The 144,179-nt window shown below is 39.8% G+C and overlaps 4 protein-coding genes, 1 long non-coding RNA gene and 2 pseudogenes across 6 annotated transcripts in view; 3 read left to right on the forward strand and 4 right to left on the reverse strand.

The window, feature by feature from the left end:
- Positions 1 to 38,220: 38,220 nt before the first annotated feature.
- Positions 38,221 to 40,128, forward strand: LOC137743014 (uncharacterized; annotated as a pseudogene).
- A 4,082-nt stretch (positions 40,129 to 44,210) lies between these two features.
- LOC148692918 (uncharacterized) lies at positions 44,211 to 53,422 on the reverse strand. Of its 2 annotated transcripts, none has more exons than XR_015953637.1 (4): positions 53,150 to 53,422; positions 52,945 to 53,055; positions 52,348 to 52,414; positions 44,211 to 44,381 (listed from the first exon to the last, which is right to left on the reverse strand). It is a non-coding gene; the product is annotated as an uncharacterized LOC148692918 (long non-coding RNA). The 2 variants fall into 2 exon arrangements; XR_015953636.1 differs by lacking the exon at positions 44,211 to 44,381 and adding an exon at positions 51,344 to 51,546 and having other exon boundaries at positions 53,150 to 53,421.
- Positions 53,423 to 54,397: 975 nt separating this feature from the next.
- Positions 54,398 to 55,554, forward strand: LOC137743457 (zinc finger A20 and AN1 domain-containing stress-associated protein 3). Its single transcript, XM_068483349.2, has 2 exons — positions 54,398 to 54,742; positions 54,887 to 55,554. Exon 2 carries the CDS (start codon positions 54,902 to 54,904, stop codon positions 55,385 to 55,387), a length of 486 nt encoding a protein of 161 aa, XP_068339450.1. The 5' UTR covers positions 54,398 to 54,742; positions 54,887 to 54,901; the 3' UTR covers positions 55,388 to 55,554.
- Positions 55,555 to 64,105: 8,551 nt separating this feature from the next.
- On the forward strand, positions 64,106 to 66,077 carry LOC137743837 (beta-1,6-galactosyltransferase GALT29A-like). The gene has a single exon (XM_068483770.2). The coding sequence runs from the start codon at positions 64,607 to 64,609 to the stop codon at positions 65,882 to 65,884; it is 1,278 nt and encodes a 425-aa protein (XP_068339871.2). The 5' UTR covers positions 64,106 to 64,606; the 3' UTR covers positions 65,885 to 66,077.
- A 1,003-nt stretch (positions 66,078 to 67,080) lies between these two features.
- On the reverse strand, positions 67,081 to 70,376 carry LOC137743013 (protein ADP-ribosyltransferase PARP3-like; annotated as a pseudogene).
- Positions 70,377 to 87,672: 17,296 nt separating this feature from the next.
- LOC148692919 (uncharacterized) lies at positions 87,673 to 98,339 on the reverse strand. The gene is made up of 2 exons (XM_088680266.1): positions 97,135 to 98,339; positions 87,673 to 87,976 (listed from the first exon to the last, which is right to left on the reverse strand). The coding sequence occupies exons 1-2, from the start codon at positions 98,337 to 98,339 to the stop codon at positions 87,673 to 87,675; spliced, it is 1,509 nt and encodes a 502-aa protein (XP_088536392.1).
- A 45,705-nt stretch (positions 98,340 to 144,044) lies between these two features.
- LOC137741343 (zinc finger protein WIP3-like) overlaps positions 144,045 to 144,179 on the reverse strand; it is a 3,532-nt gene continuing 3,397 nt past the window's right edge. The window contains exon 2 of the mRNA XM_068481068.2: positions 144,045 to 144,179. This exon is cut by the window's right edge and continues 956 nt beyond it. The gene's annotated coding sequence lies outside the window, so the exon portion shown is untranslated.

Below are 144,179 nucleotides of genomic sequence, written 5' to 3' on the forward strand. Positions count from 1 at the left end.
TAAAAATAAAAAAAATAATTAATTACTTTAGCCATTGGCTTTAAATTTGGACTATTAATTTTTTTTTTTTACTGGATTTGATCATATTAGATCTTAGCCATTGAATTCCATGAATTTATAAATATAAAACTAAAAAAAAGTAGACATATATAATGGGCTAGCCCCACAAACCCGTGGGGAATCCTGGGCTAAATTTGTACCAAGAATAAGTTTTGGGTTAAAACTCATATTTGCCCCAAGGGTTGGAGCAAGTTGGAGTGAGTTTAGAACCTAAAATTTGAGTTTTACTCCAAGGGTTTGAGATTGTCTAATGATACAAACTAAATACAGGGCCCTTTACAGTCAAATTACAAACATTTTCTTAAATGCATGGACATATGTGTATATATCCATATATTGATATATATATATATATATATATATATATATATAGTAAGAGCAACAAAACGGGGAAACATTCAAAAACTCCTAAAATACCCCTTTATTTTCTTCACAACCAAACCCAACAAATTTCAAAAAATGAGGATAAACTAGTAAAAAACAAAAAGCTCCACGTTCAATTTTTTATAAAGTTTGTGTCTTTAGTATGTTTTGATTCACTGTTTGATTAGTTTTCTAGGGATTTGAAAAGAACAAGAGAGATAAGGAATGTTGCAGGTTTGTGACAGCTACAAGGCTATGCGAATGCATCATCCATATTTTGATTTATATAGAGAATGTTTGTAGGGTTTTGGTACATTGTCAACTCACAAACTTATCTCTAAATGTGCTAGGAGACAAACATCTACTATGAATTACACCTACCCTTCTCTAGATTTAATCATAGCCTTCCATTGGGATTTTTAAGTGATCTAATTTGGAGTGTACACATATCCCTCATTTTCACAAATAAAAGCTTTAAAAAAAACTAGTTGTTAGAGTCAAAACCCCACTTGTTTCCTTCAATCCTTGGAACCAAGAGCAATTTAGGTCCCAACACTACCCTCGAAATTTGTTCTGGTTGCCACACCAAGCAATCCCCTTAGGTAATTGAATCTTTCCTTTAGAAGAGCTTTTGTGAAAATGTCTACGATTTGATCTTCTATCTTGCAGTAGTGTAGCTTGATTGTATTCTCATGCAATGCTTCTCTGATGAAATGACATATCCTCTTTATGTGCTTTGTTCTTTGATGAAAATTTGGGTTTTTAGTCATGGTGATTGCTGAGGTGTTGTAATACAGAAGTCGTGTGGCATCAACTTGCAATTCCCCAAAGTCTTTGATTATGAATCTCAACCAAATGGCTTGAGATGTTGCCTCTAAGGCACTCATATACTTTGCCTCAACTGTGAACAGTGCAACACTTTGTTGTTTCACTGATGCCCAAGAGAAAACCCCTGAACCAAAAGTTAATGCATAACCTAATGTACTTCTACAATTATCTTCATTGCCACCCCAGTCATTATCACAAAATCCAATTAGGATAGTTGACTTCCCCATTTCATACTTGATTGCATAGTCAAGTGTCCCTTGCACATATCTCAACACTCTCTTAGCAGTTCCCATATGGATCTTAGTGGGACTTTGCATAAATCTTGAGAGTAGACTTGTTGAGAACATCAAATCAGGCCTTATTGTAGTTAGATACAATAGACTGCCAACAATGCTTTAGTAGATGTTTGAATCCACTAATTCACTTCCATCATCTTTCTTAAGCTTCTCATTTGCAATTAGGGGTGTAGGCATAGGTTTGTAGCCTTTCAAACCAAATTTTTCAAGCAAGGTTTGAGCATACTTCTTCTAATGAATGAAGATGTTGCTTGCTTCTTGAATTACCTTAATGCCAAGGAAATGATGCAAGAGGCCTAGGTCAGTCATCTCATACCTCTTCATCATTTCTTCCTTGAATTGTGCAATTATGGCTTCATCATCTCCAGTGTAGACAACATCATCAACATAGATTCATACAATAAGTGTATTGTTGTTGTTTTCTGATTTAGTGTAGAGTGTAGCTTCACTAGGACTCTTTTGGAAACCCTTCTCAGTGAAGTAGAAATCCATCTCACTGTACCGAGCTCTTAGAGCATGCTTTAGGCAATATAGTGCCTTCTTTAGCTTATACACCTTTTCTGGGAATTCTTCACTTGTGAACCCTTGAGGTTGTTCTACAAACAACTCCTCTTCTAACATCCATTTAGAAATGCAGATTTCACATCTAGTTGATGTAGCTTCCAACCCTTTTTAGCTGCTAGGTCAATCAGAGTTCTTATAGTGTTTAACCTTCTTGGAGCAAAGGTTTCATTGAAGTCTACACCAGGTTTCTGTAAGTAGCCTTTAGCTACTAGTCTGGCTTTGTTCTTTTGCACAGTACCATCTAGATTCAACTTGGTTTTATAAATCCATTTCACTCCAACCACAGGCTTGTCACTTGGTCTATGCACCAATTTCCAAGTGTTATTCTTTTCTAACATTTGCAGTTATTTTTTCATTGCTTTCTTCCAAGACTTATCCTTCTCAGCTTCCTCATAAATTTCTGGTTCCACTACACAGTAGTTGCAAGTGGCATATATTTCTTCCAGGCTTTTCAATCACACTAGAGTTGAGCTTGGAGTTGTAGTCTATGAATGGTTGGATTGTGGACTCATGCTTGCTTGTTGTGGTGTCATAAGTGTCTCATTGTTTTCAGTGATTTCTTCTTGAGTTGAGGTCTCAATAGGTTGTCTTGTTTCCCTATTATTGAGATCAAGTTGTACGGATACACTGTCTTTCTCTTCTACACTTGTTTCCCAATTCCATGTAGAATCTTCATCAAAGATAATATCCCTATATAGGTTTATCTTTTGAGTTGATAGGTTGAAAATCTTGTACCCTTTCTCACTTGTGCCATAACCCACAAAGACACATTTGTTGCTTGATTTCTCCAGCTTTTGCCTTAGTTGTAAAGGTATATGAGTATAGCATACTGAGCCCAATACCCTCAGATGCTTCAAAGATGGTTTTCTTCCATTGAAAACCTCAAATGGTGTTTTCTTGTCCAGTGCTTTTGTAGGGCACCTATTTAGCAGATACACTGCAATGTTCACTGCTTCACCCCAGAAAGAGTAAGGCATATTCTTCTCATGCATCATTGACTTAGCCATTTCAATTATAGTCATGTTCTTCCTTTCTGTAATGCCATTTTGTTGTGGTGAGTGCCACTGTGAGTTGTTCCTCCCATCCCATACCTTCACACAATGAATTGAACTCTTGTGAAGTATACTCTATTCCCCTATCACTCTTTATTTTTCTTTGATGTTCACTCTGCAACTCCACCATTGCTTTAAACATTTTGAAGATTGTGAACACCTTTAACTTAAACCTCATGAAATACACCCAACACATCCTTAAGTAGTCATCAATGAAGGTTAGAAAATATTTGTTCCCACTGGTTGTTGTAGTTTGCATAGGACCAAACACATCAGTGTGAATTAATTCAAGTGACATAGTTGCTCTCTGAGCTTTGCCAGCTTTAAATGGATCACTATGATGTTTTCCAAACACACAACCTCCACAGGTTTCACTGCAGTCATCCAATTTTGGTATACCTTGCACCATTTTATGTTTTTGCAGATTTTGAGGACTTGTCATGTTTAAGTGACCAAGTCTTTTGTGCCATAGTTTCATTGAACCTATCACACTTGTTTACCTTGCCACTTCTTCAAAATATCTTAGAACAACTGGGAACACTTCCACTCTTGTGCCAGGTTTGAGAGGGACCTGTCATCAAATATCTCAACCATAATTCCCCCAAATAGTAGGAAAAAACCATGCTCCATCATTTGACCAACACTGAGTAGATTTTCATCCAATCCAAGCACTAGCATAAGTTCCTTTATGTATCTTCTCTACTTCTTGGTTTCAATAACTAGAGTTCCTCTCTTAGTGGTTTTAACAGTGTTCCTATCTCCCATTTTCACTTTCCCAATGAAACCAGTGTCAATATCAATAAGTAGTGACTCTTATGCAGTCATATAGTTGTTGCAGCCACTATCAATGTACCATACCTCAGCATTTTTCTCAACTTTAGCACTGAATGCACATAACACATTTGCTTCTTCTTCCACTTAATTTACACAGTTTACTTGCTGCACATTGTTTGATCTGCAATCCTTCATAAGATGCCCAAACTTGTTGCATTTGTGGCATTTAGGCTTGCCCTTGAACCAGCACTCCCTAAAATAGAATTTATCAGAATGCTTGCACAACTGTTTGGTTTTGGGACCCGTACTGGTGTTGCTGCCATAGTTAGGTCTGGAGTTTTGATACCCATTTCCTTCCCATTTCTTAAACTTGCCCTTCCACTGTGGTTTCTGTTTGCTTGCACCAGCTTCACTACTAGAACCAATATTGAGAGATTGAAAGGCTCTTTCAATGGCAGTGTCAGCATGCCTTTCAAGTCTTTAGTCAAAAACTTTCAAGAATGCTATCATATCTTGCACACTAAGAGTATATGTGTCTTTTGTTTCTTTTGTTTCTTCAATAACACTCACTACTGAATCATAGGGTTTAGTCAAACTAATCAATAGCTTTTGGACAACTCTTTCATTTGGCAGTTCGTCACCATAGGTTTTCAATTGGTTTACAACATCAAATAGCCTAGAGAAGTAGTCTTTCAACAGTTCATTTTCCCTCATTCTTGTATATTCGAAATCTTTTCTAAGGGATTAAAGTTTCACCTTTCTTACTTTGGTGTCTCCTCTGTATTCTTGTTGTAGAACCTCCCAATCATCTTTTGCAGTTTCTTCATTCGCTATTCTTGGAAAGATGACATCTGAGATAGCTCCTTGGATGATTCCAAGAGCTCTAGCATCATTCATTCGATTCTGCTTCAAAGTTGTAGTCTGTTTTTCTGTGAACTCCTTCTATAGAGCATCAACTTCCACCTCAGGTAGCTCGTCATAGGACTTGAAGATAGTAGTCATCCTTGTCCTCCAAAAATCATAGTTTTCCCCCTCAAAGACGGGAGCTTTTAGCTCACTGCTACTGGATCCTTTCATTTGTAGGCTTGATATTTAATTATTAGGGTTTCAAACACTATCTTCTTTACTGGTTAGTGAGAGGTCTTAGGTTCGATTATCACCAAAGGAGAATTTGAACCACATTATCGTTAGCCCATTGTGAGGCTAAGCTAACCCCTTCTCCTTAATGTAGATAATAACGATCATTCAAAACACTATCTGAGTGTTTCCAAAGATATCAAAATGCATAGAAACACCCAGAAAATAGAAAGATCATCATCTAGGCTCTGAGGCCATTGATATAATCATAATTGCATGCATTTTCATGCCCTTTAGTTTAGATTCTTGTTATATTTTTGAGTGAATTTAGTTTGTTTCACTAAGTTTTATGTTTTTCATTTGTAGAGTGAAGATGAAGAAAGAAGAAAAAGGAGCACTTTTGCGATTGAAATGAGTTCGGCATGCTGGAAGCAGAAGCTACTTGTTCAGAACAGTCAAATTTACGGATTAAACTGTACCTCCTCAGAATGAACCAGCTTTTGAGCCTTGTTCCATTGGAAAGATATGGAAGTCAGCTTTCAAGGGAATTTTACGATTCGTGATTCCGAGTTTCCTAGACGACGTTATAGTGATTCTTGTACCAGACATCTGCCAGCAATGCTTACGCGGGATTTGCAAAGAGATTTTAGAGTTACAAATTTTAATAATGGAAACGTGCAAAGCAAAAGGAGAGCTATTAGAAGAGCTTAAGACTATCCTAAAAGGTTCATAGTTAATATATTTACTAGTTTGGTGTGCCACATCATCAATATTACAATCCAAGTAAGAAGAGAATTAAAGAGTCCTATTTAAGTAAGGATTTCAGATTTTTATATAAAAGGGAGACAGGGGGATATTTTGGACAAGGTTTGGGGAACGTGATTTTTGGGAGTCCAAGGAGCAAAGGAGAGATCGTAGCTGCCAACCATCTTTCATATCCATCTTCATTGTTCAGAAGTTTTTTATGTTTTTAAGATTTTTAATTACTTTTTCGTATTCTATGAGTAACTGAACTCTTTTTCTAGGGTTAGGATGATGCCCTAGCATGGATGTTTATGGTTTTTAATGTTATTCATTGGATTTCTAGTTTCTTTTAGATGAATGCTTAATCACTATTGGAATTGTTACTTTTTGTTTGAGTTCTCTGATTGATCACCTTAGGACTTTGCATCTAGTAAGATTGGAAGATGAATTTGAGGCTGAACTAGCAATATAATTCAATTAGCTTCTTGTGGTTAAGTTTGGTAAATTACATTATTGCTTGACAAAGAATAATGGTTTGCTTGGTTCCCTTGTTTTCTAGAGCGTAAAGAGTCCTACTTGTTAAATTTATGTCTTAACCATGATAGACTGCATGTTAGGATGTACGATCTCTACTTGAACTAGGAGAGAATCATTCACTTAAGGAAAAGTACTATGGTCTAATGTGCCTGACAAGGACTTAGATACAGGAATTATCATCTAAAGAATCGAACAACGTTGAATGCATTGAAACCTAAACTAGATTGCTTGTGGTTAATTATGAATCCCTAGACTTTCACCATTGTTTTTCAAATCTAATTTTCAATGTTATCATCTTATAGTACTTTCTGTTTACTTTTCTTTTTAATATTGTTTTCAGCTTAAAATCAAATATTCAAAACAATTCTCTACAATTTCATTGAAATCTTTAGTTTAGATTGAGTCTAATTGGTGTTTGTTTAATTAGATTTTCTTTAGGTTATCAAATGTAGATTAAGTAAGAATCTTCGTGGGAACGACACTTGAACTTGTAAGCCATTATATTCCGACATTCTTGTGCACTTGCAAGTTTACACCAAGTTTAGGGCACCGCTGGCAGGGATTCTTAATTTAATTTAGAATTTGGAATCCAAATTTGCATCTAATTAAGTTGTTTTCTAGTTGTTTTTCAGCTTGCTTTAGTTTTAGAGTCATAATCATAAGCAACGAAGAACAAGAAATCACATTCAAGTTTTATATTAGTTCTTTTTGCTCTTTTGCTCGACTATTTTGGACTAACTTTCCTATATTTCAATAGGCTTATTATATACCAATGGAAAGCTACAGACGTCTAGTTTTCAACTCATAAAACGGATCATCAAATTTGATTTTTGAGCTGGGAATTATTGTCAAAATACTGAGCAGTGTGCAGACAGGTTACTTCAACGCAAATTCTCAAATTTGCATTCACGGAAGACGTTCACTCAAGCTTGAGCTTATTCCTGTTGACCAAGAACTTGAGCGTACTTTAAGAGAACAACGAAGACAGCGAGTGTTTCAAGAACCAGCCATGGGTGAAGTAGTCAATAATGGTAGAGATAATCTTCCACCATTGTCACCACCACAGCCAAGGCTCATGCGTGATTATACAAAAACCAACAGAGTACAACACACTGTCATGCATTGTTTTGGCTCCAATTGAGCAACGATTTGAGATTCGTCCACAAATCTTTCAGTTACTGCCTATATTTCTTAGGAAGGAGGAAGAAAATCCATACCATCATATCAAGGCGGTTTTCAAGCTATGTTCCACATTCACCTTCACCAATGTTATTGAAGAACAAATTCAACTTTGTTTATGCCCATTCTCTTTGAGGGATAAAGCAAGCAGTTGGTTGGATTCTCTTCCAAATGCCTCTATCGACACATGGACAGAATTATCCAAGAAGTTCTTGTCCAAATTCTTCCCCGCTCGAAGAACCAATGCTCTAATCAATGAAACTATGAGCTTTCGGTAACAAGAAGGTGAACAGTCTCATGAAAGTTGGGGGCAATATAAGGACTTGTTTCTTCAATGTCCTCATCATGGTTTCAACACTTGGCATAAGGTTCATTATTTTTACGAAGGTTTGAACTCTCAATGTAGGAGTTTGGTTGATTCAACAGTTGGTGGAACCTTAATGGACAAAACTCCAGAAGACATACATGCCTTTGAAGCTATAGGTGAAAAGTCTGAGCATTGGGATTTTCCTACAAAAGATTCGAGAGTTCCAACTACATCATCAACAAAAAGAGGAGTCCTTTAAGAACTTGATGCAAGGACGGGTTTAGAGGCACCAGTGGCAACCCTCATGAAGCTTCTCACACCACTAGTAAGCAAGATAGCCACGCAACCATGTACCTTATGTGCAAGCATCACCCATGACATGGAAAATTGTCCAGCGAATCCTAATCTAGAAGGCATGCAAGAGATCAATGCATTTAGTGGGAGGCCCCGAAATGATCCGTACTCCAATAATTATAACCCGGGATGGAGAGAACACCCAAATTTATCTTGGAGAGATTCACAAAACAGCATGGGACCATCCAATTCAACAAAGCAATATCAGTAACCTTATCAAGCTCCTCCATTTCAACAACAAGACCCTTCTATCAAGGACATGATATCTCAACTCTTAGAGAAAACCGATCGGTATAAACAGGAAGTTGTATCCCTTAGACAAAGTCATACGGTGTTGGAAAAGGCTTAATCTAATTTTGAGATTTAGTTGGGACAAATAGCTACTACTTTGGACAAATTGGAGCGAGCACAAGGGCAATTTCCTAGCCAAACTGAAACAAATCCTGGGAATCAAAATCATGTTCAAGCTGTTACCACTTTGAGGAGTGGAAAGACGATTGATAATAACGTGGGAAGTCTAAAAATTAATAAGAAAAAAATGAAGAGGTCAGCGCACATATAGGGCAGCAGCTTGACAAGAATTCTAGAAGTTCTATAAAGTCTAAAAGAATTGACACAACCTTTGACAAAGCTAACAAATCTGATCGTCTGACTCATTTTTCTTTAACTGCAGAAATTCATGGCTCTCTACATTTCCCACAGCGTGCAAGACAAGTTAAAAAGGAGAAGTACATGGGAGACATCTTGGAGCAATTTAGAAAGGTGCAGATTAATATTCCTCTTCTTGATGCGATCAAACAAATTCCATCATATGCAAAGTTCTTGAAGGAACTTCGTACCAACATGAGAAGGTATGAAGAGCATGAGGAGGTGAAGTTATCAGACACGGTTAGTGCGGTTCTTCAAAGAAAATTGCCACCAAAACTTCAAGATGCTGCTAGCTTTACAGTCCCATGTGTTATTGGAGAAAGAAAATTCGGAAAAGCTTTGCTTGACTAGGGAGCAAGTGTGAATTTGATGCCCTATTCTGTTTATGAACACCTCAAATTAGGCGAACTAAAGCATATATCCATTTCTCTACAGTTCGCTGATATTCCGTGAAATATCCTAGAGGGATTGTTGAAGATGTACTTGTGTGTGTTGATCAATTTATTCTTCCTACTGACTTCATCATTTTGGACATGTAAGAAGACGAAATTCCTGGTCGTGACATACCTCTCATCCTTGGCAGACCTTTCATGGCTACTGCAGATACAAAGATTGATGTTAAATCAGGATTATTAACTATGACTGTGCAAGGAATTACTGCAGAATTTCAGGTCTTCGAAGCATTGAAGAAGCCCATGGATCTTTATGATTGCTTTCGTGTTGAGGTTGTGGATCAAATTATAAAAAAATAAAAAAAAATAAAAAATAAAAAATAAAAAACATTCATTGAATCAAGCATCTTAGATCCTCTGGAAGTTTGTATCTCTCAGCATGGATGAGTTTTGAAAAGGCTACTCATATTAAAGCAGAATGAGATATCAATGCTGTAGCGTCCCACCCTCCTAGAGGCCAACCAAAATTTGAAGCTTTGCCACTTTCACAAGCCAAAATTGTACCATCCATTATACAACCTCTAAAGCTTGAATTGAAGCCTTTTTCAGAGACTTTAAAGTATGCATATCTAGATAATTCAGAGTCTCTTCCTGTGATTATAGCTGCTGACCTTAACCAAATAGAAGAAGAAAAGTTGATGCAAGTGTTGAGGGAGCATAAAACAGCGTTGGGATGGAGTATTCAAGGGAATTAGTCCTTCAATTTGCATGAATTGGATATATCTTGAGGACAAGTCAAAGCCTTCTAGAAAGGCTCAGAGACGTCTCAATCAACATATGAAAGAAGTGGTTCGGGCAGAAGATGTCTCAATCCACATATGAAAGAAATGGTTCATGCAGAAGTTCTTAAACTACTGAATGTCGGTATTATTTATCCTATATCTGATAGCAAATGGGTGAGTCCACTGCAAGTTGTACCAAAGAGATATGGTATTACAGTTGTCAAGAATGAAAATAATGAGCTTATACCCCAGAGGACAGTCACAGGTTGGAGAATGTGTACGGATTACAGAAAGATTAATAGTTCAACTCGAAAAGATCATTTTCCGTTCCCTTTCATTGATCTAATGCTTGAGAGACTTGTAGGCCATAGTTATTATTGCTTTCTTGATGGCTATTCCATATATAATCAAATTCTTATAGCACCAGAAGATCAAGAAAATACTACTTTCACATGTCCGTTTGGAACTTTTGCGTATTGAAGAATGCCTTTTGGGTTATGTAATGCTTCAGCAACATTCCAAAGATGCATGATGAGCATTTTCTCAAATTTGGTGGAAAGGTGTATCGAAGTGTTTATGGATGATTTTTCTGCGTTTGGGTCATTGTTTGATTAATGCCTTCATCATCTTTCATTGGTGCTCCAACGGAGTCAACAAACCAACTTGGTTTTAAATTGGGAAAAATGTTAGTTTATGGTGAAAAGTGGTATTGTTCTTGGTCATGTCATTTCAGTTGAAGGAATTGAAGTTGATAAAGCTAAGGTGAAGCTGATTTCGAAGCTTCCTCCTCCTACTTCTATAAAAGAAGTTCAATCCTTTCAGATTTTTATCGACGATTCATTAAAGATTTCTTGAACACCAAGCCACTTTGTGATCTGCTTGCTAAAGATTCTGTGTTTAATTTAAATGGTGAGTGCTTACAAGCTTCTGAGACCCTCAAGAAAGAATTAACACAGGCCCCGATCATAAAACCTTCAGATTGGTCTGTTCCTTTTGAAATCATGTGTGACACTTCTGATTATGCAATATGTGCTGTGTTAGGGCAGCGAGTTAACAAACTTCCTCATGTTATATATTATGCTAACAGAGCTCTCACTGGTGCTCAATTGAATTACACGACAGCGGAGAAAGAATTGCTTGTTGTGGTGCTTGCTTTGGAAAAGTTTAGGAGTTATTTGGTCGATTCAAAAGTGATTATATTTTCTGATCATGCAGTCCTTTGATATTTATTAACCAAGAAGGATGCAAAGCCCAGACTTCTAAGATGGATTCTACTAATGCAAGAGTTCGATCTTGATATTAGAGATAAAAAAAAAGGGTTGAAAACGTTGTAGCGGATCACCTTTCCAGATTGGTACATGGCAGGGATGCTATTCCTATCAATGAATCATTCTCAAATGAGCAACTATTTTCCATTGTAGAAATCCCATGGTATGCTAACATAGTAAACTACTTGTCAAAGTAGTTTATACCGCCGAAATGGTCAAAACAACAAAGGAAGCGGTTTCTATCAACTGTGAAGCAATACTATTGGGATGATCCCTATTTATTCAAGCATTATCCAGATCAGATCATAAGACCGTGTGTGTCTCACTCTGAAGTTCATAGCATTCTCACGTTTTATCATTCTCATGCTTGTGGAGGTCACTTTGGTGCAAAGAAGACAGCCTTAAAGGTATTACAAAGTGGATTCTATTGGCCTACGTCATTTAAGGATGCATATGCCTTTATCATTGCTTGCGATAGGTGCCAAAGAATGGGGAATATTTCTTTCAGTACGCATATGCCATTAACCAACATTTTTGAAGTTGAATTGTGTGATGTGTGGGGAATTGATTTCATAGGCCCATTCCCTAAGTCGAATGGATATTTGTACATCATTGTGGCGGTAGATTATGCCTCTAAATGGGTGGAAGCAATGCCTACAAAAACCAACGATCCTAGGGTTGTGTTAAACTTTTTGAAAGAGAACATCTTTACTCGATTCGGGACACCTAGAGCAATCATTAGTTATGGTGGTTCTCACTTCATCAACAAGTTGTTTGAAGCTCTCATGAAGAAGTATAACATTACTCGTAAAGTTGCTACTCCAACCATCCTTAAACAAGCAGAAAAGTGGAAGTTTTGAATAGAGAAATAAAGCATATTCTCGAGAAGGCAGTGAGTCAAAACCGCAAAGATTGGGCCAGTGAGTCGAGTGATGCATATTGGGCATATAGGACAACTTTTAAAACTCCCTTAGGCATGCCTACTTATCGGCTTGTCTTCGGGAAAGCATGTCATCTTCAGGTGGAACAACATTGAGCATTATGGGCATTAAAGAATTTGAATTCCGACATTAACCAAGCAAGGACTTTGCGAAAGGTTCAATTAAATGAATTGGATGAATTGAGGAATGATGACACGCCCCGATACCGATGTTCAAAGGACAACGGGATGGCCACGTGCTAGCCGACAACCAAGGGTGACGTTAGCCATTTAATGAATGCATATGCCGAGAACATGAGAAACATGCATAAAAATTTTGCACAAACTACGCAATGTAATATTCATATACAAACCTTACCAAAATTATGTAATAATATTCAGCCATTAATAAAATCATAGTGATAATGCATAACATGTTCAGAGCATACATCTAATTCAGAATACAAGCGAAAGATAAAACAGAAAGTGCTATTACAAGAAATGTCAACAGCAGGGAGGATGACACAGAATCACTGGTAGGGGAATGCCTAGTAACTCGGATCGTATGCCTCGTTCCTAGGTCCTGAGGGGGTGCAAAACAAAACATGAGTGGACCAAGTTGATATACAAGTAATACTAAAACAGTTAATCTTCAAAGTACTAACCCCCAAAGTTTATGAAAACTCAGTAGCATAATATGTAATAGGTTTTCCGAAAATCCTAGCATGCCATAAAACTTCATAAAACATATATCATATATAGTGTGCTAAGTAATGGTATCATAATCGCCCGAACGTAGATCATTTACCCGTAGACCCTACATCACCCGAATGAAGCCAATTAATGTTTTCATTCGCACGTAGGTAGGACTATATCTTCATTCGCCCGTAGGCAATATCGTATGAGTAACCACTAAATAAGCACAAAAATCATTGAACATAATCTTTCCAGAATATAAATATATATATCTCAACAGAGCTCAGTAGCTCAAACATCATATTTTAAATCATGCTCATAGTATATAATCATCAATCATATATACCACAAAGAATGTAAAGTTGATAAAGCATGATAATTCATAAAGTGTGAAACCAATTTACTCATAAATGTTTCATAAAACATAGCCATTAAATCATGTTTTTCATGTATGAATTTCTAATAGTAAAATCATGCATTTTGGAAAGGGTCCATTCACAGATATTCCGTAGTCGAAGAGCCATGCGAAATAGGAAGAATGGAAACGCCACTAACCAACGCACCTAAGCACATAAAGGGTCCAATTAATAAAACTCTACTATAAGGATTGAATTTCAGAAAATGGACATCATAAACGGATTCAGGACGTTGAAAAATATAGGGGGATATCGGGTACCCTTACGCGCTGCAACACATGCCGACCAAGACAGGCGCCTACGCACAGGCTCACGTGTGGACCCACGCGCCAACTAGGTTCAAGGTTGGGCCGATTCAGTTTTGGGTTGGGCCAGTTCAATTCTGGGTTTTTTGGGCTTGGGTTTGGTTTTGGGTTAGTGGCTTGGCCTAAGGGAATCTAGGCTGGGCCGCAAAGGTTTCTGGGCTAGGCCAAAGGCCTGGGTTACAGAAATGGGTTTGGGCTTAGTAGCCAAGCCCAAAGGTTTGGGCCGATTTCTGGGATGGGTTTGGAGCCGGGTTTGAGGGTTTGGGTCGGGTCGACCCGATTTCAGGCCAAGGGTTGGCCGGTTTATGGGCAATGTTTCAAATGCTCATAACTTTTCCGATACACAACCAAATCAAGTGATTCAAAAACAAAAGTTGTAGTACTCAATGAGATGAAGAGAATGGTACATTGTACGATGGCTAAATTGCCATGGTTTGGCTAGAAAATGCCTCGAAAGTCACGATGCTTGTAGAAAAACTGGGAAAAGCTGCTTCGAGCTATTTTATGAGATTAAAACGTATGTACAACTTAAAAAAAAGCTTTGATCTAACCTTAAAACACATCCTAAGAGTTTCTAGAAGCTTACCTACGTCGGAAAATTTACAAAGTCCATCGGAGGTCGTTGGGGGAGTGTGCACCGTGACTGTCACGATGGAGTAGTTTTCAAGGTCTCAAGTCCAGGTGGTGGTGGTGATTGTTGTGTGTGTGATTTTCAAAGAGGGGAGGGATTTCTTGCAAAGAGCATTTGGGGGAGAGATAAGAGAGTTAGAGAAAAAGAGAGAATATGATGGGGAGAGAGAGAGAGAGAGAGAGAGAGAGAGTTAATAAAGAAAAGAAAATCCATAAAGTGAGGGGGAATCGGGATAGGGTGAAAGGGTAAGGGGACAAGAATCCCAAGTGGGTCCCCTTGTTTCATAATTTAAGAATGTAAAAGACGAACTACAAAATATCCGAAAACATTTGACGGTTCGAACATAGAATCTTCATTATACATCTGAATTCAAATCCATTCGTGCTTACGCATTCATGACCATAAGTACGTTAAGAATAATTTAATAAAATTAAAACTACGTGTTTCGACGAGACAGTCAAACAAAATCAACTCAAGGGCAAAATGGTAATTTCATATGTTTGTTAATATGAAAATACACCAAATCTGGGACGGGGTTTCACAAATGAAGCTTATGAGAATACTAAGATTTATAAAGAAAAGGCAAAGATTGCTCATGATAAGGCTTTAATTCCCAAGCATTTTGAGCCACATGAAAAGGTGTATTGTTCAACTCAAGGCCTCAATTGTTTCCCGGGAAACTGCGTTCTAGATGCTCTATCCCTTTTCTGGTTGTTCAGGTATATCCACACGGTGCAGTAGAGATTCAAGACATAAAAACTGGTTCCATATTCAAGGTGAATGGGCATCGTCTTAAACCATATTTAGAGAATCTAGAAACTTTGCTATCGCAGACCAAAACTATTGAGGTAGCATACCTCAATGATCCTCCATTCATTTAAAGGTCACTGAGTCTAGCTGAAGACTATAAATTTAGCGCTTCTTGAGTGGTAACCCAAGCATTCGATGCATGAAGATGGAGCTGGTGTGCGTGGCAAGTCTCCCTTTTGCGATCACTTAACCAGGGGAGTTCTAAAACTTTACTCTTTATGTATCATATTATTTTTATTCAGTTCTACTTTTCCTTATTTGTTTAACTCATTGCATGCCTTGTATTTCACGTCGCATTGACGACAATGTGTTATTCAAGTTTGGGGGAGGGATCTCATTTTGATAGTTTTTTAGTTAGTTAGTTTTTTTTTTTTTTTTTTTTTGTCAGTAAACGTAGGCTCTCTATTTTATTAAATTCTGGAACAATCTGCTGCCGTTTCTGAGTTTTGGTCCGCGTTCTGTTCTTTAATTTTTCATTCTGAATCCAACCATTTAAAGAACGTTGAATTCTGCCAACTAGTTTGCAAGATATATGTAAAAAACTGAACAGAGGTCAGAAATTGGTTATTGCTAACATGAAGTCTTCGTTTTCAAGTCTAAAATTTTAGTTTTTGTTAGTTATTCTATTGTGTCATTAGCGTCTTAAAAAAAAATCCATAAAAACAGAAAAATTCAAAAAAAAAATATATATATATATATTTCTTTTCTCTCAGTCGTGTGTTGGCTAGTCCTTTCCAAATCCAATGATAATAACTTGGTTGCTACTTAAATATGGTTCTCAGAAATCGATAAGCATTGTTTGTGTTCTTTGTTTGATTCTTGGGTTAGCTATGCTTTATATGATCACTCTTTACACCCTTTTCACGTACATAGCCAATGTTAATGCAATTGTTCCTTGCTTAGAGAATTATATGCGGATTAAGTAATCATAAAGATCTCAACGAACACTAGAACTTGCTTCACTATCTCTCGAGGCGAAATCCTAAGTCATGCAATATTGGGAAGACAATTTTGGCCATTTTTGGACCGTTTGAGCCTTTCTATACCCAACCTTTTGTGTTATCCCTAGTTAGCCATTTGAAGCCAAATACATAGCTTTTTCCTTCATCACCACATTAAACCTTACCAATTTAACCTATATTAGCCATACCTTATAGCTTGAGATAAATACCAAGATGATAAAAGAGATCAAGCCCGAGTTCTACATTTAAGAAGTGGCGTGTACCGAGGTACCATGTGTCATATTACCACTCAACTTTCAAAAAAAAAAAAAAATGAAAAGTATGAAATTGTTCCATTCCAACAACATGAGTCCTAGATATCAAGACTCATATTTCAAAAGAGCCTCGACCAAATTACATATGAAGAAGTCTTGGTATATCTCAGGTTCTAATTTTTTTTCCTTATCCTTTTCTTTCATAGCCAATAACCTAGCCTAACGTTACAACCTTTGTAAAGTCCATTTGATCTTTGGTGTTACATTGATTTATATTAGTGGAGAGATGATATGAAGAGCAAGCATATGGGGTTCGATACATTCATTATGCAGAGATCACTCGTATCACACTTGTTTCCATATACCTATCCGAGTTGCAAGCGTTGTGCTAATTATTGGCTAGTCATATACGTACGGAAGAATGGTTGTGTAAGGTGTTGTTAACTTTTGAATGATGTGTAGAATCCTTGCATTGTTTCTTTATTCTTTGAGCTATATTTTCCAGAGGAATCTCTTTGGAAAGCTTATATATTTTGTGTTTGTAAAGAAAAAAAAAAATTTCGAGTCATATTGTGTTTGCTTGAGGACAAGCAAATTCTAAATTTGGGGTTATTTGATATTATCATAATTGCATACATTTTCATGCCCTTTAGTTCAAATTCTTCTTATGTTTTTGAGTGAATTTAGTTTGTTTCACTTAGTTTTATGTTTTTCTTAGATTTGAAGAGTGAAAATGAAGAAAGAAGAAAAAGGAGCACTTTTGCGATTGAAATGAGATTGGCATGCTGGAAGCAAAAGCTATTAATCAGCCAACTTTACGGATTAAATTGTACTTCCTCAGAATGAACCAGCAGTTGAGCCTAGTACCATTGGAAATATATGCAAGTTACCTTTCAAAGGAATTTTACGGTTCGTGATTCCAAATTTCCTAGAAGACGTTATACTGATTCTTGTACAGAACGTCTGCTAGCAATGCTTACGGAGGATTTGCAAAGAGATTTCAGAGTTACAAATTTTAATAAAAGGAAATGTGCCAAGCAAAAGGAGAGCTATTAGAAGAGCTTAAGACTATCTTAAAAGGTTCATAGTTAATATATTTACTAGTTTGGTGTGCCACATCATCAACATTCCAATCCAAGTAAGAAGATAATCAAAGAGTCCTATTTAAGTAAGGATTTCAGATTTTTGTATAAAAGGGAGACAGGGGGATATTTTGGACAAGGTTTGGGGAACGTGATTTTGGGAGTCCAAGGAGCAAAGGAGAGATCGCAACTGCCAACCATCTTTCATATTCATCTTCATCGTTCGGAAGTTTTTCATGTTTTTAAGATTTTTAATTATGTTTTCATATTCTATGAGTAACTAAACTCTTTTTCTAGGGTTAGGATGATGCCCTAGCATGGATGTTTATGGTTTTTAATGTTATTCATTGGATTTCTAATTTCTTTCAGATGAATGCTTAATCACTGTTTGAATTGTTACTTTTTGTTTGAGTTCTCTGATTGATCACCTTAGGACTTTGCATCTAGTAAGATTGGAAGATAAATTTGAGGCTGAGCTAGCAATATAATTCAATTAGCTTCTTGTGGTTAAGTGTGGTAAATTACAATATTGCTTGACAAAGACTAATGGTTTTCTTGGTTCCCTTGTTTTCTAGAGCGTAAAGAGGCCTACTTGTTAAATTTATGCCTTAATCAAAATAGACTGCATGTTAGGATATATGATCTCTGCATTAGGAGAGAATCATTCACTTAGGGAAAACTATGGTCTAATGTGCTTGACAAGGACTTAGATACAGGAATTATCATCTAAAGAATCGAACGATCCGTTGAATGCATTGAAACCTAAACTTGATTGCTTGTGGTTGATTCTGAATCCCTAGATTTTCACCACTGTTTGTCAAATCTCAATTTTCAACGTTATCATCTCATTGTACTTTTTCTTTACTTTTCTTTTTATACCCAATGGATCTTTATTCAACTATTAAAGAAAGGATTGGCGTATCAAGTATAAATGAGATATTGGCGGTGATAGTTTCTATCATTTTCGCCATTGCACATATCTGATACTCTACTTTGTTACATTCACACTGAAGTGCCGGTTAATTGGTGCCTTGCTCTTGGTACTGTCTTGGCAAACGAAGAAGTGATTAAGATGGTTTAAGTGACCGTGGGGATCATCCAGTTATATGAAAGTTACATATTGGTTTGGTGCATTTTCATTTTACAAACCATCTAAGATAAATAACAAAAAAAAACTTCTTGGCTTAATTCAAATTTTGGGATGGTTTTATATTTTTACAGTCCTTTTTTAGTGTCATTGTTTATTACCGAGCAGCCACTGCAGAGATTATCACTTTCCTCCCCAACTTTTTACTGATCTCTGTCCACTTCGTCTAATTATTTAAATGCCTTAATCTCAGGAATGCTTCTTCTTTTCTTTTTCATCCATTTTGCTTTTTAACACATTTTGTAATTGTGAAACTAGTATTGGATTGATTTTAGCAGTGGGATTTTTTGTTAACGTTGATCATATTCGGACCTTTGTGTCAATCGAAGTCATTGTTGCTAGGTTAGCTGACGTATGATTGCTAGCTTTCTCTCTTGGTTGAATTCAAAATGTTTTGAGTTGTTATATGAACTTAAGATTTAGCAAGTACTTGCCGAAAGTCATGGGATTTTGAAATATTGATGTTTTGCTTGCTTATTAACTTAGAAATTGCTTATAGCTTAAACATCTAAGAACCAAGGTAGTCCTTTCACTGCCTCACTGCATACAATGTGTTGATAATTTACACAACAGAGTCGTTCCCCACATGTGTGGGGATCTGTGCATGCAACCTCATTAGTTAGGCATGCTTTGGTGTTTGTTGTTTGGGGCAGTGTTTAATCGTTTTCCAGTGGTGCTCCACTTGCGATACTACGGAAGAGCAAGAAAGTAAATAGAAGAGTTTAATTGCATAATTACTCAGAAAAATAAGTTTATGTATTTTTAACTATTCTGAAGTGAAATCAGTGATCCTCTACTGGTCCGGTTCAATGTTGTCCCAAATTACATGGGACGATGCAACGCTTATATGATAGTTTTCTTATCGGCTGTATGTGAATCATCATTGTCTTATGGATAATACTCTTATGTATATGCATACATATGTTTGGATTCCTGTTAAACTTTGTATTATTTTCATGTTTGTCATTGGCAAGTAGCTTTGAAAATATTCATATTTATCCATAGGACCTTGAGCAAGGGTGGTCCTACTTAAAGAGAAGAACTAAATTTCTCTCAGAAAGGACAAATTCTGCTGCTTTCTAATTTCAAAGACGACTCTAGGCCCATTGGTGAATGAAAAAGGTTGTAGAAGAATTAAAACCTTCAACAACTCCTCATATCATATGTATTTAGAATAAAGTCCAACAAATTAGGTACAACACCATTTCTTACCTATTTATTTTTAATGGCATTCTCTATATCATTCTACAAATTAATTATCTCAAATTATAAAATTAAAAAAAAAGTTCTACAGATTATAAAATAAAAAATAAAAAACAATTTATGGGTGCAAGAAAAGTATTAATAGTGACCAAACAACTTTTCTACATACGGTAAGTCTTCTCTTATTTTCATACGAAAGTATACTATAAATTCAAATTGCATTCAATTTTCGAATAGAAATAAAATTGCATTTTTTGTGTTTTACAAGCATCACACCCGTTTCAAAGTACAAAGGTTGAAGTACAAGATTAAGGTAACATTTCATACTATTTAATTTTGTAAACCTGATTACAATTTGTTACCTCAAACTTGACAAATTACTTATCCTTCAATATTCTAAAAGTAACTGGAGTAAAATATTGCCATGAGAAAATTGTCAAAGTTAAAGGTATTTAGGTTAAATTGCTTACAACCTTTATATTTGGGATTCTGCATTATAGTTAGACTTCTTATTTTATCATCATTGCTTGCAGATTAACCATGAAAATCTAAAGCATCAAGTGCAAGTAAATGGGTGGCAAGCATGGCTTTGATTTCACACATAGACGCTATGTTTACATATGTGCATGATGTCCATATTTTGCTTTGCTTCATATATTAGGAGTTCATCCCTAGCTAGCCTATAACTTTGATTGAAAACTTATGAATCTGAAAATTTTGATTTAAGGACATTAAATGTTATCAACATGTATTTAGAAATGAAATTACATGTCATATTTCAAATTTATTAAATAGTTTATGTTTTCCCATTTTACCTTCATTGTTGTTTTAAAGGAAAAATAGTACAAATTGTATGCGAGATTTATACGCACACAAATTAAACCCTCTTTTCGTCAAATTGTAGTAAGTATATAAGTAGGGATCGTTCTGGACCGGGGATTAGGAGGGATTGTTAATCACTTGGATTTGACTCAAAAACGTAAAAACGTAATAATAAACACTAAACTAGACTCAAAGAATGTAAAACTAAACTTTAAAACACTAAGACAAACCAAAGACTCAAAATGCTTTTAAAAACACAAACTAAAATGATTTCTAACTAAATTGACATTAAAGTAGAGGGGGATTTAAGTTTATACGAAATTAAATTAAATGAACAAATTAAAACAGAATGTAAATATGAAATTGATGAAATAGAATGGATGAATGCTAGCTAAGGGGGTCATCTCCACATATGTTACACTTGCATAATAAAAAGATTTCCAATTACATTTCAATAAATTATGAAACTCATCACCCCGGGTTAATTAGGTCCGCTTAAATTAACCGTCAAGTTTTCCTTAAGTTAATGAATTGGATGGGTTAGCGCAACGCAATTCACTACATTCTCCAAAAGTCCTTTACGTGAACAGCACAATAAAGATACAATCAAAGATCATTAAGCATTATGAAAACTATAAGTGTTGACGAGGCATTCGTTACTATGATGAGCATGAAACTCGTGCCAAGAATTCATTTAACGCGATTGTTTATAAGCAACCTCCACTACTTGTGAATATAAGTTCATAACGATTAGGTGAAACTCACTTATATTCTAGCGTCATATTCATGCATGAAAATTAAGCGTGCACTCTCAATAAACATACATAAATAAGTTATCAATCAAACGGTTAAACAAATTGAATCCACAACTTATGAAACGCAATTAGAAGTAATCAAATCAAAATGCAAGCATAAACATTTATTTCGAATCACCCCCTAGCCAAGGGGGGTTTAGTTCCTCATGGTACAAAACAAAGAGAATCAAAGAAACACCTAAACATTCCAACAACTCAAACTTGAATTGTATGAACGTTTAGGCACTCTTCTCTTCCTCGTTGTTGTAGCACAAGGTCTAAGGATAGTTTGATGGTGTGAATGGTTTGGGGAGTGGTGTTTGGATTAATAGGGAAATGGAAAAATGGTGTTTGGATTACAAGGGAACTCACGGAAAAGAGAAGGAATGGAAGTGTTTGTGGTGTGTTGTGTATGAAATGAGATGTCCATGAATGAATGAATGCAAGGGTATTTATAGGAGTAGTGGAGGGAACATATGGCTATGTCATTTGTAGGTGAAGTAGGTGGATGTTGTAGGTGAAGTAGGTGGATGTTGTAGGTGAAGTAGGTGGATGATATGTTAAGTGATAAGTGATAAGTGATATGATATGTGGTTATGATATGATAAGTGGTTAAGTGGTGATGATAAGTGATAAGTGATTAAGTGATATGATATGTGGTGATGATAAGTGATAAGTGCATGTGGGTTAACTAATGAAGGAAATGCATGTGCAATGACAATGTGTTAGAATGGATGTGTGTTATGCATGGCATGATTGGGATTAGGAAAGGTTTAAATGTCCTAAAACTAAAGAGAACAAGGTTCCAACACTTTGGCTCCAATTAGGTCTTCAATTTCGTCCAACACTTTGGCTTCAAGCATAAGCTATCCGTCCTTAGCCCAAAAGTGCTCCAAAAGTCTCCAAAATGCATCTTTTTGCTCCTTTAGCCCTTTGGACCTACAAACACACGAAAATAGCTTAAAGTACTAAAATAACTAAAGAAACATAACGTAAATGTACGAGAACAAGCCATTTAAGTCGCATAAATATGCTCCTATCAAATACCCCCACACTTAGCTTTTGCTAGTCCTCGAGCAAAACAGAAAAACAAAACAAAAAGAACAAAACACAACCTACACCTTCCAACAATCGTATCAGGGACTTCCAATGCACATGACAAGTTAAAAATCATTATTCTCACAGATTTGAGCCATCTTTACACTTAAGTACATTCTTAATCATAGTCACCACATACTAGTTCACAATTAAGCAATTAAAACACATTTCAAATGTAGTAACATGCCTTTAGAGAATTCCCTCAATTTCTTACTAGATGTACTCTCGTTTTTCACACAGATTTTCTGACTACACACCCTACACTAGGTATATGTGAGAAGATTGATGTAAACATGTAGACGAACACTCACATATGTTATAATAAGGAAAGCATTTTCTGGAGTTAATAAGCATGTTTAGATATGATCTCATGAATGGAATGCTACTACTTAGACGCGAGAACCAGTGACACCATAAGCTCATACCAAGTTCAAACTCCACAATTGAAATACATAACACTCAATATAGAAGTCAAAGGGTAGTAACGGGGCTAGGGTATTGGCTAACAATGAAAGGTGAAGGATAAACAAACATTCTTAAAGCAATAGTGAGCAAAGTATTGAATTAGGCACTTAGAATTCCCTTAAGAACGCAGAAGTCAACTTTGAACACCCAAGGGAAAATCACACAAAACTTAGGGCCATATTCAACTTTTTGGACCCTTTCTTCAACCATCAACGCTCGTGAGTTCATTCTTACTTATTTTCACTCCTTTTTTTTTTTTTTTTTTTTTTTTTTCTTCTTTTTCTTTTGAATCTCAAAACATACATATAAACGTAAGAACAAACTTTTACTCCCCCACACTCATTTTCTTGCATAATGTAACTCAAAAGAAATTCATTTAAGTCATGCTCACTAAACTTTAAGAACAAGGGTATAGGAAAGTCCTACTCTAAGCTAGGTAAGGGGTGATGTGGGTAAACAAGGAATAAAGGCAAAACGAGGCTCAACGGGGTTAAAACTTACAACATATACGAAGTATGGGAAGTAAGGCTATTTGGCTATGGTGGTGGTCACTACACAACTTCTTCTTGAATATGTGTTATGCAAATCAATAACATGCTTTGAATGAAATGGGCATGAGTTCTAGCATTTGGAACTATATGATGAAACGCCTTCAAAGTAGTAACCAAGCAAAGAATAATGAGATCATGCAACGACTTTAGAAAACAAGAAATCACAGATTATACTCTCCAAAGAACGTTATAGGCTCAAGTCTCTCAGGGTTGTAGCGTTTGTTTGAGTTCCTTCCTTCAAGCATGTTACAAAAACGAATTTTTTTCTTTTATGATTGCATGTGAAGTCATACATTATAACCATAACCAAGCATATACCAAGAGTAAATCAAACTTTTCTCTATGTTTATAACTCTTTCTAACCGTCATGCAATTATAAACCAAATCCTTATCATTGTGTTGGAAGGTACCCTAAGACACAAACACACAAAAACGACTCTTAAAACAACTCTTTTTGGGTTTTTCAAAACAATTTTTCAAATTTTTATGGGATTTTCGAATTATAAAACAAAACACACTAAAACAACTTAAAAACACCTTAAAACAGCAAGGAACAACATTTGAAGTTATGGGTGATAAAATCCCACGAATTTAAATTAACAACATTAGTTACCCCCCCCACACTTAAATCAAACATTGTCCTCAATGTTTTAAGCATAGATTCACACAAAACATAAGTAAACACACAAAAAGCAATTTAAACATACTAAACATGGCAGAATGTAATTAACAAAGAGAAGAGTTTAGGGACGCAAATCTGGTTATGGAGTGTAAATTCCCTCTTCTCCTTGGTGATTGCATTGAGGCTTTGATCTTTGTGATTCCACAGGCTTACTCTTGAACTGGTTTCTGCCCATCGTTGATTTTCCTTTGTGCTACTTCTTGAACTGGGCAGCAGGATGGTTCTTTTGGTTTCCCCCGAAGGTCTGAGCTTCCTCCTGTTATCTGTTTCTTTGTTCAATCTTTGCAGGAGTGGTCCCTTCTCTGGAAGTGTAACAACCGTTGAAGATGACTACTCGAGAGCAACGCTAGGTAAGCAATCAGGAATAGATTCCAGGCAGTTGGCTCCAGATCGGAAGACTGACTCCAAGTGCCGGCTGATTGCTTCTTTTACTTTGCCATGCAAGTAAGAACAAGGACAAAGAAAAAGACAGGGAAAGAGCATGATATGAGATACTTTTGCTTTTGACCTTGATGATATGAGATACCTTTGCTTTGAAGAAGCGGTGAATGAATCAGCACATGCTTCAATCCGCCGTTTCCTCCTGGGTCATATGTACTCCAGGCATCTGGTATCATCTTTGGGGAAGAAGAAAGAATTGAGTATTTCGAAAGGCTTTGCTGGGAGTGCGCCCTCAGAGGTGAGAGAGAGTTGGGCATTTTCTTCAGGTTTGCCCTGCCATAAAAGACGAAGGTCGACATATATAGAGATAATATCAAGTGGTGGTACCTTTTACCCTTGTCGACAAACGTTTTGATCCCACAAATCCGGCTTTTTGAAATAGTGGCGCCTCTTCGATCTTTGAATACGCCTCTTCGATTTCTGAGCAGGCGCCCCTTCGATTTCTGAACGACGCCCCTTCGCTTTCTGAACGACACGTGGTAGTGCAGATGCGGCTCCTTTTGACAAAGCTGCACACGTCTTCTGAAAAGCAGAGAAAGCGTCGCCGAACTTTGCGCTTTGTCGGCTAAAGATGTGTAGTTGCGATGATGGCCTCCACGTGTTTTCAGCTTTGTCAGAAATCTTTTGACAAAGTTGAACGCGTCTTCTGAAAAGCAGAGAACGCGTCGCCTAAATTACGCCGGAAATTCCGGCTTTTCGAATTGGTGGACGCGTCGCCTTGGCTTCTTATAGAGCTATCGATCACCCCAACACACACACTCTGAAGATTTCCCATTCCTGAAACTCGACTCCGGCCCTTTGTGAAATTTTAACTCCATCCACCCCTTCTCTTTGAACACTTTTGAAAAAAATGGCAAACTCATCGAACCTTAGCTTAGATTTGAGTCTCAGCAGCGATCCGGTTGCGCCCCGTCAAGGTAATGTATGGCGCCCTTCTTTTTTATCTTCTAACGGTCCTCTTTCAGGTGAAGACTCTGTGATGCAGGACGCCACAACAGCTACAATAGTAGCTAAAAACCTCCTCACTCCAAAAGATAGTAGGCTGCTGTCAGGACGGTCCGATGAGTTGGCCGTTCAAGAGTCCCTCGCACTTAGTGTTTAGTGTGCGAGTTCTGTGTCCAACATGGGCCAACGCCTGCTTGCTCGGTCCCGCCAAGTGGAATCGTTGATGGCAGAGGTGGAAAGACTTAAGCAAGAGATCCAGCAGCTTAAGTACGAGAATAGAAGTTTGCATGTGCTTGCAAATAACTATTCGTCGGGGATGAAGAGGAAGCTTGATGAGCTGCAAGAATCTGAGGGTCGAATTCACAGTGACCGTCAAAGGCTTGCGTCTTATCTCCAGAGGCACCTTTTTCCTGGGTCATCCAGCGCTTGGCCAAGTATTGAGGCCTGGAATGCTCTAGCTCCGATGCCTCCCGCTCCGATGGCTTCCGCTCCAATGCCTCTCGCTTCTATGCCTCCCGCTTCTATGCCTTCCGCTTCTGCGCCTCGTAGTGGGGCTTCACGCAAACAACCTTTGTGAAGCTCCACCTTTCTCCATGTTTAGTATCTTTCTTTCTCTTTTTTTTTTTTTATTTTTTATTTTTTTTTATTTTTTTTTTTAATCAACATAAATAAAATCAAACGGCATGGAATTGGTCCTTGAATGGAAGGTGATACTTGAAGTGAACCGGCAATGGTTTGAATGCTAGTGTAGGTGCCTGATTCATAAAAAACAGCAAGTTAGTATAAAATGCAAAGGAATTTGAAAAAAACTTACTTGTTTTGTCCGACAAGAACTCAATGACAAACACCACTCCTTTGAAAGTTTCAGGGATATTGGACTTGGCCAGATTGCAAGTGATGGTTATGACTTGTCCAATGTCATCAAATTTAACTTCTTTGGATTTCGTGGTTTCAAGAACGTCCTCTTTGATGAATTCATGACATTCCCTACTTGTCACCTTTGAAAGGGCTTCCAAGATGTCTTTTTCACCTTCTTCTTCCTTGGAAGTCATGAATCTGCAAGGAATAGGGATACTTGTTGGAATGGGGTTAAAAATAATGAAATTTGGAACAACCATACCTGTATTAGATGGCATAGGAGCAATAGGTGCCTCCGGTAAAGGTGTTTCCACCCTTTCCGTGGGTTGGGTGTATTCCTCTTCCTTGTGATTTGATTTTGATGGTTGAGGGTCCGTTCCAACCTCCTTGTCACTTCTCAACATGATATCATTGGTGTTTTCAAATTCTCCCTTCTGATTTGCAATGGTTGAACTAGGGAGTTCGCCTTGGTCTCGAAACTGTCCTACGAACTCCGCGATCTGCCCAATTTGCTTATCCAAGTGGTCCAACCTTTGTGGTGGCTGCATAGGCGTTGAATATAACTCCTCATATGGCTGCCAATATCCTTCTTGTTGAGCCTCATTGTCTTGATTTTGTGAGCCCTGCACCAAACAAATTAATTCATTAAGCTTTTGATTATAATCTATTGACGAACTTGAGTTTGGTTGGGCATATTGAATATGAGGTTGTGGTGGCTGCCAATATCCTCCTTGTTGAGCATTTTGAGGTTCCCACCACATAGAGTTTGAATGATCACTCCAATCCGAATTGTAAGTATTGGAAAACACGTTATTCCTTGATTGAAGATTAGATATATCAACTCTTTGCATTTGGGACCTTTCCATGAGCTGTGACAAAAGAGAAGCGTTATCAAGTGCCATGTTGTTCTTAACAAACAAAACACAAATAAAAACTAAATCTAAAAGACAATACAGAAACAAACAATCCAAGGGATTAGCAAATTTTCTAATCCCCGGCAACGGCGCCAAAATTTGATGCGAGATTTATACGCACACAAATTAAACCCTCTTTTCGTCAATTTGTAGTATAAGTGTAAGTAGGGATCGTTCTAGACCGGGGATTAGGAGGGATTGTTAATCACTTGGATTTGACTCAAAAACGTAAAATAACAATATGAAACACTATACTAGACTCAAAGAATGCAAAACTAAACTTTAAAACATCTCATTTCATACACAACACACCACAAACACATCCCTTTCTCTCTTAGCCGTGAGTCTCCCTTAGAATCCAAAAACCATCTTTCCATTTCCATCACTCCTCACTCCATTCCACACTTCCATTCCCCCAAACCAACTATCCTTAGACCTTATGCTACAATAAAGAGGAAGAGAAGAGGGCCTAAACGTTCATACAATTCAAGTTTGAGTTGTTGGAATGTTTAGGTGTTTCTTTGATTTCAATGTTTAATTTTAATTCTCTTTGTTTTGTATGAGGAACTAAACCCCCCCTTAGCTAGGGGGTGATTCGAAATATATGTTTATGCTTGCATTTTGATTTGATTAATTCTAATTGCGTTTCATAAGTTGTGGTTCAATTTGTTTAACCGTTTGATTGATAACTTATTTATGAATGTTTATTAAGAATGCGCGCTTAATTTTCATGCATCAATATGACGCTAGAATATAAGTGAGTTTCACCTAATAGTTACGAACTTATATTCACAAGTAGTGGAGGTTGCTTATAAACAATCGCGTTAAATGAATTCTTGGCACGAGTTTCATGCTCAACATAGTAACGAATGCCTCGTCAACACTTATAGTTTTCATAATGCTTAATGATCTTTGATTGTATCTTTATTGTGCTGTTCACGTAAAGGACTTTTGGAGAATGTTGTGAATTGCGTTGCGCTAACCCATCCAATTCATTAACTTAAGGAAAACTTGACGGTTAATTTAAGCGGACCTAATTAACCCGGGGTGATGAGTTTCATAATTTATTGAAATGCAATTGGAAATCTTTTTATTATGCAAGTGTAACATATGTGGAGATGACCCCCTTAGCTATTCTATCATCCATTCATTCCATTTCATCAATTTCATATTTACATTCTGTTTTAATTTGTTCATTTAATTTAATTTCGTATAAACTTAAATCCCCCTTTACTTTAATGTCAATTTAGTTAGAAATCATTTTAGTTTGTGTTTTTTAAAAGCATTTTGAGTTTTTGGTTTGTTTTAGAGTTTTAAAGTTTAGTTTTACATTCTTTGAGTCTAATTTAGTGTTTTATATTGCGTTTTTACGTTTTTGAGTCAAATCCAAGTGATTAACAATCCCTCCTAATCCCCGGCAACGACGCCAAAATTTGATGCGAGATTTATACGCACACAAATTAAACCCTCTTTTCGTCAAATTGTAGTAAGTATATAAGTAGGGATCGTTCTGGACCGGGGATTAGGAGGGATTGTTAATCACTTGGATTTGACTCAAAAACGTAAAAACGTAATAATAAACACTAAACTAGACTCAAAGAATGTAAAACTAAACTTTAAAACACTAAGACAAACCAAAGACTCAAAATGCTTTTAAAAACACAAACTAAAATGATTTCTAACTAAATTGACATTAAAGTAGAGGGGGATTTAAGTTTATACGAAATTAAATTAAATGAACAAATTAAAACAGAATGTAAATATGAAATTGATGAAATAGAATGGATGAATGCTAGCTAAGGGGGTCATCTCCACATATGTTACACTTGCATAATAAAAAGATTTCCAATTACATTTCAATAAATTATGAAACTCATCACCCCGGGTTAATTAGGTCCGCTTAAATTAACCGTCAAGTTTTCCTTAAGTTAATGAATTGGATGGGTTAGCGCAACGCAATTCACTACATTCTCCAAAAGTCCTTTACGTGAACAGCACAATAAAGATACAATCAAAGATCATTAAGCATTATGAAAACTATAAGTGTTGACGAGGCATTCGTTACTATGATGAGCATGAAACTCGTGCCAAGAATTCATTTAACGCGATTGTTTATAAGCAACCTCCACTACTTGTGAATATAAGTTCATAACGATTAGGTGAAACTCACTTATATTCTAGCGTCATATTCATGCATGAAAATTAAGCGTGCACTCTCAATAAACATACATAAATAAGTTATCAATCAAACGGTTAAACAAATTGAATCCACAACTTATGAAACGCAATTAGAAGTAATCAAATCAAAATGCAAGCATAAACATTTATTTCGAATCACCCCCTAGCCAAGGGGGGTTTAGTTCCTCATGGTAAAAAACAAAGAGAATCAAAGAAACACCTAAACATTCCAACAACTCAAACTTGAATTGTATGAACGTTTAGGCACTCTTCTCTTCCTCGTTGTTGTAGCACAAGGTCTAAGGATAGTTTGATGGTGTGAATGGTTTGGGGAGTGGTGTTTGGATTAATAGGGAAATGGAAAAATGGTGTTTGGATTACAAGGGAACTCACGGAAAAGAGAAGGAATGGAAGTGTTTGTGGTGTGTTGTGTATGAAATGAGATGTCCATGAATGAATGAATGCAAGGGTATTTATAGGAGTAGTGGAGGGAACATATGGCTATGTCATTTGTAGGTGAAGTAGGTGGATGTTGTAGGTTGTAGGTGAAGTAGGTGGATGTTGTAGGTGAAGTGGATGTTGTAGGTGAAGTAGGTGGATGTTGTAGGTGAAGTAGGTGGATGATATGTTAAGTGATAAGTGATAAGTGATATGATATGTGGTTATGATATGATAAGTGGTTAAGTGGTGATGATAAGTGATAAGTGATTAAGTGATATGATATGTGGTGATGATAAGTGATAAGTGCATGTGGGTTAACTAATGAAGGAAATGCATGTGCAATGACAATGTGTTAGAATGGATGTGTGTTATGCATGGCATGATTGGGATTAGGAAAGGTTTAAATGTCCTAAAACTAAAGAGAACAAGGTTCCAACACTTTGGCTCCAATTAGGTCTTCAATTTAGTCCAACACTTTGGCTTCAAGCATAAGCTATCCGTCCTTAGCCCAAAAGTGCTCCAAAAGTCTCCAAAATGCATCTTTTTGCTCCTTTAGCCCTTTGGACCTACAAACACACGAAAATAGCTTAAAGTACTAAAATAACTAAAGAAACATAACGTAAATGTACGAGAACAAGCCATTTAAGTCGCATAAATATGCTCCTATCAAGATTCCTCACATATGTGCAAATTGGATGGAATATATGTTGCTAAATTCTTCAACGAACGTGGCAATATGACAATATGGCATGCATAACGATAACACCATTATCATAGTAAACGAAAATGAAATCCACCATTTTTAATCCCTTATTGACTAAGGAATCCAACTGTTGATTTTAAGGAACCTAACTCTTGATTTTCTTCCTGTACAATATATAGGGGTAAAACGATATTGATGGATATAAGAGAATTCTAATTAATCAGTAATTACCAAAGTGATAATAATGACCAAGCATAGCTCAATTCGTGAAACCAAATTCTATCAACCAAACAAAAAAAAAATGACACCATAATAATCAGCAAGCAAAAAAAAAAAAAAGTGGAATGGTTAGTGTGCAATTCAAAATTTTCTTTTTTTCAATACAATGGGTGGGTGCAAAAAGACTAAGTTAGATGATTGAAAATAATAAGAAATTGTTGTGATGGACACACACCCACAATTTATAAAATAATCACTTAAGAAATATAAAAATATCTAAAACAATACATCTTTGGGGCGCGTAGCGCCCGTGATGCAAAGATGCCTCTCGCATGCACGTTAGTGTGCGCGGAGAGGCTAGTATATGTATAAATAAAGCTAGAGCCCAAAATGGTGAAACATTCGAAAACCCCTAATATACCCTCACTTCATATACAAAAGGAATGAATAACTGTCTAAGAAAACAGGGTTAAAAACGTAATAATGTGCATCACAAGAACTCCATCTATCGCAGTAGTTGCAGCGATTTACAGAACGGAGATGAACCAGCCCTTTATCCCACGTTCTCGATCCCGACGGAGCATACAAAAGAGAAAATTGGTGAGGATTTCCCCACTTTTCATCTGAAACCGACAATCCAAAAAATAAATGTTAGGATTTCCCACTCTTTATTCAATTTCCGTTTGTTTTTAGATCTAAAAACCCGCAAAACCCCAAAAATCCCTAAGCATCAAGGACGGTCTGGTAAGCATTTTCTCTGATACTCTCTCTCAGATTTTATGTGTTTTCCTTGGTTTTGTGGGGCTTAATGGGTTTTTGGTGCCATTTTTTATGAAGGTAATTTTTGGTGGGTTTCTGTTTATTTTAGTCGATTTTGGGTTTCGTAGAATGAGATAGAAAGACAGAAACTCGAAGACAAATAAGTAGAGGAGGAGGCCAATGAAGAAAAGGGAAGCAAAAAAAAAAACATGAGTTATTTTTTATTATTCTCTTTTTTTAAAAGCAATTTTGGGGTTTTCTTTAATTTTTGGTGGGTTTCTGTTTATTGTAGTCGATTTTGGGTTTTGTAGAATGAGATAGAAAGACGGAAACTCGAAGACAAAGAAGCAAGGAGGAAGTCAGTGAAGAAAAGGGAAGCAAAAAAAAAAAACGTTAGTAATTTTTTATTATTCTCTTTTTTTAAAAGCAATTTTGGGGTTTTCTTTAATTATTAGTGTTTGGTTGCTGGGAAAACTGGGTTATTGACAGCACTCCCTCTTTTTGTCTCACTTTCCGCCCTTCACGGTTTGCCCGTACCAGGACTCCCTAGACCGGCTTAGGCTGCTCAATCCCAAAACTAACCGACTCTTCCTCCTCAGGTAATCTAAATTTGCATTTGTACATGGTTACAATGATTATATGAAGCTCAATTTGTTTATGTTTTGGTAATTTTGTAATAGAAATGTAGGAAATCGATACTGTACCGTTTCTAGGAATTAGTTTCGATAGTTTGAATGTGTAAGTCGATTACGTTTTGGTGCTAAGAAAAGTGGAGGTTGTTTAATGCTCTAATTGTGTGCTACATGTTGGAAATGTGCCCTAAAACCAATCATATGATGATACTTTATGGACATTTCACATGTTAAACTAATCTAGTTTAATATTAAGGGCAAACATTATTGTTTGAGCCGTCTCATATAAATGTTATATGCTTAAACGATAAGTCCAAGGAATATGTGATTGGGAGAATGCGATCTAAAGAAGTTAGATTCATGAGACCATTCTTTCGTAGACACATCCTAAACGTTCCTGATCATAGGATTGTCAATTGGGCATTGATAGTCCGTTAAGATCAGTACGTGCTGTGTCTTCTCTCAGGGAGAGTGACTAGTCTCGAGTCATTGGTGTGAGTGACACCAAGATAAGCACGTAGGTGCTCAATAGAGAATGAGTTCACTGAACACGATCAACGAAGAGTTCTCATATTCATGTCACATGAGAACTCATGGTTGGGATAATGCAAATTAGTCTTTTGACCTGAGGCATCACAGTTGTCTTGTGGTTAGGTCCTTAATCTTTGATTATGTCAAAGTCACTCCATCAGGAGGGTGTCCACGGCATCGTTGGGGTTAAGCCACGTAGCCATGGAGGCAAGTGAATGCGCAACAAGGGATCTCTAACCTTCAAACTGTTTGAGGGAGAATACTCTATGATATGATTAAGAATCTTTGGCCAAAGTATGAATGAGATTTAGGAATGTGTTCCAAATCACATTCAAGGTAATCATATAAGCACAAGACTCACATTGGATAGTAGACATGAATAAACTATCAAACCAAACAATGTGGTCAAGAGTATTGTATTAGAGAAAGACCGTATTGCATTTGTAATCCTAAAACTGAATAGGTTCTCCACCTCTTCTGATTAGCTTGGGTAACCATGACATGCTGCTAGGCGTCAACCATGGTTTGTGGAAGCCCTAAAAGTGTATTATCACTAACCGGAGAATTGAAAGTAAGTTTCAATTCACAATCGATTTGAAAGAGTTTGAATCGCCCACTGCCTCGCTAAAAGGAACCTAATGGATCGTACACCGTGTAAGGTAGAGATTGAAGATTCAACGGAGATGAGTAAGAATAATTAAATGGTTTAATTATTTATGGCAAGGATTAATTAATATGATTATTAATCAAACGAATAAGTTCGTTAAAAGACCTCGGGATAGTTTTGGACCTTAAGGCCCAATGGGCTTCGAACGTCAAGTCCATTGACTTAAGTTGTGTGACAACTTAATGAATAATGATTCACAAAGGCCCAAATAGCCCAATGAATACCCTAAGGCCGGCCATTTAGAGAAAGAGTGGGTTTTGGACTTATTTACAAGTTTGCCACTCAAATGAATTAAGGTATAAGTGTGACTTAATAGCCAAAATTCATTAAGGGTTTTTTTTGGGGAAATTGGAGAAACACAAACTCTCCTTTCTCTCTAGAAATGGCCGGCCACCCTTGAGGAAAACATCTAGCAATCTTACTTCCTCAAGGTCACTCATTTCTTCTCCAATCTTACCTTGGTGTGGAGACTTAGAGGTTCTCAATTTTGGGAACTTGGAGAAACCTTTTCATCCATCCAAATCCATGGATCTAAGATGCAAGGAATGAAGGCCCTCTCTTTGGGTGATTAGCCTTTGCTTATGCAAAGAGGAATCTACAAAGGTATTGATTTCTCAACTCACTTTGTTTTGAGTTGAGTCTTGGTTCACCTATCTACTAGGCTTTGAAGTTCATGGGTTAAGTTTTGTTTTTGAGTGCATATAAACATGATTCCGCCTTTTAATTGTTAATTGCATGTTGTTGATGTTGCTCAAATGAACTTGTTTTTCACAAATCTTCCTTCACTACATGCTTGGAATTTAGGAGCAAACTAAAACATAGTGGTAATTCGTTTAGAAAATAAATTATTGTTAAGGATATCATTTCTCCCCTTCTTAATCTGACTATATTTGTACACAGCAAAGTTTTGGTGGATTTTGGTTTGTCTGATGTATTAAAGTGTATGGCAGTTTTATGTGGTTTATTTGTTTAATCAATAATCCAGTGAATTAGGGTTGCTGTAATCTATGAAAAGAATCAGATGGTCGTTGAATTTTGAATTTCAGTGATTGGGTGATGGTGTAATTGGTTGTTTAGAGATGCAAATTGTATGATGAACTAGGCATCCGAGAAATCTCAAGAGTTTAGAGCCCCCTCATCTAGGGAAACAACACATAGAACCCATGAATAATCATAAAGGCCCTAGGCTAATTGGGTTTAATAGTTTCATTAATGTTACAAAACAGAAACAATGACATGCCAATTTAGCTACAATAGAAGCTGTTGGAAACTTGGAACAATTCGAGAGAACTATTTGGGCAAAGATTTCTTTGGAGAAGGTTCCTCGGACCTCAACACAGCTCCCCAAGGGATTGGCACTTTGGATATGTAGTCGGGCTCTTGCTTGTTGATGTGCTACAAGAAGAGAACAAAATTAGTTTTGAAATGTGCCTTTGTGGGGCCTTAGGTGTGAGCCTTGAGGTTCGTAATCAAAACTAACTAAGTGCTAGGCATGCCACTACTATCTCATTATAGCAGATGTAGAACAAGTGTGTTTTAAGTCGATTACTTGCGCCCCAAGTTACTTCAAACTTCTTGTTTATCAAAAAATTGTCGTGGATAGGTTAAGTCCACATTAAGTTCTTTTTCTTACCTTATAAACAAGGACTTTTTAGTTCATGGTCTTGTATGTTCGAATGAAGGGAGTCCATATCCCCTGAAGTCATTTATTTGGTCCTAGATTGCTCTTAATGAAAACATATCCATTAAACTAACCAGATCCATATGTAAATGGGACCCTTAAAATAGGAAAACAGATGGAAATAACTTGAATACATGTTGGAGAATGTATTAAGCTATAGATCTACTAATTTAGAAAAACAAACAAAGAGCTTCGGGCAAGATTGCACCTTATCTGGCAAGATTGAACTTCTTGCAGTCACTTTTCTTTGTATTTACAGGGTTTATATGCTAAAAAGGGATGTATGGTAAACAAGTTTACACAAGGGAATCAATACGGTAAACAAGTTTACACAAGGGAATCAATACTACATCATTGAAGGAAATATCAAAGCTTTTATACTAGACAAGAGATAGCTTGTTACTAAAAAGGACTGAATCTGGGTTGATTTCAACTTTTGGATGCAAATCTGGCTTGAGAGCAGAGTTTGTATGTTTGTTTGATTGGTTGAGTGTCCTTGTCTCTGGGGCCTCTTCTTCCTTTTATAGGCAAATTAGCCCAACTGTTATAACTTTGTTCTTGCTCGAAATCACTTTGAGGGTAGTGAGTCATGAGCTTTTTACTTGAAATGCCACTAGAAAGTGCTTTTTGGCTGGTAGTAGGTTAGTCTCCATCACTTGTCACTTCAATGGTAAGCACATGGCTTGTATTTGGCTGAGAAGGCTTCAATTTGCCCCTGGGCACAATGCTGGGCCTCGGGCAAGTCCTCCTTTAATTGGCATCCTTGGGTCATCCTTCATTTAAGCCCAATGTTCAAATATAATCCAAACAAGAACACCCACTGATTACCTAAAGAGGCAAAAGATGAACTCCTTTATCTACGAAAGGAAGTAGAAAATCTCCAATTTAAGCCCTTAATCTATCCTACCAAATTGACAAACAACGTATATTTCAGAGTGAAGCAAAAGAATAATAAGAAATATGAATGACCCGCATTGAGATTTTGAGATATGAAGCAACTCTAATTCGTAGTTTGAAATGGGAATAGAAGTGTTTTGTAACTGCCATCCCGTTCGTCTCTCTCTCTCGCATCCCTTTCTCTTTCTAACTCAGTCATTGTCTCCATTTCTGCAACTAATTACTTATTTGTTCAATTATGTTTTTTGGATTTGCAGAAATGGGAAGTTGAACAAAAGAGGGATGAGGAAGAGAGGGCTAGAAATGTGTTGTTCTGGAGATCTTTATTTGTTTATGGGTTTTGTTATGTTAGATTTCAAGGTTTCAATCTTAGAGTTTTGCGTTTTAATTTTGTCAAGGGTATTGAAGATTTATGGAGTTGTGTTGGTAGATTTGGCTTTGTGGGGTTGTTACAAAATGCTCAATATTTGTTAATTTTGTTATGAACTTGCAAATTTTTGTGAATTCAATTTGGAATCGGTGTTTGTTTGAAAATGTTTGTGAATTACAAGTCTTAGTTCAATATGAAAGAAATTGTACACGATATGTAGATGACATGCACATGATATGCACATAATATGCACATGACATGCACATTTGTCATCTCCATACGATTTGCCCTGTGCTTGTATATTGTTATCAGAATATACAAGGTGTTGGATTTTGGGTTTCAAAAGGTCCTTCAAAGTTCAAACGTTGAGTTGAGGCCATACCAATGGGTTTAGAAAGAAACAAAAAGAAAAAGATGTAAAGACCTCCAAGTTTCGAACCCATGTGTTGTTGAACAAAATAGTTAGATATGCGTGGACCAACCTATGCACATCATGATGTAGGGGGTATGAGATTTGATAACACACTAACCTTTATGTTGGAAATGAAGTAACAACATTTGGAAGCATCTTCCAAGTGGGAGGACAAAAAAGTACTAGTGGGGATTCTTACAACTTTTGAAGGTCACATGCATCATATCCTCACCACTTAAACACCTCCAACACATTCCCTCTTTTACCCAACTGATTTTATCCTCATCATGGTAGACTTGTATATAAATATGCCTTTCACACATAGTTGCAATAGCCATTAACCCTCCTAAAAAATTAGACTTCTCAACTAGCCAAAACAATTGAGAACACAAACATGTCCAAATTCCCACATGAAACTAAGGGCTTTAATGCGGAGTTCCATGGGTGGTACACACATGGAACCTCCTCCACTTTCAGGGTCGCCAACGCCAAATCCTACATCATCGTTTAGCTCTGTGGACTCGAAGGCGCTGCTGAAAAGTATAGATCAGGTCCGCGTGAGACTCGACTATGAGACGGGCGTCGTCAAGTATAGGAACTACGAGCTAATGAAGGCATAAAAAGAGCTTATGGACCTCAACGGTGAAGCCAACGAAGCGATCTATTGTGCAAGCAAGCAAAAAACAACTGCTGACACATTTGGAGAAGGGATCACATTCCTAAATTTTGAATTGTTCTAGAAGCGTCGAGGCTATATTAAGTCGTACGAGCATTCTTAGGCCGAAAAGGCCGAAATAGAGGAGGAACACAACAAGGACTTTAAGGATTCTCGTCGACTAGTGAAGGAAAGGAACCGCGTCAACCATAATGGGATTATATGGCATTTTATTGTTGTGCAATGTATTAGCTAAGTATTTTATGATTATAAACATGCGTACTATGTATCCTTGTTATAAGCACATACCATGCACACAAAATACACATTAAATGTACATAATATGCATATCACCTTATAATATCGTATAATATGCCATGCGCAAGACATGCAAACCTTATTTACGCAACTTGCACAGCATATGTATGTCGTGTGCACACTTTGGGAAAATTTTATGAAATTTCTACAATTGAATTGAAACAAAAATTGGAACATACCCAGTATTGTACCACGTCAAAATCAAATTTTTTCCACACATTGCTGTAAACCCAGTCGGCATTAGCATGTTGGCCTTGAGATTCTCTTCAAGACTAGACGCCAAAAGGGATGAGACTTACCCCATTATTTTAGGGTTTCATATCTTCGAAAATGCACCATCATTGTATTAGTGAAATCCCAAACAATAAAAGTGCAAATTGGATAGCAAATTTTGCCTTCCATGCTTTGTTTCTAAATGGATTGGTTGGCAAACTAGTTAGCAAATGGACAAGACAAGGTATATGCGGTGTAGATGAGGTGTAGATGTGGAGTAAAATAATTGACAAGACAAGCTAATTTATTGACCAAAAAGATTATATGCAGTCGCCGAAAGGAGACAAGCTATTTGCAGAAGTTCGTTTTGATGTTTGTGGGTGGGACTGTGGGAGGTTACCTCTTCATCTGTGAGAAGATTTCCGCGGCACTGCCCTTCTTAGGTACATTACTATCCTTTTTATTGACATATCTGAACAGAGGTTTTAAACTAGTTATCGCATATTTGCATTCTAACTGGAAGCTTTATTGTTTCGATTTTGGTGTCTTTTGTTGAGGACTTGCTGCCACTAGGTTTTCATTAAAACTGTTTGTTTATAAAAACATCATGTCCAGTAATATTTTGCATGGTTAGTTGTCATATCGAAAGCTGCAGGGGTTGGTAATTCGATCAACAGCTCCCCAGTTGCCATATGAGGAGATTTAGTGCTAATGAGTTAACGCAAATTAGTTGAAACTTAAAAGAAGAAATGGTAATTTTACAACCTGGTTGACATGTTCACATGGTCATATATATGTACACGTTCAAAATTCTGCCAACTGTTATAAATAACTAGAGTAGTGCCTTGTGGCCAGATTCATATTCTATTATTGTTAAGGTATCTATCCCCACTGTGGAGAGCAAATTGGCCAGTTTCATACGTAAAAAGTCTATGTTCTCTGTCATAGTTCCCAGCACTGTCTTAAAGACTGAAAACTAACTCTGTGTTTGACAGTACAGATCTCCAGACTGACCCCAGGACTGTTGTAGGATTGCATTTGGACTCGGAAGCGTTAAATTGGTGCATGGAGAATAACATAAATAAAGCTGCGTTCGATGGACATTGCAGAATGTCCCTCTTTCATGGAAATGTCTTGCAATCTATTGAGGCCAAACTAATTAAGTTTGAGCCGAGAAGCAGTGGAGAAACATTTCACTCACTGAGAACGGAGATGGTTTGGAGAGTGGTGGATTGAAATCTACTCTTCAAGAGGACTCTTCTTCATCACATCATGAGAAATCCTTGAGAAACCATCTGTTGCCTGCTAGAGGATTGTGTGTGCTTTTAACTACAGCTGTTGTTGTCTCCATCAACGTGCTGAACTGGTTCTGTATACCAAGCATGCTCTTGATGCCTTTTCAAAGAAAGGTGGGATATTTGTAATGGATTTGTATGGTGGTACATCCTCGGAATGCAAGACAAGGCTTCAAGGGACATTTGCCAATTTTACAGTACAAAACTTCAATTCAAATACTCCTTACTTATTGTCGCATCATTTGCACTCCTTCAGAATCCCAGTGGTGGTGTATAAAAAACAGAATATAGTTTTGGTTTCTGAAGAATATCTAGGGATCTGAGTTTATGTGGTCTCACCTCTGTGCTGCAGAGATCATCTTGTAAGTTTGTAACTATTGTTTACTATCAAAGATGTCTTTCATAATTGTTTAAATTTCTATTGGCTTTTCTAGTACGTTTGGGAACACGCTGAATTTGATATCATCAAATGCAAGACAAGGATTAACCTCCATTTCCATCTCCAAAAGCAGTCGAGGAAAACTCGACATGCATTTTCATACAGCTGGAGGCTGTAAGTCATATATTTGCAGTTTTAATGTATTCTATATCATGAAAAAAATATTGAGTGTAGGCTTCGTTATGAAGTATTGATAAGTATAACCTGTTCCTGGTAACTTCTGAATCATTTGGAGACAATTGGGGAAATCCGAAGAACAGATGGTCACTGCCCGAGATCAAAGACTACTTAGAAGAGGCAGGCTTTAAGTCTGTCCATTTTTGGCTGCGAAAGATGGAAGACAGCAGAGAAATCCGAAGAAAAGATGGTCTTGGTGTCGGGCGAGACATAAAATATGAAGAGGCGAAACATTTTCAGCAACATGGTTCTTGGAATGTAGACATCGTAGGTTTTGATAGCTCCACGCACCAGGTAAGCTTTGCGTCGAGGTTGGATTGAACATGTGCATTTGGTTACTTGTTACTGTTTAACTGTGAAGTTGTGTAATTTATTGTTGCGCACACCTTGTACTTGCATCAAAGTATTCAATTATTAAAACCTGATTCATGTACTTTTCCATGATTCCTCGTCAATGTCGAAAAAAAATGAGAACGACGTTGTGGTGTATGGTGGCTGAAAATCTGGACGAAAATGGTTTCAATGGTGGTTGCGATGAAAGTGGAGACGATGGAGATCGAAGAAGGTGGAAACTGTTGGTGTCAAAAATTAAAATGAGTCTAACTGAGGTCAGCACGTGATTTGCTCCGAGTTTTCTTTCAATTTTAGTGCCAAGAGGAGGCTTGAGAGAAAGGTTGAATACAGGGGTGTCAAGTTGAAGGCTGTCAACAGATAATGCGTGTATAGATTTGTGCGATTGCGCTGGATTTGACTTCTGAACCAAACAATTGAGCATTAAATAGGACGCTGGTTCAGTTAGTGTCTTGCGGAAGAAAGATTTTTCAGTGTGATCAGAATATGGTATAGTTTATCACGGATCACTACAATTTTTCAGGTTATGTACATCACTTATATAAAAACACGAGATGTACCACCATGTCATTTGTCTCTATAGTAACTGCGTTTTGTGAGAAGTACCTTGCCTTTACGCTTTATGGCGCTCATATACGATCATGTGGTCCATTTCCTTGCTGATGGCGTGGTCCTTGAATTTAAGAAGACACGGAGGAGTCTGGTCACCTACGTGGAGAGGTCCGAAGCTTGAAGACGGAGTCTGGGGCTTAATCCTACTGCTAGCGGGCCTTGTTTGTGGACCTCTGTGAAAATAACAATTGGGTGGCCCCGAGGAGACCTTAAATGCCTTTGCATACTGGGTTATCCTTAGTCATCTTCTACGTATTCTTCAACACTACAAATTTATTGCTACGGTGGTGTTTGGTATCAATTAAAGACATGTGGAAGTTTTTGCTCGTACTTTTATTTTATTAACACATAATACCATATAATTATGAACTCGTATCATGTAAATTGTTCTCGTATTCCTCACCATAATCGGCCAGACATAACAATCAACGCACACGTAATTCCACACAAGATTTTGCCATGCATGTGACACTGTTATATCTAACAAATAACAATCAATGATAACATGTGTTGCCACCTCCGCCCTTCACCACCTCTGTGTCTCTGCCTCTCTTTCCCGGCGGAGATAATCCTAATCTCTCATCTTGCTCACGGGCGGAGCCACCCACAAGGCTAAGGTGGGTTGTAGTCCAGGGAGTTTTTTATGAGTGTAATGTTATTCACACACTTATTCTTATTTTTCACACATCTCTTTCAATTTTCGGCCTTCAAATTGAATGAATTGAAGAAGATCAATGGAAAAAAAAAAATTAATAAGGGTGTATGGGAAGTAAAAATGGGTGTGCAAATAGCAATATCCTTTTTAAACATATGCTTTAATAGCTTATGTTAATGCATGTAGCCTATATAGCCCACTCAATTCCAATATTATTCATGTATATTTACTAGAGGATAGGTAATAAATTATATTTTTTATGCTAAAAAATAACAAATTAGTTCCATCTCCCCTCCCTCCTTTTATCCTATATGTTAAAGAAAAGACCATTTATCCTATGTGATTTAGCCACTATGCTTCTTACTCAAGAAAAGAAAAAGAATTTCTTTTTTAGTCCACCATTAAATTCCTACCTCCGCAATTCCTTACTTTTCATTGTAATTTTCCAATGAATGTAACATTTGGTACGTTATTAATTTCTTTATTTACTTATACTAGATTTATTTAGTAGGTTAATTATTTATTTGGTCCTTAACTTTGTCAGTTAGGGTTATGATTTTGAGAATAGTTTATATTCTATGGTTGTTCTTTTATATTGATCATTATATAAGCAAAAATAAATAAACATATCATTTTATGAAACTAATTTCAGCTAGCCCACCCAACAAAAAAAATCCTAGCTCTGTCCTTGCTCTCGCTGTCAAAAAACACACACCCACTAAACAAAAAAAAAAAAAAAAATTAAAGTTATAGGATTACCGTGTCAGAGCTATAATCCAACTTCAATCCACCTCAAACCCATTCCAAACTCCAGCTCCCTTTCTCTGCCTCTCTTCCCTTCTGTTTCTCTCACGCGCCCAACAACCCCTTTTTCCCTCTTGCTCCTTTTTTCCCTCCCTAGACGAAAGATACCAACTCAATAAAAAAAATTTAAAAATTTTCAATTGCACCGGTCATAACAATTCGATTATACTCCTAAGTTCATCCCTTCTCAACCATTATATAGTTGTCCGCACAGATGGTCAAAACATTTTGTCCTCACCTTGAATCGCCCAAAGACCTAATATGTCTTTACATTCTAGATTATTCTTCATCATCTTTTACATACTTCTAGAGACCACAAATCTACCGTCACAGTGACGTTTTATTAATCAAATTAAAATATGTGAAAGCGTTTGTCATACTCTCATTCTATTAAAACTAAACATCATGCGATAATAAATTCGTCATGTGTAAGCCATTCTCGTATTTCTTGCCGTAATCGGCCGCACATAACAATCAGTACACATGTAACTCCATACAAGATTTTGTCGTGCATGTGACACCGTTATATCCAATAAATAACAGTCAAGGATTATGATTACGAGCGTTGCCACTTGCAACCAGTAGTAGGCTTTGTAACTTTCAATGGCCAGCAACACCCGGATGATAAAAATTCAACCCCGGGACCCACTCCAGCCCCCCCACCAAGGCCCACATGAAAACGATACGAGCGGCCGGGTCGGGCCATACCGCGCTGGTCCAAATTGGCATGCGAATACACTATCAAAAGCCCTGCCGTGGCCTAAACGACTTCCACCAATTTGATTAAATAATTATCTATTCTATTTCTACTAATTAATAAAACACTCATTGTCAACAAAATTTTTATAAAATTACCAGTTTAACTTTCTAATTAAAACATGAATAAGAAATATGGGGTAAAAATGTAATTTCACAAAATCAAATTTTACTGTTTTTTTTTTTTTTTCAAAACCTCACATGCATGTGATCCTAACATATCTCTAATTATTATAAAAAAAATAAAAACTTCCCACTCTCACATTCTCTATCACTCCCTTCCTCTCTCCTTCTATTTCAAAAACAAAAATAAAAAATTTTCTCGCACACTTTATGTGTGCCCATATGCTAGTACTATTATTAAGAGAGTCCTCATTGTCAACTTTTTTCCCCTTTTTTTCCTATTTTTCCCTCACTTTTGATACATATTATTAACAAAAATGAGGGCAAAATAGTAATTTTGCACCTTTTGACAAAATGACAATCCTTATTTTACCCTCTTTTTTTTTAGAAAATGACAATCATATACTTATTTTTCCAATTTTACCCTCATTTTAGATACACAATATTTACATAAGGAGGACAAAATAGAAAAAAAAAAAAGGGAAAAAAAGTTGACAAAGAGGTTTCTCTTAATACCACTTTTCGTACATAATATTTACATAAGGAGGACAAAATAGGAAAAAAAGGAGAAAAAAGTTGACAATGAGGCTTCTCTTAATAATAGTATAGTACATAAAAAAAATATGCACTTATTAAGAGAAATTGTTCACACACACAAAATGTGTGCTCTCTGCTAGTTATCTATACAATAAAAAAAATAAAAACTGGTGACTTTGCTACGGTTGTCCACCCTTTCAAGGTCCGGGAAGATTTACATTTCAGTCTCCCCTGATTATCATCGTGGGATTGACCAGCGCTGAGATTACATTCAAAACGTACCATGTAAAATACAAGTCTGGAATTTATCATAGACTACTGAGCCACCCATAGTAGTAGATCTAGCAATTTCTTACACGACATGTTAACACGACAAGAAAATAACAGGTTTCGGATCAACACGATAACTAATCGGGTCATTATTGGGTCACACTGACACACCCCGACCGAGATCGGAGCGTGCTGGCCGTCACACAAAGGTGACGTAGCCATGTGCACGTGCGGAAGCTAATAAAGTAATGATATATAAGTACGAATAATTAAAAACTAAACTAGCAAACAAAGTACTAAATAAGTGCTAGCGTGTGAGTCACAAATTCAGAGCCAGACAACAGCAGTCCAAAAGAAGAATATGCAACAATAGTTCACCCGAAGGTGACCCTACAATGATAGGTGTCTGTCAGAAGTGCCGAACAAGCCCTCTGGGAAACCACCGGAACTGCTACTCAACTAGAACCTGGAGGGGCGCAAAACAAAAGTGTGAGTGGGCAAAAACAAAGCTTTCGAAAACCATTTATAAAATACTTTCTAACCCCTCGCCGTAAAACCTGTATACTTCCCAGAAAATATATACACATAATACATATGCCAAATATGCTCAAAGGTATATCAATCATGCTCGATAATATGCCATGCCGAAATCTCATAACGATATGCAAGTGCCCAGGTATAAACATATCAATATCATGTAATCTGCCAGCCGGAGTCACCTAACGTGACCTGTACGGCTGCATCTAGAGCTCAAATCTCAATCTCAATATCTAAACCTGCCCACGAGTCGGAACCACCTAAAGTGGTCTGTACGACAGGCCTGGGTGTAAACAAGTGCTACGATCACGTGAAGACTGGGCGAATAATCGCAGGTCACCTACGAGTCGGAACCACCTAAAGTGGTATGTACGACAGGACTATGCACTTACCTTGAATCCAAGGTAAGCATAAGGTGCGGGAGGTGAACATCACGTGAATGACTGTGCCTTGGCCACGGGCGGGAGCACTAACACCGGGGGTGCAGGTTATGAGCTCTCTAACTATCTCAAACCATTACTGAAACATAAACATGAACAACGCTTACCTGGCACTTACCTGTGCGTCCACAGCACCCAATATGCATATGTATAAATATATGCAACTAATAACGTACCCAACGATGCACGAAAAACGATAATGTAATGCATGGCATAATGAATAAACATTTATTCAAGTTCTAGGAAAATATAGTATATAGGTATATACGGAAAACCAAAAGCCCACTCACTGGTATGTAGAAGGGTCGTAGCCCCCCTGCCTCGCGTGTGCACGCTCGTCCTCGGGGTACGTGTCACCTATATGCGAAATAGCTATAAAAACGTTAACTTTAAAGCACATAACCAACTCCTCGTAATAACTTCTCATACATTGCTCAAATTGGACAAATGAATATACCAACGTGCTCTACACAACCTCAGGATCACAACTATATTTTTAAAATAATTTTTGGACCCCTCACGCGCCCCCACGCGCCGAAATAGGCACAGACCTACGCGCCCCCACGCGCGGCCACGTGCCATGCACACTGACGGTGTCAATTGACGCCGTCAGGAATATTCCGTCAAAATTCCGGAATATTCCGTTAAACCTAACCGGATACCGTTACTGCTGTTAGGAATATTCCGTTAAACTTAACGGAATATTCCTGTTTCTTCTCCAGTCTACCCTCGCCGGACTCCGGTCACCGGAAAACTGGGAAAACTTCAAACTCACTATTCTCCTTCGTTTTTCAACCATTTTCTATGATTCTTGTACCAAAAGAAAGCCCTAGACTAGTAGAATCACGCTATACAACTTTTAAAAGCTAAAAACCACGCGATCGTACCTGTCACAAAAGTCAAAACTCGGCCAACTTCGAACCAAGCTTTTCTGACATCCACTTCCGTCCAACGATACACTCCGAGGTTCCTTGGGACCTCACGAACACAACTACAAGCTTCAAAAGTCCAAAAACAAGCTAGAATAAGTTTGCATGAACAGTACACAAATCAGAGCTTATGAAATCGACGTGAAAACGTCGAAGTTCCTACCTGAAAATGGTATATTCGTGCTCCCCTCGACCTCACGATCACAACTGCACCCTTGGTTTCCTCGATCTGCTACAGTATAATGGTTCTTGGTGTGTGTCCGTACGTTTACAGTGGAAATGGGAGCTCGGGGGAGAGAGAGACAGGGAGAAGACAGAGGGGGAGAGATAGGGACAGTGTATGTGTGTGTGTGTGTGTGGCCCAACACATGCCAACACCACACTACCCACCAACAGAATAACGAAACGAACTAGGGGCTAAAATGTCATTTCACTAGTACGTTTTAATAATCCCGGGACGGGATGTCACAACCTTCCCACCTTAAAAGAATTTCGTCCCGAAATTCAAAACAACCAAGTATAACCCCTAGTGGTCAAAGAACAATCGAGGATACAAATCCCTCATCCGATCTTCTGTCTCCCACATAGCTTCCTCAACTGAATGATTCCTCCATAAAACTTTCACTAAGTTCACCGTCTTGTTCCTCAGAACCTTCTCCTTCCAATCAATGATCGTCACCGGTTCCTCGTCGTACGTCAAATCTGGATTAATCTCTAATGGTTGAGGAGGTATCACGTGAGATGGATCAGCAACATAGTGTCGGAGCATAGACACGTGAAAAACATTATGCATTCTAGCCAACTCCGGAGGCAACTCCAACCTGTAAGCTACCTCACTAACTCGTTCTGTGACCATGTATGGTCCGATGTACCTGGGGCTCAACTTCCCCTTCTTTCCGAATCGCACAACACCTCTCCACGGTGAAAGCTTCAAAAATACCCAATCTCCGACCTCATACACTCTGTCCGTAGCATGCCGATCCGCTAAACTCTTTTGCCTGTCTTGAGCTGCTTTCAGGTTAGACTTAATTACCTGAACATTCTGAGTAGTCTCCTCGACAATCTCCGGACCCACTAAAACTCTTTCTCCAACCTCTGACCAACACAACCGTGTACGACAAGCTCTGCCATACAAGGCCTCAAATGGCGACATACCAATGCTCGAATGAAAACTGTTGTTGTAGGCAAATTCTATCAGATCTAACCGCTGGTGCCAAGCATCACCAAATTGCAACACCGAAGCTCGCAGCATATCCTCCAAAGTCTGAATAGTTCTCTCTGACTGCCCGTCTGTCTGTGGATGATATGCCGTACTGTAAAGTAATCTCGTGCCCAAAGCTTCCTGGAAAGCCACCCAAAACTTCGATGTGAATCGTGGGTCACGATCCGAGACAATACTCACTGGGACACCATGATACTTCACCACCTTCGAGATAAACAACTCCGCTAAACGGCTCAAAGAATACTTCTCTCTCACTGGAATAAAATGAGCCGACTTAGTGAGCCGATCAACGATTACCCAAATGCCGTCAAAGCCATTTTGTGTACGCGGCAACTTGTACACAAAATCCATAGTGATATTTTCCCATTTCCACTCTGGAACGGGAAGCGGCTGCAATAATCCAAACGGCTTCTTCCTCTCTACTTTAACTTGCTGACAAACAGCACATCTGCTCACATACTCGGCTATCTCCCTCTTCATACCCGGCCAATAATAAAATGGTCGAATGGTATGATACATTTTGGTAGCTCCTAGATGCATGGCGTAAGCCGAGATATGTGCTTCATCAAGAATTTCTTTCTTCAACTCCATACTATTAGGCACGAACATTCTACCCTCTAGCATCAACATGCCATCCGAATCACTAACTCCGAGGCCTCGCCTCCTTCCTTGCTCTCGAGCTTGAATAAGTTCTTGAGTCTCCTGATCAGCTACCTGAACTTCAAGCACCCGATCAATAAGAATTGGCCTAACTTGGAAATTAGCAAGTAGCGCCACTTCTCGATCTTCGGCTTCTAGCCTTACTCCCGTAGCACGCAAGTCCACCAAAAGAAGAGCACGACTAGCGTACAACGCATTAATACGGCCCTGTGACTTCCTACTAAGTGCATCAGCCACTACGTTCGCACGATCAGGATAATAATCAATTGTGCAATCGTAATCGCTGAGCAACTCCAACCACCTCCGCTGACGAAGATTAAGCTCCTTCTGAGTAAAAAGATATTGGAGACTCTTGTGATCTGTAAAGATCCTGCACTTCTCTCCGTAAAGATAGTGTCTCCATAACTTCAACGCAAAAATGATAGCAGCCAACTCCAAATCATGTGTAGGGTAATTCAACTCATGGGGTTTCAATTGCTGCGAAGCATAAGTAATCACCCTACCATGCTGCATCAATACACATCCCAGACCATTCAAGGAAGCATCGCTATAAACCTTGAAATCACCACTATCGTCTGGGAATGCCAAAACAGGCGCATGAGTGAGACAATGCTTCAACTGCTGGAAACTCTGCTCACACCTATCATCCCACTCAAAATTAACATCCTTCCTCGTTAATCTCGTCAGTGGCAAGGCAATCACCGAAAAATCCTTAACAAATCTCCGATAATACCCCGCCAAACCAAGGAAACTTCTCACCTCAGTGACGGTTCGCGGTTGCTCCCAACTCTCCACAGCTGCCACCTTCTGAGGGTCAACCAGAATACCCTGAGCAGAAATGATGTGCCCCAAGAACGCAACTTGATCTAACCAGAACTGGCACTTGCTAAACTTAGCATATAGCTGGTGTTCCCTCAACCTCTTCAACACCAAAGTAAGATGTCGAACATGCTCCGTTTTCGACTTAGAATACACCAGAATATCGTCAATGAAGACAATAACAAATCTATCCAGATAAGGCTGAAACATCCGGTTCATTAAATCCATAGAGGCAGCTGGTGCATTCGTCAACCCAAATGGCATAACCAGAAACTCGTAATGACCGTAACGAGTCCTGAACGCCGTCTTAGGGACATCATCCCTACTAATCTTCAACTGATAGTAACCAGACCTCAGGTCAATCTTAGAGAACACACAAGCACCTCTCAGCTGATCGAACAAATCATCGATACGAGGCAATGGATAACGGTTTTTAATCGTTACTCGATTCAGTTGCCTGTAGTCGATGCACAGCCTCAAAGTTCCATTCTTCTTTCTCACAAACAACACTGGAGCGCCCCAAGGCGAAGTACTAGGCTGGATAAATCCCTTATCCACTAACTCCTGCAGCTGAACTTTCAATTCCCTTAACTCCGCGGGAGCCATACGATAAGGAGTTAAAGAAATAGGATTAGTACCTGGAATCAACTCAATAGTGAACTCCACATCTCGATCTGGGGGTAAACCAGGTAAATCCTCGGGAAAAACATCAGGGAAGTGTCTGACCACTCTCACATCCTCCACTCTGTTATGAACAGCCTCATTTAGCACCACATGAGCTAGATACCCCTGACAACCCTTAGATAACAACTTTTTCGCTCGCAGCGCCGAAATAACGCCATATCTTACCCCACTCTGCTCACCAACAAAAGTAACCACAGGTAGTCCAGGTCGGTGAAACGTAACTACTTTCCCGTAACAGTCAATGTTAGCACGATAGAAATGTAACCAATCCGTGCCTAGAATCACATCAAAGTCCACAATATCTAACGGGATAAGATCGGCTGACAGAGCAACACCCTCTACGATCACTGGACATCCTGGGTACACACAATCTATAACGCAACTCTCTCCTCTAGGCATAACAAACTCTAAATCATATCCTAGAGGTGTGGGGCGAGGTTGCGTCATTTGAGCAAACGTATGAGAAATTACGGAATGTGTAGCTCCACAATCAATTAAGACTCTAGCAAAACAACCAAGAATGTTCAACGTACCCATAATCAAGTCTGGGTTGTTCTGAGCGTCCTGCAGAGAAATATTGTGAAGACGCCCATGTCCCTGCTGACGCCCGCCGCGGCCTCTGCTCGCCTGAACGCCGCGTCCCTGAGCACCACGCCCTTGACTGGGCTGACCCGACTGTCTCGAAGACCCAGCACTGCTAGTGGCAATCTCCCCCTGCTGATACTGTCCTCCCTGATACCACTGAGAACCACCCGCTGGAGCTGGAGGATACGGCATATAGCCGCCCGAATACTGAGGATAGCCACCCTGGGAATAGGGATCCTAGGGATACTGATACTGCCCCAGAGCATAAGGGACAGCATCACCCTGATAGTGGTATGCACCACCTCGACCCGTCTGGCCGTAGCTACTAGGACCCTGGATCTGCTGGAGTGGTGCAGGTGGTGGCATAAAGGTCTGCTATGGTTTCTGCTGCTGCTGACCCTGGGGACAATTCGCCGCTCTATGTCCCACATGTCCACATGTGAAGCAACCGTTGCTACCACGTCTACACTCACCGAAATGCCGGTTGTTACACCTGCGGCAAATAGGGGCTCTGCCTCGACCACCATCGCCCTGCCTCTGGCCTCTAGCGCCACCAGAAAATCTACCTTCACGACCCTGTCCAGTGGCACTGAAGCCACCACTCGAAGAACTCAAGCTAGCACCACCCCTCTTGAAGTTCTGAGTCTGACGGGGCCCGAGCGATGCCTGACCTTTGCCTTTGTCATCTTTCTTCTGGTTGTTGTCCTTCTCTTCATCAGTGTCGCTCGACATATTCTCAGAGTCCTCGATCCTCAACAGTATCTCATAGAAGTCTCGGTAAGTCTCGCAGTGGACAGTAGTCGCCATAGAACGCCACTTCGTCCTGGTGCCCAAACGGAAAAGACGAAGCATCTCCGCCGGATTACCAGCGACATCAGGATGGTAACGAGACAAGTCCGTAAACTTACGGTAGTACTCATTCGCTGACATCTTCCGCTGTTTTAGCTCGGTAAACTTCTGCTTCTTACGGTCAATGTACTCAGGGGGCACATACCTTCTCTTGAACAAATCCGTAAAAACATTCCAATCAGTCCTCTGATCCGGAGTCAACCTACGAAGCTCCTACTCCCACCAAGCTGCCGACTCCGTATCCAGAAACCATGAGGTCGTCTCGACCCACCTCTCCATAGGCAAGTTCCCCTGATTATGCAGCACACGGAAAGTCTTCTCTATGTGTTCTAGCCAGCGCTCTGCGCCCTCGTGCCCCTCACTACCCTTAAATTTATCCAACTTCAGATTGTACATAGTCTCCAGAGGAGTCCTCTGGGGAGGGCGCAACACAGACTGAAGGGCTGTAGCAAAAACTTCCCCCAACTGAGCAACATCGGGGAAGTTAGACTCAGAAGTACGACGTGGTTCCCGACGAGGCGGCATAATTCTGACAGAAGACACCAAAACCATTAGAATACTCATAAGGACACAGGATTGCCAAACCTGGCTCTGATACCAAACTGACACACCCCGACCGAGATCGGAGCGTGCTGGCCGTCACACAAAGGTGACGTAGCCATGTGCACGTGCGGAAGCTAATAAAGTAATGATATATAAGTACTAATAATTAAAAACTAAACTAGCAAACAAAGTACTAAATAAGTGTTAGCGTGTGAGTCACAAATTCAGAGCCAGACAACAGCAGTCCAAAAGAAGAATATGCGACAATAGTTCACCCGAAGGTGACCCTACAATGATAGGTGTCTGTCAGAAGTGCCGAACAAGCCCTCTGGGAAACCACCGGAACCGCTACTCAACTAGAACCTGGAGGGGCGCAAAACAAAAGTGTGAGTGGGCAAAAACAAAGCTTTCGAAAACCATTTATAAAATACTTTCTAACCCCTCGCCGTAAAACCTGTATACTTCCCAGAAAATATATACACATAATACATATGCCAAATATGCTCAAAGGTATATCAATCATGCTCGATAATATGCCATGCCGAAATCTCATAACGATATGCAAGTGCCCAGGTATAAACATATCAATATCATGTAATCTGCCAGCCGGAGTCACCTAACGTGACCTGTACGGCTGCATCTAGAGCTCAAATCTCAATCTCAATATCTAAACTTGCCCACGAGTCGGAACCACCTAAAGTGGTCTATACGACAGGCCTGGGTGTAAACAAGTGCTACGATCACGTGAAGACTGGGCGAATAATCGCAGGTCACCTACGAGTCGGAACCACCTAAAGTGGTATGTACGACAGGACTGTGCACCTACCTTGAATCCAAGGTAAGCATAAGGTGCGGGAGGTGAACATCACGTGAAGGACTGTGCCCTGGCCACGGGCGGGAGCACTAACACCGGGGGTGCAGGTTATGAGCTCTCTAACTATCTCAAACCATTACTGAAACATAAACATGAACAACGCTTACCTGGCACTTACCTGTGCGTCCACAACACCCAATATGCATATGTATAAATATATGCAACTAATAACGTACCCAACGATGCACGAAAAACGATAATGTAATGCATGGCATAATGAATAAATATTTATTCAAGTTCTAGGAAAATTTAGTATATAGGTATATACGGAAAACCAAAAGCCCACTCACTGGTATGTAGAAGGGTCGTAGCCCCCCTGCCTCGCGTGTGCACGCTCGTCCTCGGGGTACGTGTCACCTATATGCGAAATAGCTATAAAAACGTTAACTTTAAAGCACATAACCAACTCCTCGTAATAACTTCTCATACATTGCTCAAATTGGACAAATGAATATACCAACGTGCTCTACACAACCTCAGGATCACAACTATATTTTTAAAATAATTTTTGGACCCCTCACGCGCCCCCACGCGCCGAAATAGGCACAGACCTACGCGCCCCCACGCGCGGCCACGTGCCATGCACACTGACGGTGTCAATTGACGCCGTCAGGAATATTCCGTCAAAATTCCGGAATATTCCGTTAAACCTAACCGGATACCGTTACTGCCGTTAGGAATATTCCGTTAAACTTAACGGAATATTCCTGTTTCTTCTCCGGTCTACCCTCGCCGGACTCCGGTCACCGGAAAACTGGGAAAACTTCAAACTCACTATTCTCCTTCGTTTTTCAACCATTTTTTATGATTCTTGTACCAAAAGAAAGCCCTAGACTAGTAGAATCACGCTATACAACTTTTAAAAGCTAAAAACCACGCGATCGTACCTGTCACAAAACTCAAAACTCGGCCAACTTCGAACCAAGCTTTTCTGACGTCCACTTCCGTCCAACGATACACTCCGAGGTTCCTTGGGACCTCACGAACACAACTACAAGCTTCAAAAGTCCAAAAACAAGCTAGAATAAGTTTGCATGAACAGTACACAAATCGGAGCTTATGAAATCGACGTGAAAACGTCGAAGTTCCTACCTGAAAATGGTATATTCGTGCTCCCCTCGACCTCACGATCACAACTGCACCCTTGGTTTCCTCGATCTGCTACGGTATAATGGTTCTTGGTGTGCGTCCGTACGTTTACAGTGGAAATGGGAGCTCGGGGGAGAGAGAGACGGGGAGAAGACAGAGGGAGAGAGATAGGGACAGTGTATGTGTGTGTGTGTGTGTGGCCCAACACATGCCAACACCACACCACCCACCAACAGAATAACGAAACGAACTAGGGGCTAAAATGTCATTTCACTAGTACGTTTTAATAATCCCGGGACGGGATGTCACACACACGATAATAACCCGTTAATAACGGGTCGTTAACAGGTTTATAAGAGAATGACACGTGGGTAACTTGTTTCGACACGATAAGAAAAAAATTATTTTGATGATTTTAATTTTTTAAACTACTAAAAAAAAACTTAGTATAAAATACAATATATATAATGAATATGTATATATTGTTTATTAATTATTATTCTATATAAATTTTAAAATTTAAGTTTTATTTATTTATTTATTTTTATAGTGTATTAAAAATCATAAAACACATTAAAAATAAAAATATCAAGTAATTTAAAAATACTAAACATATTAAAAATTATAATAATTAATTTACATGTGCGAAAAATATGAAAAAAAATATGCAAACGCTCGTAGTCAATGCGCATCCCTTACGCTTTGAGGATGGGTATATGATCGTTTGAATTTTTAAAACCATACAAACTCTCATGAATAGTATTTTGAAGGGAGTTCAAAATAAACAAAATTCATAATCATTAATGTATAAGTCTGAAAGATATGAAAGCATAATAAATGTTTATAATTGCATTCTTAACGCTGAGACGATGATTACATGGTCGTTTAGATTTTTAAAACTATCCAAATCTCATGAACAATGTTTTTTATTTGAGTGCAAAATTAATAATAATTATTGTAGAAGTGTGAAAATTGTAATCACTACTAATGAAAAGCGTTACAACTTTCATGAACGGGTCGGGTCATATTACCTAATAATATTAACGGGTTGATTTCGGGTCGGGTCATATTACCCGTTTACTTTAATGGGTATTACACGACACGACCTATTAAGTTATTGGGTATGAAACGAAAATGACACGAATGTCAGGTCAACATAATAGTTAAATAATTAATTACCAAGGAATTTTTAATTAATTATTTGAAAACTTGAATGGCCTCAATAAAAACCCCTTTTTTTTAATAATTTACGCGCATTAAAAAGAAACAGATGTTTAACCAAAAAAAAATACAGATTGGGAGAGGAAACCAGCGGTTGGTTGGAGAGAAAAAAAAAAAAAAAAAAAAAAGGAGAGAGAAAGAGAGAAGCTCTCTGGAATTTTCTTTCCTTTGAGGACCAGGAATCCCAATCCCAAGGGACCGCCTGGTTTTCCTTTTTCTCCTCTTTCTTCTTTGTTTTTGTTGTCTTTGCTTTCCTCTCAATAAATACATTCACCCTTACAATTCTCTTGGGTTTTCTCTCCTCCTCTTCTTTCCAAATTCGTCAACAAACGAATCGATTCTGCGATCGCGTTCTTAATTCCGTGTCCAAAACAGGTATTTTGTTTGTGTTATTAATTGGATCTGTTTGTTTTGGGCGAAAATTTGTATGATTTGTCGAGATTTTGGTCGGATTCGGATATTTGATCCGGAAATTTTTTGAATAATTGTTTTGTTTTCCTTATTGTTTTGGGATTGCAGAGGATTGAGATCGTAATGGCGGAAGAGCATCGCTGCCAGCCACCGCAACTATGCGTTAATAACTGCGGCTTTTTCGGAAGTCCGACGACGCAGAATTTGTGTTCCAAATGCTACCGTGACTTGCAGCTCAAGGAACAACAGGCGCTCGCGCTCAACCAAACTTTGATCTCCTCCTCTTTTTCCCCCTCTTCCTCATGTCCGCTTTCATCTCCGCTGGTCTCCGTCTCGCCCACGCACGAGGCACGGGTGGAGCGTGTGATTGAAGCGAAGGAAGAAGAGAAGGAGGCGGCGCCGTCGGCAGGGGCGCATGCAAACAAGTGCATGACGTGCCGGCGGCGCGTAGGGTTGATGGGGTTCCAGTGCAGGTGCGGGATGACGTTCTGTGGGACCCACAGGTACCCGGAGCAGCACGCGTGCGGGTTCGATTTCAGAGGGATGGGAAAGGAGCAGATCGCCAAGGCCAACCCGGTCGTCAAGGCGGAGAAGCTGCAGAAGATCTGAGAGGAGGCGGCCGTCAATATCGTTATTGTCAGGGTTGTAATGGTCATTTTACTTTTCGTGGTTTGGGAAATTTGGGTCGGGGTTGGTTGGCGAGTGGTGTGGGAGGGATAATGCTATTGCTTGGTCATTGTAAATATTTAATCATAATTTAATGGTTTCTGGTTTTATTCTTTGACAGCATGGTTTTAAACTATGTTAGTGGTTCATTTAACAAAATTTATCGTTTGATAAAAAAAATAAAAAAAATATTCATATTCATTATGTAATCGCCTAAATTGACGTCTTGACGTCTCATCTCCCAAAACAACACACACTTGAGGGAAAAGTACTAAAACCCAATACTCCAAGAGCATGTCTATAGGAATGAAAGGGTATGGTGCTCTTCAATTTTGGGTCGGTAAGAAATAAAAATGAGTGTGAATCATACTACCCATTCTCTTCTAGCACTTGCATGAATCCAAACATACACGCACTTGGATTAGTATCAAATGAAGACTAGACGTGACCTCTCGCTTTGCAGTTGAGACACTTCTGTCAAACTCGTGTACTGGATACGTGTAATCCAACGCAACGAACCTCGTTAACTAAGCAGAATATTGAGCCTAGTGGCTTAGCAAAGCGAAGCACCTTCCTTAAAACCTAATAAGACCTACTCCAACATTTGGAGAAGAACTCAAATTTTAAGTTTTAAATTTATCCCAACTTGCTCCAACCATTGGGCCAAATTTAAGTTAAAACTCAAAACTCATTTATGGGCAAATTTAGCTTGAGATTTCCTGGGTTAGTGTGGCTGACCCATTATATATATATATATATATAGTTTTATATTTATAAATTAATTGAATCCAAAAATAAGATCTAATTTGATCAAATCCAATAGTAAAATATATATATATATATATATATCTAACGGTCCAAATTTAAATTTAATGGCTAAAGTAATTAAAAAAATTTATTTTATGTGTTTCATATTCTTTAGTAATGTTTCACGGGTTTCATGGTATCGGTTTAGTGATTTTTAATATTTATTGGAATCTAAATATTTTAAAGTTAAAATGTTCATAAAATTAAATTAAGATAGTCTACATAATTTTTTTTTTTTAAAGTTACCTTAAGAAAGAAATTATCTGAAATTCATTCTTTAATCATCTTGGGCTAAATATTTAACCTGGAAGGGTTTGAGGAGAAAAATTGTTTTTGGGTTAAAATCTAAAGTTTCTAGGCTAACATTTTTAGATTTTAACCCAAGGATGGAGATGGTCTAAGGCATGATGAATGATTTAGCCTAACATGATTAGACAAGGAACGATTTTGTAGAATCATTAAAGTTTATAACAATCCTTACGATCGTGCCTAGTCGTAACTCGCAAGGCGTTTGATGTAGTTAAGAGCCTTTCCTAAACGCAACTCTTAATTTGATTCTTCCATCATGTCACAAGTCAAACGTCTATTAACTTGATGAGTGAGAGATAAAAGGGTTAAACCAACTAGTCACGAAACGATACAAGTGCTTTAATGAATCGCCTTTAAGTTCAAACTTGCCATTATACATAGACATGCTAATGCAAAGTAATTGTTCATTTACCAAGAAACAAAGAGCTTTTATATTCATTCCATCCGCTAAGTCCTTAGACCATCTCCAAAGGAGATGTCAAATTTTAAACCTAAAATTTAAATTTGAAGGCTTACGTGGCACTTTGGCATCTTTTAAACTTTTGATCTCCAACCGATATGTCAAATTTTAAACATAAAATAATAATTCATATGTATTTTCTTTGCATTGAGAATGGAAAGAAACAAAAGGATAATGGTTTAAATCAATAAAAAATTAATAAAAAGCATTTAATAATTAATTAAAAAAGTTGAAGGTGCTATCAAATTTGGCAGTAAGGGGGAGAGATGTCAATCCATGTCATACCACATCAGATTTAACTTCTCGGTTAGAAAACATTAATACTGTCTTTTGTTACCGTTATTGCTGATTTGAACATTTTGACATCTCCGTTAAAGATGTTCTTAGGCATCAAAGAGCTCTTGACTCACACCACACTGGTGTGACAAAATCTACTACCTTTTCATTTCTTGGTTGCAGGAACACTTGTTCTACGCTTGTGTGAAATTAATTCCTCACAAAATAAGAATCAATTAAATGTGTCGAGCCCTATTTTCTGTTACCAGTCTTGTGATCTCATGAAAGCTCATCGATCCAAGACATTTTTGATCAACAGAAACCAAGTCTCTTGAACCAAAGCTTTAACTTGATTCACAATTACAAAGTCGAGTGCGTAATGTGTATTGCTTGTGAAATTTGGCAATGCAAACGTGAACTCGACAGATTAATGTTTATAAATTGAAGCATACCTTTTTCGCTTTACGTTGATCATACTGTATGGTACAAAGTACAAACTAAAGGACTAGTATAATAAACATTTATCCTAAGAATATATATGGAGAAAGCACATCATCATTTGGAAGAGGACTATAAACTGAAATTTTATGGTCATAGACAAGAAAAGATAGGGAACTGATTTTCACTTTTTTTAACTTCTCATACCTCCTTTTTTATTTTTTTACTGTCGATTGAATAAATCAAACGGAAACAACATACATAAATAAATATAAGTGTGTGTGAGGCTAAAAGGGTGTGTTTTATCATTTTCCTAAAATATTCAATGAGAAAGAATGCACAAATGAACGTTGTTTTTAAGGGCTGGTTTGATATTGCTGTGCTTTGAAAAAAAACTACTTCTGCTGTGCTGTGAGAATAAGTAGCTGTGAAATAAAGCAGCAGAGTGTTTGGTAAACTTTTTTGTAAAAATGTTTTTGAAAAAAAAAAAAGCAGTATTATAGTATTTGGTAAACTTTTATGTAAAACAGATGTGAAAAAAAAGCTGGTTTTTCAAAGCTGAGTTTTGCAGCTTCTTGTTTTTGGCTTTTTTCACCCAAAACTGTGAAAAAAAGCTGAAGCTGAATGTTTACCAAACACAAAAACAGCTCCCAGTTTTTTTTTTATAAAAGCTTTTTTCAGAATCACCTCAATACCAAACCAGGCTTAAATGTGAAAGCTAGTTTGTGGGCCTATGGCTAGAGCTTATTTTTTTAATATAATGATTTTGGAGATGATAATTTAGGATAAGACACACAATTTACGAAATATATATAATTTAATATCAAATTTGTTATTTCAATGTGTCGAACCTAAGAAATTTTACTAAATTGTAGTGCTAGTGGCAATCAGTGGCGAAGCCGCATAAGAGCAAGAAGGTGCGGTCGCACCTCTAATCATTACCCTAAGAGCAAGAATTTGCCCCTCTGATTCCTTTGAACATGCAATGAACGGTTTTGTTTTCTACTTTTTCTACCCAACAACAAGATGATCTTTATTGGGGGACTTTTAGAACGAGGTGGACTTGCGCTTTGACGACGTCCTCTTGTCTCCCTTGGTTCGATTTTGTAGTAAGTCCTGAAATATCTCGAAAGAATTAGCACATCTTAGGAAATATCCCGTTTGGATCTATGACTTGAAGATAGCATGATTAAGCAAATGATGGCTTGCTCAAGTGAGGTATGGTGTGGAAGCTAGAAGTTCATCAGTTTAGCATGTTGACAGAGAGAGAGAGAGAGAGAGAGAGAGAGAGAGAGAGAGAGAGAGAGAGAGTTGACATGGTTGCATGGTGTTCTCTATTGGATAATTTGGATTTCCTAGGGTGGCAGCAAGGCTTACGATGGTTGGAGTATTCAAAGGGAAGCTATGGAAAATACTAAGGTTGCATAGTGATATTTTTTCGGTGTTTCTTTGGCTCTATGTGTTATGCTAAGGGATTGGGGGGTTTCTCTTAAGGTTCACAACCTATATTTGTAGTTCCTTTCCAAGGAATCTCTAGTTAGGGCTTGTTTCTCCCTCCCCTTTCTCCTTAGTTCTCCTATTACCCCCTATTTTGGTGTAAGGAGGCTAGACTCTAAAACCTGTAGCATGTCTTTTTCCCGAGGCGTGGCTTTCCTAGGTCGGCTTTCCACATGCGCTACTTTTGGTTGCGCATCTAATGGCTTTCGCGCATTGAACTTTTGCATAAACTAGGAAGGGAATGTTAGCATTAAATGTCTGTTATGATGGGTTTCATGTGAACTTAGAGCTAGAATCTAGTTTAGTCTTAACTGAGCTGGTTAGCTTGCTAGGGAAATGGGTAAACTAGGCTGGTTCTCTCTCAATACTTGCCTACATGGACCTCAAAGATTATGGGCTTGGATCTTTGCCCCAAACAACCCAAAATCTTCCATAATTTTGACTCCACATAGGCTCAGTAAACTTCCTTAACCATCCACACCATAATTCACTTCATAAGACTCGAGCATGTGACTTGGGCTTGTTTGAGCGTGACAAATAGGCATGGGCATGGGGTAATTTATATAAATTTCTAGCTTAATAACCGTAGCATGGCTTGTCCATGAATATATTCCTTCCTTGATCCGCATCTTTGCATGTATTTAGGTTCTACTTAAGCTTGTATAGCAATTGGGCTTCGAGACTTGATTGGGCTATCATGTGACATTTTTGGGCCTCAACACTCTTCTTCTCTCCAATCACATGACTTCATATGACTGTGACCCCATTTGTTGAGATCTCTCCCGATTTTCAAGAACACCATCAACCATGGTTGGTGACTTTATCAAAAACCCGCCATCCCCATTTCTAATTTTTGCCTTTTCTCTCCAAATATTGAATCTTTCTACTCTTATGCTTGTTGGGTTTTGTTTGTTTGACAGAGTTGATCAAGAGCTTGTATGTGTACGGATTGGATGAGGGGAAGAGAAATAAGGTGGAGAGGGAGTTTGAGATCAGAGAAAATGAGGTGTACATGGAGCTGCCAGTTGCTTCGCTTCTAAGATTGATGAAATTTGCAGCTTCCTAAGTGCTCCAAGGGCATGTCAAATGACTGTTGGGTCTGCATTTTATCATTTCATGAAAATTCACCTCCTGATTTTACACCCATTCCCTCTATTCTTTTAGTCTCCAAGTATCTTTTCTAGCCTAATGAATTTAGTTAGGGGTTGTCATTATTTGTGTTTGTGTTTGAGATGTACTAATTGAAGTATTACCCAATTATGAATTTGTAAAAATGTTGTTAGAATGATTAGCCTGATGTTTAAAAATTGGTTGTCTACATTCTTTGGGACTTTTTGTTATGACCCTCTCCTTGACTACTCCTGACTTCGCCATTGGTGGCAACTATAGATTCTTCTTTAGAAAAAAAAAAAATGAAGAAATTATATTTCTAGCTATATTCTTTTCCTAGTTATTTTTAGGGAATTGTTATTGGCACTCCAAAATTCTCATTCTACACTCCAAACTTTCTATATTTAGAAAGAAAAATACACTTGTGACGAGTGTAGAATGAGATTTTTAGAGTGCCAATAACACTTCTCTATTTTTATACATATGTTATTATCTACAGTTTGAGGGTAGAGGAATGAGTTAAGCCTCATACTGAGCTAACTATAATAATTGATTCGAAATCTTCAAACGGCGAGCATCGAACTTAAAAATAAGTGAGGATGCCATTAGACCTTAAAAAAATTGGCACTCCCTTCCTAGTTACAAATGAATAATATAACTTAAAAAAAAAGTGTTTGAATGGTCCTTTTCATCCCTAACTTAACTTTAGTATCCATTGCACCATAAAAGGCACATTTAGGAAATCTACAACTTTATCCTTCAATGGCCACAAAGTAGAATTCCAAGTTGGTGAAATCTCAATTGACCCATCAAAGCATATTAGGCAATCAAGATGTTGTGGACTGAATCTATTAGCCTTTTTCTATAGCATTAATGGATTAATAACATTTTAAAGTAGATTTAAGAATAATGCCTTTGTGTTAACCCACTCCATACGATATGCTTTATAATATACAAAACCCACCCACCTAAATTATTTCTTCTCAAAATGCTAACCCAACAATGAAAGATTCCTCCATTGAGTCAAAGGCAAATTTGGTGGTTTCTTTCTTGGTTTGTCCTTTGTTTCCACCCTACATTTTGTCGATTTAATTTAATATATGATCTCTAATCTTATATTATTTTATTTTATTTATAATAGTGTAAGTGTCTCTCCTGTCCAAGCAAAAACAAAATAGGTCTCCAGTCACCATCAATTTAAGTGACATCGCCTCCCTAATTGCTATATCAAAATTATTCAACTTTTGTTTGGATGGAAACGATGCACATCTCTTTCGCAAAAGAGGTTGGACCCAACCCAAGGTGACACTCGGTGGCGGTCCCTCTCGGTGGAGGCCCCTCCTCCTCCTTCTCCTCCTCCTCCTCCTTATTGGCATTAACGTTTGATGAGTAAACCTTTTATATAGTTAATAATTTTCAGACGACACCAATTTTATAATTTTAGAGAGGTTATTATTAAAGGTGTACTTAAAAAATATTATATTTTGTTTTAGATCGATGGATACAAAGAATTAAGTTAGTACTGGAACATGTCAATTTTTAAGATATAACAGGAAAGAGAAAGACACCTCATTTCTAAAAGCTAGTGCGTGTATGTATGTATGGATATATGTATGTATGTATGTTATGCTCTCCTTAATGCTTTTCTTTCTAAATAGACTTTATAAATACATATAATATTTTAGTTCATCTTAAATCTTAATTTGTGATATTATATATTTGTGTATTTATTGACAATTGTGAATGCGAGTTTCCTTAAAATAAGATCTAAAAAATTTATAACTTATTATAATGTGAAGTTTATTCTTATACGTAACTAAGTTTGGATTGAGATCAAAACTTTTATGACTAAAAAAAGATTATTCGTTTATAGTTTATAGAGTATCACTACATTTTTATTGAACAATACAATTTTTTCAAGCTCTCAAACCTACTCTTAGTTTCACTCTCCATGATAACAATTAAAGACACAAAAATCAAACACGTTTACGGAAAAAAAAAAAAAAAATTACTTTTAACGAATTTGATGTCAAATTGTCTCTTTAAGGGGTTCTACATGAGATAAATGAGTTGATAATGTCCATTTCACATCAAGAAGTGTCATCTCAATGCAAATCGAGTCTTTAAATGAAAATGGAATGAGGCCTACCTATAATTTAGTATTTTAATATATTTTTTTTACTTCAATCAGATTCGATTTCATGACAACCTTGCTAACGTCTTCATAAAGTTATTGTCAAAGTTAACCTTCCAGGAGCTTGTTCACATTATTAGTATGCTTAAACTATCTGAATTGCATTACTCATAGTTCTCTTAGGCACTTTTGTTGATCACAAGGGAGTATCCGAAGATACTCATTTGACCTTAATGTACCTTTTTTTTCTTCGATCAGGATCATTTTTTCCACTGAATCTTTGCTACCTCGCAAGATTTTAACGTGGCACCTACATTGCATTGGTCATACCCTTGTGTGTGTTTTCTACCGTGTGATACATCTTGAAGATGTCAAGTATTGCATGGCTTATCTTTTTCTCTTCGACCATGGTTTTTTCCCTCTGGATTTTCCTTGTCAAGGTTTTGGTGAAGGTACTCCTATGTGCATCCCCAATTAGACTCATGTGTGCATCACTTGTCTACCAAGACGCTTCATCAACTACTTAGACATTTGTCTAAAGACCTCATTTGACTAGGGAATGTATAGTTAGTACTAGCAAGGGTGCCCGCACGTTGCTGTGGGGATTGAAAATTGTATAACACATGTAGAAGTTCTAAAAAAATTTATATATATATATATATACACACACACATTATACAATACTATTCACATACATGTGCAAATTTATTTACAACTCTATCAACAAGAAAGAACAAAATAGGTGTCCATGGGCAAAATGAAGTTTATGGTTATAAATTGTCAAATTCCGTACTTGTCAAACTTTATTTAGGAAACTTGAACGGTAAAGAATAAAGTGATAAACACACAAAGACGATTCACAATATGAAACCGTTGCTTTACTAATTAAGCAGTTCCCAACAAAATCATGCTTGTTTTGCTGCAAAAGAACAAAGTAGAAAAAGGGAAACAAATATTTATTTCTTTTTTTATATTTTGTAGAAAAAAAAAAAACTAGGAAAACTACACATACTTGCTTAAACCTTTCCTCCCTTTGCTCAGCCTGTCTTTGGAGTAGATTAGACTTGGGCATAAATTCAGAAATTAGTTAAGAATGAAACCCAAAAGTAAATTGCAGTTTATTATTCACATTTCTCTTAGAAAATACTAACAGAATTGTTTCTTAAAATAACAATATGTACATAAGCAGGATTCTGCTTAATTTTCCCTAATTAAAGAAATGGTTTGCACAATTTAGAACCTGATATAACAAAAGCATAACAAAAAAATTTCCAGAACTTGAAGTGCCTTTTGAAAGCTCGGTCCTACTTGGAAAATCCACAAAGGGAAAAATTGTAAACCAATTCTCTCACTCAAAAGAAAAATGGAAATTTAATATGGAAAAAATTGAAATTCTGCGTAATGAAAAGTGGATCAAAACTCAAATAGACCCGACCCCAAATCTCACTTTCCTTGTATTATTCTCACTTTCCTTTTTGCCCTTTTTCCTCGTTCAGCAGATTGATGTGGGGTCCTAAAAAAGCATATAAAGCCCAAATGGACCCGACCCCAAATCCCACCCACTCTCCATCGTTGCTTTGAGCTGCAAAGGAAAAGCAGCCTATAAATTCCTTCCCATTGCAAAAAGGGAAGGAGACCATGCCTCCACTGTTGCACAACCCTCTCCCTCTCCCTCTCCCTCTCCCACTACAAAAACCCTCAACAAATCCAAATCACAGATTTCAACTGCCCAATCAATAACCGTCAATCCACCACCAAATCTAAAGTGGTCAATTTTTTACTGTATCTCCTACACTGCATTGCATCTCCCACAACTCACCAGAAAAAATAAAACCAAACCACCTTTCAAAGTCTCAAGCTTTTCACCTCCGATGGGGTTTGTCACCTGCTGGTTTCTCCAATCCAGTTCTTCTCTGGCAGCACCTCCAAATCCCTCCCAGGTCCAAACCCCACAACCCCTTTAGTATTTAACACTATGAAATTTTCATTTTTCAACCAAATCCCACTTTCCTAACAAATCCCGCACACCCGTTTTGTCACCCTCACTCCCACTGAAACACTCATCAGCAAAATCCCAGATGCAAATCCCATCTGCTTCCCAAATCCCACTCTGAAAATCAAAACTTCCCTAATGCCAAAGTCTGTAGAAAACCAGGATGAACCCAACTCGCAGAGCATCAAGATCTGCACTCCCATCTATTTCTGGCCGCATTTAGCGGCCCCCATCAACCCTTTCAACGATCTCTTCGTTCTTCCCATGAAGCGCTCGGTCCGCCCATTATTCAGCATTCTCCTTCTCATTGTGTTCGCCGCCACGCTGACCTGCCGGAACGCCGTCCGCCATACCTTTGAGCTCGAGAAGAAGGTGCTAATCCAACCGCCAAAGCCGGTGTTCAATGCCACTCTGCTCAGATTCGCCGCCGTTGATGCAGGCGAAGCTGAAGCCAAGAAGGAGATAGAGCAGCTGTTGGAGGGTAACCTTCTCGGACGGTACCGGACTTTTGCTTCGTGGAGGCGATTTAATCACCAGGATATCAGAACAAGGACGTCCGTTGGATTGCCGGTAATGCTCCGCTCTCCTCAGTTCTATCGTTATTGGTTGGATTTTAGGAGGGTTTTGAGTGACTGGTCGAGAAACAAACGGTTTCATGCTGATGTTATGTTGGATTTAGTGAGACTTGTTAGGCAGCCCATCGACAGGCACAATGGCTTGGTGGTTTCAGAGCAACGGCGTTATTCGTCGTGTGCAGTTGTCGGAAACAGTGGGATTTTGTTGAACAGTAATAATGGAGCTCTCATTGATAGTCATGAGGTAGTCATTCGATTGAACAATGCGAGAATTGAGAGTTTTTCGGAGAAAGTTGGGTCGAAAACCAACATTTCGTTTGTAAATAGTAACATTTTGCATTTTTGTGCTAGGAGAGATGGTTGTTTTTGCCACCCTTATGGACTAAATGTGCCAATGATCATGTACATTTGCCAACCGCTGCATTTCTTCGATTACACGATATGCAATGCATTCCACAAAGCGCCTTTGCTCGTGACTGATCCGCGGTTTGATGTGTTGTGCGCGAGGATCGTGAAGTATTATTCGTTGAAACGGTTTGTGGAGGAGACGGGGAAGTCGTTTGAGGAATGGGGGGCGGTTCATGATGGTTCCATGTTTCATTACTCTTCCGGTATGCAGGCTATTATGCTCGCTTTGGGAATTTGTGACAAAGTTAGTGTTTTTGGATTTGGGAAGTCGGATTCAGCTAAGCATCATTACCATACGAACCAGAAGGCCGAGCTTCGGTTGCACGATTATCCAGCGGAATACGCTTTCTATCACGATTTAGTTGAGAGACCGCAGGTAATACCGTTCCTTTCGGAGAAATTCAAGATTCCTCCTGTGGTTGTATATCAGTGACATTATGGTAGTTGAATCAAATGGTTTTGTGGAATTGGGTGGTTTGAATTGTTGTATTGTTGTTGTAATAGTAGTCCAATTGTTGGAGATTTATGTTTTAACACTTTGACCCTCTATATCAAAGATAGTTTTGGGAATTGTCAACTGTAAAATTCGAATTCGAATCCGAATCCCGTTCTGTTTTTTGATTGAATTCGTGAGTTATATGCGTACATAGAAAATCATTGTATTCCGACATTAAAAGCACAAGCATGAATAGAAACCGGCCTCGACGTGTTGAAAACTAAGGTTGTTTTTCTGTTGAGTTGGTTCAGTTGGTTGCCCAATTCTTCCTTTACCATGCTGTCTTCAGCTGGTGTATTTCATTTTGTATTGTCAGTCCCGCGTACACGTTTGATAACCATTTCGCAGTTTTTGCAGTTTTTCAATTTTGGTGCTTAAAATCTGGAGAAAATAAGTGGGGGAGAAAAAGGACGCCATCAACATTCAGTTTTGAAACTTAATTTGCTTTTGTTGAAAGCCCTTGAGCAACTAGGTCTTGTGTCTTGAGGTTGTTTTCAATCGCGGTGCTCATTTGAGGAACTTGTCATATATGACAATGCATTGTTCTGAAAATTCCTGCCTAGATGGCTAGCTACCGTCCGGATTAGTCTTTAGGCATTTAAAAATTAAGAAAATGCACCTAAATCCGCAACGTCCGCCTAGGTCGCGACTTTGACTTTCATATTGCATTTTAATTTTTCAAAAAAAATGTAAAAAGATTTGTTAAATACTTGGATAAAAACTCATTATATGCTTGTTCTTCATATATTCAATATATTCTAGAACTTTATAATTTATGTCATTTTATTTTGTAATGCATGTATAATATATTATTATGTGTTTCTTTTAAATGTTATCAAGTATTTATTTACAATATATAATATATTTACTTAAATCCGCTTTCTCCGTTTAAACCCCGTCTAGACATTAAACCCCAACCTGCCGCTCGACTAGCACCTAACCTTGTGACAATGATACGCCGATGATTGCCTGTAACGCCGATCAGCTCGGCTGAGCTGGGTCTGAAGTCGCTCATCTCAGACTACTACATAACACCTTTGATCAGACCGATTTTATGTACACATACGTGTACGGCTGCACACACAGATTTACATTGAGGTAAAGAGTAAAAAATAATTTAAATGTTTCGTAATAAAGTAGAAGTATGCCACCTTCGAGGCTTCAGATACATATATGCTTTCACAGTTCAAAGATGCCGAGAAACACCATTAGTACATTGACTGGAAAGATTTGTAATGACATGACGTTACATACAACAAGGTTCATCTGCAATTCTTTCCCATTCCATCCAAAAGACGGCATAAGAAAAGGTCAAAAAGGTCTATACAACGTTGTACTCTGTTTCCTCGGCTTTACTTCCAGCCGCCCTTCACTCCTCCGGCTCCTCGCTGAATCCTTCTCTTCATACTTCACTGCCACCAAGAACCTTACGCTTACCTGAAACAAAAGAAAACAGAGAAGCACGACTCGAAAACTTAACTGCGACAGCCCTCTGTCGAGTATTGATACCTGTTTCGGACCATAAACATCATACTTACTATCTCAAGGTACCAGGCGGCCACAAGGAACTTTAATGTCGTCTTGCCAGAGAAAGTGCTCCGATTCATCAGTTTTCTTCCTCCCCAAGCCTTTAACTCCTACTTTCTTCTCTTCTAAAGACTTGATATCCTTCGTCATTGAACTGCACTCCGTTTGAGTTAAAACTGAATGTAAACATCTCACAGAATTTGAATTTAAACCATATTCTCGGATTATACCTCGGGCGGGGTCTTAACCTCAAGTGATTTGGTCTCCCTGAGAAGCAACAGCTAAAACCAAGAATCCTTCTGGTCTGTCCACAGCAGTAAACCCGTACCTAGCAGCTTCTGAGGCAGCATCAGAGCACACGATAGCCCCTTCCAAACTGTAAGTCAAAATCCATACATTAGTATACAATTAGAGAACATCAACCACATTAAATCATGCCGACATAGGACTTGTAAGTTGTAACTACAATACCATATAGCCTGGAACAGGGAGAGAGCATATTGCAGGCAAGAAACCCTTATGCAAGTGCCTCAACATATTTGAGCTCCATGTTCTGCACACGAAAAACCAAAAGTAGGGTAAAATCCTCGTTTTTGTTCAAGCTTTGCAGAAGTACTACGAATTATTATTCTTTGTAACACGTGGGATGTTATCTTATTACTATCATGTAAAGTTCTTTTTAAGTCTTCACTAGGTTACCAGCTGCTCACCCTATCGAAGACTGTTACATTTCAAATTTGCCTTGTTTCTAGGTTTGCAAGTGCTTATTCATGTAAAGAAACTAATTGTTCGAAGGAAAGAAAAGGAAAGAAACAAGAATAGGCATCTTACCACACCATAAGAGGACTTTGTCCGGCAACTCCTTTATTTCGTCCAGAGATGGGCTAGCACTTGACTCGATGACAAATATGTTATCGACAGAGACCCCTTACTCCTGAAAAGAATTTGTGATCACTACCAGCGCAAGTTGTCAATTTGTATAGGTGTCTAGAAATCATACATTATAATGATTTCAAAACTGTTATAAACATGCGTCCTTACAACATCTCCAACTTTGACAGGTTCGCAGGTCTTCTCCATGTACTTCAAGATCATCTTGTAGTCATCAGATTCCTTATCCATCAGACAAGGGGTCATCAAGGGTAGAACCACCCATGTCTCCTATGAGACGTGAAGCTACGTTTATGTCTCAAACAGTTTCAAGTGCAGCTGCAGCCTGCAAGTTTGGCCCAAAATGATTTCTCGGCGAAGCGGACATTTCCAGTATCAAATAAGTGACATATGATTTGGTTCTGCTTACATTATCTGCAAGTTCCTGATGGTCCTTGAAGATAAAAGGCCTAGTAGAGTGCATGAGGGTGAACCATCTCTGGCTAAAATCTGACCAGACAGCCACAGCCTTCGGTCCTGCATCCTTCATTGATTTCAGTGTCTCCACGAAATTCTGGAGAACCTCCTCACCTGAATGCACACCTTTTTCAGTACGTCAAAGGGGCGACAAGGGCACAAGGAGGATGTTCGAGGAAGTTCCTTACATCGTTTTAGATGGACGTCGGAAAGCATCCCCATTGGAAGTTCGGGTGGGTCATATCCCATCTCCATCAAAACATATCTACATTTGAAACAGCTGGTTTGAGGACTTCAGAGTAAAAAGACAATAGATAGTCAAATAACTGGAAACCGAACCATACTTGTAAATCTCTTGACTGCATAAAACCTTCATGAAATTTGCAACCATGGGCTCAAGTTTGCAATGTGTGGCAGCAACTCCCAATTGGCGAAGGCCAAGCCCTCCATGCCTCACATCAACTCCATCGTCCTGTTCAGAATAACAAAAATTTCATATGGCAGAATAACACTCCAAACAAAAGGAAATGAGTAGCGGTACCATGATTCAGTAGCGGAACCAAGACGCAAGCATACTCCCCAGCCTAAGGTACCTTGGAGATATCTCAGTATCCTCTTTATAGCAACAAAATGAGATTCCAGAGGAGAGTACATAAATTGACAGACTTGGTTGATTGAATATGCAATATCTGGACGGCTGAAAGTCAGATATTGTAATGTACCAACAATGCTTCTGTATAGAGTAAGATTGGAGAAGGTTGAGCTGCCATGATTCAATAGTTTTTTTATTGGGATGACAAGGAGTTATACATTTTTTGCAATGAAACATAGCTGTCTTAGTTAGAAGATCTTGAACATACTTGGTTTGGTGAACAAACATGCCTCGAGATTGATAGTCAATTTGCAACCCCAAAAAATAGTGAAGAAGCCCTAAATCTTTCATGTCAAACTCCCTTGTCAATTGAGACACCACAGTTTGTATACATTCATCATTATCACCAGTTAGAATAATATCGTCCACATAAAGCAGCAACACAATAATAGACTTGCCATCATGTTTAACAAATAAGGAAGGGTCAACAAAGGATGATTTAAAACCTAATGACAGTAGAAAGGAGGTAAACCTATCATTCCAAGCTTGAGGAGCTTGTTTGAGGCCATAGAGAGATCGTTCCAATTTGCATACATACTCAGGATGGTCTTTGTCAATGAAAACCTTTGGTTGTGACATATAAACCTCTTCATCAAGGAAGCCATGTAAGAATGCGTTCTTGACATCAAGTTGTTTGAGTTTCCACCTTTTGGTTGCAGCAAGAGACAATATTACCCTAACTGTGGTTGGCTTGACTACCGGACTGAAGGTTTCATGATAGTCTAAACCAGCCTCTTGAGAGTAACCTTTGGGTACTAATCTAGCCTTATGCCTTGCAATGGTACCATTGGGATATCTTTTGATCTTGTAAATCCACTTGCATCCTACCAAGTTCTTATTGGGAGGCAAGGGAACCAAGGACCATGTATGTTGTTGAAGAAGAGCATTTATTTCCTCACTCATAACCTTTTACCATTAAACTGACTTTGATGCTGCAGTGAACGAAGTTGGTTCAATATCTGGATCTAAATGTAACATAGTATGAAAAGCTTGTTTCTTTTTGACAATTCCAGACTTGGATCTTGTCTGCATGGGATGATTGTTGGTTAAAGGAAGATTCACAAACTATAAATCTGGAGCCTAAGAGACTGTTGTATCTGGATGTAACTCATTTGTGTTTGCATATAATTTAGAAGACCTTGAAGAAGCTGAAGTGGAGCTTGATGTTACATTAGATGAGTCAGAGACAAGATCACTAGTGTTGAGAGTAAAGGACTGAGTAATAGGTTGTGCAGCATCCAATGATGGAACAAAGACATGTGGGAAATGAATGGGAATAATTTGAGTATTGATGCGAAAATTACTTAACACACAAATTAAACCCTCTTGTTGACAATTGTAGTAGATATGTAAGTAGGGATCGTTCTTAAACCGGGGATTAGGAGGGATTGCTAAACACTCTAAACTGACTCAAAATCGTAAAAACAAAGTTTAAACACTAAACTAGACTCAAAGAATGCAAAACTAAACTATAAAACACCAAAACAAACCAAAAGACTCAAAACAGCAAACAAACACTCAAAACTGCCTTAAAAACACTTTCTGGGCAGTTTTGAACACTATACTCAAATCTGGACGAAATTAAGTTATCACTTGACTCAAAACACTTAAAAACATCAACTAAATTGATTTCTAACTAATCTAACACTTTAAATTAATGGGGGAATTGGTTTTGACGAAAATTAAGTAAATTAAGACAAGGACAAAGAAAACAGATTCTTTAGACTAAATTAGGTGAATTGATGAATGATGGGCTAACTAGAGGGTTCTTCTCCACACATGACACACTTGCATTCAAATTGATTTCCAATTGCTTCTTTCAATAAATCATGAAACTCAATACCCCAAGTTAACCGTGAACAGCACTTTTTTAACTTTCAAGTTTTCCTTAAGTTATTGAATTGGATGGGAATGCGCATACAACAACTCAAAACATTCTCTAAAAGTCCCTTACGTGAAAAGCACAATAAAGGTACAATCAAAGATCATTAAGTTTCATGAAAACTATAGGTATTGACGAGGCAATTGTTACTATGAAAAGCATGAAACTTTTACCAAGAATTCACTTAACGCGATCGTCGATAAACGACCTCCACTACTAGCAAATATAAGGTTATAACTATTAGGTGAAATTCCCTTATATTTTAGCTTCAAATCCCTGCATGAAAAACTAAGTGGCCACCTTAATCAACACACAAGAATGAGTTATCAATCAAACAGTTAAGCAAATTGAATTCACAACTTATGAAATAACAATTGGATGTAATCAATTCATCTTGCAAGCATAATCATGGTATTGAATAGCCCCCTAGCCAAAAGGCTTAGTTCCTCATGTTCACAAAACAAAGGAAAACAGATTTATACATTGTAAATATAAGAAAGAGAACACCTAAATACTCCAACGATCTAATGTTTAATAGCTAGAATCTTCAAGCAATCTTCTTCCTCTCCTTTGCTACGGCACAAGAGGTTCTGGTGAGTTTAGGGGGTTATGGATGATGTAGAATGATGGATTTAGGTTTGGGATGGATGTAGGGGACGGCAAGGGTTGGTTTTGGGCAGAAATTATGGAGAATGGTGAAGTATGGATGTGTTAGAGGGATGGGATGATTTTCTGGCGTGAATGGTGAATGAATCCCCCCTTGTGGCTGCAACAAGGATGTTTATTAATAGGATTTCAGGAGTTAAAACCCTAGGTTATTTAGGTAAATAGAAATTAAGTCAAAAGCTTCTAGAAATAGGAAATCAAATCAGAAATTTAAAGGAAACTAATTAAAAGTTGCGGCAATGGCATAAAACACAAAAGGAATGTGTTTTAATGCAAGGAAATAGGAAAGAACCATCTCCCTTGCACGGCAAGGAAGAGGAAAGGTCAAGGGAGGTGCAGATGTGATATAGGAAAGGTTTAAATGTCCTAAAACTAAAGGAAACAAAGTTCCCTTGCACGGCAAGGGATGATGAGAAAGGGGAAGTTGACATGGTGCACGGCAAGGGAAGGAAAAATGCAAGAGACCTTTGTTTTGTGCCCTAGAATGCATATGAAGTCTTCAAAGTGTTTGGGACATAAGGACAATTAGAATTTAGGAAATGTCAAACCAAGATAGGAAACCCTGGGCTTAACTTTCCTACTTCAAGTAGGAATCCTTGTGTGATTAGGAATCCTCGTCCAACTAGGAATCCTCATGTGAGTGGGAAACCTCCTTCAATTTGGAAACCTTCTCGTGATAGGAATCCTTGTCGACTTCAAGTCTTCAATTATGTCCAATCCTTGTGCTCCAAGCATGTGATGATCATTCCAAGCCCAATTTTGCTCCAAAAGGCACCAAAATGCATCTTTTCACCAACTCCATCATATGAACCTGAAAACACACAAAAGAAGCATAAAGGACTAAAATAACTAAGGAAACACAACGTAAATGCACGAGCACAAGCCAATTAAGTCGCATAAATATGCTCCTATCAAGTATGGTGAAAAGTATTGTTTTGAACCATAGAAGGAGAAGACAACTTCAAGGATTTGGTACCAGAGGACTTAGACAAATGAGTTGTGGTATGTAACTGTTGACCCTAAAAATTACAAAGCCTACGCGGCGCGCAGGTCGAATAACTAATAAGCTAACTAAGTCCTTCATTTGAATGCTGGGCGTGTTAACTTGTCGACCGAGGAGTAAAATTCGTTGATGTCACGTTGAGCGCGTTGTTGACTCCTTTATCTTGCGACTACGACCGAGGAAGGAACACTCTCGGTCTTTGGGTTCTAGAGCCTGAAGACAAGGCTGCTAGTTCTGCGAAGTTCAATATCAAATTCGGCTCTTAGGGTGCCGAATGTAGTAACTTGATAACACCTCACTTTGCCCAGAAGGCTAATGAGATGACCTCTGCCACTAAGGATTCAAAAATCCTTCTCGACTGAGACTTGGATAGATAACCAGTCGACCTCGACACAGTGCTGTTTATCCAAATTGAAGGTGCTTCGGGAACGGCTGATTCTACGGAAAAAGTGCTGTTTATCCAAACTGAAGATGTTCGCCGGTTGCATTCACAGTGCTGTTTATCCAAACTGAAGGTGTGTCGGCTGGGGAAAAGAAAATAAAAATCTTAAGATGTTGAGAGGTTTTGTCCAGGGCAATTGTGTGTTGAATTGAAGATCCTTAATTGTTGCATGACTTTTTGTATTTATAGCACCAGCTCATTGAGATCGAATTAAACCTCTATCTGGATTGGGAGTCCTTGCCCCATTCCAGCTTTGCTTCAAACAACCCTACTCCCATTAGGACTTTGAACTTACCCCCCTTCGGGGCTTTATTCATTGCTGGTCAAGAATCCTAATTATACCAGGACTTCCTCAACCCTCTTTGTTTATCTGGACTACTCCTTCTTGCGATAGGACTCGACCATCCCTACTAAATGGCCCGGGATCATCAGGCGGCCCATAGTATCTTGACCTAGCTTTGGGCCAAGCACAAACCTACACTCGGCCCAACAATATTATTTTGGGCCCAAACATTGCCCCCTCGCTTCTGAGGTCATTGACTGCCAATCTTTGGTCGGATTTCGACCTTGAAGAAGCGGAAACATCTTTTGCTTTTTGGACTTAACTGTTCTTGATAACCATTACCATGCACATTTATGGGATATGATTGCATTATCCTCGTTACTCCCGATGTACAGCCACGTGTCGAATCTCTGCCAATCCTAACAACTTTCAATTATGGCCCTCGAAAACGTGCGCCCGTCGAAGCGTCTCTTCCTCATTAATGCATTAAAACCGCCGCCGCACGCAATCGTGCGTCCCAGATCCTTGAAAACCTCGATCCTATCCTTGAAGGTTCCCAAAATATCCAAAATGATTGGCCATTTTCGGGTTAATTTTCCCCCAAATTCAAACTAGTGCTTTCGAATACCAAACGCTTGATCTTCCTTCTGAAACACCTATAAATACCTGAACTCCCTTTATTTGTACTCACGTTTCTAGAAACCTTCACAAACTCTCTCAACCATTTTGCTTTCTAAGTCCCAGAAAACAAATTCCTGCTCCCGAAATCCTCTCCAAGCATTTTCCAAATTTCAAGATGAGTCTAAATACCTTTATTTCCAAGCTTAGCGACGAATGCAGCAAATGCAAGAGCTTCATTGATCGGAACGACATCAAGACTCTGCGTTTCGAAGGTGACCTGAGCACTACCCACCAATTCCTAGGGCCGCTCTTCAAGTATGTGGTTCTTTCATCAATCACTACTCTCTTCAAGGCTCATTGCCTGACACCCTTGATGCAAGGGTTTGACTGGTCCAAATGGGACCTATTGAGGCCCCAAGGTGCCTGGCCCACGACCAACGCCAACTGGGTGGCTTGGGTCGTCCGAATGGAAAACTTCTTTGGCGAGAGTGGAAGACCCTTGGTATCTATGACGCCCTCAAGCTCTCGACCATGAAGCTAACCATGGATAAGGAGCTCCTCATGGCAGGGTTGAGTTTCTGGTGCTCGGCCACCAACATCATGGTCCTTCCTTTTGGCCTTCTCGGCCCCACTATGCTTGACGTCTCGGCTATTCTCGGGACTCCTCCATCTGGGATCCCGATAGATGCGGCTCTTTTTGGGAACCAGTCGAATCTCGATCTTAAGGCGCTCTTCGAAGATCGAGCTGTCGAGACACTGAAACGAGATGACCGAGAGCCCTCGACAGAAGAAGTTCAGAAGTTACACAAGAACTTTTTTAACTACAACACCCTCATCCTTCACTTCGCTGGCCGAGGTGAGGAGAGTCTTAGGAAGGGAAAACATGAAGCCTTCCTATTCTACTGGTACAACAAATTCATTTGTTGTACCAGGTCGAACAAATGCTTAGTCAAGAACATGCCAGTGGCCGAAGCCCTGGCTAGTGGTCACACCCTGGCGCTTAACTCGGTCGTTCTCGCCAACCTTTTCCGCTGCTTGGCCGAAGTGACCATTGGAAAAATCGACGCAAACCAGAATGGTCCTCTCTGGGTCTTCTAACTCTGGCTACAAGTTTATTTTACCACCCTTCGACAGGATGTCGCTGCCTTCCAACCCACTATTTCGCTCGGCCTTCAACTAGCATCTCGGCCGCCACTTCCTCACCAGGCAGAAAAAGTCTTCAAATACCTCTTTGGCCTAGAAGTTCTCTCCGACGACGAATTCCTGGTATGTCATCGTCGAATTCAGGCTTCCATCATCATCCTAGGATGATAGTGAAGATGCTACACTTCACCAGCATTGGGGGTCGATCGTGTTGGCACGTGACCTTCCCCTTGGCTGGGATCCTCGCCGAGCCAGCTGGGAAGTCTACCACCCCCATTTCACGACCAACCAACTCGGATATCTTTAAGGTTGTCCGATCCCCCTACTCACTTCCCGTTCCCTCCTCAACCGAGTGCGCCTTTTTGGCTCATCAGAGAGGGAGTGCAGAGATTCCAAGAAGGAGTTTCAGGATCGGTGAAAAACATTCCGCCTCCGACCAGCTCTCCCTGAATCTCTTGGCACAGACACCTTTGGTGACTGGTGGGAAGAATACACCGGAGCCTTCTTTGGGGCTGCGGTAGAAAACATCATCGACATACTTTTCGATGATCGGCCAAAGAGAATCTCTGCCTCTCAATCCATAGAGCCGGCACGAGGTAGACAACTACTATTTTCTCCTATTTTTTTCCTCAATTTATCACTACCCCTTTTCTAATGTGATCCTGTGTTCATAGATTGCAGGTCGTTGAAGAGGGTGGATGTGGTCGCTGTGGCGGCAGCCAAGAAAAAATCGATCCCTTCCTTGAAGGTTAAAACCACCGAGCGAGCTTCGCCAATAAAACAACCTCATTAGGGCGCCGAGATGGTAGATGACATTCCCCGCCCTTTAAAACGCGTCAAGACAGTGGTGAAGAAGGGGAAGTGAGAGATTCATGTTATCTCCAGCTAGACCACGGAGTCGACCGCTCCTGTCGTCTCTCCTGTCGTCCCTATTGTCCAGGCCCTGGTGGGCCAACTACCCCCGGCCGTACCAACGACCGGGTTTACGGTCGAAACGGCTGCTGCTCCAGCTGTGGTTTCGGAGCCGGTCTTTGCGCCTGTCTTGGAGGAAACGACCGCACTTGCCGAGGCATCCCCTATCCAGCGACCAATAATTATTTTGGAAGATGTATGATTCCATTGCTCATGATCCTTGTTTTATCTGATTTTTGAATCGTAACAGCTTTTATTTCAGGATGATGAGGACGACAAGAGCGACGAAATTCCGCTGGAACGTTGCCCCCGACCAACCAACCTTTCTCCTGTCCATCCTCCTCCTGTGGTCGGGGTAGCTGTCCATCCGGATCTTCCTATGGCCGACCGTGGGAAGAGGCCTTTGGTCGAGCTTGAGGCGACGGTTGAAACGCCGCTTCATCCACAAGATGAAGACCTTAACATTCCTCCGCAAGAAGTCACCTCGACCTTTGTAAGGCTCGCTCTTCTTCCTTTATCAATTTTATTATGATACATCTGAACCCAGGACAATATTAAATGTCAGGTGCCCGAACGTTCATTTCATCGACAATTTTATGCGCTGAGAGGTATTGTCTACATTTCCTGGCCACCTCAGTGACCATCAAATGTAGATAACTTTCATCGGCCGCGTGAATTGAGAACCGGTCTTAGGCACTGGCTCGGCCATTAAGTTTTCTAGGTTTGAGCAATGAACCAGAGGGCATGGCCAAGGTCTCCTCCCAGTAGGTCTAGAAACACATTCCCTTTGTTATGCATTCCATCTACTTTTCCTTTTTCCTTACGGATTTTCCTTTATGTGCAGCCTTTGTGGGAAGTTAAGCTCGATGCTCTTTTTAAGAGTACGACTGATGGAGTCGGCTCCTCTGCTGCCCCTGTTGAACCAGTGCAGGCCGTGCCTGAGGCCCAAGTTTTTGTTAAGCTACAAGAGCTTCTGTCCCTCTCCGCCTCCCAAGTCCTCCAATGCAAGGGTCTTGACTCCGTTGGGGAGTTCTTGAACGACCTTGCCAATGGCTGTTTTCTGAGCACGGAGAATATCGCTTATCTGACTGACTTTCTGGAGCGGACTCGGCAACACTTCACTATTTTTGAACAAGCTTTGCAGGCCGAGGACGACTTGAAGGTGGCCAAGATTACGCATGAGACTGGCCGGGCAGAGGTGGAGTCGATAAAAGCAAAGAATGCACAGCTGACCGAGTTTGATCGTCGGATCTCCGAGCTTCAGCATCAGATTGCTGAGCTTCAATAGCAAAGGTCCGCTGCTGCTTCAGAGCTTGAGAGGGACTTCGAGGCAAATAGAGCTCGGCTTACGGCTTTCGCTGCCGGTGTAAAACACATCCAGCAATTGTAGCTTAATAAGAAGACGAGGCAGGCTGAGATAATTTTGAGCGAAGTGAGGTGGCTGGAGTTGAAAGCTGCCCCGAGGCTTTCCTCCCTTCGACCCCTTAGAATTTTTAGAAGCCTTTTGAATGTATCTGTTCACCCCCTTTCATGAGTTTAATACAATGGTACTTTTTAAAAAATTTTCCATTAATCGGCAATTTATGAATTAAACTGGTCCGATCTTTGAGATGATACACCCCCTTGCTGAGAACTTTGTGAACAATGAATGGTCTTTCCCAATTCGACGACCATTTGCTAAACCTGGGGTCATTAATCCCAATAGGCAACACCGTTTGCCAAACTAATTCTCCTTCGCTGAACGTTTTTTGTCTGACGCGTTGGTTATAAGCTTGCTCGATAATTTTCTTCTGTGCTATTAATAAATTACCCATGTCGATCCGATTTTCTTCCAAGTCTTCTAATTCTTGTCGCATAGCTTGACTATACTCGGCACTAAACAAACTACTCTGCTCGATCACTCTTAATGAGTTTATATTTAGCTCGACTGGTAACATAGCATCATGTCCATAAGTTAACGCGTAAGGAGTCGTTCCGGTGGCCGACCGAGGTGAAGTTCGGTATGCTCATAATGCTTCGTTTAACTTTAGATGCCACATCCCATGCCTCTCTCTTACCATTTTTTTGAGAATACCGATCAACACTTTATTGTTTGCTTCGGCCTGCTAGTTTGCCTGTGGGTAATACGGCGTAGACTGTTCAAGTCAGATATTCAGACTTGCCGTGTATTCCCTAAACCTGTCGGCTGTGAAGATTGTGCCATTGTCGATTATGATCGTTTCTGGCACGTCGAATCTGGTCACAATATTTTCCTCTACGAAATTGCAGACTTTTTTGGCTGTTAATTCGGCATATGATTTTGCCTCGACCCACTTAGTGAAGTAATTGGTTGCTACTATTATCCATGCGTGCTTTGCCGCCCCCGACGATTGTGTGATTTTGCCGATTACGTCCATTACCCATCCCCTGAACGGCCATGGTTCAGTAACTGAGTGGAGTAATTCGGCCAGGGCTCTCTGTACTGGTCCATGAATCTGACACGGTATGCATCCCCGTGCATATTCGATGCAATCTTTTAATATACTTGGCCAGAAGTAACCGTGTTGTCGAAGCAACCAGCGCATTTTGCGTCCTGATTGGTGAGCTTCGCAAATTCCTTTATGTACCTCAACCATTGCTTGGGCAGCCTCCTGTGGGCTGATGCACAATAATAGTAATCCATCCTTACCCTTTCGGTATAATTCATTTTGGTATGACACGTAATTCGTGGTGTGGACCCTTGTTCTCCAGTCGTGTTTCCCATCGGGGTTATCGAGGTATCGTAAAATCGTCTTTCTCCAATCACCTGGTAGTGTCTCGACGACACATACTTCTACGGGGTCTCCCCGTTCGAGTAACGATGGTAACGACATCACCCTTGTGCGTATCACGTGATTGCGCTGGAGAATTTGTTGATTGACCAAGGTTGGGTACGATCGCAGGATTGTGGGTGTTACCCGGCTTAGCTTGCCCCCTGTGAGTTGTGTTCTGAAGGCGAGTTGGGCGAGTTCGTCAGCGTCCGTGTTTCGAATACGCGAAATATGCTCAAATGTGATCAGTTCAAACGACTCGGCCAAATAGGTGACGACCATGTGATAGGGTGCCAAAGTACAACTCATGCAATGGAACACACCGTTGAGTTGGTTAATTACTAGTTCAAAATCACCGAGGACGAGAACGCGGGATGCTCGTAAATCGTGTAAGACGTGAAGGCCGATAATAAGAGCTTTATACTCAGCTTGATTATTTGTACAGCTGAAATCCAACTTGAGAGAGAAATACCAGCGGTAGTGGTCGGGTGATTGAATGGCAGTACTAACACCAGCCGAGGTCGAAGTACTGGAACCATCGAAATGCATAGTCTAGTGGTTGTCGCGTGTTGTGATTAAGCTGATTTCGATGTCGCTGCCCCCAAAACCATAAGAAGAAGGGTGTTGGGCCAAAAAATGGACGAGAGCTTGGCCTTTGATGGCCTTTTGGGGTACGTATTGTAGACTGAACTCGGATAAAGCTAGTGTCCATTTCCCAATTCAGCCTTTGACGATAGGCCGAGTGAGCATGTAACGAATCACATTGGTTTGGGCAATGACCTACGTAACAGATGGAAGCATGTAGTGCTGAAGTTTGGAGGTGGCGAAAAACAAAGCTAAGCAAAGTTTTTCGACGGGTGAATAGTTGAGCTCCGGCGAATTCAGATTATGGCTGAAATAAAAGATAGCTTGTTCAGGGCCAACATTGTTATCTTGCGTGAGGAGACAACCAATGGACTCAGCGGCTGCCGAACTGTACAGTTTGAGAGGTTTGCCGCGACAAGGTGAAACTAGTACGAGTGGTATGGAAAGGGACACTTTGATTTGCGTAAATGCCGTTTGATGCTCTTTGCGCCATTCAAACTTGTCGGAATCCTTAAGTTTGAGGAGCGTAGAGAATGTTTTCATTTTGCCTGCCGAATTAGCGATGAAGCGGTGGAGAAAATAGACCTTCTCGAGCAATGACTGGAGCTGCTTCTTGGTTGTCGGGGGTGGAGCGCTAATGATTGCGCGAGCTTTATTTTCGTCGACTTCAATGCCGCGATGGGGCACCAAAAACCCTAAAAAATTACCTGCCGATACACCAAAGGCGCACTTGGCCGAGTTCATTTTTAGATTATGCTTGCGCATGCGGAGGAATGCTTGTTGAAGATTTTCCAGGTGCGTTCGGCGGCTTTTCGATTTCACCACCACATCATCGATATAAACTTCAATCGTACCGATCAAAAATTCGAAAGATAGAACGGGGCCGTTATCTGCTTTGGCCAAAAATTCAATTAAGTTTATGCCGGAATGTGGCTGCTTGGCAATGGTGTACCAATGGGCTAGCAGACATTCCATTGTTGATGAAATCGCGGCCTGACGCCTTTCTTGTTTGGTGGCGTCAATCATCGGCATCGGTAATTAAATCTGCCAAGCCGAGTCTCGTCGAATCCTGTTGGGCAGTCTTGGTGCCTACCTCGATAGCTTTCTGTACTGAAATTCTGGTCAGCCGTCCATCTTCTTTAAAACCCTGGAGGGTGATATAGCCGACGTGATCGTCGTAATAGCAAGCCTAAATCATGTTGGCCTCAAATGGCTGATTATCGGTTGGGTGCACTACGACCGATTTACCGTCCCAAAAGATGAGAACTTGGTATAGTGATGAAGAAATGCAACTGGTTTGGTGGATCTAATCGCGACCGAGCAATGCATTATAGTCAGTCTTGGAGTCAATTATAAAAAATGTCGTCATGTGGTGACGATCGACAACGCTGACTTCCAACAGGAGCACTCCTTTTGGTCTGAGACTTGCTGCCGATGAAGCTGCTCATTGTTATCCATGACGGGATAAGCTTGTCATCAGAATGGCATAATGCCTTCATGACGGACATCGGCATGATGTTGACTGTGGCTCCACAGTCGACAAACACCTTAGAAATATGAAATCTTTCAATATGAGCCGTGACATATAACGGCTTTAGATGTTGGAGATTAACCGAGGGGGAACGGGGAAATAGTTCAGCCAAGGCTGCCTTAAGGTTGTTGCCTTTTCGGACTTCCCCATCGTTGTCGTTATCGACGAAATCCACTTATGTTGCTTCTTCGGCAACTACGTCCCCATCTAAGAAATTTGACTGATGGGTGCTTGGTTGGAACTCTGCCGGTAGGACATGGACCATACTGATTTCCATATGTTCGAGGACCAAGGGACCCATCGGGTCGTGGTCGTCATCTTCCAGAGAAGTAATCATAGTATCAGTCGTTGGAGTGTCTTCAATCGGACTTTTTAGTGCCTCGACACGAACCGACTCTTGAGGCATATTGACCGAATCTATCTTATTCTGGTTACCTTCCTCGAACGCGTTTACTGCCGAAGACTTATTTCGTTCTTGTAGTACTTTATGAGCTTGTTCTTTGTAGGCGATGCGGGCGTTCCTTGTGTCTAGATACGCGTCTAAACGCGCCACCCGGGTTTCCTCATCGGTCGTAAGGACGAAAAGAGATACAGCCGACAAAACTTCGAAATGATATCGCAAATGCTGAAGGTCTTCGAGTGAAAAAGGTAATTCGGCGGTGTCGATATCTGTGTAGGGATCGACGTCAAAGTCGAGGTCCCAAGCCTCCCGTATATGCTGGAACCTAGTTTTCATTCCTGGGTCGGAAGTTTTTTGGATAATTTGCTCGGCATCAGGGCAAGTTAGTGCTAGGTCGAGAGTTTCCTGACACGCTTTGGGTAGTCCGTACAAGTCATTGGCGGAATATTTCTTGTGAAACTCCCGCATGTACTCCAAGGATTCACCGAGGAATGGAGGGTGCAGATTGCGCCGTACCTTGACTAACGGTTCTAGCGGTGGTAACGGAGAACGTTTCCTTTTGGCCTCTTGTCTAAAATGCTCGAGACGAGCTCTCGTCTCCCCAGGTCGAAGAAGGAGCTTGATGTGTTTCTTAGACTCTTCAATGGTGGTCTCAAAGTCACGAACAACTCCTTTTTCCCTTCGAGTAATTCGGTCATGATAATCGGGGTCGGCCGATTGTCAACGCTTTCTACGGCCTCTTTTGGCTGCCACCGGTAGTAGAGTTGGCCTGTGCTTCTTGTCGTTGAGCCATGCAATCTATCAGCTGGCGACGACGTGTTTGAGATTTAGACAACGTTGTATATAGGCTGGTTGGAGAATTGTAACTGTACCAACGTTGGTCTCGTGGCTTGGGCGGTTTGAAAGTTTTTCAATCGACTGACGAGCCTGAACTATTGGCATTGCGCGAGTAATAATCCTCATTATAGAATGGTGCGTCAAAGTCGAGACGCCGCCTGACCGGGGCCTGGTCCTGGTCTTTTGTTTGTACCTGTGGGCCTAGTCTCTCAAACACTTGGCATCGTGGACCATTACTTGGTTCCTTTGGCGATTTTGTAAAGGTCATGGATGGTGGGCCTAAAGTTGGAGCCGAAGATGTCCTCTTTTTAGGTTCAACTGGTGTTTTACAATGGTCGCATAAAACCATTGATTCATGAGTTTCTTTGGAACTCGAACGTGTTATAGGTTCATCGATGGCCAGCCCAAAGGGCTCCGTAGGTGGTGCATTTGAAAAGAAATCAATCTTCAGTCTTGGTTGACCATTCTGCTTACGGACATGCTGCACCGGGACGTATTCGACCTTCCTTTTTCCTCTGTTTTGAGGGAGATGAGCATCCACCATACCAATTGTTGTTGAGGGGAAGGGATTGATGTTGACCGCCATCTGTTTCTTCGGGAATTTTAGTTTTCCTTTCTCGATCCAATTTTGAATCGTGTCTCGGAATACAACGCAATTATTAGTGGCATGCTTGTTGGAATTATGATACTTGCAATATGTTTTGCCTTTCAATTCTTTAGCCTTAGGGATGTTGTGTCCTGGCCGAAGTTTGATGATTTTTGCTACCAACAATTGGTCGAAAATTGCATCAGCCTTGGTGATATCGAAAGTGTAAACTTTTGTTGTTTTACTCATCTCTTCGGCGGCCGAGCAGGTCTTGGTGTCTTTGGGACTAACTTGAGCTAATGCCTTGCAGACGTAAGGTTTATCTATCACTATCTCGGCCGCGTCCACACTAGCATACTAGGTGTCCTCGTTTTCAGCCACTGTATAGCTAACCGTGGGATTCTTATATAATGTTCCCCGGGATGGTGACTTCGATATCTTCTCTTCTCGGAGCAAATAATCATGCTGCTCAACATGTTGAGCAAGTTCATACATATCTCGAATATTTGCCCCCAGAAACTTCTTTTTGTATTCCATGTCCAAGCTGTTTAGGGTAATTATGATGAATTCAACTTCAGGGAGAGGTACTCGGCACCAATTCCTGGCCGACTTGAACCTTGTTAAGTATTCCATTGGGGATTCGTTGGATGCTTGAGCCATCTTAGCCAACGATGAGACGGACATTTCTATCCCTGGTCGATAGAATTGTTCATGGAATTTCTCGACCAATTTCTCCCAACTCTCTACGGAGTTTGGTGGGAGGTTAATGTACCAAGCGAAAGCTGACCCTGTCAGTGAAAAGTTGAACAACCGTAGTTTATGGAAGTCACTATTGACGTCTCCACATTGCGCCGTGAACCAAGCCATATGTTCTAACAAGGATAAGGACGATTCTCCGACGAATAGATTGAAATTGGGGATCTTGAAGCCTCACGGGTATTTGAACCTTTCTACATAAGCCGGGTATGGATGGATGAATTTTGGGAACTTCGACCCCTTTTTTAGGGCCGAGTCGATCATTCTTTGGACATCGGTCACATTAACGAATGCTGCTTCTCCTCCCTGGCTTGGTCCATCAAATCTATTGCCTGATCCGCCTCTTTTCTTGAAGTCAATGTTGACCCTAAAAATTACAAAGCCTACACGGCGCGCAGGCTGAATAACTAATAAGCTAACTAAGTCCTTCGGTTGAATGCGGGGCGTGTCAACTCGTCAGCCGAGCTTGGCCGAGGAGTAAAATTTGTTGATGTCACGTTGAGCGCGTTGTTAACTCCTTTATCTTGCAACTGCGACTGAGGAAGGAACACTCTCAGTCTTTGGGTTTTAGAGCCTGAAAACAAGGCTGCTAGTTTTGCGAAGTTCAATATCAAATTCGGCTCTTAGGGTGCCGAATGTGGTAACTTGGCAACACCTCACTTTGCCCAGAAGGTTAATGAGATGACCTCTGCCAATAAGGATTCGAAAATCCTTTTCGACCGAGACTTGGATAGATAACCAGTTGACCTCGACGCAGTGCTGTTTATCCAAACTGAAGGTGCTTCAGGAACGGCTGATTCTACAGCAACAGTGCTGTTTATCCAAACTGAGGATGTTCGCCGGTTGCCTTCACAGTGTTGTTTATCCAAACTGAAGGTGTGTCGGCTGGAGAAAAGAAAATAAAAATCTCAAGATGTTGAGAGTTTTGCGTAGGGCAATTGTGTGTTGAACTGAAGGTCTTTAATTGTTGCATGACTTCTTGTATTTATAGCACCAGCTCTTTGAAATCGAATTAAACCCCTATCTGGATTGGGAGTCCTTGCCCCGTTCCAGCTTTGCTTCAAACAACCCTACTCCTATTAGGACTTTGAACTCACCCCCTTTCGAGGCTTTATTCATTGCTAATCGAGAATCCTAATTGTACCATGACTTCCTCGACCCTCTTCGTTTATCTGGACTACTCCTTCTTGCGATAGGACTCGACCATCCCTACTAAATGGCCCGGGATCATCAGGCGGCCCATAGTATTTTGACCCAGCTTTGGGCCAAGCACAAACTTACACTCGGCCTAACAATATTATTTTGGGCCCAAACAGTGACAAAGAAGAAAATTGTGTTTCATCAAATAACACATGTCTAGAAACAATAAACTTGTTTTTGTGCACATCATAACATATATACCCCTTGTACTTGGTAGCGTACCCCAAGAAAATGCACTCCATGTTTTTTGGTTCAAGCTTATTAGATCTATAAGGTTTCATGGAGGGATATATAAACAACCAAAGACTTTTAAATGATCAAGTCTTGGTGGAGTGTGATATAGAACCTCAAATGGAGACTTCATACCAAGAATAAATGTAGGCATCCTATTATAAGATAGGTGGAAGTAGCACATGCATGATACCAAAACCTGGAAGACAAGGAAGCTTGTTGAAGAAGGGTAATGGCTGTTTCAACAATGTGTCGATTTTTTCTCTCGGCCAAGCTGTTTTGTTCAGGAGTATAGGGACAAGACAATTGATGAATAATACCCTTTAGGCTAAGAAATTTTTGAAATTTAGCACTTACATACTCCCCACTACCATCACTTTGTAGAATCTTAACATTTGCAGCAAAGAAGTTTGAAATATAAGCTTGAAATTGCACAAAAATATCAAACACATCAACTTTATTAATGAGCGGAAAGATCCAAGTATATCTAGTACACTTGTCGATAAAGGATACATAGTACTTATATCCTTCTAAAGACATACTAGGGACAAGTCCCCACACATCGGAATGAATTACTTCAAAATAAGTGACAGATTTGGAAGTAGATATAGAAAATGGTAACTTGGTGAACTTGCTTTGAGACAAGAAATACATGTGTGTGGACTAGATTTGTCACTAAATGGAATATAAGCTTTACTTAGAGCTGCTTGAACAATGAAGTTGGTAGGATGTCTCAATCTACAATGCCATAGTCTAGAAGAGACTTTCTGTCCAAGAAATGCTGTTGGTGAGGTTGTTGTAGGTTTGATGATAGGGAGAGGATACACTGCATTATTACTCAATCCGTGGAACAACGTTTTCTCGATGACCTTGTCCTGTATAGAAATAGACATCTCATTAACAATGCATCGACAATTGTTGTCCTTACATAATTGATGCATAGACAAAAGATGCTGAGACAATCTTGGAGCATGCATGACATAATTTACTCTAAAATTATACTTGGGAGTAGGAAGAGTAGAATTGCTAATGTGAGCAATACACAAACATTCACCACTAGCTCCAGTAACTGTTTCATTAGAAGGATAAGGTGCTGCAATGTTCAGATTTGACAAATCAGACGTCGTATGATTCATGGCTCCAGAATCCAGAAGCCAAAATTCTTATGCAGGTGTTGTGGGACTGGCGTTGGTTCTAGCATTCATAGCAACATGTGAAGTAGGCACCTCATGTGGAGAATATTATGAAGACTGCATCATATGAGAGGTTGGATATGGAGTTATAGATATTCCAGGATTTTGAGTATGAGTATAATACTAAGGACATGAGAAATAATCTTGTGGAACCTATTGATACTGTGGTGAATGAATGGAATAGTCTTGTGGAGACTGCTGATTTTTGTCAAAACAAGTGGCAACAGTATGCCCCACTCAATGACAAATCTGACATCCACGTTGAAAACAATTTATGGCGGAATGACCATTTTTGTCACAGATGTGTCATTTTTGCATTAGTTGATACCCTTGAGAAAATTGCATTTGATTATCTAAGGAAGGAAACTGTTGTTGAAGAGGAAAGGTTTGACCCTCATACAAATGCTGCTACTGAGAGTGGTTGCCACCGAAGAAAAATTTCTTACCTTTACCCTTGTTCTTAAAATTGTTTACCTTGAACTTGTTAAAGTTGCCAGAGTCAATTTGAGAGACAAATGCATAGGGACCAGGTATAAGCAATTGAGGCATTGTCATTTGAGGAAATGACATTTGCTGAAGTTGTGGCATCTGCTGATATAGGTTTAGAATTGGTGAGTATAGACCTGCAAAATTGGGAGAACCACCAAGGGAAGATGCCGTAGGGACAGACTTAGTACCAGAAGTGCCTCCAGTATTATACATAGAACTGGAAGTATAAGCAAGCATAGTTGACATTAAAGGTACTTGTTTCAACACTTCATCCAAAATTGTTTCTTCAGCTTTGAGTTGAGACCTTAGCTCTTGAAGAGACACAAGATTCTCTCTGCCACGAATAACAGACTTGATGGTATTATATTCAGAGGGAAGCCCATGCAATGCAACAATGATAATATCTTCATAAAAAATGATAACACCCACAGTAGCCGATTGGTCTATAGCATCTTTAATGTGTTGCATATAGTCATCAATGGACTCAGAACCTTTCTTTATGTTTTGAAGATCGATCTTAAGTTGCACAATGTTGGTTCTGGTCATATTAGCAAACCTCTCACACAGATTTGTCCACATTTGTTTGGAGCTTGTACACCTAATAACACACGACAAGGCAATAGTGGACAATGTAGCAGTAATAAGAGTCATCAAGGCTTTATCATGAATTTTTCAGATCTTATATGCATAGACATAGTAGTATCATTCACCAAAATTCCAGTGTTAGGCTCAGAATTAACAGGATAGGGTATAGAACCATTAATGAACCCTAGAATTCCATTACCATCTAGTAGCAATTCAAGTTGAAATTTCCAAGTTACAAAGTTAGAATCATCAAGTTTCACCGTAACTGTATTGCCCACACTTGGAATCAAAGAAGAAATAGGTGACTGTGTAAGTGCTAATTGAGCAGAGATCACCATTGTTATCAGATCAATCGACAAATTAAATACTCTAGATATAGGAAGAACTCCACAATCAGATCAAGAAATCAGTAAATCACAAAGACACCAAGAATGCACAACAAAATCTCCAAGAATTCACAACAAAATCACCAAGAATTCACAACAAAATCTCCAAGAATTCACAACAAATGCTCCAAGAATTCATAACAAAAGCACCACTAACAGAGCGGTCAATCAGTAAAATGAAAGATATCACCTCGAAGAATCAACGAGAAATCAATGAGCGACAAGCAACTAAAACCCTAGAATTTGACAACAAGCAGCAATGACACCAAAAAGACTGCGCCCAATCACACTAACTACCGACTGGAGAAATCAAACGTCGGCGATGACTACTACGACCAGAAGAAGAATCAATGAGCGGAAGCAAAGGATCGACGACCACTGGTGTTAACCAATTAGAGGCGAAGATACCATGTCAACACAATTGAGAGAGAGAGAGAGAGAGAGAGAGAGAGAGAGAGAGAGAGAGAGAGAGAGAAATGGATAACAACTTCTGTTCTATTTCTTTCATAACATAATAGATTACAAGGCTTTCTACTATTTATAGTTACACCTACTATAACTACCTCATAACACAACCACTACTACATGATGCGAACTAATTAAGCACACAAATTAAAACCCTCTTGTGACAATTGTAGTAAAGATGCAAGTAGGGATCGTTCTAGACCGGGGATTAGGAGGGATTACTAAATCACTTGGAAACTGACTCAAAAATGTAAAACAAACGGTAAAACACTAAACTAGACTCAAAGAATACAAAACACTTGTAAACACAAACTAAGACACTTTCTAACTAAATTGGACACTAAAGTAAAGGGGGATTGAGGTTTTGACGAAATTAAACTAAATGCAACGATTGTAATTTAAAGGCAGAATGTAAATATGAATGTGATAAAAATATGGATGAATGCTAGCTAGAAGGTTCTTCTCCACACATGTCACACTTGCATACAATTTGATTTTCAGTTGGTCTTTCGATGAATTATGAAACTCAACACCCCGGGTTAATTAGGTCCGCTTAAATTAACCGTCAAGTTTTCCTTAAGTTAATGAATTGGATGATTGCATGCGACAACCCAAAGCATTCCCCACAAGTTCCCTACATGAATTGCATAATAGAGATACAAGCAAGAATCATTAAGCATCATGAAAACTATAAGTGTTGACGAGGCATTCATTACTATGATTGCATGAAACTTATGCCAAGAATTTATTTAACGCGATTGTTTATAAGCAACCTCCACTACTTGTGAATATAAGTTCATAACTATTAGGTGAAATTCACTTATATTCTAGCGTCATATTCATGCATGAAAATTAAGCGTGCACTCTCAATAAACATACACAAATAAGTTATCAATTAAGCAGTTAAACAAATTGAATCCACAATACATGAAATTCCAACCAAAAGTAATCAAATCATATTGCAAGCATAAACATGGTTTCGAATCACCCCCTAGCTAAATAGGGGTTTAGCCTCTCATGTTCACAACAAGAAAAATAAAATTGAATTTAAACATAAAGCACAAAGGATTGATTACACCTAGAACGCCCAACGAATCCACTTGAATTGGTGCGCGTCGAAGCTCCTCTTTCCTCTTCTCCTTGATGCGGCAGAGATGGTTTTAGATTATTTTGGGTGAGTTTCTGGTTTAGGGATAGATTTATGGTGGAATGGTGGTGGAAGTGGTTGGAATGGAGGGGGAGTTGCACGGGTTGTATGGAGAAGGGTGATGGAATGCACGGGTTTTTGTGGAGAATCTGTGATGGTGGCTGCGAATTCGAGAGGAATCAATTAGAGGGGGGTCACGGCTTAGGGGGGGGAAATTGGGTTAGTGGAATGCACGGCTTGGGAATGAATGGGAAGATTGGAGTGCACGGATTGAAGGAGGGAATTAGAGAGAATGGTGGCTGCGTGAAGATGGGAAAAAGTTCGAATGGTGTTGACGGCTGTAGGTTTTTTTTTTTATGGGAAAAGGCACGGCTTAGAAAGGGAATTAGGGCCCATGGCTGATTAGAATTATGGGAGAATGTTGGGGGAAGTCACGGCTAGCTTAGGGAGTAAAAAAAATGGAATTATGGTGGCTGAATAAAAAATGGAATGAGTGGGATGGTGGCTTTTGGTAAATAGGGTTATTAGGCTTATGGTGGCTGCGGCACAAGGGAAAAGGTGGAGATAAATGGATTTGATCAATTAAATGGATGGGAATGTGACGGCTAGAGAAGGAATTAGGGTGGTGGCTGAAAATATTAATTAAAATGAATCAATTAGGTCGGCTAGGGTGAAATAAAAGGGTGAAAATCTGAGATGGTTGTGGGGTGACGGCTAGGGTTAGGTTAGGGTGAAGGAAATAGGGTTTAAGTGAATGATTTTGGACACAAATGCCCCCCCTTGCACGGCAAGGGAAGGGGAGAAAATAAAAGGGCACGGCAAAGGGTTACAAAGTGACGAGGGCCTTCGTTTTGTGTCCTAAAGCGCCTACAAGGACTTCAAAGTGGCTAGAAAATACGGACGTTTAAGATTAGGAAAGGTTACCAAAACGGGAAACTTAGGATTAACTTTCCTAAAATAGGAAACCTTGTTTGAGTAGGATTCCTCGTTTTGGTAAGAATTCATCGTTGGAGTAGGAATTCGTCGTTTCTCCGAGTCTTCAACTCATTCATTCCTCTTTCGCTCCAAAAGACTCCAATTTGCATCTTCTTGCACACTTTGGCCTTATAATCTGAAAATACACAAAAGTAGCCTTAAACACTAAAATAGCTAAGTAAACACAACATAAATGCACGAGAACAAGCTAATTAAGTCGCATGAATATGCTCCTATCAAATTCCCCCACACTTAACTTTTGCTAGTCCTCGAGCAAAACAAAACAACTAAACTAAACAAAACGAAACAAAACAAACAAAACATAACCTAAACCTTCCAACGTTTGCCTCAGGGATTTCCAATGAAACATGACATATCAAAGATCATTACTCACATAGCTTTTAGTCTTCCCTCCCCTCAAGCATATACTTAATCATAGTCACCATTCACTAGTTCACATTTAATCAATTAAAACACATTTTGAATGTAGTAACATGCCTTAGAGAATTCCCTCAATTCCTCACTAGTTATGCACTCAATTTTCACTCAGATTTTCTGACTACACACCCTACACTAGTTATATGTGAGAAGATTGATGTAAACATGAAAAACTAGTACTCACATACGTTATAACAAAGAACGCAATTTATGGAGCAATTAAATATGTGTAGATATGATCTCATGAATGGAATGCTACTACTTAGATGCGAGAACCAGTGACACCATATGCTCATACCAAATTCAAACTCCACAATTGAAATGCACAACACTCAAGATAGAAGTCAAGGGTTGTAACGGGGCTTGGGGTATTGGCTCACAAGGAAAGATAGGGATAAACAAAAGTTCTTTAAGCAATAGCAAGCAAAGTATGAAATTAAGACTTAGAATTCACTTAGAATGCAGAATTCAACTCTTAGACACATCGGGGAGATTCAAACAACTCTTAGGGCCTAATTCATTGTTTTGGGCCCTTACTTCAACAACCAATACTTTTCAACTATTTTCAACTCTTTTTTCACTTTTTTCTTTTCTTTTCTTTCTTCTTTTCTTTTTTTTTTTTTTTTTTTTTTTTTTTTTTTTTTTCTAACCATGCCTATGGCACATAAACTCATATCAATAATCCTTCCCCCACACTTATTTTCTGCAACACATTAATCAAAGGGAATTCATTCATGCTTACTATGCTTCAAGAACAAGGATACAGATGGTCCTATTCTAGGCTAGGTGAGGATGATATGGGTTAACAAAGAACATGGCTAACATGGCTAACACGGCTCAATGGGGTTAAACTTAAACACAAAATGAGTGAAGGGCACATGGCTGTTTGGCTTTTGGTGGTGGTCACTACACAACTTCATCTTGAATATGTGTTATGCAAATCAATGACATGCTTTGAATGAAATGGGCATGAGTTCTAGCATTTGGAACTAAGTGATGAAGCGCCTTCTAAGTAATAACCAAGCAATGAATAATGAGATCATGCAACGACTTTAGAAAACAATAATGCACAGATTTTAACTCTCCAAATAACGTTTAGGCTCAAGTCTCACCGGGATGTAGCGTTTGTTTAAGTTCCTTCCTTCAAGCATGTTACAAAAACTAATTTTTTCTTTTGTGATTACATGTGAATTCGTAAACTATAACTATAAACAAGCATAAACCAAAGAGTATATCAAACGTCCATCCATGTTTGTAACTTTCTTTAACCATCATGCAATTAAAAACCAAATCCTCATCATTGCGTTGGAAGGTAACCTACGACACAAACAAACACACAAAAACAACTCTTTTTGGGTTTTTCAACACAATTTTTCAATTTTTTTTTTAGGGGATTTTCGGATTTTTCAAAATAACACATAAAAAGACTTCAAAATATCTTAAAAACACTCAAAAACAGTGGGAAACAAGTTTAGACATGTTAGGTGGTAATACCCTACGACTTTTCATGCAAAAATATCTCAAAACAGAATGTTACCCCCCCACACTTAAACTAAACATTGTCCTCAATGTTTTAGACACAATTAAACACATTACACATAACATAAAGTAAGCAACAAAGGAAAGGGTTTAGGGACGCAAATCTGAGTGTGTAGCGATTCCCAAGTTCTTCCTTTGTTGAGTGCATGGGTTGCCTCCCAAGTAGCGCTTTCTTTTACGTCTTGCAGCCGGACGAAGACCTCATTCACTCCTTACTAGGGCCCACGGCTTCCAAGGGTATGTCATCCAAGGCATGCTCCACAAAAGTGTCATAATAGGGCTTCAAACGATGCCCGTTCACCTTGAATTCATGTCCCGTTTTCAAGCTTTGGATTTGGACTGCACCATGAACAAAAACATTAGTAATAACAAATGGTCCAATCCACTTAGAACGTAACTTACCGGGAAACAAACGTAAACGGGAATTGAACAATAGCACTTTCTGCCCAATTGAGAATGATTTCCCACGGATCATGTTGTCATGGAAAGCTTTGGTCTTTTGCTTGTAAATGCTTGCATTATCGTACGCCTCGTGCCTTATCTCATCAAGCTCATTTAATTGCCATTTCCTTTGACTTCCCGCTTCATCGAGGTTCATGTTAAACTTCTTGATGGCCCAAAGTGCTTTGTGCTCCAATTCAACGGGAAGATGGCACGCCTTGCCATAGACAAGTCGAAAGGGGGACATCCCAATGGGGGTTTTGTACGCCGTACGATACGCCCAAAGTGCATCATCTAACCGTAAGCTCCAATCCTTCCTTGTTGGCCCAACGGTCTTCTCAAGTATTTGCTTGATCTCTCGGTTGGAAACCTCGGCTTGGCCATTCGTTTGTGGATGGTAAGGTGTAGAAACCTTATGGGTGACATGGTATTTCCTCAATAACGCTTCAATGGTCCGATTGCAAAAGTGTGACCCTCCATCACTAATGATCACTCGTGGCATTCCAAACCTTGCAAAAATGTTAGTTCTAATAAAATCTGCAACCACTTTAGAATCATTAGTCCGGGTGGCCTTGGCTTCCACCCATTTTGACACATAATCAACCGCAAGTAAAATATACATGAAACCATACGATGAAGGGAAGGGACCCATAAAATCAATACCCCAAACATCAAAAATTTCAACATTTAGGATAGAAACCTGCGGCATTTGGTCCTTTGCACTAATGCCACCCATTCTTTGGCATTTATCACATGTTAAGCAAAACGTTCTAGCATCCTTAAAAATACTAGGCCAATAAAATCCACATTGTAACACTTTGAGGGCCGTGCGTTGTGTGCCAAAGTGCCCTCCACATGCATATGTATGACAAAAACTCAAAATTGAATGACATTCAGAATCATGCACACAACGACGTATAATCTGATCGGGACAAAATTTCCATAAGTATGGATCATCCCACACATAAAACCGTGCATCATGCCTAAGTTTGTCACGTTGGTGCCTATTGAACTCACTTGGAATACGTTTTGACACCAAAAAATTAACTATATCAGCATACCACGGTGTACTAACCTTTATGGACAGCAATTGTTCATCGGGGAATGTCTCTGCAATGGGTAGGGACTCCTCATTATGCACCATGCGGCTTAGGTGGTCAGCCACCACATTCTCCACGCCCTTCTTATCCCGAATCTCAATGTCAAACTCTTGTAGAAGTAACAGCCATCGAATTAGTCTAGGCTTGGCCTCTTTTTTTGTGAGCAAATACTTGAGAGCTGCATGATCAGTAAAAATAATAACTTTAGTCCCAAGTAAGTATGACCGAAACTTATCTAATGCAAATACCACAGCAAGTAATTCTTTTTCAGTTGTTGAGTAATTTAATTGAGCATCATTTAATGTTCTAGAAGCATAATAAATAACATGAGGTTGTTTGTCCTTCCGCTGCCCCAAAACAGCACCAATCGCATAGTCCGAAGCATCGCACATCAACTCGAATGGAAGGCTCCAATCTGGAGGTGTGATAATGGGAGCCGAAGTGAGAGCCTCCTTGAGGTGCTTGAATGCCGTGGAGCATGCATCATCAAACTCAAATGCCACCTCTTTTTGCAGCAATCGACATAGTGGCTGTGCAATCTTCGAGAAATCCTTTATGAACCGCCTATAAAAACCTGCGTGACCAAGAAACGAACGAACCTCTCTAACCGAAGTTGGAGCGGGTAAGTGACGAACAAGGTCTACCTTAGATTTATCTACTTCAATGCCTTTTTCAGAAATAATATGTCCTAAAACAATACCTTGTTTAACCATGAAGTGACATTTTTCCCAATTAAGCACAAGATTTGTTTCAACACAACGGTTCAAAATCAAACTAAGATTACTCAAACAACCATCAAATGAATTACCAAACACACTGAAATCATCCATAAAAACCTCAATAATTTTCTCAACATAATCTGAAAATATGCTCATCATGCATCTTTGAAATGTAGCAGGTGCATTACATAAACCAAATGGCATGCGACGATAAGCAAATGTACCAAAGGGGCATGTAAAAGTGGTCTTTTCTTGATCATCCGGGGCAATAACAATTTGATTATAACCAGAGTATCCATCAAGAAAACAATAAAATGAATGACCCGCTAACCTTTCCAACATTTGATCTAGGAACGGCAATGGGAAGTGGTCCTTCCTCGTGGTGGCGTTTATCTTTCTATAATCAGTGCATACACGCCAACCGGTTTGGATTCGAGTGGGCACCAGCTCATTCTCCGCGTTCTCCACAACCGTCACTCCAGATTTCTTCGGCACACATTGGATCGGTGAAACCCACTTACTATCCGAGATAGGATAGATGACTCCACAATCTAACAGCTTGATTATCTCCTTCTTCACAACTTCCATCATCGGAGGGTTAAGACGGCGTTGAGCCTCTCTAGTTGGTTTGGCCCCCTCCTCAAGAAATATATGATGCATGCATGTGGCGGGACTAATACCTTTGATATCGGCCAACGTCCAACCTAGGGCAGATTTGAACTCCTTCAAAACACGCACTAGTTTCTCCTCTTCTTGTGCCGTGAGTGATGAAGAAATGATGGCCGGTAAAGTCTCCTCTTCGCCCAAGAAAATGTACTTCAAATGGCCCGGTAGTGGTTTGAGATCAAGGGTGGGCGCCTGAACTATGGATGGTAACAACTTGTTAGTCGAAATGGGAATCGACTCAAATTTAGAAAACTTACCCTCGTGCCTAGGAAGTGACTCTAGGGCAGCAACCAACTCCATACATTCCTCACTAGGGTGCACGGCATGCATTGGAATATGTGTGCCGTGGCCTAGCATCAATCCCCCTTGCTTGGTTTTGAGCTCCATGCTTCTTGTAATGACGTTTTCAAGCGCATCGGCATTCAAATCTTCCATATATCCCTGCGCCAAAGAGTCAATTACATCAATGGAGAAACATGAATGATCCTCACTAGGATACTTAATAGAATCAGAAAGACTAAAATTAACAACTTCCCCATCAAATTCCATGGACAAAGTTCCATTAAACACATCAATCTTTGTCCTAGCCGTCTTCATGAATGGCCGGCCAAGTAGGATTGGCAATGAAGGGGCATGGTCAGATTCATCCATCTCGAGCACATAGAAGTCCGCCGGAAAGATTAAACCTTTTACCTGCACTAACATATCTTCCAAAACTCCCTTTGGATAAGCGTTAGATCTATCGGCTAATTGTATGATTACACCATCATTTTTCAATACTCCTAAGTTCATAGATGCATAAATTGAATATGGCATAACATTTATAGAAGCTCCTAGGTCTAGCATGGCAGATTCAAAACGTGTATTACCTATCACACAAGGAATGGTAAAACTACCCGGATCCTTGCATTTGGGGGGTAGTTTGCGTTGCAAGATGGCAGAGACATTTTCACCTACCTTTACCACTTCCTTGGTCGACATCCTCTTCCTTGTGGTGCAAAGCTCCTTTAAGAACTTGGCGTACCTCGGGACTTGCTTTATTGCATCCAAAAGGGGTATGTTCACTTGCACTTTCCGAAATGTCTCAAGGATGTCCTTTTCGGCTTCTTCTTTCTTCGTTTGCCTGAACCTACTAGGAAAAGGCACATTCGAAGGAACAACATTAGTAGAAACTGAATTTGACCCATTTTTACCTTTATTGGCCGAATTGGACAGATTTGGGACCATAGGGACTTGCGGCAAAGGTGGAATCACCTTTGCCGTGGGCAACCTTGTTTCTTCCTCTTCCATTTGCAAAATTTCATCCTCGTTATCACCTGTTTTTGATGTAGGACCTGCCCCAACTTCCTTACCACTTCTTAGGGTGATTGCTTTGGCTGATTCGAAACCTCCCTTCGGATTTGGAATGGTGGAACTAGGGAGTTGTCCGGGATCTCGAAACTTACCTACAAACTCGGCAATCTGCCCAATTTGTTTCTCAAGTTGATCCACCCTCTTATCTTGGTTTTGCATAGCCTTCGCTTGATCTTCCTGCCCATTAGACAACTTAGTTAGTATCTTAAGAAGTGCATCATTGTCAAGAGACGTACCTGAGGCACTTGGGCCGGATTGGGCTTGAGTTTGGGGTGGGCCGTAGGTTTTGGGAAAGAACCCCGGGGGTTGTTGTCTAAAGCCTCCTTGTTGTCGTGGTTGCTGGGGCTCCCTCCACTTGAAATTTGGGTGGTCTCGCCACCCCGGATTATACGTGTTGGAGTATGGATCATGTCTTGACTGATTTTGGCTTTGAAACCCAATGGCATTCGCACTCTCCCATCCGCCATTCTCGATGAGTTGAGGACACTTTTCGGAGGCATGTCCTTGGATAGAACATACACCACATACCACAGGTCCTTGCATCTTCATTCCCTCGGCCATCTGTGACATAATGGAAGTAAGATTAGCTAACTGTGAATGAATATCAGGTGCGGAACTTACCTCATGAACCTGCTGCCGTGGGGGTCCTCTTTGGCCTACTCCTTCATACTGTTGAGCGTTCAATGCTCGGTTAGCGATCAAGACCTTGGCATCCCTGGGCGTCTTGTCCACCAATGCTCCACCCGCCGAAGCATCAAGCATTTGACGTTCTAGAGGTAGGAGACCCTCGTAGAAATATTGCAAGAGCAACTCCTCCTTCATCTGATGCTGTGGACAAGAAGCAACAAGTGATTTAAATCGTTCATAATACGTAGGAAAAGACTCACCTTCTTCTTGCTGGATTCCGCTTATCTTTTTGCGTAGGAGGATGATGCGAGAAGTTGGAAAGAACTTCTCCAAGTACGCTCTCTTCATACTCTCCCAAGAAGTGACAGTGCCGGGAGCTAACTCATATAACCAATCTTTGGCTTTATCCATCAAAGAGAATGGAAAAGCCTTCATCTTCAAGATATTTCCGTCAACAGTGACGGGAGTCATACTAGAGCAAACTACTTCAAATTCTTTCAAATGTTTGTTAGGATCTTCCATGGACAAGCCATGGTATTTAGGAATATGATGAAGCAAACTTGACTTTAATTCAAACTCATCCGTCTTACCTTGGGCAGCCGTGGGGTATTGAATGCACAAGGGTGCGGCATTATCCAAACCTGAGGCGGAAAGCTCCTTGAGTGTACGGTTGTCCACCGCCATGCCTTGGACTTCTTCAAATATTCCTGCCGTGGGTTCCTCAAATACACCTGCCGTGGCCTCTTCTTCTTCAAGGTCAGATTCCAGACGTTGTGGACTTGGTTCGTGTGGCTTCCTCTTCCGTCTCAAAGTCCTCTCAAAATCGCTATCAAAATCCGAGATATGCTCACGAATCGGTTGAGAACTCCGAGTCATGCACTAGTACCTAAAACAAGGAAAACAAAACAAGATCAGAATTCTTAACAAAAACTAAATTAAACAGAAAATAACAATCCAAGGGATTAGCAAAGTTGCTAATCCCCGGCAACGGCGCCAAAAATTTGATGCGAACTAATTAAGCACACAAATTAAAACCCTCTTGTGACAATTGTAGTAAAGATGCAAGTAGGGATCGTTCTAGACCGGGGATTAGGAGGGATTACTAAATCACTTGGAAACTGACTCAAAAATGTAAAACAAACGGTAAAACACTAAACTAGACTCAAAGAATACAAAACACTTGTAAACACAAACTAAGACACTTTCTAACTAAATTGGACACTAAAGTAAAGGGGGATTGAGGTTTTGACGAAATTAAACTAAATGCAACGATTGTAATTTAAAGGCAGAATGTAAATATGAATGTGATAAAAATATGGATGAATGCTAGCTAGAAGGTTCTTCTCCACACATGTCACACTTGCATACAATTTGATTTTCAGTTGGTCTTTCGATGAATTATGAAACTCAACACCCCGGGTTAATTAGGTCCGCTTAAATTAACCGTCAAGTTTTCCTTAAGTTAATGAATTGGATGATTGCATGCGACAACCCAAAGCATTCCCCACAAGTTCCCTACATGAATTGCATAATAGAGATACAAGCAAGAATCATTAAGCATCATGAAAACTATAAGTGTTGACGAGGCATTCATTACTATGATTGCATGAAACTTATGCCAAGAATTTATTTAACGCGATTGTTTATAAGCAACCTCCACTACTTGTGAATATAAGTTCATAACTATTAGGTGAAATTCACTTATATTCTAGCGTCATATTCATGCATGAAAATTAAGCGTGCACTCTCAATAAACATACACAAATAAGTTATCAATTAAGCAGTTAAACAAATTGAATCCACAATACATGAAATTCCAACCAAAAGTAATCAAATCATATTGCAAGCATAAACATGGTTTCGAATCACCCCCTAGCTAAATAGGGGTTTAGCCTCTCATGTTCACAACAAGAAAAATAAAATTGAATTTAAACATAAAGCACAAAGGATTGATTACACCTAGAACGCCCAACGAATCCACTTGAATTGGTGCGCGTCGAAGCTCCTCTTTCCTCTTCTCCTTGATGCGGCAGAGATGGTTTTAGATTATTTTGGGTGAGTTTCTGGTTTAGGGATAGATTTATGGTGGAATGGTGGTGGAAGTGGTTGGAATGGAGGGGGAGTTGCACGGGTTGTATGGAGAAGGGTGATGGAATGCACGGGTTTTTGTGGAGAATCTGTGATGGTGGCTGCGAATTCGAGAGGAATCAATTAGAGGGGGGTCACGGCTTAGGGGGGGGAAATTGGGTTAGTGGAATGCACGGCTTGGGAATGAATGGGAAGATTGGAGTGCACGGATTGAAGGAGGGAATTAGAGAGAATGGTGGCTGCGTGAAGATGGGAAAAAGTTCGAATGGTGTTGACGGCTGTAGGTTTTTTTTTTTATGGGAAAAGGCACGGCTTAGAAAGGGAATTAGGGCCCATGGCTGATTAGAATTATGGGAGAATGTTGGGGGAAGTCACGGCTAGCTTAGGGAGTAAAAAAAATGGAATTATGGTGGCTGAATAAAAAATGGAATGAGTGGGATGGTGGCTTTTGGTAAATAGGGTTATTAGGCTTATGGTGGCTGCGGCACAAGGGAAAAGGTGGAGATAAATGGATTTGATCAATTAAATGGATGGGAATGTGACGGCTAGAGAAGGAATTAGGGTGGTGGCTGAAAATATTAATTAAAATGAATCAATTAGGTCGGCTAGGGTGAAATAAAAGGGTGAAAATCTGAGATGGTTGTGGGGTGACGGCTAGGGTTAGGTTAGGGTGAAGGAAATAGGGTTTAAGTGAATGATTTTGGACACAAATGCCCCCCCCTTGCACGGCAAGGGAAGGGGAGAAAATAAAAGGGCACGGCAAAGGGTTACAAAGTGACGAGGGCCTTCGTTTTGTGTCCTAAAGCGCCTACAAGGACTTCAAAGTGGCTAGAAAATACGGACGTTTAAGATTAGGAAAGGTTACCAAAACGGGAAACTTAGGATTAACTTTCCTAAAATAGGAAACCTTGTTTGAGTAGGATTCCTCGTTTTGGTAAGAATTCATCGTTGGAGTAGGAATTCGTCGTTTCTCCGAGTCTTCAACTCATTCATTCCTCTTTCGCTCCAAAAGACTCCAATTTGCATCTTCTTGCACACTTTGGCCTTATAATCTGAAAATACACAAAAGTAGCCTTAAACACTAAAATAGCTAAGTAAACACAACATAAATGCACGAGAACAAGCTAATTAAGTCGCATGAATATGCTCCTATCACTACACTGCCACATGTCATATTACTTACAACTTATAACCTTTATATTCTAACGCACTTCAACTTACACTTTCAACAAAGTGGAATTGTTCTTTTCAACAGAAAAACAAAAGGTCGAAATAGTTGAGCATGGCTGGGGGATATAAGCAGATGAAGACACCCTAATTAAAATGACACGTACATTCCTTTTCTTCAGGGCATTTGGTTTCTCTGTCGTTTCATTCAGATGACAGGTGTTGTGGGTATGAAACGTGTCGATCTCGGTGGGTTTAAGCTGCTTTGGCCGTTGACAAGTGGAAACCTAACAGTTGAACGCAAGAGACTTTGCCCTCTCTTGCATGCAAAATCTATGTTTTCTTTTGTTATAGAACACGGCTGGTCTGGTCTCCTTGGAACTTGTAGTTCATTAGAGTTTTCATTTAGGTAATATTGGAAATAATTTAATAGTATAGAACTCGCCATTGTTCTGGTGTCTCAGCAATCAATAAATGAAAAGACAGGTTAGTCCTCAATCCAGTGAAGTTAGCCAAGGGCTCTCAGATGTCCAGACTTGATGATGGAACGAATACTAAAGCCCTAGGGTTTTTGGCAGAGGAACAATTGTACTTCCATGGCTGATGGTCGTGCTTTTATATAATGGCAAGCGTGAGATTAAAGGTGATTCAATAGTGCATGTGTGGTGTTTCATGATTTGTTGATTCAAACTTTAGTATCGAACCCTTCAAGTCAATACATGTTTGATACGATGAGATATGACAAATGGCGCTAATTAATAATATTCTATTTTTCATTTAGTTCCTTTTCTCTTGTAAATGAGAAGGTTTAGATTTGATTTTCATTAAAGATAAATTTGAAACATATTATTGGTAACCCATTGTAAGGCTCAGTCCACCCCTCTTTTTTAGTATAGATGAGATCGTTTGTTAAAAAATAATACCCTATTTAGAGAAGCCTCTTGACCATATATTGGATATTCTGGTCTATGACTGTAACGCGATAAGGACTGCTATCTCATTATGAGTAATGCTATTCTTACCACAATTTTATACCATATTTCTTTACCATCTTAGGTGACAGATGAGTTGGACAAGCTACATCACTTAATTTCAATCTTTTTATTAATTAAAATACTTAAATAATCTTAGGTGGAAGAATGAAATTCCACGTATATCACAATCATCATTTAATTAATAATATTTTTTTATTAATTATTGATTAACATTTTGATTATATTCTAATTAATTTAGATGATGTAGTTGTCCAACTCATTTGTCACCTAAGATGGTAAAGAAATGTGATATAAAATGTGAAAATATGACTTTAGTCCTTTAAATTCAATTTTCTTCATATAAAACCCTGCATAACTTTTTTACTCAAAGAAAACCCAATGACTAGGATCCACATAAGCAAATTCATTAACTTCATATTAATTCACATATTTTACATTTTTCACATGCCTAAAATACCCTATTACATACTTGATGTAGACAATTAATTGTAAGGAAATAGTAAATGATTTTGCAACAAGAAAAAAAAAGACATTAATGTTAAAAATTTATTGCATATTAATTTTTTAGAAAGGTTTTGAATTTTCATAAAACTATTTGACTCCGTTTTTTCACCCTACTCTTGAATACTTTTGAATTTATCCTTTTTTTATTAATATATTAGAATATTGTATTTCATTATCTACATGCACATTAATTTACCTACAACAATTATACCATGGGTGTAATATAATATCTCTTTTTTACAATGATGCAAAATAATGTTTATACCAACATCAAAACATGCCTAACATATGTACTAATTACATGGAAAATAATTTACCTATATTAAGAAGAAATGTAGTTTGATGCATAGTATTAAAAATACTATGTTACACCCATGTTTATACAACAATAAAACGTGCCTAACATATCTAACAATACATGGAAAATAATTTACCTACAAGTTAGAGAAATGTTATTTGGTTGGGTGTAGTATAAATTTTTTTAATAATTGGAAAAATTAAATATAACTAGGTGTAGTGTAATTTTTTTATATAATTAGAACAAATTAATTTACCTACAACAATTATACAATGGGTGTAATGTAATATCTTTCTTTACAATGATACAAAATATTGTATGTACCAACAACAAAACTTGCCTAACATAAGTACTTGTACATAGAAAATAATTTACCTATAACAAAAGAAATGCAGTTTGATGTATAAAATCAACAATATTATGTTCCACTCATGTTTATACAACAACAAAGCGTGTCTAACATATATAACAATACATAGAAAATAATTTACCTTCAAGTTAGAGGAATGTTATTTGATTCAAAATATATAACATAGGTGTAGTATTTTTTTTTTTAAATAATTGGAACAAACTAATTTACCTACCAATTAATATGGATAAAACTGCTACAAAATATATCACGAAAAGAAAAACTACTTTTCTAGTTTGACATAGATACGGTTAATGCAAACACTTTTTTCATTTTATTTCACTTTTTCTACTACTTTTAATTTGGCATAAATTTAGGAATTTGAAAAAGGGACCATAAAGCATGAGTGGCATGAATGTAAATAAATTGCATTAATAGGTCAATAGTGTTCCTATATGTTTGCAAATTTTAAATTTGGGCTTAAACTGAATCTTTAAAGATAGATATGTTTTTATCTAGAAATAATGAATTGTAAGGACCAAAATATAAAACACCCATATAAAATTGTGGTAAGAATAACATTATTGATCTCGTTATAGATCTTGCGTGATTATTCCTTATAACTTGGGCTCGTAATGTCCATGTGTTAAATCATCAGTTGCTACAAATTAATTTATCAGTTTTCATTAAACACAATAGTTATTCTTAATGTCTCCAACTTATAAAGAACCCTATTTAACATCTAATTTTTTTTTCTACACCGAACTAAATTATTATCTGCCACTTAATACTACAATTTAGTGATATTAATTTTCATTTGTAAGTGAGTTCTTGGGTTTGATTCTCACCAAAGGCAAATTTGAACCATATTATTGTTAACTTATTGTGAGGCTTTGCTCACTTCCCCACCTCTTTAGTGTAGACAATATTATTTGTTTAAAACTAAACTATTACCTAAAATATCAATTGCAAACATGTCATTTTGTCGTTTAACTATTATTGTATAATGGGGTACAATAGACAATGCACATTTAATTTTGTTCATTGTAAAGGAAAAAATTCTAATGTTTGTTTGAAATAAAATAAAATGAAAGAGAGAACAAGAAAGAGCTGTGAGGAGAAATAAGATTGAAAGAGATGTGTATTTAAACTACCTAAATAATAGATTAATTTAATCACATTAAACTCGTAAGCACATGAATTAGGAAGATATGCAAATATGAGGTCAATCTCACGGAGATTGTTTGAATACCAATTAAGCCAATTACTTACGCCAAAATTAATTTAGAAAACATACAAAGATTAAGGTGATTAAAAGTTAAAACTAAAATTTACAAGAAAATTTAAAAGTAAACTGAACAAATTAAAGACAATGATGAAACCATTAATTCAATCTAGCATCTAAATTACCTATCCGCTGATTAATCAAATTGACGTTGTTGATTTATTTTTCTCATGCTAGCCCGGATATTTCTATGCGCAGCTGGTCTATGGTATTTAGTAAAAATATGAACACATAAAAACTCATTAAGTTTTGCAAAAATCTTTGGAAACCATGTAAACCGTAGGAGTGTGGTATTTACCCTAGAAGAATCACAACTCTTAACCACAAGAAGCAAGAGCCTCAAGTTAGGTATAATAGTGTTGACTTTAAAAATTACAAAACCTACGTGGCTCGCAGGCCGAGTAACTAATAAGCTAACTACGTCCTTCGGTCGAATACGGGGCGTGCCAACTCGTCGGCCGAGCTTGGCCGAGGAGTAAAATTTGTTGATGTCGCTTTGAGCGCGTCGTTGACTTCTCTATCTTGCGATTGCGACCGAGGAAGGAACGCTCTCGGTCTTTGGGTTCTACAGCCTGAAGACAAGGCTGCTAATTCTGCGGAGTTCACAAATCGTCGGAGCCCGATTCGGTCACTGTGATTATATTCGTAAGAGTATAAGCACGTCGAATCGAGACCAAACTATATGGGCACAGGTACTCAAACGTGATGTATGTCTTGATGGTGAACGTAGTTCGGCCGTCGGAATGCCTAACCCTGAAACTCACTCGCGAGTATCCAATCATAAAACCACTCGGCGTCCAGTACGCCGAGTAATGCAATTCGTAACACCTAACTATGCCGAGAAGGCTAGTAAGGTGACCTCTGCCAACAAGGGTTCGAAAACCCTTCTCGACCGAGACTTAGATAGATAACCAGTCGACCTCGACGCAGTGCTGTTTATCCAAACTGAAGGTGCTTCTTGGTCGGCTGATTCTGCGGCAGCAGTGCTGTTTATCCAAACTGAAGATGCTCGCCGGGTGCTTCCACAGTGCTGTTTATCCAAACTGAAGGTGTGTCGGCAGGAAAAGAAAAGGAAAAATCTCAAGGTGTTTGAGAGGTTTTGTGCAGGGCAATTGTATGCTGATTTTGAAGGGGCTTTTCTGTTGCATGATTTCTTGTATTTATAGTGCCCCATTCCTTGAACCAATTCTGATTTGGATTGGGAGTCCTTGTCCCATTCCGCCTCTAACTCGAACAAACCTATTCCTACTGGGATTCTGAATTTTCCATCTTTTCGGGACTCCATTCCTTGCCGGTTGAGGATCCTGGTCGCACTAGGACTTCCTCGACCTTTCCTATTCATCCGGACTACTTAGGATAGGATTTGGCCGATCCTGCCAGCTGGCCCGGGATTTATTACTCGGCCCATAGTATTTACCATCACCTTGGGCCGAGCACATCCTGCTGCTCGGCCCAGCAATAATATTTTGGGCCCAAACATTGCCCCCTCGCTTCTGAGGTCACCGACTGTTAACTCTTGGTCGGGCCTCGGCCTTGAAGAAGCGAAAACGTTTATTGCTTTTGTGGATTTTACTCCCTTAATGACCATTATTCCTGCACATTTATGAGACATGATTGCACTTTCCTCGTTGCCCTCAACGCGTGGCCACATGTCGATTTTCCGTCGCTCTTAAAACTTTCAATCATGGGCCTCGAGACCGTGCACTAACTGGAACGTCTTATCCTCATTAATGCATTAAAACTGGCGCCGCACGCAATCGTGCGTCCTGGATTTTCGACTCCTCGATCCCCTCTTCGCAGGTTCCCAAAATATCCGAAATGATTGGAACCTTTCCCGGTTAAATTTCCCCCCAAATTGAACCAGTGCTTTTCGAATTCCAGTGCCTTTCGAATTCCAGACGTTTGATATTCATTCTGAAAAGCCTATAAATACCCACATTTCTGCCATTCGCATCTTACGCTTTCAGAAACTCCAAAATCCCAATTTTATCATACTTGTTCGCTTAAGCAAAAATCCTTCCAGTTCTTCCTTCTGCGATTTCTTCTCCAGTTTTCCCCTCTGCAATCTCTTCTTCTTCCAAACTATCTCCTATCATTTCTTCCAATGGCCTCCTTTATCTCGAAACTTTCCGATGAAGTCAACAAGTGTAAAGATTTCATCGATCGGAGCGCCGTCAAGACGCTGCGATTCGAAAATGACATGGCCACCACCCACCAGATTCTGGGTCTCCTCTTTAGAGACGCAGTGCCGTCGTCTGTCACTAACCTGCTTAAGGAGCAGTGTTTAACACCTCTGCTGCAGGGGTTTGATTGGTCAAAGTGGATTCTGGCGCGGCCTCAGAGAGCCTGGCCCTCGACCACCACGGCCTGGGCTGGCTGGGTTGATCGAATGAGCGCGTTCTTTGGCGAGGAATGGAAGACTCTCGGCATCTACGACGCCATCATTCTGTCGACCATGGAGATTGCCATGGACAAAGAGCTGCTCATGGCGGCCTTGAGTCTATGGTGTTCGACCACCAACACCATGGTTCTACCTTTCGGCCCTCTCGGCCCCACCGTCCTTGACGTCTCGGCCATCCTTGGGACTTCCCCAACTGGCTTTCCTATTGACGCCGCCCCTTCCGGATACCCTTCTCTTCTCGACTTGAAGGCACTATTCGACGAAAGGGCAGTCGAAACGCTAAGCCGGGGTGATCGGGAGCCCTCAAGGGAAGAAGTTCAGAAGCGCCACAAGAACTTCTTCAACTACAACACTCTCATCCTTCATTTCGCCGGCCGAGGCGAGGAAGGCCTTAGGAAGGGAGAACACAAGGCCTTCCTCTTCTACTGGTACAACAAATTCATTTGTTGTACCAGGTCAAACAAATGCCTGGTGGAGAACATGCTGGTGGCCCAGGCACTGGCTAATGGTCGCTCGCTGGCGCTCAGTCCAGCCATACTCGCCAACCTCTACCGTTACCTGGCCGAGGCGACCATTGGCAAGATCGACCCGCACCAGAACTGACCCCTCTGGGTGTTCCAACTCTGGTTGCAGGTTTACTTCTCCACCCTTCGACTGGAGGTTCTTGCCTTCTAGCGAACGGCCGCCCTCGGCCTTCAACTGGCCTCTCGACCGGCGCCAACTCATCGAGCTGACGAGGTTTTCAAACACTTCCTCAGCCTCGACGTCCTCTCAGATGACGAGTTCCTGGTATGCCGGCGCCAGGAGTATCCTTCCTCGCTCAGGCTCCCTACGGCAGCATGGGCCGAGTCCGAGGATGCGGGCATTCGTCAATGCTGGGGGTTGTTCGTTCTGGCTCGCGACCTTCCTCTTGGTTGCGATGCCCGCCGAGCTAGCTGGGAGGTTTACCATCCTCATTTTGTCGCCCGGCAGCTCGGCTATCTTCAAGGCTGCCCCGTCCCCCTGCTCGCCTCTCGGTCTCTCCTGAGTCGGGGGCGTCTTACCGGTTCCTCTGAAAGGGAATGTAAGACGTCGGACCAGGAGTTCCAAGAGAAGTGCAGGAAATTTCGGCTTCGGTCGACGGTTCCTGAATCTCTGGGAACCGATACCTTCGGGGACTGGTGAGAGGAGTATACTGGCGATTTCTTCGGCGCCCCGGCTGAAGATCTGGTAAGGAAGATCTTCGGCGACCGTCCAAGGTCAACATCCTCGGCTCAACCAAAGGAGTCGACCCAAGGTAGTCTTTCCGTTTTTCTTCTCTCTTTTATTTTATTTTATTTTATTTGATTGTTACTAATTACCTTGCTTTTGAAGGGGTCGTGGGTTGAGGACGGTTGAAGTGGTCGCCGCGGTGGCAAGGGCGAAGAAGCTGGTGCCCAAGAAGAAAACCCTTGTCACCGAGCGGACAGCCCCTTCCAAACGCCCCCACCGAGGGGCCGAGCCGGCGGATGAGGTCCCTCGCCTTTCTAAACGCGTCAAGAAATTGGCGAAGAAGGGCGACCGGGAAATTCATGTCGTCCCCAGTGACACTACTGGGACGCCTGCTCCTGCCGGCTCTCCATCTCTGCCGGCTGCCCCGGCATCTCCAATCCCGATTCCTCCAGCCGTCTCCCTGGTCGATCCAATCGTCGCACTCGCTCCAGCTTCGGAGCCGGTCGTGGCGCCTGAAATAGGGAAGTCGGCTACGCCTGCCGAAGCACCCTCGACTCCAACGGTCGTTTTGGAGGTATAATTCTGCTTCTACTTGTTTCTTTAGGTTTCTGGTCGTAATGCTAAATGTTTTCTCCTTTTGTTCAGGATGTCGAGAGCAAGAGTGACGAAGTCCCGCTGCAACGCCGCCGTCGACCAGTCAACTCTCCTCCCGTCCATCCTCCTCCGGTCATCGAGGCGACCGCTCGACCGCGTTCTCTTGCGGCGGATCGTGGCAAGAGACCTATGGCCGATCCTGAGGCCACGGCTGAAACGCCGATCCATCCGCAGGATGAAGATCCTCCCATTCCTCCACATGAAGTCTCTTCGGCCTTTGTAAGTCTCGTTTCTTTTGTATTGATTTTTTCGTGACATGTTTTTTTAAAAACTATTAAATGTCAGGTGCCCGAACATTCATTTCACCGGTAATTTTATGCGCCGAAGGGCGTTGTCTATATTTCCTGGCCGCCGTCGTGGCCATCAAATGTAGATGACCTCCATCGGCCGCGTGAATTGCGTAGCGGTCTAAGGCACTGGGCTCGGCCATTAAGTTCCTTGGGTTCGAACAATGACCCAGAGGGCATGGCCGAAGTCTCCTCTCGGCAGGTCTAAAACAATCCCCTTTTTCTTTATGCACTATATCACGACGTCTTACTTTCCTTCACAAAGTTCTCCTTTTATGTGCAGCCATCGTGGGAAGTGGAGCTCGACGCTTTTCTTCAGAGCACGACCGGTGAGGCCGGTTCTTTTGCTGCTCCCGCCGAACAAGCGGGCGCCGTGCCCGAGGCCGAAGTCTTCGTGAAGTTGCACGAAGTCCTGTCTCTTACTGCTTCCCAAGCTCTCCGGCGCAAGGGCATTGACTCCGTTGGAGAGTGTCTTAATGACCTCGCCAGCGGTGGTTACCTGAGCACGGAGGGTATCTCTTTCCTCACCGACCTCCTGGAGCGGACTCGGCAACACTTTTTTATCTTCGAGCGAGCCCTACAAGCCGAGGACGATTTGAAGGTGGCCAAGGTCGCGCATGAGGCTGGTCGAGTAGAGATGGAGGCTTTCAAGGCAAAGAAAGCGAAGCTGACCGAGTTTGATCGCCAGATCTCTGACCTCCAGCGTCAAATTTCTGACCTTCAACGGGAAAGGTCGGTTGCTGCTTCCGAGCTTGAGAAGGACTTTGAAGCTAACAAGGCTCGGCTGACGGCCTTCGCTGCCGGCGCACGGCGTACCCAGCAACTGCAGTGCAACAAGAAGACGCCGCAGGCTGAGATAATTTTGAGCGAAGCAAAGTGGCTGGAGCTAAAAGCTGCCCTTGAGACTTTCCTCCCCTCGACCCCCTAGGAATTTATCATTGTATTTGTATTTGTTCTATTGTAATGATTCTCTTGTTATCAATACAATGGTTATTTTGCTATCAATACAATGGTCGTTTTGTTATCAATACAATGGTCTTACTCTTGCATTTCCCATGTAATTGGATAGTACTTCTTTAAAAACTTTCCATTAATCGGCAATTTATGAACTGAACCCGTCCGATCTCTTAGATGATATGCCCCCTTGCCGAGGACTTTGTGAACGATGAATGGCCCTTCCCAATTTGGCGACCACTTGCCAAATCTGGGGTCTTTAATCCCAACAGGCAACACAGTTTGCCAAACCAATTCTCCTTCACCAAACGTTTTTTGCCTTACACGCTGATTATACGCTCGCTCGGCAATTTTCTTTTGTGCTACCAATAAGTTACCCGCGTCGATTCGACTTTCTTCTAAGTCTTCTAACTCTTGTCGCATCGCTTGACTGTATTCAATACTGCACAAATCACTCTGCTCGATTACTCGCAACGAGCTTATACTCAACTCGACCGGTAACATAGCATCGTGTCCATAAGTTAACGCGTAAGGAGTGGTTCCAGTGGCCGACCGGGGTGAAGTTCGGTATGCCCATAATGCTTCATTTAACTTCAAATGCCACAAACCAGGTTTCTCTTTTACCATTTTTTCAAGGATGCCGATCAACACTTTATTGCTTGCCTCGGCCTACCCGTTTGCCTGTGGGTAGTACGGCGTAGATTGCTCGAGTCGGATATTCAAACTTGCCGCATATTCCTTAAACCTATCGGCCGTAAATATGGTGCCATTATCAATTATGATCGTTTCTGGCATGCCGAATCTGGTCACAATATTCTCCTCTACGAAGTTGCATACCTCTTTAGCAGTTAATTCGGCGTATGACCTTGCCTCGACCCACTTAGTGAAATAGTCAGTTGCTACAATTATCCATGCGTGTTTCACTACCCCCGATGATGGCGTGATTTTGCCAATTACGTCCATTGCCCAACCCCTGAAGGGCATGGTTTAGTAACCAAGTGTAGTAATTCGGCCGGGGCTCTCTGCACGGGTCCATGAATTTGGCATGATACGCATCTCCGTGCATATTCGATGCAATCCTTTAATATATTGGGCCAAAAATAACTGTGTCGTCGGAGCAACCAGCGCATCTTTCGTCCAGATTGGTGATAGGAGCATATTTATGCGACTTAAATGGCTTGTTCTCGTACATTTACGTTATGTTTCTTTAGTTATTTTAGTACTTTAAGCTATTTTCGTGTGTTTGTAGGTCCAAAGGGCTAAAGGAGCAAAAAGATGCATTTTGGAGACTTTTGGAGCACTTTTGGGCTAAGGACGGATAGCTTATGCTTGAAGCCAAAGTGTTGGACGAAATTGAAGACCTAATTGGAACCAAAGTGTTGGAACCTTGTTCTCTTTAGTTTTAGGACATTTAAACCTTTCTTAATCCCAATCATGCCATGCATAACACACATCCATTCTAACACATTGTCATTGCACATGCATTTCCTTCATTAGTTAACCCACATGCACTTATCACTTATCATCACCACATATCATATCACTTAATCACTTATCACTTATCATCACCACTTAACCACTTATCATATCATAACCACATATCATATCACTTATCACTTATCACTTAACATATCATCCACCTACTTCACCTACAACATCCACCTACTTCACCTACAACATCCACTTCACCTACAACATCCACCTACTTCACCTACAAATGACATAGCCATATGTTCCCTCCACTACTCCTATAAATACCCTTGCATTCATTCATTCATGGAGATCTCATTTCATACACAACACATTACAAACACATTCTCCCTTCCCTAGCCGTGAGCTTCCCATCTCTCCCCTTATAATCCAAACACCATTTTTCCATTCCCCTTCCACTTCTCCACCACTCCTCTTCCATTCCACACTTCCATCCCCCAAACCAATTATCCCTAGACCTTATGCTACAATAAAGAGGAAGAGAAGAGAGCCTAAACGTTCATACAATTCAAGTTTGAGTTGTTGGAATGTTTAGGCGTTTCTTTGATTTCAATGTTTAATTTCAATTCTCTTTGTTTTGTATGAGGAACTAAACCCCCCTTTAGCTAGGGGGTGATTCGAAATATATGTTTATGCTTGCATTTTGATTTGATTACTTCTAATTACGTTTCATAAGTTGTGAATTCAATTTGTTTAACTGTTTTATTGATAACCTATTTATGTATGTTTATTGAGAGTGCACACTTAATTTTCATGCATGAATTTGACGCTAGAATATAAGTGAATTTCACCTAATCGTTATGAACTTATATTCACAAGTAGTGGAGGTTGCTTATAAACAATCGCGTTAAACGAATTCTTGGCATAAGTTTCATGCAATCATAGTAACGAATGCCTCGTCAACACTTATAGTTTTCAAAGAACTTAATGATTCTTGCTTGTATCTCTATTATGCAATTCATGTAGGGAACTTGTGAGGAATGCTTTGGGTTGTCGTATGCAATCATCCAATTCATTAACTTAAGGAAAACTTGACGGTTAATTTAAGCGGACCTAATTAACTTGGAGTGTTGAGAATTAATGATTTATTGAAATGCAATTGGAAATCGTTTTATTATGCAAGTATAACATGTATGGAGATGAACCCCTTAGCTAGCATTCATCCATTCAATTCCATCACATTCATATTTACATTCTGTCTAGTTTATTAACTTGTTTCGTTATTTCAATTTTCGTAAAACCTAAACCCCCCTTTACTTTCTTGTTCTTTAATGCTTAGAATCTGTTTAGTTTATGTTTTAAAGTATTTTTGAATTGTTTGAGTCTAGTTTAGTGTTTTATATTGTGTTTTTATGTTTTTGAGTCAAATCCAAGTGATTAACAATCCCTCCTAATCCCCGGTCCAGAACGATCCCTACTTGCACATATACTACAATTTGACGAAAAGAGGGTTTAATTTGTGTGCGTATAAATCTCGCATCAAATTTTGGCGCCGTTGCCGGGGATTAGAAAATTTGCTAATCCCTTGGATTGTTTGTTTCTGTATTGTCTTTTAGATTTAGTTTTTATTTGTGTTTTGTTTGTTAAGAACAACATGGCACTTGATAACGCTTCTCTTTTATCACAGCTCATGGAAAGGTCCCAAATGCAAAGAGTTGATATATCTAATCTTCAATCAAGGAATAACGTGTTTTCCAATACTTACAATTCGGATTGGAGTGATCATTCAAACTCTATGTGGTGGGAACCTCAAAATGCTCAACAAGGAGGATATTGGCAGCCACCACAACCTCATATTCAATATGCCCAACCAAATTTAAGTTCGTCAATAGATTATAATCAAAAGCTTAACGAATTAATTTGTTTGGTGCAGGGCTCACAAAATCAAGACAATGAGGCTCGACAAGAAGACAAAAGGTTGGATCACTTGGAAAAGCAAATTGGGCAGATAGCGGAGTTCGTAGGACAATTTTGCGACCAAGGCAAACTCCCTAGTTCAACCATTGTAAATCCGAAGGGAGGATTTGAAGCACCTTTGCCGGAAACACTTATTGCTCCTACGCCATCTAATTCAAGTAAGGTTGTTCCAATTAGTTCTAACCCCATTCCACCTAATATCCCTATTCCTTGCAGGTTCATGAATTCCAAGGAAGAAGAAAGTGAAAAAGACATCTTGGAAGACCTTCCAAAGGTGCAAAGTAGGGAATTTCATGAATTCATCAAAGAGGACGTTCTTGAAACCACAAAATCCAAAGAAGTTAAATTTGATGACATTGGACAAGTCATAACCATCACTTGCAATCTGGCCAAGTCCAATATCCCTGAAACTTTCAAAGGAGTGGTGTTTGTCATTGAGTTCTTGTCGGACAAAACAAGTAAGTTTTTTTCAAATTCCTTTACATTTTATACTAACTTGCTGTTTTTTATGAATCAGGCACCTACACTAGAATTCAAACCATTGCCGGTTCACTTCAAGTATCACCTTCCATTCAAGGACCAATTCCATGCCGTTTGATTTTATTTATGTTAATAAAAAAAAATAAAAAATAAAAAATAAAAAAAATAAAATAAAAAAAAAGAGAGAAAGAAAGATACTAAACATGGAGAAAGGTGGAGCTTCACAAAGGTTGTTTGCGTGAAGCCCCACTACGAGGCGCAGAAGCGGAAGACATAGAAGCGGGAGGCATCGGAGCGGAAGCCATCGGAGCGGGAGGCATCGGAGCTAGAGCATTCCAGGCCTCAATACTTGGCCAAGCGCTGGATGACCCAGGAAAAAGGTGCCTCTGGAGATAAGACGCAAGCCTTTGACGGTCACTGTGAATTCGACCCTCAGATTCTTGCAGCTCATCAAGCTTCCTCTTCATCCCCGACGAATAGTTATTTGCAAGCACATGCAAACTTCTATTCTCGTACTTAAGCTGCTGGATCTCTTGCTTAAGTCTTTCCACCTCTGCCATCAACGATTCCACTTGGCGGGACCGAGCAAGCAGGCGTTGGCCCATGTTGGACACAGAACTCGCACACTGAACACTAAGTGCGAGGGACTCTTGAACGGCCAACTCATCGGACCGTCCTGACAGCAGCCTACTATCTTTTGGAGTGAGGAGGTTTTTAGCTACTATTGTAGCTGTTGTGGCGTCCTGCATCACAGAGTCTTCACCTGAAAGAGGACCGTTAGAAGATAAAAAAGAAGGGCGCCATACATTACCTTGACGGGGCGCAACCGGATCGCTGCTGAGACTCAAATCTAAGCTAAGGTTCGATGAGTTTGCCATTTTTTTCAAAAGTGTTCAAAGAGAAGGGGTGGATGGAGTTAAAATTTCACAAAGGGCCGGAGTCGAGTTTCAGGAATGGGAAATCTTCAGAGTGTGTGTGTTGGGGTGATTGATAGCTCTATAAAAAGCCAAGATGACGCGTCCACCGATTCAAAGAGCCGGATTTTCCGGCGTAATTTAGGCGACGCTCCCTCGGCTTTTCAGAAAACGCGTTCAACTTTGTCAAAAGATTTCTGACAAAGCTGAAAACACGTGGAGGCCATCATCGCATCTACACATCTTTAGCCGACAAGCGCAAAGTTCGGCGACGCTTTCTCTGCTTTTCAGAAGACGCGTGCAGCTTTGTCAAAAGGAGCCGCATCTGCACTACCACGTGTCGTTCAGAAAGCGAAGGGGCGTCGTTCAGAAATCGAAGGGGCGCCTGCTCAGAAATCGAAGAGGCGTATTCAAAGATCGAAGAGGCGCCACTATTTCAAAGAGCCGGATTTGCGGGATCAAAACGTTTGTCGACAAGGGTAAAAAGTACCACCACTTGATATTATCTCTATATATGTCGACCTTCGTCTTTTATGGCAGGGCAAACCTGAAGAAAATGCCCAACTCTCCCTCACCTCTGAGGGCGCACTCCCAGCAAAGCCTTTCAAAATACTCAATTCTTTCTTCTTCCCCAAAGATGATACCAGATGCCTGGAGTACATATGACCCAGGAGGAAACGGCGGATTGAAGCATGTGCTGATTCATTCACCGCTTCTTCAAAGCAAAGGTATCTCATATCATCAAGGCCAAAAGCAAAAGTATCTCATATCATGCTCTTTCCCTGTCTTTTTCTTTGTCTTTGTTCTTACTTGCATGGCAAAGTAAAAGAAGCAATCAGCCGGCACTTGGAGTCAGTCTTCCGATCTGGAGCCAACTGCCTGGAATCTATTCCTGATTGCTTACCTAGCGTTGCTCTCGAGTAGTCATCTTCAACGGTTGTTACACTTCCAGAGAAGGGACCACTCCTGCAAAGATTGAACAAAGAAACAGATAACAGGAGGAAGCTCAGACCTTCGGGGGAAACCAAAAGAACCATCCTGCTGCCCAGTTCAAGAGTAGCACAAAGGAAAATCAATGATGGGCGGAAACCAGTTCAAGAGTAAGCCTGTGGAATCACCAAGATCATGCCTCAATACAATCACCAAGGAGAAGAGGGAATTTACACTCCATAACCAGATTTGCGTCCCTAAACTCTTCTCTTTGTTAATTACATTCTGCCATGTTTAGTATGTTTAGTTGCTTTTTGTGTGTTTACTTATGTTTTGTGTGAACCATATGCTTAAAACATTGAGGACAATGTTTGATTTAAGTATGGGGGGGGGGGGGGGGGTAACTAATGTTGTTAATTTAAATTCGTGGGATTTTATCACCCATAACTTCAAATGTTGTTCCTTGCTGTTTTAAGGTGTTTTTAAGTTGTTTTAGAGTGTTTTAGTGTGTTTTGTTTTATAATTCGAAAATCCCATAAAAATTTGAAAAATTGTTTTGAAAAACCCAAAAAGAGTTGTTTTAAGAGTCGTTTTTGTGTGTTTGTGTCTTAGGGTACCTTCCAACACAATGATAAGGATTTGGTTTATAATTGCATGACAGTTAGGAAGAGTTATAAACATAGAGAAAAGTTTGATTTACTCTTGGTATATGCTTGGTTATGGTTATAATGTATGACTTCACATGCAATCATAAAAGAAAAAAATTCGTTTTTGTAACATGCTTGAAGGAAGGAACTCAAACAAACGTTACAACCCTGAGAGACTTGAGCCTATAACGTTCTTTGGAGAGTATAATCTGTGATTTCTTGTTTTCTAAAGTCGTTGCATGATCTCATTATTCTTTGCTTGGTTACTACTTAGTAGGCGTTTCATCATATAGTTCCAAATGCTAGAACTCATGCCCATTTCATTCAAAGCATGTTATTGATTTGCATAACACATATTCAAGAAGAAGTTGTGTAGTGACCACCACCATAGCCAAATAGCCTTACTTCCCATACTTCGTATACGTTGTAAGTTTTAACCCCGTTGAGCCTCGTTTTGCCTTTATTCCTTGTTTACCCACATCACCCCTTACCTAGCTTAGAGTAGGACTTTCCTATACCCTTGTTCTTAAAGTTTAGTGAGCATGACTTAAATGAATTCCTTTTGAGTTACATTATGCAAGAAAATGAGTGTGGGGGAGTAAAAGTTTGTTCTTACGTTTATATGTATGTTTTGAGATTCAAAAGAAAAAGAAGAAAAGAAAAAAAAAAAAAAAAAAAAGGAGTGAAAATAAGTAAGAATGAACTCACGAGCATTGATGGTTGAAGAAAGGGTCCAAAAAGTTGAATATGGCCCTAAGTTTTGTGTGATTTTCCCTTCGGTGTTCAAAGTTGACTTTTGCGTTCTTAAGGGAATTCTAAGTGCCTAATTCAATACTTTGCTCACTATTGCTTTAAGAATGTTTGTTTATCCTTCACCTTTCATTGTTAGCCAATACCCTAGCCCCGTTACTACCCTTTGACTTCTATATTGAGTGTTATGTATTTCAATTGTGGAGTTTGAACTTGGTATGAGCTTATGGTGTCACTGGTTCTCGCGTCTAAGTAGTAGCATTCCATTCATGAGATCATATCTAAACATGCTTATTAACTCCAGAAAATGCTTTCCTTATTATAACATATGTGAGTGTTCGTCTACATGTTTACATCAATCTTCTCACATATACCTAGTGTAGGGTGTGTAGTCAGAAAATCTGTGTGAAAAACGAGAGTACATCTAGTAAGAAATTGAGGGAATTCTCTAAAGGCATGTTACTACATTTGAAATGTGTTTTAATTGCTTAATTGTGAACTAGTATGTGGTGACTATGATTAAGAATGTACTTAAGTGTAAAGATGGCTCAAATCTGTGAGAATAATGATTTTTAACTTGTCATGTGCATTGGAAGTCCCTGATACGATTGTTGGAAGGTGTAGGTTGTGTTTTGTTCTTTTTGTTTTGTTTTTCTGTTTTGCTCGAGGACTAGCAAAAGCTAAGTGTGGGGGTATTTGATAGGAGCATATTTATGCGACTTAAATGGCTTGTTCTCGTACATTTACGTTATGTTTCTTTAGTTATTTTAGTACTTTAAGCTATTTTCGTGTGTTTGTAGGTCCAAAGGGCTAAAGGAGCAAAAAGATGCATTTTGGAGACTTTTGGAGCACTTTTGGGCTAAGGACGGATAGCTTATGCTTGAAGCCAAAGTGTTGGACGAAATTGAAGACCTAATTGGAACCAAAGTGTTGGAACCTTGTTCTCTTTAGTTTTAGGACATTTAAACCTTTCTTAATCCCAATCATGCCATGCATAACACACATCCATTCTAACACATTGTCATTGCACATGCATTTCCTTCATTAGTTAACCCACATGCACTTATCACTTATCATCACCACATATCATATCACTTAATCACTTATCACTTATCATCACCACTTAACCACTTATCATATCATAACCACATATCATATCACTTATCACTTATCACTTAACATATCATCCACCTACTTCACCTACAACATCCACCTACTTCACCTACAACATCCACTTCACCTACAACATCCACCTACTTCACCTACAAATGACATAGCCATATGTTCCCTCCACTACTCCTATAAATACCCTTGCATTCATTCATTCATGGAGATCTCATTTCATACACAACACATTACAAACACATTCTCCCTTCCCTAGCCGTGAGCTTCCCATCTCTCCCCTTATAATCCAAACACCATTTTTCCATTCCCCTTCCACTTCTCCACCACTCCTCTTCCATTCCACACTTCCATCCCCCAAACCAATTATCCCTAGACCTTATGCTACAATAAAGAGGAAGAGAAGAGAGCCTAAACGTTCATACAATTCAAGTTTGAGTTGTTGGAATGTTTAGGCGTTTCTTTGATTTCAATGTTTAATTTCAATTCTCTTTGTTTTGTATGAGGAACTAAACCCCCCTTTAGCTAGGGGGTGATTCGAAATATATGTTTATGCTTGCATTTTGATTTGATTACTTCTAATTACGTTTCATAAGTTGTGAATTCAATTTGTTTAACTGTTTTATTGATAACCTATTTATGTATGTTTATTGAGAGTGCACACTTAATTTTCATGCATGAATTTGACGCTAGAATATAAGTGAATTTCACCTAATCGTTATGAACTTATATTCACAAGTAGTGGAGGTTGCTTATAAACAATCGCGTTAAACGAATTCTTGGCATAAGTTTCATGCAATCATAGTAACGAATGCCTCGTCAACACTTATAGTTTTCAAAGAACTTAATGATTCTTGCTTGTATCTCTATTATGCAATTCATGTAGGGAACTTGTGAGGAATGCTTTGGGTTGTCGTATGCAATCATCCAATTCATTAACTTAAGGAAAACTTGACGGTTAATTTAAGCGGACCTAATTAACTTGGAGTGTTGAGAATTAATGATTTATTGAAATGCAATTGGAAATCGTTTTATTATGCAAGTATAACATGTATGGAGATGAACCCCTTAGCTAGCATTCATCCATTCAATTCCATCACATTCATATTTACATTCTGTCTAGTTTATTAACTTGTTTCGTTATTTCAATTTTCGTAAAACCTAAACCCCCCTTTACTTTCTTGTTCTTTAATGCTTAGAATCTGTTTAGTTTATGTTTTAAAGTATTTTTGAATTGTTTGAGTCTAGTTTAGTGTTTTATATTGTGTTTTTATGTTTTTGAGTCAAATCCAAGTGATTAACAATCCCTCCTAATCCCCGGTCCAGAACGATCCCTACTTGCACATATACTACAATTTGACGAAAAGAGGGTTTAATTTGTGTGCGTATAAATCTCGCATCAATTGGTGTGCCCCGCAAATTCCTTCATGTACCTCGGCCATTGCTTGGGCAGCCTCGTGTGGCCCGAGGCACAATAGTAGTAAACCATCCTCGCCCTTGCGATATAATTCATTTTGATACGACACGTAATTCGTGGCGAGCACCTTCGTTCTTCGGTCGTGTTTCCCATTGGGGTTATCGAGGTACCGTAACATCGTCTTTCTCCAATCATCGGGTTCTACTTCGATGGCACATACTTCTATGGGATCTCCTCATTCTAGTAGGGATGAGAGCGACATTACCCTTGTACGTATTACGTGCGCGCGTTGGAGTGTTTGCTGATTGATCAAGGTAGGGTACAAGCGTTGACCCGTGTTCGCAATTCCCATAATTCGACCTAGTTTGCCTCCCATGAGTTGTGCTCCGGAGGTGATCTGGGCGAGTTCGTCGGCGTCAGTATTGTGGATACATGAAATGTGTTCAAATGTGATTCGTTCGAACGACTCGGCCAGGTAGGTAGCGACCATGTGATAGGGAGCTAAAGTACAACTCATGCAACGAAACACGTCGTTCAGTTGGTTAATCACAAGTTCAGAATCACCAAGGACGAGAACGCGGGGGGCTCGCAGATCGTGTAAAACATGGAGGCCGATAATGAGGGCTTCATACTCGGCCTGATTATTGGTGCAGCTGAAATCTAACTTGAGAGAAAAATACCATCGGCAGTGGTCAGGCGACTGAATTGCGATACCGACACCTGCCGAGGTCGAAGTACTGGAACCATCAAAATGCATAGTCCAATGGTTATCGCGTGTGGTAACGAAACCGATGTCGACGTCGCCTCCCTCAAAACCATAAGGGGATGGGTGTTATGCCAGGAAGTCGGCGAGGGCTTGCCCCTTGACGGCCTTTTGGGGTACATACTGAAGGCTGAACTCGGATAAGGCGAGTGTCCATTTCCCGATTCGGCCTTTGACAATGGGCCGAGTCAGCATGTAACGAATTACGTCTGTTTGGGCGATGACCTGCGTAACTGTTGGGAGCATGTAATGCCGAAGCTTGGATGCGGCAAAAAACAACGCTAAGCAAAGTTTTTCGACAGGGGAATAATTAAGCTCTGGTGAATTCAGGTTTCGGCTAAGGTAAAAGATAGCTTGTTCGCGTCCGACGTTGTTATCTTGCTCGAGGAGACACCCAATGGATTCAGCGGCTGCCGAAATGTACAATTTAAGAGGTTTGTTGCGACAAGGTGGAACGAGCACAGGTGGGGTGGAAAGGGCCACCTTGATTTCCGTAAATGCAGTTTGATGCTCTTCGCGCCATTCAAATCGGTCGGTCTCCTACAGTTTAAGGAGCGTAGAGAATGCTTTCATCTTATCGGCCGAATTGGCGATGAAACGACGAAGGAAATTTATCTGCCCGAGTAACGACTGGAGCTGTTTCTTTGTCGCAGGAGGTGGGGCACTAATGATGGCGCGAGCTTTATTTTCGTCGACCTCGATGCCGCGATGGTGCACCAAAAAGCCTAGGAAATTACCGGCCGAAACACCGAAAGCACACTTGGCCGGGTTCATTTTGAGGTTGTTCTTGCGCATGCGAATGAACGCTTACCGCAGGTCGTCCAGGTGTGTTTGACGGCGTTTGGATTTTACGACCACATCATCGATATAAACTTCGACGATTGTACCGATTAAGTCGTGGAAGATCATATTCATGGCTCGTTGGTATGTGGCGCCGGCATTCTTGAGGCCGAAAGGCATGACTACCCATTCGTAAGTACCAAGTGCCCCAGGGCAACGGAAAGCCGTCTTGTGGACGTCAGCTTCGGCGATGAAAATCTGGTTGTAACCCGCATGACCGTCCATAAAAGACAGCAGTTCATGATTAGCTGCGGCATCAATTAATAAATCTGAGATTGGCATTGTATATTCGTCCTTGGGGGTAGCTAGATTCAGATTTCGGAAATCGATGCAGATGCGAAGGGCACCATTTTTCTTCAACACAGGGACGATATTGGCCAACCATTCGACATACCGAGCGGTCCTAATAAACCCGGCTTTTAGAAGTTGAACTAATTCTTCTTTAATGCCGAGCTGTAATTCGGTCGAAAATCGGCGAGGGGGTTGTCGAAAAGGCTTACATCCTTCCTTGATGCGTAGCTCATGTTCCACAAGGTTCCGGTCGAGGCCTGGCATTTCATGATAGCTCCACGCGAAGTAATCTCTAAATTCGTGGAGTAACTTCCGGAGTTCGACCTTCATGGACTGTGGGAGTAGCGCGCTAATAAACAATGTTCGAGGATCATCGGCCGTGCCTACGTTAACTTCTTCTAACGGGTCATTGACTTGAGGCCGATGGTCTTCGAGTTCGGCCGGCGCAGCCTGAACTTTATCGAAAGATAGAACGGGGCCGTTATCTGCTTCGGCCAGAAATTCGATTAAATTGATGCCAGAATGTGGTTGCTTGGTAATGGCGTACCAATGGGCCAGCAAACGTTCCATTGTGGATGAAACCGCGGCCTGACGCCGTTCTTGCGTAGTGTGCTCAATCATCGGCATTGGTGACCAAATCTGCCAAACCAAGTTTCGCCGAATCCTGTTGGACAGTCTCGGCGCCGACCTCAATCACTTTCTGTACCGAAATTCTCGTCGGCCGCCCATCCTCGTTGCGGCCTTGGAAGGTGATGTAGCCGACGTGATCATCGTAATAGCGAGCCTGAATCATGTTGGTTTCAAATGGCTGGTTATCGGCTGGGTGGACCACGACCGATTTGCAATCCCAAAAGATGAGGACTTGGTAGAGTGATGAAGGAATGCAACTGGTTTAGTGGATCCAGTCACGACCAAGTAATGCGTTATAATCGGTCTTGGAATCAATGATAAAGAATGCCGTCATGTGTTGACGACCAGCAATGCTAACTTCCAACGGGAGTATTCCTTTGGTCTGAGACTTATCACCAACGAAGCTACTCATAGTGATCCCTGACGGAATGAGTTCGCTATCAGAACGGCGTAAAGCCTTCATGACGGATATTGGCATAATGTTGACTGTGGCACTACAGTCGACAAACACCTTAGAAATGGGAAATCCTTCGATGTGAGCCATGACATACAACGGCTTCAGGTGTTGGAGATTAACCGAGGGGGAGCGGGGAAATAGCTCGGCCAAAGCTGCCTTAAGGTTGTCCCCGCTTCGGGTTTCTCTGTCGTCGTCGTTTGCGATGAAGTCTACTTGTGTTGCTTCCTCGGCAACTACGTCCCCGTCCAAGAAATTCGATTGGTAGGTACCTAGCTGGAATTCAGCTGGTAGGACGTGGACCATACTGATCTTCATATGTTGGAGGACCGAGAGACCCATTGGATCGTGGTCGTCGTCCTCTGCAGAACTAACCTCAGTAGTAGTCGGCGGAACATCCTCGATTAAACTTTTGAGTTCCTTGGTAAGAACTGGTATCTGAGACGTGGGAACCAAATCGAGTGCGGGTGGGCTATTTCCCTCGACGATGTTGACTGCCGAAGATTTACGTTGGTCATTGGCTACACGGGCTCGTTCTTCATAGGCAATACGGGCGTTCCTCGTGTCTAGATATGTATCCAACCGTGCTATCTGTTGTTCCTCGTCGGCCGTGAGGCCGAAAAGCGATACAGCCGAGAAAACTTCGAAATGATAGCGTAAATGCAGGAGGTCTTCAAGCGAAAAGGGTAATTCGGCGGTGTTGATGTCTGTATAGGGATCGACCTCAAAACCAAGGACCCGAGCCTCCCGTATATGTTGGAACCTAGCTTTAATTGCTGGGTCGGAAGTTTTCTGGATAATTTGCTCAGCATCAGGGCAAGTTAAAGCTAAGTCGAGGGCTTCCTGACACGCCTTGGGTAATTCGTACAAGTCATTGGCAGAGTATTTCTTATGAAACTCTCGCATGTATTCCAGGGATTCACCGAGGAATGAAGGGTGTAAGTTGCGTCGTATTTTAATAAACGGCTCGCGCGGTGGTAACGGAGAAACTCTCTTTTCGGCCTCTTGTCTAAAGTACTCTAGACGAGCTCTCGTTTCCCCAGGCCGGAGAAGGATCTTAATAGGTTTCTCAGATTCCTCAATGGTGGTTTCGAAACCGGTAGCTGCTACTTTCTTCCCTTCGGCTAACTCGGTCATGATAGTCGGGGTTGGCCGTTCGCTAATGTCTTCCACGGCCTTCTTTGGCTGCCACTGGTTGGCCGGGCTGGCTTGCGCTTCTCGTCGCCGAGCCATGCAATCTATCCGTTGACGACGACGTTTTTGGGATTTGGACAGCGCCGTATATAAGCCAGTCGGAGAATTGTAACTGTACCAGCGTTGATCCGATGTCCTGGGTGGTTTGAAAGTTTTGCGATCGGCTGGTGAGCCCAAACTGTTGATATTGCGCGAGTAATAATCCTCATTGTAGAAAGGTGCGTCGAAATCCAGACGCCGCCTGACCGAGGTCTGGTCTTTTGGCCGTACTTGTGGGCCGAGTCGATCAAACACTTGACGTCGTGGACCGTTACCAAGTCCCTTCGGTGATGTTACAGGGGCCGTGGGGGGTGTTGAGGATGTCTTCTTCCCAGGTTCAACTGGTGTTTTACAATGATCACATAAAACTGTTGATTCATGAGTTCCGTCGGGACTTGATCTCGTCATAGGATCATCGGCGGGTGGCCCTGATTGTTCCACAGGTGGTGCATTTGAAAAGAAATCAAGCTTTAGTCTTGTTCGGCCATTCCGTTGATGGATATGCTGCACCGGGACGTATTCGGGCTTCCCTTTGTTTTTAGGGATATGAGCATCCACCATACCAATCGTTGTTGAAGGGAAGGGATTGACGTCGACCGCCATCTACATTTCCGGAAATTTCAACTTTCCTTTCTCGATCCAACTTTGAATTGTGTCTCGGAACACAACACAATTATTGGTTGCATGCTTATTAGAATTATGATACTTGCAGTATATCTTTCCCTTTAATTCATCGACCTTAGGGATATTATGTCCCGGCCGAAGCTTGATGATTTTTGCTGCCAATAATTGATCGAAGATTGCATCAGCTCTGGTGATATCGAAAGTGTATACTTTCGATATCACCTGCGCCAAGGCCTTGCAATTCACCTGCGCCAAGGCCTTGCAAACATAGGGTTTGTCTATTACTATCTCGGCCGCATCTACACTAGCATACTGAGGGTCTTCACTTTCGGCCGATGCGTAGCTAACCGTGGGATTCTTATACAACGTTCCCCGAGATGGTGACTTCGATATCTTTTCCTCTCGGAGCAGATAATCATATTGCTCAACGTGTTGAGCAAGTTCGTACATATCTTGGATGTTTGCCCCCAGGAACTTCTTTTTGTACTCCACGTCTAATCCGTTGAGGGCGATCCTGACGAATTCCACTTCGGGGAGTGGCACTCGGCACCAATTCCTGGCCGATTTAAACCTTGTTAGGTATTCCATTGGAGATTCATCAGATGCTTGAGCCATCCTGGCCAACGATGATACGGACATCTCCATCCCTGGCCGATAGAATTGTTCATGGAACTTTTCGACTAACTCTTCCCAACTCTGCACGGAGTTGGGTGGAAGATTAATGTACCAGGCGAAAGCTGAGCCTGTCAGTGAAAAGTTAAACAGCCGTAGTTTGTAGAAATCGCTATTGACGTCCCCACACTGCGCTGTGAACCGAGCCACATGTTCTAGTGAGGATAAAGATGATTCACCGGCGAAGAGGCTGAAATCAAGGATCTTAAATCCTCGTGGGTATTCAAACCTTTCCACATAAGCCGGGTATGGATGAATGAATTTTGGAAACTTCGGCCCTTTCTTTAGGGCCGAATCAATCATTCTCTGGACTTCGGTCACGTTTATGGAAGCGGCTTCTTCTCCCTAGCTTGGTCCCTCGAATCTATTTCCCGGTCCACCTCTTCTTTCTAAGGTGATTGGCTGCGGTCGGGCGGGCCCTCTCTCGGCTGGTATTGGCACATCCGTCGAAAGCTGCCGAGGTGGGCCGACGTGGCCATCTTCAAAGGCTTTACTAACCAATAGTTCAAGCATTCTGGTCTGTGTATCGTTGTTACTACGTATTGCTTCTAGCAAATCATTCATCTTCTGACCAATCGACTGCTCGACCTGACGATATTGTTCATCCAGTCATCTCCGAAGGAATGTCCTAGTTGGTGGATCGGAACCTTCCCCACCATCGTCGTCACAATCTTCCACTATCCTTTCCACAAACATTCCCGCCATTTGATTCGGGGCTGCTGAGTTGTGAGGTTGTCCGCCGAGACAGATTTCATTTTCTCGACGTGCTACACTTGTGGCCTCGGGCGACGCAGCAATGATCGGATTTTTCGTAGGGTGCAAATCCTGCCCAAGGCCTTGCACTGGCAAGTCAGTTGTTGACTTTCCCATGGTTGTTTTCTTCTTTGTAGACCGTGTTTCAACGGTCATGAACTCCGAAGGTTTAGCACAAAGGTCCCACTGGGCGTGCCAAAATGTTGACTCTAAAAATTACAAAACCTACGTGGCGCGCAAGCCGAGTAACTAATAAGCTAACTACGTCATTCGGTCGAATGCGGGGCGTGCCAACTCGTCGGCCGAGCTTGGCCGAGGAGTAAAATTTGTTGATGTCGCTTTGAGCGCGTCGTTGACTTCTCTATCTTGCGATTGCGACCGAGGAAGGAACGCTCTCGGTCTCTGGGTTCTACAGCCTGAAGACAAGGCTACTAATTCTGCGGAGTTCACAAATCGTCGGAGCCCGAGTCGGTCACTGTGATTATATTCGTAAGAGTATAAGCACGTCAAATCGAGACCAAACTATATGGGCACAGGTACTCAAACGTGATGTATGTCTTGATGGTGAACGTAGTTCGGCCGTCGGAATGCCGAACCCTGAAACTCACTCACGAGTATCCAATCATAAAACCACTCGGCGTCCAGTACGCCGAGTAATGCAATTCGTAACACCTAACTATGCCGAGAAGGCTAGTAAGGTGACCTTTGCCAACAAGGGTTCGAAAACCCTTCTCGACCGAGACTTAGATAGATAACCGGTCGACCTCGACGCAGTGCTGTTTATCCAAAGTGAAGGTGTTTCTTGGTTGGCTGATTCTGCGGCAGCAGTGCTGTTTATCCAAACTGAAGATGCTCGCCGGGTGCTTCCACAGTGCTGTTTATCCAAACTGAAGGTGTGTCGGCAGGAAAAGAAAAGGAAAAATCTCAAGGTGTTTGAGAGGTTTTGCGCAGGGCAATTGTATGCTGATTTTGAAAGGGTTTTTCTGTTGCATGATTTCTTGTATTTATAGTGCCCCATTCCTTGAACAAATTCTGATTTGGATTGGGAGTCCTTGTCCCATTGCGCCTCTAACTCGAACAAACCTATTCTTACTGGGATTCTGAATTTTCCTTCTTTTCGGGACTCCATTCCTTGCCGGTTGAGGATCCTGGTCGCACTAGGACTTCCTCGACCTTTCCTATTCATCCGGACTACTTATGATAGGATTTGGCCGATCCTGCCAGCTGGCCCGGGATTTATTACTCGGCCCATAGTATTTACCATCACCTTGGGCCGAGCACATCCTGCTGCTCGGCCCAGCAATAATATTTTGGGCCCAAACAAATAGTTACGCTAGTTTGCATCATATAACTTACTTAAAAACCTAGATTGTAGCTAAGCCTCAAGACAATTAATCAAGTTTAGGCACAGTGATTAAGAATTCAACACCAAAATGAAATCAAAAGATAAGCCAAAAAAAAAAAAAAAAAAAAAAGAAAGAAAACTAGATCATCATATTAAGGACCTTAATTTAAGGTTAAAACACCTTATTTATATTAGAAAAATCCTAAAAATGTGGTAAAGACTCCTAAAACGAAACAAAGACTTCAACAATAATAGACACAAACTAGGAAATAATCTTTTTTGACTTTGGAAACACTTCGGCCAGTTCACACCCATGATTTGGGGCCGTTCCATCTTATGGAAAATTCTGAAAAATAAGAAACATGTACTTGCCGTAACTTTCCAAGCATATATTGCACATGACTAGAAAAAATATGGAAAGCCTTCAAATCTTCATTCTTCCCACAATTGTTCAGTTTTGACGAGAATGCGATTTTTGGGGGGTTAACTTATAAAGCTGAAACAATTGGCCTCATAGAAAATAAGAAATTTAAACAAAATGATCTTCAGTCTATTAAGTTCTTTCTCCAATTGCCCTTGCATTAAAACTTCTTCAAAAGGTTGATTTATCATTAAAAAAAAAAAAAAAAAAAGTCATAAGTGCGCATATTGAGTGAAATTAAGAAAACGAAAGTAACAGGCCCTTTGAAAACTAATTTCTCAACAAAACCTAGGATGATTGGCATGAAATATATGACATAATGCACTTATCACGTGCTTATTTATATACTCAGGGTATACATATATGATGTATTATTTAATTAATTACATGTTACATATTGGCCACAAGTGGACAACCATACAATTACTATTATTTACAATACTTCTCTTGGATGTTCACTAATTAATGATAGTTGACTCGATAAAACCTTATTTGAAAAACTCAATGTGACAAAACCTTAGTGAATTAGAAAAATGGTGCACATATTCTGACACAATGTTGCCTCGCTAAAACCTAGTAAGGAAGAACCCAGTGGGTTAAAAGCCTAGTTGAAGGGAATAGAGCATAACACTTATATATCATGTATAGTGTATTGTCAATGACTCCTCCTGATGGAAACTCCTTTTAGCAAATAATTCGCCTAAAGATTTTATTTTATTTTTTTATTTTTTTTACGAAATCGCCTAAAGAAAATAAGATGTGATTTTAACAATCATCATTGTTAAGTTTGATATAGGAATTGAACTTTGGTAGAACTAATTCTTCGGAAGTATTGGAGTTTATGAATAATGATTGACAATAGTCATTTGTATTTTGTAAATATTAGAGGAATACACAAGAATCTAGGCTATTTTACATGAAGCATGTTAGTGTACAGAATAGTTACAAATAGTTCAATATTAATTGTAATACAAATACAAATCTTAGCATTCGGGACGCATGAGAGAACCCAAGAGAATTTATAAGGGAATTTTAACGAAAAGTTTTCGGTATTGTTTATTTTAACGAAAATCTACATTTTTACACTAAAAAGTCAACACTGGTACTATTCATTTTCTTCTTATCGTAAAAACTCAAAGTTTTCAAATTTTTTTTATTAGTTTTCCTAATTTATAATGCCCCTTGCCGCACCTTATATGGGGCTTGGCCTCAAGTCCATCTTCTTCCGCAATTGGGACTGTTACTGGGACTCTTGGATTAACTTAAAGCCCAAATCTTATTTTGATTAAAACCAATATGCTCAAATAATTTATCCATTACAACTAACATTTAATTATATGTTATCATCTTCCATGTAATGTTGTTAGTACTATTATAGGTGTGTGATCTTTTAGGTTCTAACTAAAGTCAATAATAAAATTAATTAACAAATTAATTTAATTCCACAACCCATGAGTGATACTTAGCAATATGTCATCACTACTCAGATCAGATAGAATTATTTGTGAAATAATCATGATACTTTTTTAGACCTTGATGTGGTTACAATGCAATTCATTTCTTCTATCATTCATATCCTAATCAAGATTTACGTGATATGAAAATAATGTCAAATCACATGTATATATCTATGATAACTATGATGCATCTCATGTTGAAGTAGTTCATACAAACATAGCTTGATCAACAAGTACTTCAACCAAAAATTTCTGGATGGATCGATCTTCAAGTGACTTCAAGGGATATCTCCTCCTATTGGACAATTACTAGAAAGTGATAGATTCTTTATCATGCTTTCATGTATCTCCATACTCACACACATGAACCCAAGCAACACACTATTCGGCCCTGTGAGGTAGAGATGGGTTTGAGGTGGCTTTAAAGTTCATATATATAAGCACATGATATCTGATGATGACTCAAGTCTGAGAACTATTTGCATACTATAACTCGAAGTTTTGTAAGTTTGACATATGGTAAGCATTCATACATTTAAGCTTCTTGGGAAGTTAGTTTTCAGTGAACTTGTCCAACAGATAAGCACTTGTATATTCGCCACGTGTCTAGCATGCGTTGCACGAGACCATGCTAACCTTAATGCGATGCACATTGGCTTTTCTGGATAGTCAATGTTCAGTTGACTTTCCAAACGGTTAGGAACTTTGTTTAAGGACCGAGTGAATATGGAATACAAGTATCCATGCCCTAACATTAAGACATTGTTTCCATACCTAAAGTCATATGGACCATTCATAATATATTACCTTTATAATATAAAGCCAAATTCATGAATGAGTAAATTTTGTCCCATTATTCAATTAATTAAAATGAAGTTGTTGCATAATATTCAATATTAGAAAATTGGCTTTAAGGGCACAATTCCAACACAACGCTGATTCACAACATTATTGATTTTGTCATTTCTTACGCTAACGACAATAAAATTGTCTCACTACAGTAACCATCCCAAAAATTGCAGTAAATATGAGCACAACTAAAAAACAATTGACTTGATCCTAATTTTGATGGATAAACTGTCTTTGTGTACACAACTACTTGTTGGTTGGAAATTTAACCTCAATGGTTGGAAATTTAACCTCAATGGAATTGATCATGATGATTCAATTAAGCATGATGCATCTCTTAAGCAGGAATTAGCAATGAATAAAATGCTTAATGCTTGTGGTAAGCAATGAGAATTTGTGTGCTCAAAATCAATCCCAAGTGGCATGAAATAGCCTACAAAATTTGAGAATTTTAGTTCTAATAGAAAGTGAATAATATAATGAGAGAGCATCCTCGCCGGATCTTCTTTGTGAGGATTCCAAGGATCCTCTAATTACATCCATTCATCGTCTATCGTGTGGCCAGTGTTTGTCAGGAACTATTTATATTCAATTTTAAATAAAAAAATTTACAATGATTTCTGACCGCATGATGTACGATGAACGAATGTAATTTGAGAATCCCCAAGATCCTCACAAAAAGGATCCTGCAAGGATCCTGTTGGTAATATAATGACCATTTTGTAGATATGTCTATGTCATTGATCAAATCATCCACAATAAGATGTTGAATAAGCTCACATACATGCTTTTAAGTGAGGGCAAGCACTACGGGATCCAAGGTCAATTTTGATTAAGATGGTGGCTAAGAAGAAAGACTATCTTAATGAGTTGTCAAAGGACTATCCTGAAGGTACCCAATACCTGAGATGTTAGTATTCGATGAGGCTAAACTTAACAGCATGATGGACGTACTCGGTTAGCCTGGTTATGAGATCATAGGAGGAGATTTGGGCCGGTTTAAGAGACTGATATGTCTTCCTATTGGTCCCAGCATCTCCTGTGTTGTAGCAGTTGGAGATTCAATTGGCAACAAAGATAATAATTAGAGAGACATCTGACTCCACGGTCGCTTATCTACAATAATATATATACATTAGATAGCTAAGTTGTATCCACCACAGTTTAAGGGTTTGTACTGCCACTTGTTGATTTTCAGACTAAACATGATCATGATGGTGAGGATGCTGACCATACTTCACTAGGGTATTACATAGTTTGGTAATAGGTAAATTTACTACCATCAGAAACTTAGTTTTTTGGTGGGCAAGTTTTGAGTATTTTGTATAGGTCTCCTACCATTGTCAACTATTTTGGTTAAGTCTACTACTATATAGTATTTTGGGTGAATATAAGTATATTCTAACACGTCCGGGCTGGTCCAAACATTTTGGAGGCTCTGGGCAAAAATAAAAAGGGGCCCACAAACCTACAATTATGCACAAGAAAATTTGCATTTTTTATGTGATTTTTTTCTTTTTTTTCAACTAGGTTTTTCAAGGATTTTCAATAATTTGAATAAGTATTTTTCTTTGTCGGAGATTAAGTTCGTCATACCTAAGAAAACAAAGTTACACCATAAAACTTGGTCAACTAATCATAAAGAAAAGAAGATTGTCGTATGGTATTACTAGCCTCTTTGTTAGTTTGTGTGAGAGACTATTTTCTTATATCGTCCTTACGCGCTTCTAAAATTAAGGTATAAATAAAATAACATTCTTCATCCTTAATATTAAAGTATATGGAAGACAATAAATAAATAAAGATTATTTCCAAAGATTATTTTATGTGATTGCAATATAGATGAGTAAATAGATGAGTTAATTTTTCCTTCTCTTCCTTCACACAAAAAGGAAAAGCAAATCGCAATTCAAGCAGGCAAAACGCACAGCAGCGAAACACAAACAAGCCATCTAATAGATCCATATTTGCATTGTTCTCTTCTTTTTCTGCTTCTTATTTTTTCGCTGCATCGTCATCTTTTTCCCTTGCCTCTGTTAATTGTGGTATTCAATGTTCTAAATCACTTGGGAGTAATCCATCAAGAGAAATCCTAAACTCAATCGAGCAATACTTGATGTCTAGAGTGTTGAAGCACATGACTTTGACAATGCAATTTTCTAACTAAAAGCATTGTATATTTGGTAGAAAAGAAAGTTCCAGTTTATTCAGTTGCCTGAAAGTAATCTCATTTTCTAAATAATCTCCACTCTTGCCAAATTAAATTGAAAAAGAAATAAATACATTTATTTGTTCAAGGTTAAACTTGAAATGCAATGAATGTCAAAAACCTGCAACCCACTTATAGCTAGTAATTATAATCAAAGGTAAAAAGAAATTAACAATCAAACAAAAAAATAGTAAAAATTGTAAATAAAAGAAGTGCGAGCCTAGTTCAAACACAAGACCTTAATGTTATTGGTGAGCAACGAAACTAGCGTCTTTACCCATACTTCTTAAAGAGTTAACCAATTTTTATAAATTTATATGCTTATAGAAACTTATATCTTTATCCATACTTCTTGAAAAGTTAACCAATTTTTATAAATTTATATGCTTATAGAAACATATATGAATTCACTACCTTAATAATTTTTGTGCCTCGATTTTTTGAGGGCCGGGACGGTCACCCAGCTAACACTAGGCTAGGGCCGGCCTTGAACTCGTCCTTTTTATTTTGTATATGTAAACTTCAACAAACTAATATGTATGTATGTATGTATGTATGTGCATGGACCTATAAGGCCTTAATTCAAAATGTATTATGAGTTTTAATGTTACAAATGCGTTATGAGTTTAATTAGGGATAAAGTTTACCAGCAAAAAAGAACAAGGGATGTGATTTTACCAGCAAAAATGAGAAAATTATAATTTTCAGCATAAAGTTATAACTTTTCGCAGGGAAATATCTGTCGGGATAAGATCAGATGATAATAGAATCCGTAGTCTAAGCTTCATCGGGCACAGTTTCAAACTTCGGTGAAAAAAAAAAAAAGAGTCGTCGGGATACATATGCTTTCCTCAGTAAAATATTCACCACCACATGGCTAACCAGCTACTACATTAGTGTCCAAATTTACTGTAGGCGTTGAGAAATATCTTTGCTAGCAACATTATGCTGGCAAAATTTGCCCCAGTGAAATTTGACATTTCCCGGCAAACCTTTTTCGTCGGCATGATCGTTGAAAAATGCTATTTTTTAGTAGTGATTGCATGGACACGTACAATGCACATGAGGTCTCATATATGTCTGTACAAATTTTTAATAATCCTACACGTCATTATGGATCTAGAATGGCCAAGATACTAATGCCATCATTGGGTCAATAAGGTTATGGTTCATGACAAGCGTACACTACTTCTATAATTTGTGTGATTTAACTTATAAGAGAATATAAGAGTTTCTCAGATAAAAGATATGACTTAAAGAATTCATAAAAATATATGAAAAATGAAATAAACAAAATCGAAAGTAATGTAATGGCACTGACGTTGTAAGTAAATAAAAGGCTGATTTTCTATTTGCTTTGCCTGTTTTCGTCTATTTCGTTAAAGATTAGTTAACCCGGCTTACATGACAAGGCATTTTGGTCCTTTTAACTTAATTGTCTTTGAATGGCAAATTATTCCACATAGTATTAAAGTGGGATCATTCTCCATCTCCTCCATCTATCTCATACTCTTTTCCAGCCTTACATCCCACCATTTAGTCATCTCCCCTACCTCTTTCTCACTTGACAACCTCCTGTCAGCGTATAAGTTAGTGCAACATCTGCAATTCCGAGTTTGGAATGTGTTAAGGTCTTGAACTTCAACTCGGCGGTGCTCTAGGCCTTTTTGAATCAAATACCTAATTCACCATCGACCTCCCTAACGAGCTCCTCTCCACTGCCGCCCCGTCACCAATTGGTTCTAACAAAACTTCGTCTCTTACCACCCCAACACCCAGATCGAAGCCATTGTCGTGTTTGAAATGTAAGAGCACACTCATTATAACATGTTTGAAATAAAATAAGGAGTAAGAGAGTAAAATAGAGACAAGAGAGATATTTGGAGAATAAATTAGACAGAAAAATAGAGACAAAAGAGAGATTGAGAGGATAAATTAGTGTGTTATTCGTTCATATCAGAGTGCCTATTTACAAGCTTAAGATTTGTATAGATTAAATTTTAAATTTTATTTTCCTAGTGAAAGTTATCCAATGTATAATTTCACATTAATATTATCAAACGAAAGGAATTGTTGCAGTTGTTTGCTTAGTAAAAGATCGAGTCACGTTAGGGTTAAGGATGGTTCGGTTAAGCACAATTCACTTCTTAGGTACAATCAAACATTTGTTTCCTAGTAAGATTATGCACAAATGTACACACTTTAAGTTCATTTAGCACGATTATTCAAAGTGTCATGCACTGAACTATACAATAAATTAAATCGATGTGAATGAGATGAAAAAATAAATTCACTTTCTTCCAATTTCGCTAACACATACTTAGGGTATCAAGCATGCATGATGAGTCAATAATATTCTATATTTTACATTAATCTTAGTTATAACTTATTGAATATTTTTAGAGAATTTTGATACTTTGCTTTATATTTCAATATGTGAATCTATTTGGGGAAAAAGTGATGAAACTGATGAATTTTGGAGTAATTCCCATTGGAGTGGATTTGTGAGTCTTTCAAAATATTTTTATCACAATTCCAAATTATATTTCCAAGCTGTTTGAATGTGGCGAGTTAAGATGATGACTTTTGAGGAAGCTTTATTCTACGAAGTTGTTAGTGATGTTATAATCTTTCCAACGCCATATTTTGGGCTTGATTTGGAGCGGATTTGGTCATAAAACCTGTGGATTCTTTGGCTGATCAAATTACCCGATTTGAATAGGATTGTGTTTCCTAGTTTATTATTTTATTTGGTTTTCAGGATTTGGTGGAAGAGCTATTTTAGGTAGGATTTAGGTTTATTAGTCTATTTATATGCTGAGTTAGGAGCCCTAAGGCCATCTCCAACCGAAGGTTGGCCAGAGGGCTCGTTTTAGTCCTCTGGCCCTTTAAGAAATTAATATTTTAATCAACAGTATAGGGCCATATTTGCTTCCATCTTCAATTGAGGGCCAAAGGGCCATAGGGCTCATTTTAGCCTTATCACAAAAAACCGTCTCCAACCGAGGGCCAAAGGGCCATAGGGCCAAACATAATTTATTATTTAAATTTAATATTGTATAATGGCTTAGGAAGTTATAGGAAAAAAATAGAATTAAAAAAAAAAAACAATTTTAAATAGGAAAAAAATTTAAATAGGAAAAAAATTTAATATTAATATCAAGAACAACATTTAATATTGTATAGGAAAAAAATAGGAAAAAAATTAATATTAAGAACAACATTTAATATTAAATATTAAATATCAAGAACAACATTTAATATTAAATAGGAAAAAAATTTAATATTGTATAATGGCCATAGCTAGCGGTTGTATTTGAATTTTGGCCTAGCATTCCTATCGGATATAACCGATAGGAATAATTAACAATACTATCAGTTATATCTGTTGTATTCCCTTCAAGTACAAATATATGGATAGTATAATGGCACAAGTAAGGGTGTCAAACCACAGGGACTGATTAGAACTCTACAAATTACTAGCTTTATGTGAACCCTCACTAACAATGAAAATGAAAACTAAATTTAGATTTTTGTTTTGGTATCTAAAGTAACTTAAAATGCAATACAAAATAAAGATGAATGATAGATTGATTCAGAAACGATGGGAACGGAACTAGGGATACCGATTTCACCATTACAAGCCAATTCCATGAAAATTAAGTTAAAATGCATTCAACTCTCCAATTTGCGACTAGGGTTTGTTTTACTCATTTATGATCATCCATTTGATGTGTGGTTGTGATCAAGTACTCCTAATCTGCAACCCAATTGTGATGTTCAACTTAGATTAGCAAGTAAGAATCCATTAAGAACAAGAAAACTTCAAAGAACCAAAGAAATCACATGGCAGGATGTATGCATAGCAGTTTCTTCCTTCATTCACATGTCCACCAAGATTAAGCATGATGTGTACTATAACCCTGATCAAATAATTCATAAGTAGTCCTAATGGTGATCAAACATTAAGATTAACAAACAAATTATACTATAAAATTAGTGAATTAAACAAGAACACAGATTGGTAATCTGAATACTTCAACTTAATAACATAAAGTAGGTTTGCAAGGCTACATTGAAATCCCCAGCTATGAACTAAATCACACAACATGATTATAGAATATATTAATATCAAGAACAACATGAGTGAAATTAAAGTTCATAGAAGAAACCCCCTTGAAGCAATTCTGATATTGAACTTCTCCAAGAATAGCGTGGCTGCGTGGTTTCTTTGGTGGCTGCAAATAGTGAATGGAGAAAGGATTTTGTTTCTGGAAGAAGGGCCAAAGAAAGAGAAAAGAGAGAGCTATGGGCGTCCCCAAGGCGAAGCTTATGTAAAAGTGGCTGAAACTCTCAATTTTATAAGGTTAAAGAGGCTGTTATAGATTGCTAATACATCCCAATAATTGGACATTTAATTCCCATGTTTTTTGCTATTATTGGTCTTATAAGGAGCCATATTCATCACCATATTCAGTTTCCACTTTTAATTCTTTGTCTACATCAGCCTCCTTATTCAATTCTCCATTTTTAGCACCATTTTGCCTTATTTGTCCTCAATTGAGCTCCAAAATACGGTTAGCTGCGCACTAACACAAAAGAGGGTAAAATACAACTAGTTTAACTCAAAAATATCACTAAAGGATAAATGTATCAAATATATGAGTTATCACAAGAATACTCAGCCCTCTGGCCTAGCTTGGGGCTGGCTAGTTGGCTGGATTAGGCTAGCCCTTTAGCTTTTTTAGATTCCATAAGGCCCACTAGCCCTGTGGCGTAGCCCTCAGTTGGAGATGATTTTCAGGCTATTTTTGGCCCTCTGGCCCTCTGGACCTTTCAGTTGGAGATGACCTGAATGGCAGAACGTTTTGGGGTCATAACTTTGGTTTAGGAGCTTTTGACGACTTATTACAAGGGTGTTTTCAATTTTTTCATGATAATATTTTATTTTTCAATTATAATTATGCGTAACTAATTTCCTTTTGTTAGGGCGAGGCTATGTGGATGCAAATTTCCATCGTCTTCTTCGCTTTGGCTACAGAATCTCCGATGCCAAAATTAGAATTTAAGAGAGAAAGTGTTTAGGAATTTTTTAGGGAGAGAATGAAATTAGCATTTTAGTGGGAAAACGTGGCTATTTATAGGGGAGTGACTGGCCCTATTTGGATAATAAAGGCTAACCACATATGGTCAAATTGTGAGTGTAATTGCAAGATATGATCTGAAATAATATCTTGGCAATTAATTCCAAATTGAATAGGAAAATTGGGAGTTACCTTTTGAGTAAGGATTTGATGAGGAGTGATGAGAGGGTTTTAAATAAACCATTTTGATCACCTTCGACTCTTCCTTGATTGAGTCGTTATTGTCTGTTGCATGCGTGTGAGAATCCAGGTGTGCCTTGAGGGTAATTTTGTCCTTTTAACCCAAAAGTATATGTGTCACCTCCATAATTTTCTTGATTATTTTTGGCTCCACAAATGCCCCCACACCTACTGGGCTACTTGCAGGAAAGGGCAGCAGGTGTAGAGATCTCTAACTTTGATGCAGATTCCCACTTGGAATTGGAATTAGATTCTTCTAGGAAAGGGAAATAAATTGCCTCTAAAGCCTATTTAAGCCTACCTTAAGTAGGGGATTAAATCAACTTCAAAGGGCAATTATTTATCCCTACAAGAAAGAGAGAAAGCTAGAGAATATTTGTTCCCCCTCCCCTAGCACTTTTCTTTGCTTGCCTGTGCAAAGAACCTTCTTCCATTGATTCTTTGTCTTCTCCGTGCCACACCAATGTAAGGAAAACTTAATTTTCTTTGTCTTCTTCTTAGGTGGTGTTGCCACGGGGCAGCCATCAGGGTGGTGCGGCACATCGGCTAGTAGAGGCCAAGAGTTGGCTTCGTATAGGATGAAGCGGTGGTGTGGCAGGGGCCATAGCTTGTGCCGCTCAGCTTAATTGAAGCTAAATGTTGGCTCGACATAGGCAAAGGAAATGGCATGACATAGGCCGCGGCTTGGGCTGTCATGTTTAGGCTGCTTGCCAAGAATGAGAAAACTGCTTGAGTTTGATTTCTCAGCTGCCGTAGATAGACCAATCAAGGATGGAGTTGCCAAGATCAAAGTTGCTGGAGATGAAGTATCAGATAAGCGAACTGTTGAGTGTGAAGTGGCTGTTGCCCCTAACCATTTGCTTCTTAGCTAGCCTTCGAGTATTCGATCTTTTGAGTTGTGTGGCTTTCTCACATTGGAGAGCAATTAGTTTATCCTCTCGCACTGGAGAGCAAACCCATATGGGTGTTGGGGAATTGGTTTACCATCCCGCATTGGAGAGCAATCAGTTTATCCTCTCGCATTAGAGAGTAGATGCAGATGGGTGTTGGGGAATTAGTTTGCCCTCTTGTATTGGAGAGCAATTAGTTTATCCTCTCGCACTGGAGAGCAAATCCAGATGGGTGTCAGGGAATTGGTTTAGCCTCTCGCACTAGAGAACAATTAGTTATCATCTCGCACTAGAGTATATCCAAATGGGTGTCGGGGAATTAGTTTACCCTCTCACACTGGAGAGCAATTAGTTTATCATCCCGTACTGGTGAGCAGACCCAAAAGGGTGTTGGGGAATTAGTTTACCATCTTGCACTGGAGAGCATGGAAGTTGTTGTCGTGAGTGTAGATGAGGAAAGCTAAACTGCTGGACAACTTAAATAATCCTCAACCTGTGAGGTCTTGTTTGGCAATCTGCTTGAGACTTCGAACTGCTTGTGGAACCCACGTAAGCGTGTAAGTGGGAAACACAACGAGCTTCTCCAAGACTTTCTTCAAGTATTGCGCCATCGTTATATGTTTCGTCGTGTGCCTTTTAGAGGATTGGTTGGTGATCAATTGAGAATTTGAATGGATTGTGAGCTTTTCCACTATTAAGTCTTTCGCTAGCAGAGGCTGCTAGTAAGGCCTCGTATTCTGCTCTGTCGTTGGATGCTTTAAAGTTTGAAGTGTCGTGGGTTTGGTCAGTGTAGATAGAAGCCACAAGGTGGTACGACTGGGGATCGTGGTGGAAGATCGGTATGGCTAGGAGCCATGGTGATAAATCAAGGGCAGTCGGAGGCCGTGGAGTAGGCATGCACGACTTTGAGCACGAAGTTGTGATGAAAACAAGACATGCCCCTATTTCGTAATGGTTGGGCCGGTGTGTCTTTCTGGTACCTATCTGCCCCCGACGCGCGATTAGGCTGAGTTGATGCGTTTGTCGGAACAGAAGTAATCATTGTATCCTCCAGTGTATGTGGGATGATTCGATCTGCTCGATCTTGTCAATGAGAGGTAACCTGTTTATGTTGGTTATGTCTCGTCTGAGTGTTTTGTCAGTAGCTTTGTGGCGTTGGAAACCATGCAATCATACGGTTAGAACTTCTCAACATCTTCCTGAATTTACCTCTCTAGGATATTAGAGCTTCCAGCTGCCCCCGGTTGCGACATGTTGGTCTAAGCTGTTTTTCCCTGTGCTTAGCTCGTCTATGTCGCAGCTGTGGTGCATGTGGTATGTTCCTAGCAGACAAGCGAACTACTCACAGGCTGCCGGTTGAACTTGAGTCAGATCGAGTGACTGCTTCTCTCCGTCTGTCGCATTGCCTACTCTAATGTGAGGTGGATGATGCTCATTGCGGGCTTAGCTGCGAATAAACACTTCTCCTAGAAGGTTGCTTATGTTGATTATCGGAGTGGTGGCCCCAATTGTGAATGTTTGCTCATTCATAGGCCTAACTGAGAGTGCACACTCTTTTACGCGCTAAGATGAAAGTATACGCTATTTTGAGGGCCCAGTCGAGAGTGTACACTGTTAGAACGATCGGTTCGTGACTGGTCAAGTGGCTGCTTACCAGGACGTTGTTGAAGAGGTTCATCGTCTGCCTTTATCCTATTTTGGGACACCTCGTCTCAGGCACGTTGCATCTCGATGCTCAGCAAGAGCTAATTCACCAAGGTAGTTTGCTGCGCGAGGGTATTTGTCAACTCTATGACTTGTCGAGACAAGTGTTGTTTTCCATTTGGGGTGGAAGAGCTTGGATGGTATACATCTCCTTATGTAGCGGAAGTGTATTGGACTCCAAGCGCGAGATTTAAGTTAGGATGTCAAATCTATGAAGAAATGGGGTGAAAATACCTTCGGTTCAATTATCGGTCTAAAAATATGAAGCTATGACAGTTGAACTAGTCTTGGACCGGTTGGGATTGCTCGGTGGGTTATGAGAGTGGGTTGTGCCTCAGATTGGACCATGGGAGTGGGTCGGATCGTCGGAGTAGGTCGGGTCGCTAGCATGGATTACCCCGTGTAGGGTGCGCATGAGCGCTGGGCTGCTTCTCCTGCAACAACTGCTTGGGCTTGCGCTGCTGAGGTAGTGGCTCAGGCAGGCCTACGCCGGGCCTCGCTCGGTTGCCTTGCAATGTGGCATGCGAATTGGGCCATGCGCCAAGTGGACGAGGCTTGGGCTTACGCTGCTGGAGTAGTTGCTCGGGCTTACAACGTGGGCTGCAGATTGGGCCGTGCGCCAAGTGGACGATACTTGGGCCTACACTACGGGGGTAATGGCTCGGGGCAGCTCACACTGGGCCTCGCTCGACTGCCTTGCAGTGTGGGCTAAGGATTGGGTTATGCACTAAGTGGACGAGGCTTGGGGTAACGGCTTGGGCTGCTTCTAGTGATTGGGCTTGCTACTACAAAGTGGTATGGGACTGGGCTAGTGGTTTCCTCGCTGCCCTCTGCTCACCATAAGCTTGCTACCATGGAGTTGGCCCACTCCCCACTACCACGGTGGTCCCCTTGGCTGCCATGGTGGTGGTGCTCCTGTTGCCATCGTATTGAGCCTTGTGGATCGTCATGGTAGGGCTAAGTCTTGTTCTTCATCATTTGATCCGGATCTTTGAACGTAGAAAGTTTCGTTCCTCGTGGTTTCTGAATTTCTCGTGATTGTATTTTTCCATTACCTCTATTCGAAGAATCCAAAAATTTTAGGAGTAAGAAAGTATGAAAAATTTACGAATGAACAAGAAATAAGAAAATTTGAATGCGAGAGTCTTCTTCGAGCGTGTGAATCAAACTCTCAATGAAAGCACCAATTTGTGGATGCAAATTTCCGCTATCTTCTTCTTTGACGAAAATGCACCTGCAAAATAATAACACCTAAGATTAAGACCAAAAGCCTCACGCGCCCATGATGAATGGGGGGCTTTGGCCGAAGAATCTCCGATGCCAAAGTTAGAATTTGAGAGAGAAAGTGTTTAGGAATTTTTTGGGGAGATAATGAAATTAGCATTTTAGTGGGAAAACATGACTATTTATAGGGGAGTGACCGGCCCTATTTAGAGAATAAGGGCCGGCCATATATGGTCAAATTGTGAGTGTAATAGGAAGATATTATGTGAAATAATATCTTGCAATTAACTTGGCAATTAATCCCAAATTGATTAGGAAAATTGGGAGTTACTGTGGATGCAAATTTCTTTCTCCTTGCTGTTGGACAAAATTGCACTTACAAAACAAATAACACCTTAGGTCAAGGCGAAGAGCCTCATGCCCCTGTGGATGCAAACCTCTGATGCTAAAGTTTGGAGAATTTAGAGAGTTTAGCAAGAGAATTGGAATTGAGTTTTGGAGAGAATTGGAATTGAGTTTTGGAGAGAATGAGAGGGCTTATATAGGGATGTGGCCAGCCATCTTGGGAGGAGATGGACTGGCCACTTGGATGGTTTTGTGGGTTAGGTTCTTGATTTGTGGTTAGTTAGCTAATAAATGGAATAATTATTTAATTAATTAGCTAATTATTATAATAAAAGAGGAAGGATTTGGGGGTTGCCTTGTGGAGAAGATATGATGAGGATGGATGAAATAGGTTGTACATAATTACCTATTTGGGCACTCTTGACTTGATTGAGGGATGATTGTCCACTGCTCACGCGTAGGAGTTCCAGTGTGCCTCGAGGGTAATTTTGTCCTTTTCTACCCAAAAATCCACGTGTCACCCCTTGATTATTTTTGGCTCCATATTTACCTTTTGAGTGAGGATTTGATGAGGAGTGATGAGAGGGTTTTGAATAAATACCATTTTGATCACCTTTGACTATTCCTTGATTGAGTCGTTATTGTCTGTTGCATGTGTGTGAGAATCACGGCGTGCCTCGAGGGTAATATTTTCATTTTAACCCAAAAGTGCACATGTTGCCTCCATAATTTTCTTGATTATTTTTGGCTCCACAACGAGCCTCAACATGAATATGTAGTTTCTTTTTAATTTACTTATGATGTTATGCATGCATGCTTTGAATTATTTATCATTGAGTTTAAACTATCTATATATCTGCTTGATCACCATTAGGGTGTTTAGAAAAGTAGTCGGATGTAATTTTTGTTGGATTTACCCTAAAATTGATTAATGCTTCTCGTGATTGATAATTGTAAGTTCACTTAAGGTGAATGCCACACTCTCAAGGGTTGTAAGGTTTTTCAAAAAGTTTTCATAAAACTTAATAAGTCTTGCATGTTTAGATTTGATTTGAATGCCACAAATGGATTACATGTTTAATATATGTACTAGTTTGAATGCCTCAAGTAATTATTAGAATTACGTAAGATTGTTAATGGTTACGGCTAAAATCTAGTGCCTTTTACCTTTGATTTTCTAAGCTGTGTGTTATTTTTACTTTGTGTGATTTCTATATTGCCGATTTACTTTATTTTAATTTATTGCATTATTTACTTTAATACATGATTTCAAATCTTTTATAAATTTTGTGTTGAATAGTTAATTAAGAATTGGTTTTAAATACAAGTTATTCATATCAATCTTTGTGGAGAACAAGCTTGCTTGAGCTATCTTTACTACAATTACCTTATTCTTTTGCAAGTATTTCAACGTGATTTAACACTACTTTTGTAGGTGGTAAAAATCCTATCAATGCGTGTCTCATACCATGCTTTTATCACTTGACTCAATATAATATAAAATATGATTTAACTCCCATACGCCTCTTAACCCCAATTTAATTAACAAACCCTAGCTTGCTACTATAGATTATGCGATTAAATTTAGAGGCTTTGTTTTCATATCTTAAGGAATGGATCATGATGAACAACAAAAAATAAGCCTTGCTCTCTCCTAATTGGCGTCCCTTTATTGGACAGCCAGCTGGCTAGGAGGGTAAGTAGAGCATCACCAAGAAGACTCATGAATGTGGTGCATGCAAATATATGACATCTATGGTTGAATGTGAAGGGACACAGCTAAAAAATATATACAAACAAAAGGGGGTGATTGTTTAACTTCCTCTCAAGTTCTTTTTCTCACCCGACAAATCATGGTGGAGGACCCTAATTATCTTCAAAAAAAATCAAACACCATTTCACATTTCTCCTTTTCTTTTTTTACCTAGTCAAGTCTACCTCACAAGAAACCAAATTTCAACCTCTTTTAGCGCCATTCTCTCTCCATCTCTTTTTTGTGTGTCTTCTTTATAAAAAAAAGTCTTTGCCAAATCTCCCTTTCACACATACACATATGGTTATGTTTTTGCTTTTTGGGTTTTGATTAACTTTCATAACTAAACAATGAAAATGCTCAAGGTAAGGTTAAAGTTTTTCTATCCATCTCAATAAATCAACACCCAATCATTATATAATTGATGTTATAACCTCGATGGTTGATTAGGTATTGGCACCCCAAATTGGACTCACACTGTATGCCCACCTTGCCATTTGAAAAATTGGAAATAATTAAAAAAAAAAAAAAAAAAACCTATTTTATGTTAAAGCATATTGGTCATGATTGAACGGAACAATTATCACAGCTACGTGCATCTTCTGTAGTTATGCTGCCAACAAAAGAATAGAAAAGTGATGAAACTACATGCATCTCCCCCTGTATTTTAAACAAAAAAAAATTGCAGTTTCTGTTCTCTATATTGATTAAAGCAAGCCATTAAGGATTATCATGGAATTAGTCAAAAAGCAATCTAGCTACCATATTAGTTAATTAATTATCCTTCCCTTTGTTTTGTTCATGTTTATAACCTACCCCTTATGCACCCTTATTTTAGTCATAAGTAGATTCTAAAATCATCAGACATTAGAGAAAAATCAAAGATTTCATTCTCTTTAGCATGAAAGGTTTATCATCAATGAAAGAAAATATAAATAGAGAGAGAGAGAGAGAGAGAGAGAGAGAGAGAGAGAGAGAGATCATATAGATGATTATCCAGAATCCAAACATTTCAATTTGAAAATACAACAATCATGTAATAGATTACTAGTTGGCAATGAAGCTGATAAATTTTCTCCTTGGGGGATGCTACA

Source organism: Pyrus communis, chromosome 11 (assembly GCF_041283825.1).
Source record: "Pyrus communis isolate YQ-2024b chromosome 11, ASM4128382v1, whole genome shotgun sequence".
Classification (NCBI taxonomy): domain Eukaryota; kingdom Viridiplantae; phylum Streptophyta; class Magnoliopsida; order Rosales; family Rosaceae; genus Pyrus; species Pyrus communis.

What these genes read in the sequence shown, in the direction of transcription:
- LOC137743837 (XM_068483770.2), top strand. Translation starts at nt 64,607, where the DNA reads ATGCCAAAGTCTGTAGAAAACCAGGATGAACCCAACTCGCAGAGCATC.
- LOC148692919 (XM_088680266.1), bottom strand. Translation starts at nt 98,339, where the DNA reads ATGACTCGGAGTTCTCAACCGATTCGTGAGCATATCTCGGATTTTGAT. An exon ending in TTTAGACAACAACCCCCGGG is followed by an intron (nt 87,977 to 97,134) that starts GTTCTTTCCCAA and finishes TCCTATATCTAG; the next exon opens with AGTATTTAATTTGTCGATTG.
- LOC137743457 (XM_068483349.2), top strand. Translation starts at nt 54,902, where the DNA reads ATGGCGGAAGAGCATCGCTGCCAGCCACCGCAACTATGCGTTAATAAC.